At 40.5% G+C, this 144179-nt stretch overlaps 4 protein-coding genes and 2 long non-coding RNA genes across 13 annotated transcripts; 3 read left to right on the top strand and 3 right to left on the bottom strand.

Moving 5' to 3' along the window:
• Positions 1 to 27320: 27320 nt before the first annotated feature.
• LOC309719382 (protein crumbs homolog 1-like) lies at positions 27321 to 57586 on the bottom strand. The gene is made up of 13 exons (XM_082555460.1): positions 57346 to 57586; positions 47466 to 48161; positions 46415 to 46610; positions 44260 to 44399; positions 43215 to 43400; positions 43005 to 43118; positions 39285 to 40220; positions 37524 to 38065; positions 36951 to 37116; positions 33964 to 34825; positions 28954 to 29070; positions 28675 to 28801; positions 27321 to 28462 (listed from the first exon to the last, which is right to left on the bottom strand). Exons 1-13 carry the CDS (start codon positions 57443 to 57445, stop codon positions 28241 to 28243), a joined length of 4404 nt encoding a protein of 1467 aa, XP_082411586.1. The 5' UTR covers positions 57446 to 57586; the 3' UTR covers positions 27321 to 28240.
• An 8140-nt stretch (positions 57587 to 65726) lies between these two features.
• On the bottom strand, positions 65727 to 68801 carry LOC309718699. Of its 2 annotated transcripts, XR_014280053.1 has the most exons (5): positions 68757 to 68801; positions 68026 to 68635; positions 67520 to 67667; positions 67063 to 67153; positions 65727 to 66476 (listed from the first exon to the last, which is right to left on the bottom strand). It is a non-coding gene; the product is annotated as an uncharacterized lncRNA (long non-coding RNA). The 2 variants fall into 2 exon arrangements; XR_014280054.1 differs by having other exon boundaries at positions 68026 to 68789.
• Positions 68802 to 95354: 26553 nt separating this feature from the next.
• Positions 95355 to 113866, bottom strand: LOC309719278 (uncharacterized protein). 6 transcript variants are annotated; one of them, XM_082555284.1, is made up of 6 exons: positions 109483 to 110050; positions 106667 to 109393; positions 105920 to 106577; positions 103208 to 103404; positions 102461 to 103118; positions 95355 to 95424 (listed from the first exon to the last, which is right to left on the bottom strand). In XM_082555284.1, exon 2 carries the CDS (start codon positions 109126 to 109128, stop codon positions 106963 to 106965), a length of 2166 nt encoding a protein of 721 aa, XP_082411410.1. In that variant the 5' UTR covers positions 109129 to 109393; positions 109483 to 110050; the 3' UTR covers positions 95355 to 95424; positions 102461 to 103118; positions 103208 to 103404; positions 105920 to 106577; positions 106667 to 106962. The 6 variants fall into 6 exon arrangements, with proteins under 6 accessions (XP_082411410.1, XP_082411409.1, XP_082411412.1 ...); XM_082555283.1 differs by lacking the exon at positions 95355 to 95424 and adding an exon at positions 100501 to 100581; XM_082555286.1 differs by lacking the exon at positions 95355 to 95424 and adding an exon at positions 113768 to 113866 and having other exon boundaries at positions 101652 to 103118; positions 109483 to 109679.
• glipr2 (GLI pathogenesis-related 2) lies at positions 99480 to 114183 on the top strand. The gene is made up of 21 exons (XM_082555289.1): positions 99480 to 99691; positions 99878 to 99904; positions 100329 to 100538; positions 100791 to 100868; positions 101005 to 101160; positions 101380 to 101415; positions 101602 to 101628; positions 103788 to 103997; positions 104250 to 104327; positions 104464 to 104619; positions 104839 to 104874; positions 105061 to 105087; positions 110057 to 110266; positions 110519 to 110596; positions 110733 to 110888; positions 111108 to 111143; positions 111330 to 111356; positions 112815 to 113024; positions 113277 to 113354; positions 113491 to 113646; positions 113906 to 114183. Exons 2-21 carry the CDS (start codon positions 99898 to 99900, stop codon positions 113908 to 113910), a joined length of 1977 nt encoding a protein of 658 aa, XP_082411415.1. The 5' UTR covers positions 99480 to 99691; positions 99878 to 99897; the 3' UTR covers positions 113911 to 114183.
• A 320-nt stretch (positions 114184 to 114503) lies between these two features.
• On the top strand, positions 114504 to 119768 carry LOC309718637. Of its 2 annotated transcripts, XR_014280042.1 has the most exons (5): positions 114504 to 116920; positions 117834 to 118002; positions 118339 to 118583; positions 118712 to 118820; positions 118940 to 119768. It is a non-coding gene; the product is annotated as an uncharacterized lncRNA (long non-coding RNA). The 2 variants fall into 2 exon arrangements; XR_014280043.1 differs by having other exon boundaries at positions 114504 to 118002.
• Positions 119769 to 139357: 19589 nt separating this feature from the next.
• Positions 139358 to 142017, top strand: tubb2b (tubulin, beta 2b). The gene is made up of 4 exons (XM_082553525.1): positions 139358 to 139493; positions 140450 to 140558; positions 140650 to 140760; positions 140843 to 142017. The coding sequence occupies exons 1-4, from the start codon at positions 139437 to 139439 to the stop codon at positions 141901 to 141903; spliced, it is 1338 nt and encodes a 445-aa protein (XP_082409651.1). The 5' UTR covers positions 139358 to 139436; the 3' UTR covers positions 141904 to 142017.
• Positions 142018 to 144179: the final 2162 nt, after the last annotated feature.

Raw genomic sequence — 144179 nt, 5'->3', positions numbered from 1 at the left:
GAAGGTTTTTTCAACAGTGATCATAAGGTGTGAAAAGCTATTTTTGAAATTTCTTTCTGTCAGTATGAGGTATATGATATTCATTCATGCATATTAGCTGATAATAAGTAATTACACCAAATATCACAAGACTGCTAACTGTAGTCTATTAAGCCTGATAGCATGTGGCAGAGGGGTAAACTGAAGTTAGTCAGTCTTTATACAATACAACACATAGTTGTGGTGATAACTAAATTTTCTACATTCAGAGATAATGTTTTACATGATATGGCTACGGTTGCATACTGGCACCAGGTTGCTGTGACACTGTGAGCTGCTGGCTCAGCTACAATACTGATTCCAAGAGCCTTGAATGTGCTTCTACTGACTGTCTAACCGCCAGCAGACGCTCTGTATTTCCAGTGGGAACAGTTGTTTCCAGATAACACACTAACCACTGTACTCATCTGTAATGTTAAAGCACAATGGCTCGGCGAAGCCTATATAATGCGTCCCTTAATTCAAAATGATGTGATATAATCATTATTGAATGAAACCGTTTTCCATAACTCTGCAGTGCAAGTGAAGCAACGTAATGTTACTGGAAACATTCATGTTAATGCTAACTACAGCCTGACAAAGAAGGGCAGTGACATCAGAAGTGAGGAACGGGTGATCAGCATTGCAGAGCCCAAAGCCCGAGTGGTGCTGAAGAGAGTGAACACCAGGACACCAGACTTCAACTAGTCCCAGGCAAAGTCCATGGTACCCACATGCTTCAAGAGATCCACCATGGTTCCCACTGCTCAAGAACAACAAGCCCTCATGCCTGAACGTCTACTAGCCAGTTGCACTGACTTTGGTGGTAATAAGGTGTTTGAGAGGCTGCTGAAGAACATCATCTCCTCCTCCATTCGAAGCACCACAGACCTGCTCCGGTTCGCCTACCGACCCGGCAGATCCACAGAGGACACCATCTTCCACATCCTGTACACCAATCTCCACCACGTGGACAAGAAACAGGGTAACTATGTGAGGTTGCTGTTTGTAGATTACAGTTCAGCGTTCAACACAATAGTGCCCAGTAGGTCCGAGCCCCACGAAAAAACCGTACATGCTGGACCTGAAAGCAAAGCTACACACTTTGAGGAGGTTATCACACAGAAATTTACTCTAGGCCCAGCAGCGGCAGCAGAGCCTGTACAACAGAAGGGCTAGACTCACCAGGAGATAATGTGCTTGTATTGCTCTCTTCTTCCAGCTCAAAATTACTCGCCAAGTGGCAAGGACCGTTCATGGTCACACGGCGGGTGGGCGGCGTTGACTATGAGATGGTATGGTCAGACAGGGGAGGAGCCACACAAATATATCACCTCAACCTCCTTAAAGCATGGAGAGAGGCTGGAATCGCATCTCTGGTGAGCCTGGTCAAGAAGAGAGATGAGTTGGGGCCAAAGGTGCCAAATTCCACGATTCCCACCTCCCTCCATTGTGGTAATCATCTCACAAAGGCCCAGAGAGCCAATGTTGCTGTATTGCAACAGCATTTTGCAGATGTGTTCTCCACCTTCCTGGCCGTACTTCGCTCATTGAGCACCATTTTAAAGAATGCAGCCGGGCGTGACGGTGCGTTCATGGCTCTACAGCAGGGGTGGGCAATTCCAGGCCTCGAAGGTCGGTGTCCTGCAGGTTTTAGATGTGTCCTTGATCCAACACAGCTGATTTAAATTGCTAAATTACCTCCTCAACATGTCTTGAAGTTCTCCAGAGGCCTGGTAACAAACTAATCATGTGATTCAGGTGTGTTGAACCAGAGTAATATCTAAAACCTGCAGGACACCGGCCCTCGAGGCCTGGAGTTGCCCACCCCTGCTCTAGAGGCTACCTGAACAGAACAAATAGTTCAGAGGGAATTGGCTGATATTGTGTTCATCAGCTGGGAGCTAACTGACCGGGAGACCCGGTACAGTATGTTAGAGAAGAAGTGCCTGGCCATTCGGTGGGCGGTTGACTCTCTTTGTTATTTCACCCTCTGCTGAGGCCACGCCCCGCTGCAGTGGCACCACTGCAGGAAGGATGCCAACGTCTGGATCACCTGGAGGTATCTGGCTCTACAGCCCCTTAAGTTCAAGGTCCATAGGCCGGGGGCGCAGGTGGTTGTGGCCAATTTCCTCTCCCACTCGTGGGCGGAGGAGTAGGTTCGGGCCGATGGGGCCCCGGCCTCAGTCGGGCAGTGGGGGTCTGTGGCAGGGGTGTGGTCTCTGGAGTGGAGGGGCGGTACAGTGAGCTCTTAGGGCGGCTTTGAGGTGGCAGAAGAGACAGGTGTGTGTGCTGGGACTAATGACTCTTTCTCCGAAGGAGCCGCTTTCAGAGTTACCTATGCTGAAACCAAAGTGAAACTGCTGAACAAGCAAAAATAAATATTCCCAAGCACGTCATTCCTGTGTGTGTCGGGTCCTTTTTTCACATTCAAGTATTTAAACTAGGGAACGTTTAAAAAACATTAACTAAAAATTTACCAAAAAAAGGAAGAAATCAGGAAGGAGGCAAAGAGTTTTTCACAGCACTGTAGGCCTGCTTATTTTCTTTTCAGACAGTGGAATCAAAAAATAATTACTTAGCTTAGATATTCATTGCTTAAAATAACATTGTAATAACAGGAAATATGAATCGCATACAGTTTTACTCCATTTCAGAACAACATTCTTTGTTTTTGGTTTTTCTTGGTTTTATGTTTTTAGGAAAGTGCATAAATCTGTATGAAAATTTTGAGTACAACAAAATCCTGCTCATATTAAATAGGAGAGCAGGTTTCCCCTTTATAAACATTAGCCATACTTTGCAAGTTGTTACCGGACAACCTAACTGTAATGCCTTTATTCACAATCTGCCGTCTCTCCTCCTTTGTCCACTGACCTTAACTGTGTGTCCAATAAAAAGCCTCCAAGGCACCAAATGTATTATGCCTTGCATGTATAATCACATTATATCTGAGCTAGCTTTATTCCTTGAACACCTACATTCACTGAGGTCCAAACTAAGCAACAGTGGGAGAATAAATTGTAATGAATGCCAAAGCTGAGCACTAACAGGTATTTTGTTCTTGAGGCTCTTAAGGAATATGGATTATGAATGAGGGCGGGATCAGACCTGCTGGGGTTTCAATATGTATGAATCTTTTCATATGCACAGAGCCCAATCCTTTATCTGCCACAGCAGGTGAGGATCAGGCAGCATTTCTGACACCAGTGAAAAGCAGTCATGTGGGTTAGGATTTTTAGCTGTGTGCTCTGCTGAAAAATATGTATTCCACAGACCTGTTTTTATCCAAGAAATCATGTTTTTAGTTATTAAATGATGCAGCATTTTTTTAAAAGAGAAAGTATAAGTTCTTTTGTGCTATCCCCCAAAAAGGTAATAATTTCATCACAAACTGAAAAATACTATGGACAGTATTCAGTAACATTAATATGAAGAAAGGCAGTTCACAACCATCATAAACATTTAATTCTTGGTTTTTGCAGTCATATCACACAAAATACTTTGCATACCCTAGAGTAGTACTGAAGAAGGTATAAAGAATATACAAGTATAAAGAGTTACTGTAGCTGCTGTGCACCAAAGGATACACCTGGGGGCATAATTAAATAATGAGAAGAGCAATGTTTTTACTTTGTGCAAAAAAGAAGTACATATACAAAATTACCATTGGATGTATGAAACCTGTGCACCAGCAAGCTGCATACTGCCATGCCCTTTTATAGGAAAGTACATTTACCTTCCTCCCAAAACAGCCTGCACAGTTCTTTAGTCGGATTGAACCAAAATGAGCATGCAGCAATCTGCATGTTATGTTATGGCTGCTAATACCAGGTCACTAGTGTTTATTGATAATATGACTGCTGATAGCAGTAGCAGGATGAATTTGATAGGTGCAGGGCTATGCTTTATGCTCAGATTCAGCCAAATGCTGCAAAACTGGAGGACGGTGCCTCAGGGTGCAAATGGACAATGACCGTACTGCAGCAGCACCCCAGTACTTTAGCATTGTTTGTTCTGTTATTTCAGTTTGTTGGCAAGTGATTGCTACACAACATGGCAATATATCAGTTGTTCAAAGCTTAGCTGGTTTAGGACCTGGAGAACTTGCCATAAAATTGATGTAACCATGAATTTGATGTAAAATGAAATCCTCATTTAAAACCTGTCTAATATTCAGATTTGTTCGATTAACTGAAACATGTATGTGTGACAAATATGCAAAAAATAAAAAAAATAAATCAGGAAGGGGACAAATACTTTATACACTCTATTATAGTTGAAGAATAACATAAGAAAAAAGAATAGAAAGCCAAGCTGATTTGACAAGCTGGCATATAGTGGCCCTTTGAGCCCCAGCTTAATTAAACAAGCTTCTATGCTGGCTTGCCATCCCAGTCAGCCTATCTGTCTGTCCCTTTTTCATATGCTATTTCTAAAGTCTCCTACTCATCTAAAATTAAGCGATGTTTGGAAAATTTGGCACATTTGGACTCTTTCTTTTCCCACAGTTGAATCTGGAAGAATTGTTTTTGCAAATCTTTGCATTTTGCCATCAGCATGTACTTCTTTCTTTCTCTTAGAGATTCAAATGTTTTTTTTCCTTAAGCAAGTAAAACCAGGCATTGCAGTTCCATTCAAGAAGTATTCATGAATTTGTTTAGGTCTGCTTTTTATCATCATGACTATCTTTTCCTAACTTTGCCAGATAGATTTTGGTGCCTTCCCTTAATCAGCCTATAAGCACAGTTACACATCAGGCCTCAAGAACACAGTGTAGACCAACCATAACTGAATCATATGTTTCGCACTACATCTTGGATGTTTGTATATGTTGCTACATTTGCTGAGCAAGCTTGGATACTTTTTGCTGGAGTGCAGTGCATGATCCGGTAAGCATGAGCCCATCCTCTCAAAAACAAGACTTTGTGTCAACATCAGAGGGGGACATAGCGTTAAGAATGGAAACATAGTTAAATAGGAAACAAGGGTTCCAATAGACCTTTTATCACTGAATGAACTTGCAGACCATTTTAGTGTGCAGCTTCTTATGTTTTTTAACTGCCCCTGCAAGACCTCTTTCAAACCTGTTAACTTTTATCGACTGGAAAAAGTGTTCATCCTCCAGCTTCACTGTTTATGTTATGCTAACATAGCTGTGTTGCTAGCGATCACGTAGCACATCATTATATACCAGCTAGCCAAACTTCAGTAACCCTACAAACGTCACTGCTGTTTAGTTTTCTGTCTTCATTTATGTTGGAAGTGATAGCAGAGCTGTACGTTTGAATTTGTTTCAGAAATCTCTCAGTCAGAACATGCTATATCATGTTTAGATAGAAGCTAGCGAGCTAACTTCCTGCTAACTTCTAACTCCGTTAAATTTCATAAATCCTGTTTTCATGGATGCCTGGATGGTAAACTTAATTGTTACACTTTGTAAAGCAGCAATGCTGATCATTTTATTAAAGATGAAAGAATTTAATCACCTCTGCAACTCATCTGCAGAACAGCTGTTTATTTTTTATTTATATATTGAAGTCAAAGCCTAAATGAATATGACCCTTCTGCACCCACCCCCAGCTGCTGACTGCTTTGAGGGGTGCGTTCTACTGAGCAGACTTGCAACAAAAGTTGTGTTTGTCATTAGTATCTGGGTAGACTGTACCTGTACATGTAGCCTTTAGGCAACGCTCAGGGAAGCGAGTTTTAATCTAATTACTGAATTGGTATTGTTAGTGCTTCTTCCAGTTACTGATTGGTGATCTAAAACGTGCGTTTATAAAAGTGTATACAATTTGGAACTTTCCAACAAAACGGTAACCTTAACATGCCCAGTGGAATGCATTACATACTAAGTGAAAAAAAGATCAAAAAAACAAAAAAAAAGCAAAGAAAAAAATGTAATATCTTACGTTATGTGTTACAAATCTATAGATGCTTTGACCAGCACAACAAATGAAGACTTATACATTTCTCATTTTCTTTCCATCCATATACATCCTGATAAAACTGACATCCTGGTGATTAGTCACGAATACTTTACTCTGGGGTTTGGTGACATTGCCAGCATCGCTGATCGTCAAGACCAAATTTTAAAAACTTGCTTTCTGTCTTTAAAGATGAAGATTAAATGATTATGACTGCAATTGTGGCAACTGGGCAACAATGTAGCAATAAACAGCGGTTACTTATGTTGGCCTTAAATTCATTACCTGTAATTTCCAAGTTACTAAACAGTAGGACTGTCATCAGGTGATGTAAAAGGTCTCCAGCTAAAAAATGTGAAACTCTATTTGGCCTTCACAATGAACAAATCTGGCTCCTATAGCTCTATTTAAAATGATAAAAGCTTGACGCAAACAATATACAGCTGGTCATCTTCCTTGGTTTTCCCCGACCTGCTCTAAAAAAGATGAAAATGCGATAGTGTTGTAGTATATGTGTCTGGTTCCAGCCAAAACCATTTGTCATCCTATTTATTGCTGTTTTTTTCTGTCCACTAACTCTGTGTGATATGAGCTGCTGCTTTGTCACCAATGATGTCAATAACTGATTTTGAAATGATTTTTACAGTTTTATCATAATTTCTTTTAATTACTTAAATCTGGGAACAAGAGGACACAATCACAAAGCGAAGACAATAAATTAAAATATATAAGTTCTCTTTCAGCATTTACCTGGATGCTGTGCGTTGGGTGTTTATCCTTCTTGTCCAGTTATATGTTTAAAATGATAGCAGGATTATGTTGTGTGTGAGGAAACATGCCTTTTAGGTTGTGTATACATGCATATCTTCAGTGTGTGTGTGTGTGTGTGTGTGTGTGTGTGTGTGTGTGTGTGTGTGTGTGTGTGTGTGTGTGTGTATCTATTCTGGGCTGGGGGATCCTCTCCTGCAGGTCTAATTACTTTAATGAGGGATGTCTCCCTCTCTATCAGCCCTACCCAGGGGTACACATTAACATTCCCCCCACATAGTCATACTCACCAACACTCACAATTAACCACAAATTCATCAGCAGAGTAAATAATCTCTCTTGCGGTGAGAAACTTACTTCTATCTTAAACCCGTGTTTCTGTGAGAAAGCAGCCCCCACCAGTCAGATGATTCAGTCCAAACTTCACTTGATTCCTGGGGTGCTTTAAGTCCGTCTGCCTCACATCCAGTAGACACTTAAAGGTGAGAAGACACCAGGGTGTAACAATTTTTTTCTTTCTTTCTTAACAGATCAGACAATATGCAACAGAGTCATTATTTGGCTATGGTGTATCACTCTCATCCACTCATCCAATTTAGAAACCAAGAAAGTGGCTGACAGTTGGGTATCTAATGATGTTTCTGTTGTCATCCACAACTATTACCCGTGCCATGTGTATTTTTCTGGGTTTTTATGTGTGTCTGTGTATTTAGCTTCAGAGAGCAGCCTAGCGTTTCCAAGAGACGGTGCAGGCACCACTAAGGGCCACAGCTTTATTCATGAGAGAGCTGTAGAAGCTGGGATGGTTAGTTATTCAAACTGATCTGATGAGCAAAGCCCAAGGATGTGAAATAAACACGTTGAAACTTGGATGTTTTCCCACTGCATATCAGCAATCAGTCCAGGTTTTGTCTGCCCTCTTCTGTTCAAAGCTGGGAACAGCAACACTGAGTCCACTTGTGAGGATTCACAATTTAAAAAAATATATGCAGTAACAGTAATTTCCATGCATTTCATACTCACTCACATGTGTGTTTAGCCGAACAGCTTTTCCTGTCTATATGGAACACAACAGATAATTAATGATTAATGATCAATTGTGGCTCAGTTGTTCTTAAATATAAGAGCCAAAAACCTGTGTTGTTGTATAGATAGACAGATAGATAGATTACTTATTTATTGTTTAAACTACATTGAGAAGCAATATGAAAAACTAAGAAGAAAAACTTCTTACTTCTTCCAGGACTAACATCCCAAGCACTCCAGCAAATGAAAAAGAAAAGAATCGAGGTAATGGCCCGGCTAAAGTCCAGGCCTCAACCTGTCTGCAAACCCCAATGAACTGAAGCAACACTGCAAAGAAGAATGGGACAAAATCCCCCCACAAGATGCAAGAGACCACTAAAGACATACGGGAAGTGATGACTAAATGATCACACCATAGAAGTTAGCACTGTTGCCTCCATTGTCAGTGTCTGGAACTGTAGTGTGACAGTGCATTACTTTTAAGAAAAGTAATGAGTAATGTGCAGTACAGACTGATGATACATAAAAAATTTAAAGTTAAATTTAAAGCCTCGTTTAGATGTGTTGTCTCAAAGTCTAATCCGGCCGTCTTGTAGAGTGTAACCAGTGTTTGCATCTTACTGTAAACCCTCTGTATTTGTATATGAACTTCATTCAAGAAGGTGAGTTAATGATGACACATCTATTTCCTTAAAAGTCTTCCTCACATAGCTTGATGTTGTGAATTTGTATTTCTTAACCAAGAGAGGAAATTCACACTTTGATGATGTTAATGGGTTAAAGACTTCAGGCAGTTATTGACTGCAACAGATTTTCATGCAAGTATTGAAAATAATCCTTATGTCTGAATGTATGTTAATCTGCTCACTTACTTTTGTAGTAGTAGTTGACTATGTACAAAGAAGGCTGTAAGAGAGACTGTTCCACAGGACTGCTGATTCAGAACTTGGAGACAAGGATCACAGATTCAGTCACAGTTGGCTAGCTGTTGCTAAAAACAGAAAGTGAGGTATTTCTTCACATGAAAACATTGTTTGCATATTCTGATGTGGGGATAATCAAGCTAAGAAGAATACCCGAACATATTAAAACCAATGGAGAGGTTTAATTACTAGACACGTTGTTACAGAGTCGCCGATTGAGAAATGGATCAAGTTGAATGTTGTTTTTCTACTATCGTTTCAAAATGATTTGTTCTTTTAGTCTTTTATGAGCTATTTTCATCCAAACATTTTCTTCTACTTGTTCAATTCAGGTTTAGTGGGCGACCCATCCCTGCTGCCATAGGGTCAGGTTACACCCTGGACAAGTTGGCAGTCTGTCGTAGGGTTAACACAACTAGACAACTATGAATCCTTATATTCACACCTAATGGCCGGTTTAGAATAATCAGTTAACCCAACCCCACACATGTCTTTGGACTGTGGGAAGAAGACACAGTACTCAGAGAAAACCAGAGAAACACAGAAACAGTTGGAACATTGAGTGTAAGCGCCAAACGTCTGCTTTATATTTTCTATTTACGATTGAGTTCATGTTTGTTTTATAATTCATAGATTCATTACATAAGTCATCTTTTCAGGATTAATAAATGTGAAAATATATGTGTTTACATAAAGTAATTTTAAGTCACTGTTTTGGGATTGGAACCTAAAAGGGGGTACCTCTCACTTTAAGTATGTAAGTGCAATAGTAGCATAAAACCCTGTGTGAGAGGGAAGGGGAGGAGCATGGACAGAGAGGTTAGGAGTCTCACGGTTTTCTGACCGTGTGCACAGCTAGTTCTGGATAACTGCTATTTTTTGGAACTTTCATGCTTTTTTTTTAGGAAGGAGTTCATTGTTACATCCTCAGTTTGTAATAAATAAACAGACTTCAAATCATAATGCAACTGGAAGCATTTCTTTTGGAAACCAGGAACACGCGTCAGCCATAGACTCTCCTTTTTTGAACTTGGTTTATTGGAAATTACCCTACATTTAGTCAGAAAACCCTCTTGCTCCTTTTTTGGGAAAAGGAATACTGAAAAGGATCATGTTTAGCAACGCCGTGCACTGTGGATTGAAGGTATAGCCTACTTGGAGGAAGAATCACGGTAAGCAGAGAAAACAAGCTTTGCTACTGTGGAAATTTGTCATAATGCATGAGAGTGATGAAGAACTAGTGTGTGGAAAAAGAGAACCAAAAATGACAGAAAAGGCTGTCGAGGAAAAGCTGCACAGGTTGACCCAGTCTAGAAAGGCTAAGCTAGGCCACCTAACTAGCCAAGCTAATCAGCTCGAACGGCTAATGGAAGATGATGCTAACGTGAATGCTGTTAAGCAGAAATTGCGTTTAGACTACCAAGATTCATTTGGAGAACTGTGTAAGATAAATGATAGTTTGAGAGTATTAATGCATGAGGAAGAATTTGAAAAGGACCAAAGTTCTTGGTATGAACCTAATGCTAGTCGTATTCGTGGATTTATGCAACATGTGGAAACGTGGGTTAAAGCAGCTGAGGAGCGCACAGAACAAGCTAGACAGTGTGATGCAGACATCCAGCCTTCCGACAGTGTTTCTGTGATGTCCGCTGCATTAAGCAGTAAAAGCAGGAGGCGCAGGTCAGCCGTTGGGAGCCAAGTGTCCACTGCTTCCTCAGTACGCCTCAAAGCTGAAATGGAGAGAGCCACATTGCTTGCACAAGCAACTGCTCTCAAACAAAAACAAGAGCTTGAACGACAGGAAACTGAGTTGAAAGCAAAAAGAGAGCAGCTAGATCTGCAAACTGCTATTGCTGCCTCTGATGCTAAATTAAAGGTATTAGAGAATTTTGAAAATGAGCGCTCGTCACATGTGAGTCCTGCATACCCAACGACTATTGATTCTGGATTCATACCATTACCTGTAAGTCAAACTCCAGTCACCAACACAGAAAATGGATATGGGGAATTCATGCCTTTACAAAATCACCCTATTGGTACGCAGCAGTCTAGAGTGGATTTTGTAGCAGATGAGCAAGCAGTTGAAACACTCTGTACTGTTATGACACGTCAGAATAATATAACGGAGCTGATGGTGAAACAACAAAAAATGATGACATTGCCACCTTTAGACATCCCTACCTTCAGTGGTGATCCTCTAGATTACAATACATTTGTAAGCGCCTTTGAGCACGGAGTAGAGTCTCGCACTGAAAGTCCTAAGGATCGCCTCTACTTCTTAGAGCAGTTCACTAATGGACAGCCGAAAGAGCTAATAAAGAGCTGCCTTCATATGAAGCCAGATGTAGGCTATCACAAGGCTAAACAGCTCCTTAAAGAGCATTTTGGAAATGACTACAAAGTTGCTGTAGCCTACATGAACAAGGTCTCAAACTGGGCACCTATCAAGCCAGAAGATGCAGAAGCTTTAAATGCGTTTTCACTCTTTCTGACAGCTTGCTGTAACACCATGGCTGAAGTGAGTTACATGGAGGAACTTGATAACGTCGCAAGCTTGAAAGCCATTGTAGCAAAACTTCCATACAAGTTACGTGAAAGGTGGAGATCTGTTGTGTGTGGTATGCAAGAGCGAGGCGACAGAAGAGTCAAGTTCAAGGATTTGGTGGAGTTTATTAATAAACAAGCCAAAATTGCACTTCACCCTGTTTTTGGTGACATAAAGGATAGCACCACTGCTAAACCATTCACCATTAAACAAAACAGTAACAAGGATCAGAAAAGGGTTGTAATGAAGAAGTCATTCACCACCAGTGCCATACCACTGGACATTCAGGAGAAAGACACAAAGCCAATGGAAAACACAAATTATGTGAAACCCACTCCACAGGCATGTCTGTTCTGTAACGGTGGGCACATCATAGACCTGTGTGGTAAGTTTAAGGGCAAGCCACACAACGAAAAGTTGGAATTTTTGAAAGGCAAAGGACTGTGTTTTAGCTGTTTGAAGCAAGGTCACATGAGCAAACTTTGTAAGAGAAAGGTGAGCTGTGAGGTATGTTCTCTTGCTCATCATACATTGTTGCATATCAAGAAAAGGGACACAGACGCTGACATAGAGAAGAAAACTAAGAACAGTGAAAGTCAAACAATCTTAAGTGCCTTTGTCTGTGCAGAGTCTGAGGATTGTGGGCCAACTGGGGCCGGGGAAGATGACTGCACACTTGCAATAGTTCCTGTACAGGTCAAGGCCAAAAAGGGAAGTGTAGTAGTGCAGACTTACGCCTTCTTGGACCCAGGAAGCTCTGCCACATTCTGTACAGAGACATTAATGGACAAATTGAAGATCACTGGAAGGAAAACTGACATACTACTGAAAGCTATGAATGAAGAGAAACCTGTCTGTACTCATGTAGTGTCAGGCTTGGAGGTCAGTAGTTTATCTGGTGACGACTTTATTGATCTGCCAGATGTCTTCACACAAAGGACAATACCTGTAGGAAAAGAAAACATACCCCTACAGAAAGATCTCGAAAAGTGGCCTTACCTTAAAGAAGTAAAACTGCCTCGAATTGAGACTGACATTGGATTGCTTATCGGAGCAAATGTACCTAAAGCAATGGAGCCATGGGAGGTTGTAAGCAGTGTAGGTAATGGACCGTATGCTGTAAGAACCAAGCTAGGTTGGACTGTGAATGGACCTTTGAGAGAAACTGGCTGTCATGCAGACAAGAGAAACCCAGCCAAGGCTAATGCAAACCGCATATCAGTGAGCCGTTTAGAGAACCTGTGGCTTCAACAGTTCATGGTGGATTTTCCAGAGGGAAGAAAACATGATGAAGTGGAAATGTCAAGAGAGGACCATCAGTTTATGGACATGGCCATGGAATCTGCAAAACTGATGGATGGCCACTATACAATATGTCTACCTCTGAAGAACAGATTGGTCAACATGCCAAATAATCGCTCAGTCGCTGAACAACGAGCACGTAACTTGAGGCTTAAATTTCTCAGGAATGACTGCTTCCGACAAGAGTACACAGACTTCATGGAAGACCTTCTTAAAAAGGGCTATGCAGTACAACTGTCAAATGATGAACTGGCGCACAAAGAAGGAAAAGTGTGGTATATACCCCATTACGCCGTGTACCACCCTGTGAAGCAGAAATTAAGAGTCGTGTTCGACTGTGCAGCATCCTATCAGAGCACATCCCTGAATGATCAACTTCTTCAGGGTCCAGATTTGACCAGCAGTCTCATTGGTGTTGTAATACGATTTAGACAGGAACCTGTTGCAATTATGGCAGACGTTGAAGCAATGTTTCACCAGGTGAAGGTGCCCGACGGTGACTCTGACTTACTTAGGTTCCTCTGGTGGACAGGTGGCGACTGCAATCAATCAAGCTTTGACTGAGCACAAGATGACTGTGCATTTGTTTGGGGCCACATCCTCACCCAGTTGTGCCAATTTCGCTTTGAGGAAGTGTGCTGAAGACCAGAGTAGGCAGTTCAGAGCTGAAGTTGTTCAAACAGTATTGCAGAACTTTTACGTTGATGACTGTCTCAAGTCTGTCGCTACGGAGGAGGCAGCTATATCAATGTGTCAAGATCTAATGAAAATCTGTGCCAACGGAGGCTTCCGTCTCAACAAATGGGTGAGCAACCGAAGGAAGGTGCTTGACTCCATCCCAAAGTCTGAACTGGCAGCAGAAATGAAAAGCCTGGACCTGGATCATGGCAAACTTCCACTTGAGAGGGCCCTTGGTCTCAATTGGTGTGTTGAGTCAGACACATTCAGATTTAAGATCAACATCAAAGATCGCCCATTCACAAGAAGAGGACTTCTTTCTGTCATTGGATCAGTGTATGACCCATTAGGCATTTTGGCGCCAGCAGTCTTGCCAGCAAAGATTATCCTGCAGGAATTGTGCAGATTGAAGATCGGGTGGGATGACGACTTACCTGAGCACATAAAGAGGCGGTGGACTGACTGGTTAACCAGCCTTCCTGCTTTGGAACACTTCTCAGTTGCAAGATGTTTCAAGCCCAAAGATTTTGGAAATGATGTATTTGCACAACTACATCACTTTGCAGACGCAAGTGAGGATGCATATGGCTCAGTCAGCTACCTACTCATGCGTAACACGAGCAATGAGACACAATGTGCATTTATGATGGGCAAGTCCAGAGTGGCACCTCTCAGGCCTCCTACCATACCCCGCCTGGAATTGACTGCTGCTACAGTAGCCATTAGGATGGATAGTGTCCTGAGAAGAGAGCTACAACTGAACCTTGCAGAATCAGTTTTTTGGACAGACAGTACGGTGGTGCTCCAGTATCTCCGGAATGAGACCACGCGTTTTCGTACGTTTGTGGCAAACAGAGTTGCAGCTATTCTGAAAGGCTCTGATGTGGAACAGTGGAAACACATCAGCACAGACAAGAATCCTGCTGACTGCGCCTCAAGAGGGCAAAGAGTAGATGAATTTATGAAGAACAGAACATGGGTGTCTGGGCCAGATTTTCTTTGCAGTCCAGTAGAGTTTTGGCCTAACACTCCACTGAATTGTTCGGAGATCGCTTCTGGTGATCCTGAGATCAAGAGAGCCACAGTAAACAAAATAGAGGTGGAAGAAAATGTTGCTCCATTCAAGAGACTGATAAATTACTTCTCATCATGGACAAAGTTGAAAAGAGCGGTGGCGTGGTTCCTGAAACTTAAAGCCTTACTTTGGAGTCTCTGTCAAAAACGTAAAGAGCTATGCGTAACCAGTGTGGAGAATAGCCTTGACAATGATCGACAGCTGAGGCAAACTCAGATTGACAGTTTCAGGACAAGCTTTAAGCCTACACAAATTTCAGTGGAAGACCTGAATCAAGCAGAGCTCGATATAATCAGATTTTGCCAAAAGGAGAAATTCTCGGAAGAGGTTTCGGCTCTTCACAAGGGACAAAGTGTGAAGCGCAATAGCCACTTATACAAACTGAACCCTGTACTACAGGAAGATCTGTTGAGAGTTGGTGGAAGATTGAGCTGGGCAGCTATGCCGGAAATCGCTAAGCAGCCTATTATCCTGTCTAGAGACTTTCACATTTCTGACTTAGTCCTCCAACAGATACATGAAGAAACTGGGCATGGAGGGCGCAATCACATGCTCTCTGAATTGCGACAGAAGTTTTGGATCCCAAGTGCCAACACAGCCATTAGAAAGATCATCGCAAAGTGTGTGACATGTCGTCGCTTGCATGGGAGAATTGGGAAACAACTGATGGCTGATCTTCCACAAGAGCGAGTGTTGCCAGATGATCCACCCTTCACCAGGGTTGGTGTAGACTACTTCGGCCCATTCGAAGTAAGACGTGGAAGAACCATCTTAAAAAGATACGGTGTTATATTCACTTGTTTAGCGGTTCGTGCAGTACACATAGAGCTGGCCTCATCATTAGACACAGATTCATGCATAAATGCAATCCGGCGCTTCATAGCACGGAGAGGACAAGTGAAGGCGATTCGCTCAGATAATGGGACAAATTTTGTTGCTGCCAATCGTGAGCTGAAGGAAGCAATCGCTGACTGGAACACTTCACCGTTTCAGCATCTATTTCAACAGCATGGAATTAAGTGGACATTTAACCCTCCCACTGCTTCACATCATGGCGGAGCATGGGAGAGGTTGATAAGATCAATACGAAAAGTGCTGAATTCTACTGTGAGAGAACAAGTTCTGGAAGAAGAATGCCTTCATACAGTCTTATGCGAGGCAGAGTCGATCATCAACAGCCGACCAATCACCAGGGCATCAAGCGACCCAAATGATTTGGAGGCTCTGACACCTAATCATCTTTTGTTGTTGAAAACAAAACCTTCATTGCCTCCAGGATTGTTTGACCCGAATGACCTCTACTCACGACGTAGATGGAAACAGGTGCAATATATGTCCAATCTATTTTGGAAGAGATGGACTAAAGAATACCTACCTCAACTTCAGGAACGTCAGCGGTGGGCCACAGCATCAAGAAACTTTGCAGAAGGAGATGTCGTTCTTCTTGTGGACGACTGTGCACCACGAAACTCATGGATTATGGGAAAGATCATCAAAACTGTTCCAGATAAGAAGGGTCTCGTTCGCCGAGTACGGATAAAGACAAAGACTAATGTTTTGGACAGACCCATCACCAAGATTTGTCTGCTTGTGGAATCTGAATGGGCTAGTGGTAAAGACTAAGCCCCTACGATGAGCCATGTGCTAGCAACCTCTGGCTCTTTCCTTCTTTCTCTCTTTCCTTCTTTTCTTTCTTATTCTTTTTCATCTGTTCTTTTGGAAATGGACAGAAACCAGCCCTAATATACTTTGCAAAGCTGATTGGCAAAGTATTGGACAATTCATTTGTCTATAAATAATATTTTGTCATGTGTTTAAACATTGGATATGTCTAACATGGTTCATATTAAGTTTGTAAAGTTAAAAATGTGGTAATTGTTCTAAGGCAATACATTATTAGAACAATTAGGGGCCGGTAATGTAAGCGCCAAACGTCTGCTTTATATTTTCTATTTACGATTGAGTTCATGTTTGTTTTATAATTCATAGATTCATTACATAAGTCATCTTTTCAGGATTAATAAATGTGAAAATATATGTGTTTACATAAAGTAATTTTAAGTCACTGTTTTGGGATTGGAACCTAAAAGGGGGTACCTCTCACTTTAAGTATGTAAGTGCAATAGTAGCATAAAACCCTGTGTGAGAGGGAAGGGGAGGAGCATGGACAGAGAGGTTAGGAGTCTCACGGTTTTCTGACCGTGTGCACAGCTAGTTCTGGATAACTGCTATTTTTTGGAACTTTCATGCTTTTTTTTTTAGGAAGGAGTTCATTGTTACATCCTCAGTTTGTAATAAATAAACAGACTTCAAATCATAATGCAACTGGAAGCATTTCTTTTGGAAACCAGGAACACGCGTCAGCCATAGACTCTCCTTTTTTGAACTTGGTTTATTGGAAATTACCCTACATTGAGGTACAAACAGACTGGATTCAAACTGAACACCTTGCTGTGAGATGACAGTGTTAACTAGGGGTCGACTTCTCAATTCAAATCGATTTTAGTTTAAATAATGTGATATCCATTCATTAAATCCTAAATCGATTTTTAAATATAAATATTTTTTGCCCAAAATGCCAGAATCTCAGGTTAAAGCTCAAAAACCTTTATGAACAACCACCAAACAGCTAAAACAGCAAATGAGAGCAGGTGAACATATTCCTCACAAAGATATAAACACAAAGCACTGATCCGACAGCACGTACGTGGACATCTCACAGATGCTGAAGCTGCAGGTCTCACCTCTCTCTAACCAAAATTCAATGAACGAGCAGCAAAAGAACATGCAAACGACGCTTCATGTTTGATAAATATTATCATGAATTCCCTCTGAATTGGGCTGTTTGGCTTCTACAACTATAAAATCAAACTTCCTCCAGTCTTTCAGTGTGCTTCGAGACCAGTTTACCATCAAAAGTCTCTGTTTCCAGCATTGTTCGCTTGCTTATTGTGCGTTCATGCTTTTTACTCACCAGTCTACCATTGTGTACAGTGCTGTCACCTGCTGGGTTTTTTTTCAAAAATGTCCTCCGACAAGAAAGCCTCATTTTTGCTGTTCGAAGTTATTTAAGCTTTTACACATTACAAAACGCTCAGCTGTGTCTCTAATCAAACCTCTGTAACTTTGCTTCATTTCAGCAGCATCAGGTAATCTTCAGATGTTGATTCATGGTTTTCTTCAATTTTGGTTCTACTGCAGAATATTTTTAAAGTTATCTGCTATAAAAAGCCAGAACTTCATGTTGTTCTGTTTTATCCTCAGTTACTTTGACACAAAGGCATCTGTGATGTTTACACCTCTGATGAAATCGCATAAGTGTCAGCTTTCTTTTTATACACAGACATAAAAATATGGATCTGTACTGATAAATGATCAGAATTATAATATTTCTGTCTAAGTCAAAATGGAATCAGTCATAGGAATCAGCACCTCATATCACACCCAAAATATAAATGACAACAGTGATAATAAAGGTCCTGTTTTTTAACCTGAACATGATTTTTAAACATATGCAACCTAACCTGACCTAAACTTTTCTTCACCGGATGCTCCTGCAGATAACTGTGTCAACCATAAACAAGTAAAATATAAGAATAGTAATATAGTAATCGTTTTTAATGTCCAGCATAGGATGAATAAGCATAACAGATCTTCCTCAAAGAAGACCTTTTCTCATTAACTGACATGGTAAACTAACAAAATAAAGACCAGCAGGTGAGCATATATTTAATTAGCAAGTAAAATCAATTTTGTCTTTTCACACAACAATTTTTCCATAAAACAATAAATAAAAAAATCATTCCAATAACATTTTACTCCTTCACTTATACACAGACCTACTCGAAGGATTATTTGGGATTAGACAGTTGCTCTGTGTACACCTCAGAGCAGTGGAGGGTCACATGTCAAACCCCACCAGGGACCATATATGGGAATCAGAACACAAGCTATGATCAAAAACTTAGCAAGTAGGGAGAGAAAAACAACTCCCTTTAAACAAGAAGAAACCAAGTATGGGCGTAGAACAGCCTTAGGTTACTTTTTGGATTTTACATGCAATAAAGGAAAAATCACAAGTGAGAAATATCTCTTGCTAGTACCTGTCAGTACTCTTGTATCAGTGGGAGGCTTTTAACTCCTGGGACATCCAGAGAGTAACTGTAACTGTAACACATAGTATCTGCAGTTAAGTGTGTGCACGTCATACCAAGGACCTGGATAAAATGATTTCTTGGCTACTATTACTTGGACAGAGGAAATATTCACAGGGAACAGCTACAGAACCCAGGAGAGTGTGGGGGTTTTACACTGAGAAAACATGGTTTAATTGATCCGAATGTGCTGCTTCAGTAAATTCTTTGTAAATGAAGGTCATTGTTATTTAAGGACATTTCGCCTATTAACAAGACAAATATGACTTATAGGGTCTGATGTATAATGAAACTGAACAGAACTGCACTGGCATTTTAAGCACCGCAGAAGACTGTAGACTACAAGCTACATTTAGTTCTTCACACACATGCACTTAAGTACTTTATCTACCTTGCATTCACACTTATGGTAAATTTAGAACTGACAAGTAACCTAAGAGCCATGTCTCTGGACTGTGGGAGCAGGCTGAAGAAGAACCCCAAAGAAAATCTTTCCTAGATGGGTATCACATGTTCACAAAAACCACTTATACAGAGTTTTACATAATTTCCTTAGAGATTATTAAAGTGTTCTGATTCTGATGATTTATAAAGCACATGATGCCTTTAATGTTACTATGTCCCACACAGGCAGCACAGCACTAGGATGCCAAAGCACACCAGAGACACCCAGGCAGGGGTGTGTGAAACAGGGCTGTACGATGATGAGTGGGTGTGCCCCACTGTAAAATCTAATTAGTTCCCAGAACTTAAAAAAAAATTGTAAAAAGGTGTTAATGTACAAGATGACTATGACTGCTGTTAAAATTGGGGCAGTGGGGGGAGCGACACAAAATGAACCAGGTGAGTTGTAGAAAAAGGCAAATGTGAAGTCATTGAAGAAAAGATCGATGGCTACGTGAGGAAAACTATAACAAAAGAAACTGTTGCAAAGCTTGATTAGTTATGCAAGAAACAGATATAAAAAACCCACGTTGATTAACTGATCAGGGACTGGTTGGGAAAAATAATAAAGACAAGAAGAAAACTAAGGAATAAACAAGACACACACACACACACACACACAGTGTTGGGATCCCAGTCAACAGCTGTCCACCCTCTCTTCTGGCTCCTTCCGGCAGGCATGTTTTTGACTCATTAGTCTGACTCCCTTCTGATTCCAGGCAAACACAAAAGAGGACAGAAGAGTAAATCATCACTGTGTGTGCAATGACTCAGCAGGGATAATTAACATTGCACAAAAAATATTAATAATTATTTGACAGCAATACAGCCTCACTGCATTGTTGTCTTTTCTTTACATAAATAAAGATATTTCCACCATAAACTGATGCAGAAAAGGTGCCAAATGTTGATATTTACAATCTCCTAAAACATCTCTACAGCCAGGGCGACTCTGGAGGTCATCTACTCATCATAGAGGTTGGTGGGTTTTTGTTTTGTTTCTTGTTTATTTCTGTAATATATTTTAATCTGCATATTTCCTGCGGTAAGTGGCAGTCTTTATTTTCTTTGCAGTGTTGTTTGAATACACAGCATTTGGTGTCACGCTGCCTGGCCATATAGGCTTATGTCACATTAATAAAACTCACAATCCTGAATGTAATATTTGTAGCAACTTGATATGTAGTGTTTGGATTATGTACTTATTAAAGTGATAATAGCCTCCAAAAAATTAATTAACAAGCAAACAATAGGAGCAAAAGGCACAGCAGAATACCAGATCGAATCCAGCGTTTGTCAAAGAGAGCTGAGATAGAGAGCTTGCAAAGAAAGCCCACCTGGCTAAATGAATAGGCAATGTTGTCAGGGTTTAGAGGAGTCAGTCGGCTGTGAGGCTGCCATATAATACAGCAGCTGTCAGCGCTGACAAGTCTCAGAAACACACACCTCTAATCTCAACACCCCACCCTTCCCCCCGATTTCTTCTCCCCCTCAACCATAAAAAATGACACACTCCGCAAATATTAAACATCTTCCAAGGCCTATTCCAACATCTTCTTTTCTTTAACACAGTCCCCCTCCTGCTCCATCCTTCCTGCTCCCTCTCCCTCTCCCCCTCCACATCTCTCTCTCTCCCATCTTGTCTTGTCCTTGTCTCCTCAGAAGCCCTGGCAGCCGGATCATCTCCGTCTCTTAGTGTCAATTAAAAGTGAAATATCTGCATTTGTCAACATATCATTTGTGCTGGGCCCGTGATGCACTGCTGATTTGTCGGCCGATTCCTGACACTGGGGAGGGAATGCCGAGGCGGCAGTCTCCCTCATTAGACCTGGAGCTGGCACCATGATGGCTGACACTGCCGGGAGGCTTCGCTCCCCACCGACATGATACTAACCCAAGAACAGGCCTCGTCTGTCAGTCTTGTCACTTGCCAGCCAGCCATCCAGTCAGGGAGAGCGAGGGGCAGATGGGTAGAGGAGGAGGTGAGCGAGGGTGGGAAGAAGCTCCATGCACACTTCTGTGGGGGCCAGGCAAGGAGAGAGCTTATAATGAAGTTTATTTGTTTAGCACAATGTCAATAAATGTCATATTGTTTGAAAGATGTGTTCACAAGGGTTGACAAATTGTAAACAGTTCTAATAACCTCGTAACGTCCACCAGGTCACCAGTGACCTGTTTAGCATTAGGGTTGGGTTTTCTTTTAGCTCCTCACTAAGATTAAGGTAATGTAAGGTATGATATTTGCATTTTATAGCTGAAGGTTTGTTTGTTTTTTATCAGAATTAAGTTTAACACATGAAACATATTTTAGATACGCACAGAAAACAGTAATCAGTTGATTTTTGAGCACGTAAACAGGGTAAAAGGGAATCCAGATTATTATTTCCTCTTAAATGTTCTTTTTAAGTACCGCCAGTGCTGTTTAAATTAAATGAAGTCATTTAATCTTTGTCCTTAGATAGAAGGAGGTGTTGGATTGATTGTCACACATCCAACAACATATCCATAAAGTCAGACCTGCTCGGGAGCAGGTTTATAACCTTTAATCCACATACAAAGAACAGGTCCTGGAAGTCTAAAGCTCCACAGCAAATGCTCTTGCATTTCAAATTTAAAATGAATTTTTTCCTCCTGGATGCAAGAATCTCTTCAGTAAATTTTAGCATCATATGCCCATTTTTGCTTAGCAACATGCTGCAGCTCACAATCTTTATACAACCTGATCCAGCTCATTACCAACATTTAATGCAATAACCTCAAGAAGTTCACCTGCCTCCACCTCCCTAGATCCAAACTACCATCTGTTTGATGGAAACAGGCCCAATACACCTGGTTCTGACTCTGTATCCTACTGGACCAAAGAAAATTGGTCCACAGGTCCTGTGTTCATACCTGCGATGGACAGAGCTGTTTTCAGTAAAGCTAGGTGGACCTGCACAATTATAAGCAGCTGTCTTTAATCAGTCCTACTTCTGCTGTTTTTGGACTGTGTGAACTGTTGTGTGGCTCATCCTGTGAAAGTCACAAAGGACACTAAAGGGGAAAAAACACAATAAAAATAAAACCGAATCAATTGGGTGGCAATGACCTACTTAAACAGGGTCTAAGCAAGTCGTTAGACCAAATATATTATAACTATACTTTTTCTTCTGTCAGGAAATACCATGACAGGACTGGACCAAACCCCCAGACCTCAAACAACAAGCCAAAAATAGATGTATTTTTATTCTTATTTCTTGTTTAATCAAGAAGCACAGTCAAAAACATCTCAGACAGCAAATGTGCATGCGACACTAGGTCTAATGATGCCTCCTGCTCATCCCAGGTTAAACCATCTATTTAGCCAAATTGCACATTTTGTAAAAGTTGCAAGAAAAGGCAGAAAGTGAAGACAGAATTAAGAAAACACATCCTGGTTAGTCAGTTAGTACATTTAAATAGAAAAGAGAAGCTTGGAAGCAGGTTAGCAGAACAATTAGGAATTGGGCAAAAAGAATAAAAGAGCAGTCAGGAGGTAAGACGATACACATGCGTGAGGCAAACTGACAAGGAACAAAGGCAAGACAGCAGGTGAAATATACAGCAGCTAATTGGAGAATAGAACGGGTGAGGTTTGTCTGTGCATATATGAATCAGGTAATTGGGAGCAAGTCAGAGGACATCTGCTGGGTGGAGCAAGTGTGACAAGCTGCAGAGCAAGAAAAAACGATATCAAGAGAAACTGCTAAAGCAAACAAATATTTTATGACTTTTTTACCACCTTTCTCTAGTGTTCTGACAGTTTGTTGGTTTTTAAATATTATTTTTGTCCTAATTTCATATATCTGCCTCTGATATTTGCACCAACTCAACATAATGGATACCTAATAAGTTTGTGGTGCTTAATTCATTTTTTAAAAAGTCTCCATGTTGTGGTGACAGAAAAAATTGATACATCAACTTTCTAATGGCTTATATTTCAGTGAAAGAATAGCTTTGCAAGCTGCCTGCTGAAGTGACTGAGACATACGTGATACCTTAGTTTTTACTTTGGATTGTCACAGCCGAGCTAGACTTTAATTCTGGAATTCCTGGCTCCTCGGCCCCCACACTGCAGGAGCAGGGAGGAGGAGGATGCTTGCCCTGCTTAACTTGCCATCATTATGAGGAAAAGTACTGACCAAGCTAACAGCTACCCTGGGTAGGAGTCACTCAGAGACACAAAGGAATGCACTATTATAGCTTCAAAGAGTAGGGGGGAGAGGAATGGGGGAGGAAAATGTGAGAAGGCTGAGCAGCGCATAGTGGGAAAAGAAGATGTTTTTTTTTTAAAAAGGAGTAGGACTGTGGACGTGGTTCAGTAGTCATATTTAATATATATTTTTAAATATACCATATTTAATAGTAATGTATTTTTACCACGATATAATTCATTTCAATTCAATTTATTTATACAGCATCAAATTGCAAAAACAGCCGCCTGAAGGTGCTTTATACTGTAAGGTAGAGCCTACAATAATACCTCCAGAGAACAATCATATGACCCCCTATGAGCAGCACTTTGACGACAGTGGGAACAAAACCTCTCTTTAAACAGGAAGAAACCTCCAGCAGAACCAGGCTCAGGGAGGGGCGGGGCCATGGGTCCATATTCCTGCAGACCGCCGTGTTACTGGGAGATTCAGTGTTGCAGCATTTTTTTTATGTCCCCTTCCCTGGATCTGTGCCTCCATGCAAACCTATCTCCAAGGTCCACACACAGTTCTTTGGGTTTCATGGCTTGGTTCGTGCTCTGACATGAACTGTCAACTATGGGACCTTATAATAAGTGTGTGCCTTTCATATAAGTTCAATCAACTGAAGTTACCACGGGTGGAGTCCAATCAGTTTGTAGAAACATCTGACAGATCATCTGAGCTCAATTCTGAGTGTCATGGCAAAAGCTGTGAATAAATATGTACATGTTCTGTTTTTGCCCTGCGACAGACTGGCGACCTGTCCAGGGTGTACCCCGCCTCTCGCCCTATGATAGCTGGGATAGGCTCCAGCACCCCCCGCAACCCTGAAAAGGATGTTCTGTTTTTGTTTTTTACCTTCAAAGTGTATTCACTTGGTCATTATTTCGAGGTGAGAAATGTATGTAATTCAATATTGAATAATGCTGTAACACGACAAAATGTTGACTCAGTGAAGTGCTGTAAGCACTCTCCAGATGCTCTGTACTGAGAATGTGTTTAGCATTTAGATGAAATGCACCTGAAGCCTGACATGGTGGATCTTCAAATGTAAAATACACATCACTGACGTCACAGAGAAAAAAAGATCATCCATGTTATACATTTTGTGTTTTATTTTTACTTTAACACTGATTAAGACACATTTCAAAATAACCTGATCCCATATCCAGCCTCGTTTCTCTTATATACATAAACAAACACTGTAACCAGAAACATTGATGGGAAATATACATTTAGCTTCACACACACGAGCTTTGTAAGACCGTTACAGTCTCAGTGTGCTGACCCATTCATTTCACTCATAAACCAAATAACATTTCTAAACAACAAAACCAAACTGTCAGTGCTCTCTGAACAGACTGTAATCTTTTGGAGTCGGGTGCCTCGTGCACAGATCTAACATGGCACAGTTTCAGTAAAAACACCACCAGTGTAAAAATCATTATTATCATTCTGTACGTAGTTGAGATATTTACCTACCCTGTGCATATTCTGTTAAAAGACATTGTGTAATACTGTATGTATACTTTAATCAACATGTGATTAAAGTATTATATGTCATCTCTAAGATGCAAAACACCTAAACAGCTACAAATAACACAGGATCCTATGAAGGCACGTACCTCTACATTCACTTTAAAGGGGCCAATTAAGGATTTCAGGCTGTTATGAAACACTATGGGAGCCCTGCAGAAATATAAACAAGCCTGACTAATAATTACAACACAGTATGATTATTTCCACAGAAAACTTCATGAATAACCACATTTATCTCACCAGCATAGTCCAGCCAACACTTACATATTAAAGGGCATCCAGGTTGCAAGACTTGCAAATAAAGCCTCTGAATTTACAGTAAATAGTGCAGGAATATTTTTATTCTGTTAAATTTGCCTTGATGATTGGGATGTTTGCTTGGGGTGTCTATTTCTGCATTTACGATTAAACTCTGTGCATACAGAGGACACAAGGTAAACTGTAACTTAAACTCTAATGTTTTAAATCTTCAAAAAATATACAGATAATGAGCAGAATTATGTGGATATAACACTGCTTAAGATAATAAGAAAAACTCTGAGCATTAATGTGTAGGTGTAAAAGCTTCCCTCCCCGTAGTCCTCATTGCCCAGCTGATGTTTATCAACAGCATTTCATATTCAGGTCGAAGTTTTGGCTTCCACTTCCTTCCAAATGTGCTGTATGGGCGTGAGTTCTTCCACAAATCAATTAAGAACATTTATGTTTGGAATTAACATACAATGACATGTAAAACAGAGATTTATAAGCACATAACTGAACTGAAATGTTCCTTTAGCAAAAGAAAAGACCAAACCAAGAACAAGTGTAAGAGTTGTCGGAGCACCAAAACATCTGAACTATAACACAGTCTGCCAGCACGTTTCTCTTCTACACATCCTATGCAAAATAAAACTAAGCTATGATATATAACCATCACTTGGGTTGGTTCATCGTGTTTATTGTAACCTCACAATCGGAATAACCTTCCTTAAGAACTGTCTCGAGTAGAACAGCAGCTTTGCTCCTCAGTGGAAATCCGGCACCTCACTAACCCAATAAAACAGAAACGGATATGAATATACTTTTGGCCACCGATCTGTATTAGGGCAGATGTAATTGGCTGAATGAAACAAAATCAATGTAAACTTCAAACATGAAACATTCACAATATTCAGCTGTCACTTGTTTGTGTTTTTCCATGATTTTTAAAGTTTTACATGAGTGTATGACCTCTGCACCATCCATTAACTGTAAAGGTCAGCAGCACTGGTGAATACAGAGTAAAAGGCAAGCGAGCAGGTGAACAGGACTACAAATGCACAGACTTTCCAACTTTCAAATTTTCCTGTAAATGTTAACTTGAATGAGGAATTCTTTACATTACTCTCAAAGTCAAATTCAGTCTGATCAGTATTTATGAAACAATATAAAACAACAGGCTGAAATTAAGCGAAATGATTGGTCGTTGGCCACAGTGGATAAACACTGGAAGGTATAAACATGTAATAATGGTATGTGTGTGTTTCCTTTGTGTATTCACGTCCACAAATACAGGTGTGACCTCCTCGGACTACAGCAGTAACATTTCTACAACAAAACGCTCTGACACGAAAAATACATCAAAATAAACAAACATAAAAACAAATTCAGTGGTTTCAACTTTTGCAGCAAACAACAATGACATTATAATTACTCAATAATAAAGAATGGTGTGGTTGACTGTGTGGAGTCATACAGTGCACATTGACAATATAATACAGCAGTTAGTTTTTTTTCTCCTACTTAGGCCACAGCGACGTCTCGCCACAGCGACGTCTCGCCACAGCGACGTCTCGCCACACGCTCCATTTAGAGTTCTGATTGCATTTTCCACCACACAAACTTTCCAGAGATTCTCATTCCCAACGCGTAACAGACCGACGATCTGTCACGGACCGAGGTGTCTCAATGTAGCGTGAAATGAGACGCTCCGGATTCTTGAATCCAACAGAATGACGCTCGCGGCGCTCACACACGCTTAGAGCAGAGGATCTAACCCAGGGGTGGGCAATCTCAGTCCACGAGGGCCGGTGTCCCTGCAGGTTTTAGATGTGTCCTCGAACCAACACAGCTGGTTTAAATGGCTAAATTAGCTCCTCAACATGTCCTGAAGTTCTCCAGAGGCCTGGTAACGAACTAATCATGTGATTCAGGTGTGTTGACCCAGGGTGAGATCTAAAACCTGCAGGACACCGGCCCTCGTGGACTGAGATTGCCCACTCCTGCTCTAAGCCTAACCCTATCAGACAGTGTTTTCTAAAGTGATTCATGGTCAGAATGTAAAACACATTGACATGTAGAGATTCATTCCAAACGGCTCTCATGCCTCTGAACATGCCGAGGATTTGTCACGTAGCGTCGGTATGTTACGTGTTGGAACTTTCTGTACTGTTTTATTCACACAAACCCGAGCCAGATGTGCTCCGTGAGTAATACTGCATTGTACTTTAACCTCTTAACATCCACCAGGTCACCAGCAACACAACTAAGGTGAGGGTTAGAGTTATGTTTGGGTTTTGTTTTCTGAAAAACTACGACGAAGTCTGATCAAATCCTTTGGCATTGCAGTTTTTGTTTGTTTGTTTGTTAACTCATTCACTGCCATTGACGTCTATAGCCGTCAATGGCAGTGAATGAGTCAATGGGTTTAACTCATTCACTGCCAATGGCTGGCAGTGAATGAGTTAATAGCGTTTTCATTATTTTTAAATTGGAAAAGTTGCATAAAAAGGTGAGCATATATATCAACTTAGCCAATACCCAACGCCTGACTGTAGTTGAGTCGCTCGTAACCTGACTGATTTTAAAACGTTAACAATGCTCTTTTCCAGTGGGACATCGTTTATATTAGGCAAGTGGAATCCCTGGCAGCATTCTTGAATTAGAAATTTAACATCAAGGTAATTTAATTCAAAATGCATTCTTTCAGACAAAAAAGCTTCACTGTGGAAGGAAAGAAAGGAAAACCCAATATGGCAAAAGACATGACGGATATAAAAATGACGTCTGGCTCCAGAAAAATCTAAAACTTCAGTGTGTAACTACAACTACCACAAATAGTGGGGAACAAAGTAGTGCGCAACATGCATGGATCAGCCACAGCGTGAAAACCTAACGTTGGCTCTCTCAGTTAAAACCTGGGGTCTGTCACTGGGACGAGCAGCAGACATTTTAGCTTCTGATCACATCCCATAAAAGCTCAGACTCGATCTGGACCTGAGCACTTTGGAGTTCAGCTCCACGTGTTGGGCTCCGTGGTGCTCTCGCTCGACTCCCGAGCCCTTGTTGTGGTGCAGTTTTTTCGTCTTTCCTTTTTATTTATGCAAAAACAGATTTAGTGTGAAAAGCAACGCCCAACGAGAGCTAAACATCGAATGACCAAACTCTTTCTACCAGCACAGTCTGAGTTTGCCTCTGTCAGCATCCACGTTGAAGTCTTCACCTATAAGTTGTGAATGTCACAAGTTTTTCTAGAGAGAAAATGTGATACTGATTATTTTGTTACCTCTTTCCTTGTGTAAAGGATAACACTGAGGACTATTTGATCTCTCGCCCTTAATATGCATCCTTTGGATGTAAGTCTGTGAGGAAAGGCTTCAAGCCTTAGATAAGCCTCTCTTCTGGGGGCACTTTGAGGACGCTGCCCATTTCCAGTCTGGCCCCAGCTACCTCCTGTGAGCTGGGGCTGTATGTGCCCTCTGATTGACGCTTCTTTCGTGCTGTCATGATGAGAAAAAACACCACCAGGATGGCCAGTAAGACACATAGAGTGGTCAAAGGAATGGCCACTGCCAACCATGGAACTCGCTCTGTTTGTTCCTCTTTCTGCAAGAGAACAGCACAGACCAGCTTAGTTTGAAGTGTGGATAAAGACTGAAGCACAATTTCAAGCACTGCTCTGGAGGTTTAATCATTTTCTCTTGTAGCTAAAGGAAACCTGACTCAAATAAAGGCATTTCAAACTGCAAACCCATTGAGCAGAACTAAGCACATTAACTTACAACTAGTTTTGGTGAATGGAGTTGTGTGTCACTTACATTGCTATCGCAAAGCGTGCCAGTGTATCCTGACACACACACACACTGGAAGTGGTTGAGTCTGTCGAGACAGGTGGCACCATTGAGACAAGGGCTGGACTCACACTCATCTATTTCTGTCTCACACCTGAAACACATCAGCAAGGTTTTAGCACAATACTGACTGACAGAGCAGCAGCTCACATGTGCCCTTCTGACCTTTCTACTTAGATGTGGTTCAGATGTACTTTTAAAAGTACAGGGTGTGGAAGAGGAGAGTGTGCAGTGTCGTACTCCTACCTGTCTCCAGCATATCCTGGCTTGCAGGTACAGTTGCCCCCAGAGTCACCTCCAATACAAACTCCTCCATTAAGACACTCAGTGTTCGCATTGCATGCCACAGGAGGAAAACGCCATCTATTAGACACACAAACACATTTTCTCAAGGAGGCTTTCGACAGCAGAGCTTCAGCTAATGATTATTTTTAGTAGCTGAAGCTCATCAGCCCTTCCGGTTATTGGATATTTTGTTCCGTAAAACACAGGACTGGAAAAACAGACTGGAAAAACAGACTGGAAGAACAAGTCTTTCAAAAGCTGGAACCATCAAATGTTTGGCATTTCTGTTTGTTTCAGATGACACTGGCAGATTATTCATGTTGATCACCTAGTTTACTAATTGTTAATTTTTTATAGAGTGTTTAATTCTAGTAAAAAATAATAGTTTTCAGGGCACATGTATATTGAAAAAAGGATAAAACACAACGTTAAATGGTAAGTGTTACCTGAAGCGAGCTTCAGTTATAACATGAGGCCAAATTTATGCAGCAAAGAGAAAAAAAATCACACAGCTGTGGGTGAAAATGAAGAATAGCTGTGAAGAGAAGCAACTTCTTTACAGTTGACAGAGAAAGTCCAGGCGCAAAAAGGAATGTAAACGATGGCCAGCAGGGCAGAGCACTTACACTGATGGTAGCTAATTCTAGCTTGTGTGCTAATGCAATTGGTAGATAACAGATGTAGCAATGTACTGAATGGCTAATAAAAGCTGATTCATCAAAACATCTTGGGTTTATCTTGCTTGCCTTTACTTGATAGGTGCTTTAGACAGTAAGGTTCTAAAAAAAAAAGAAACAATGCCCGCTTTGTGCTACTTAAAGTACAGCGAGCTAGCTGCTTTACTATCTTAATATTTTCAGACATGAAATATTGGTTCATACATTAGACCAGCGGTTCCCAAAGTGGGGGGTGCAGAGCCATTGTAAGGGGGGGGGGGGGGGGGGGGGGGGGGCAAAGTATGACTAAAAAGAAAAGACTGCTTGGACAATGCTAGCATAATGGACACGTTATTGACGGGGCTCCCACACAAACATGAGATTTTCTTATAAAACAAAGGGGGGCCTAGCAAAAAAAGTTTGGGAACCACTGCATTATACAATAAATGCTATAACGAACAAAAGCAACTGACAAACCGATCTGAAATAAATCTCTGCATAACGTTCAGGCAGCCTGTAATCATCCTTTGAAAGAATAATTTTAAATTCTTTAAGAATATAAATAAAAAAGTAACAACTGCAGGAGAAATTTCAATATAGAACCAGGCAAAGTTTTACCTGGTGCAGTTTTGCACATTTAACCCTGAGATGCACACGCGGGGTCGTTTTTGACCCCACGTGTTTTGATTCTTCAAAATCTTTAAAATGAAAAGTTGTAATATATTCATATTCCAGGTATTCTTCATAAAACATGTTTCGGACATGAGGCCATTTGCATTTGTATTTACTTTTTCATTATTTTTTAAAAATTGCAGTTCTTGTATCACTACCCCACTCTTCCACAAGTGGCGTCAAAAATGAGCCCAAGCAGTTCCTATGAAATCTTCTATGAGCTTTTCATTTTTAGCAACTCCGACCGTCCCACTTACACTTCTGATGTCAGCAGTCTCACCACCGAGATCATTTTTACACAGCAACATATACAGTATGTAAGTATTATCTCCATTTATGAACTTGTTTTTCATTGTACCGTCCATGTGTTTTTGGGAGTCCTCTGCATAACCCATTGTAAAAGGAAACTATGTCAATTTGAAGATATTTGCCATTTCTTGCGCTTTGATGACAAGAGGACCAGAGCCAACCGACTGAAACAGACCACATGGCAGCTTCCTGCTACATATGGGACCTGTTCCTGATCAACTGCAGGTAGGAATTCATCCCCAGTGATTGTGTCACAGTGGATGAACAACTTGTGCCTTTCAGAGGTATGACCCAGCTTCTACAGTAAACCGAGTAAGCCCACCAAGTATGGCATAAAAACCTTCTGGGTTTGTGATGCACGCATCCCATATGCAATTGATGGGATTGTGTACCAAGGCAGACAACCAGGGGATGACACCCAGAAGAATCTGGGGGAAAACACTGACAGTCAGTTGTGCAGTGGATTCAGACACACAGGCCACAACATCACCACTGACAACTTCTTCACCATCTTGCAGAGCATCTCCTTGAGAAGGTTCTGACTATTGTGGAAACTTTGCGACAGAACAAGCCAGACATTCTTCCAGTCATGAAGGCTTCCAGGTCCAGAGATGTCCACAACCTACATCACTGATGCAACGGGAAGGTGTGGAGTGAAAAAAGAACGGCTGCAATCCAGCCACAGGAAAGAAGCACACAGGGCCAGCAGAAGAAGAAGAGGTGCCAGTTGTGTCCAAGAAACAAAGATCGCAAAGCCACTGATTGCTGTTTGAAATGCAATACCCCTGTGTGCAATGATCACAGCCAGAAGCAAGTAGTTTGTGACAGCTGCACGCAGTGAGAGGAGATAAGATGTTTTTGTTGTGTTATGGTCTCCGGACCTCTTTTCGTCCTCCAGACATAGGGACAAACATGTTTTGACACCTGATTGATTGACTGATTGTTCAGTGCTAAAATGCAGAGGTGGGACCAAGTCATTGTTTTGCAAGTCTCAAGTAAGTCTCAAGTCTTTATCCTCAAGTCTCAAGTCAAGTCTCAAGTAATGTCAGGCAAGTCAGAGTCGAGTCTCAAGTCACTGGTGTAAAAGTCCGAGTCAAGTCACAAGTCTGAAACTTTGAATTTCAAGTCCTTTCGAGTCTTTAAAAAAAAAAAAAGAAAAAATAATGTTGCAGTTATGCTAAATGTAAATATTAGACCATGTAATTTTAAAATCTGTGTTTTTCTCAACACATGACAAAATAGTGAACTTAGAAAATATACACAAATTGTGAAATTGCACCTCTTTAAAATGCAGCTCAATTAAACCTAGCTCCAAGAATAATTTTCACCGACAGTTCTGAGATAAGCTGCATGTTATTCTTGGATGCGGTTGTAGGACCGGCTTTAAAATCGCATGACAAAAATATCATACACATTAAAAAAAACTGTATCACCAACGTAGCCTGGACAACATTTGCTAGTTAGATGAAGTCAGCTATCTCATCGTAGCATATTTATATGCATATTTATAATCATACGCTTCTTGGAGTGAGTGCATACACTCATGAAGTTTAGTAACTTCAGGTCACTGCAACAAGCCCAGGTACAGTTTACCGACGGATGGGTGCAGGACCTTGAAATGCACCGTGTAGAACGAAAGACCATCGTACGTATCATAAGTTTACCAGTCTCACAAATCGTCTTCATAAATACACATTCCTTAACCGTTTATTAATAGGACCTTTGAGCTCAACGGTAATTAATTAGTAGTGGAAATAATTTCTGGTACCCATCACAGAAATGTAGCAGTGACAACAATATTGTATGCTGTAATCGTACTGGGCAATTAGTGATACAAAAAACCTGTTTTATCCTGTGAATAAAAGTATATGTTTTTGTCAATGTACCATAATAACAGAAGCGAAACGCAATATTGTGTCAGGACAATTCACTATTTATGCACAATAAATAAAGGAGCATAGCGCGACAATTTCTGTTCAGCGCCAGACTTGCTTGTAACCTATATCACTAATTATGTTATGAAAATGACGTATTAACTACTAAAAAACACTGACCTTCGTGTAAATGCTTGGAGCAGACTAACCTGTGAGCTGGAGTGTTCTGGGACGTTATATTTGATCTTTGAATGGCTGCTATCCAGTCCATCCGTCACCTCTTTGTTACTTCGGAAACATGGCTTGAACAATTTCTCTTCAACGTCGTAATCCGATAACAACCGATCTCTTTACCCGTTGGCTTCCCGTGGCTGTCATGCGACCGGCTATTGCAGTTAATAATACAACAGCTTCTTGACATTTTTGTGTTTCTTTTTATCGCTGTATAACTGATTTTAATTGAAAGCCTGCGTGCGCTAGTACCGCTTGCCACGAGTTCCCAGAATCCTTTGCGGTTCTACCCGTGAATGACGTCACATTTTCAATCTCTATATAATATGCATGTTAAATTTTATATTTGGGGTAAAATATCAAGTCTTTTCAAGTAAACCGGTTCAAGTCCAATTCAAGTCCCAAGTCATTGGTGTAAAAGTCCAAGTCAAGTCACAAGTCTTAGAACATTTTTTCAAGTCAAGTCTAAAGTCATAAAATTAATGACTCGAGTCTGACTCGAGTCCAAGTCATGTGACTCGAGTCCACACCTCTGCTAAAATGTAAATGAAAAGTAAACAATGTACATGTCAAAAATGAAATTTCTCTTTTGTTTGAACAAAATATATAATCTTAATCAAAATTAGAGAAATGTCTTTCTCGTGGCTCAAGAGTTGGGAGTTCGCCTTGTAATCGGAAGGTTGCCGGTTCGAGCCCTGGCTTGGACAGTCTCTGTCGTTGTGTCCTTGGGCAAGACACTTCACCCGTTGCCTACTAGTGGTGGTCAGAAGGCCCGGTGGCGCCAGTGTCCGGCAGCCTTGCCTCTGTCAGTGCGCCCCAGGGTGGCTGTGGCTACAATGTAGCTCCATCACCAGTGTGTGAATGTGTAAAGCGCTTCGGGGTCCTTAGGGACTAGTAAAGCGCTATATAAATACAGGCCATTTACCATTGCAAAAGCGCTTTGATTTTGTGGAGGGGGGGGGGGGGTAGTGATACAAAAACTGCAATTTCTTAAAATTAATGAAAAAATAATTAAAAATGCAGTTTTATGAGGAATACCTGGAATAAGAAAATGTTACAACTCTTCATTTTAAAGATTTTGAAGAAAAACAACCCAGTTTATTGCAAAAACGCTTTGTTTTTATTTGGGGTCATTTTTGACCCCACTCGTGGAAGAATGTGGGTATTGGTAGGTTGTGCATCCAAGGGTTAAAAGAATGCGCTGTAGAGAAGCTGAAGGCTATACTCACTGGCAACGCTTTCCAATGTAGCCAGGAGGACACGAACAGGTGTGAGTTTCCTGTGTTTCCACACAGTCTCCTCCATTCTCACACTTGAACTCCAGACAGTTATCCACCTCTGCCCCACAGTCTTTCCCTTTGTATCCAGGCTCACATTCACACTGGAAGTCTGCCAGGAGGTCTTTACATGTCCCGTAGACACAAGGCGTTGAAGAACACTCATTTATCTCTGTTTCACACAGCTCCCCCTCCCATCCAGGTGTGCAGCTGCAGTTAAACTCATTAAACTGGTCCTGACACACACCCTGGTTGAGACAGGGCTGCGAATCACAAATAGGTGCACCTCGGCACCCAATGCTTGGCTCGTGGCCACCCACTCTGGTGAATCGGCTCATCTGAGGTGGATCTGCTACCTTTATGAGCGGTAGGTAGACCCCACCCAGCCTCACCTCTCCTAAACATCCTGTGTACTTTTCTGCCAGCCAGATTTTGGTGTCATTGAGAAAGTTGAGGTTGCCAGTTGTTCCAAAGCTGACACCAGCTCTCTGTCCATCTACGGTGAGGCGCCAGCGCGACTCTGACTGTGTTGGGTCAACCATGGTGAGCTGAATGTGATGCCATGCCCCATCAGCGATTGTCCTGTCGCTCGTGAAGGCCTGCAGCTCTGCACCATCCCCACTGTCCAGTTTGACCAGCAGGCTGGAGTTGAGCAGGCCCAGGCAGAAGACCTCGGTTGTGTTGACAGAACGCAGCAAGATCCCGTTCTCATCCCGTGTTCGTACGTTCATGGTGATGTTGGTTATGGAGCTCAGCAGGGAGCTTTGGGCAACGTACTGGAGAGAATTGTCCTGGAAAATGGCTTCAGTTAAACCTGTGAGGGGAAAACGTCATGAGAGTTACTGGCACTAACAAACAGGAATATTAGGAAACAATTTTTGAAAAAATAAATGCTGCTGGTTCAGAGACATCACGTTAATTTTCACCTCCACCAAGGAGGTCATTGTTTGATTTGTCTGTTGGTCTTTCCTGAAGGATATGGCTGAAAGTTTGATCAGAGTTGAGACTTCGCCCACCTTAGACGTCTTTTAGAGTCGAATCTTGACTCAGGAAGTATTGAATAACACTGTAAGACTGAAATAAGAAAACTTGGAAGACAGTGGCATCATGCTAAGAAAATAACTAATCCAGGCCCAGATATCCTTCTGGATCAAGGGACCTGCTTTATTCAGCAAGTCTTCTGTGGCAAACACTTTGTAAAAATGGGAGGAAAGAATTACTTTTAGAATTAGATGAGCACTAAAAATGATTCCTGCTAATTGATTAAGTCTCAATCAGTCACACACACTCTTAAAGTGCTTAAAGTTCAAGTATTTTGTCCAAAGAGACTTGGACACATGGACTGGAGGATCCGGGGATCAATCCACTGACCTTCTGACTGATGTACCATCTGCTCTACCTAGTCTATCATATTTGATACATCAGATTTTTAGTCTTCTACATCAGCAGTGTGATTTCTTGCTTTCCCTCCAAAAAACCTAAATAAATTGCAAAATTCATTTTTAAGCACAAAAAGAACCAGAAATATCAAAGATTATATAAATTCATATCCAGATTATTTTGATTTTTTAAAGAGCTAAATGATTAGCTGTAGCACCAACAAAGTAAAGAGTAACACTTGATAACTAAACAATATAGTTCTGTAGAACCATTGTCATGTTGCTCTCTGTGCCACTTCAATGCTGCTACACAGTAAAAGCCATCTTTCAGGTCCAGATGACCTACAGTGTGACAGATTGGGTGTGATACAACCATTCCAACCTGCACCTCTGGCTAACCAGCATGCCTGTCGCCATGACCTAGCAAAGAAGCGCCTGAAAAGTGTTTCAGTAAGGCCTTCTAGCTATCCGCTGGGCTCTCCTTGTGTAATGACTCGAAAAACATCTGGCTGTCACTCGAGACACTATTTTGAGGGAATTGAGCCAACCCCATTCAGTGTTTTGGACCCATCGAAAAGGTCTTGGCAGATTTGGGAGGCTATGCCTAACCGTTATTATGGTGCATGGTAAGTGATATGTTTAAAAGTTGGGTAGGACGTTCTGTGACAAACCACTGGTTTGTATTTATGGGAGGGGGTGTTACGGCCCTAGCTGGGCCTCCTGAAACTGCCCTTGTGTGGGCGTGGTGTTTTTCTCCGCCTCCTCCTCTCTTGCCACGCCTACCCCCTCTGTTTCTCTCACTCTCCTCTCTCCCCAGGACACAGCTGCTCTTAGTTAGCCTCGTTTGCCACCTGAATCCAGTCAGCAATCACCTCTGAGGCTATTTAAGCTGGGGATGAGCTGTGAGCAGAGTGGTTTTTTCTCTGGTGTTCTCACATTGGGTGTTGAAGTTGTTGGGAGAGATCCTATAGTGTGGAAGCAGTGTGCAGTGTAACTGCTTCACGTGAGTAGTGTGGGCTTGTGGGCCTCGGCAGCAGTAAAGCTAGCTGCTGCTAGTGACAGGGTGAGCTTGTGGGCCCCTGGAAGTGCCTCCTCGTGGTGTGTTTTTGTTTGGTTGTTGTGTTCTTTGTTGTTGCAACCTTTTTTCCTTTTTCCAAGTGTTATTGGTAAAACGGCGTTGCCGGCTCTTTATGTTAAGATTATCTAAAATAAAGACTATTTTATTTACTAAAAGCCTCTGTCTGTTTTCCTTTCATTCTGTTCTGGACTCATTTCTTACTGGTCCCCTCACTCGCATGCCTAGACCCCTTCGGGGGGAACGTAACAAAGCCATAAAAAACTACTTCAATATGATGCAAAATAATGTTTATGCACCTGCTACAGAGCTGTTAAGGTCACCGAGTCTCTCTGTCAATCTCATGAGAGGTCCTCCTAAAAATCTAATGTTAAAAACTTTAATACAAGATTCCTGATTTAAAAGAAAAAGAGCAGAAACAAATAAACCTGAATCTCTCTGGTTTGAAAAAACACAGTGCCAATCACTGCTCAGGGATTACTCACACTCATAACCATCCTGCAGCTCCATGCAGCGCACTCCCTCGGGGCAGGGCTTTTCGACGCACCACAAGCGAGTCTCGCATAGCTGACCCCGGTAGTTGGTGGAGCAGTTGCATCTGAAGTCATTCCAGGTTACCTGACACTGTCCACCATTGAAACACGGTTCATCCTGTGCACAGACAAACACAGATGGATGGATTAGACCATCGCTTGTAAAATCTCTCACCTGATGCGACCGCATAGGTTAAGGCTACTAAGAGGATTGAGCGCTAACTTACAGATCAGCAGGATTCTCAACCAGATGAATGATAATAGGGTTATCACAACCAAGCTATTAGACAGTCCTGCAATTGCCATGAGATACAAGAGCCATATATTTTCCCATAAATCAACTTTGCAGCGTATATTAATCTCTCTCATTTCATTTTCATTTTGTCTGTAGTCAAATAGAAATGTTTCCAAACAGGAAACCTCACTGTGAGGGGACTGTACTTACCAATCCATCACCATAATAAATGATTATAAATAAAACTGTAAATCATGAGAAATTAAACAGGGATGCACCGCATCCTTTACCTTGCACGTATCATCACTTTGGCATCCTGGCAGCAGGTTATCCTCGGTGCTTGCCTGGTAAACCTCCATCCCCTCTGGATAACCTTCAGCAACCAGATGCTTGTGATCCAGTCGAATGTCCTGCAGACAGCCCTTGAAGTTTCCACCCCAGGCATTCGTGCTCTTGCCTGCAGGGAGCCCTCCAACATATGCCACATCCCCGGCTTCTACACTCACATTTCCTAAGGCACGATTATTGCCCGCTTTGGGAAAAACCACATGGCCACAATGTACCTTTACAATCACCAAATTATTTTTCCCATCAGTAACTGATCTCGCTTCTGAGAGAAGCGTGGTGTGAGGACTGTAGAGAGCAACAGTGCCTTCTTTCAGGTAGATAGTCAGGTAGGCGTCTCCTTCTCGATGGAACTGCAGGAGCATGCCACTGTGTTTGAGAGAGCGCATAAAAAACGAAACGCTAAAGTTGTCACCGTGAGTTTCTGATATGTTGAACATAGAATAGCTGGTGCTGTTTTCATGTCCAAAGGTCCAGGAAGGGTACTCTGAAGTAGGGGGAAGAAGGACAGAGCTTTAGTATTTTATCTCATGAACTATTAGATTTTATTATATTTATTATGCAAATGTGTTAGTTTTTATTTTCATATTAAGATTTTAAGTACTAAACAAATGACGAGCACTGTGACATGTATGAATCAGGCTGACTGCAGAGGTTGGTTAGTGAGCTCTTCAGTAGCATCAGTAGCATTTACTATTACATTCTTTCTTTATGATATTATAATTTCATTATGATTATTTGTGTGATATATCATATAAGATCCTAGAGCAAATAGTAATTTCTTTCATTCAAAAACTAAATGTAATTGGCTAAATTAGTTTAAATTAATGCCAAGTTGTGCAGAAACCACAACTGCACTCTAAGGTCAAATAAAAAGGTGTTACTCAGTTTTTAACTGATGCATTTTGGGTCATTTTCTGCTTTTTTATTACTTTACTTTTATTACTTTTTCTATTATTTTATTACTTTACATTCTGTAATCAGTATTTTTGAAACAATTTCATTCAATTTTCTTTTATTTCTATAGTGTAATTTCACAACAACAACAATCCCCTCAAACAGAACCTACTTTGAACAATGAGAAACCATTTTCAAGACTTGGCCTGGGCTTGAACATTATTAACAGATTTTGACCGATGTTATTGTTTAAAAGGAAGCCATAGTCTGATAAAACATTTTTGCTTAGTTTCACTGAGCTGTTGAAAGGTGCTTTGCCTTTATCAATCATTAGTTTGAATTTTCCCTCTTACAATTCTAGTTTTGGTGGAAATTACTCTTAGCTGGTAAGAGGTGATTTTGCTTAATATAACCCTGGAGTCACTTTTCAGTGCTTCTGGTTTGACTGGAATATCTGCTTCTTATAACATATGGCTGTTGACGCAGATGCAGCTAGCATTAAAGCTGTTACTTGTAACCTCTTAACATCCACTAGATCAAACCATGTTTACAGATGGTGTTGTGTTAAGGTTGCATTTTAAGAAGATGTAACATTTGAATCAAGTCTCTTTTTGTGACCTCGCAGTTCATAGTTATACCCAACAGGTAAAATTTCCAAATAAAGGGAGAGCTGTGAATCTAACCATAACTAGGACACCTGGGATTTTGTGTGTTGGGTTACTAAACCTAAGAAGTTTTTCCCTGTTCTGTTAATTTGTCCAGAAAACCCTTTTTTTCAGTCGAAGCAGAGGTGAGATGTTTACTCCTACCTTTTCCACAGTTTTCTCCATAGTACGGTCGATGGCACTGACAGCTGGCACCGACCCACATATCCACACACTGTCCACGCTGCATGCATGGGTCCTCACCACACCAGTCTGGTTTGGTACATCCCTGTTCCAAGCCCGAATTCTCCTCCCTGATGAGATCTTGAGGCAGCAGCAGCTTATAGTCAACTTGAAAGTCTTCCATGCAGCCGATGAATGCCTTTCCACTGGACAAGTTGCCCACATATTTCTGTGGTGCCCCTCCTATATACAGCTGTTGGAAGGAGCTGGATTGGAGGAAGATCAGATGGTTTCGACCCTCATTCTTTACTTGGCATCCTTCCTCACAGCCGGGTCCTTTTACAGCCAGAACCAATCTCTCATCCATGGTCACGGTTACCGTGTGCCATTCTCCATCATTGACTGGGCCTGGGTAATTGGCCCACAGTAGCTTCCCTGATTTTACCTTTGCTTGGAGGGAGCCTTTGACAAGCTCGAGAGAGACAAAGTTCTCCACGGTGCCCCGGTAGTAGAGCACCATGTCAGGAAGAGTACTCCTGAATCGAAGCTGCATGTGTAGAACATTTGGCTTTGTCTTGTTCTTGAAAACAGGCAACTGCATATGGACGTAACCCTCTGAGTTGAAGGAGAAGGTGGTGGAGGTATTGCAGTGATCTCCTGTCCAGCCAGCAGGACACACACAGGTGTAGCCGTGTTCACCGTTCTTGATCAAAACAGGGACGCAGCCTGCTCCATGCTGGCACTGGTGCTGCCGGCAGCCGACGAGCCTGACGTCGCAGTCTGGCCCCCCCCAGGGCTCATGGACGGGCTCCAGCACAGGGCAGTGACACCTGTAGGAATTGGCAGCATCTTCGCAGGTGGCGCCGTTTTTGCAAGGATTACTGTCACACTCGTTGATGTCTACCTCACAGTGTACACCTGCACGAGGAAACACTGACATTTAGTGTCACTGCAACTTACTCCAGCAACACTCGTCCAACTTTGCCATGCTAAAATACATTCACATGGATCATATTTTCACTACAACATCTCTTAGATATCAAGTCAGTGAAGCACACATGTAGATGAAGACAAGGGATGAGCTTTCTGCGATTAACAGATGAGGAAATGACCTGAGGAAATAGCTGTTAATTTCACAATTAGACAACAATAGGATCTTCAGTCTCCCTAACACAATTAACTTAGTGACTGTCTTGTTGACTGCACCAACTGAACCTTTAAATATTGCATTTGTTAGCTGTGTATGACACACCCTCTGTGTGATCGGTGGTCAGCGCCTTGTCAAACTCTGTTCAACGTTAACTCTCAACAGCAGCAGTCAACTTGCATTAACCTAGTCCTCTGAAACACTCTAAACCCGAGGTGTCCTAAAGCTGCTCCTTCAGGCTGCCAATGCGCCACTCTCATAAAAACCTTGCAACTCTATGCAAATCTCTTCTATGCAATCAAAGAGTGCTGCATCATACCTGTTACCCACCAGGGCCCACAGCAGCAGCACAGCAGCAGCACCAGCCTCTTTTCTTCCATGACCCACTGAGGCACTGGACGACACACAGCTCACACTGGATGAGTGAAGTGACATAACCAAGTCTTCTCTCTCTCTAACATACGCACACACATAAACCAGAGGTGCCTCCTCTTCTCTACTCTGTACCAGGCAGACAGGCAGAAGTGATTACACCAGCCCTGCCCACCTTTCCTTCTGCCTTTTTTCTCCCTCCTCCATCAGTCTGTGAATTCCTCCCTCCCTTCTTCCTCCTCCTCCTTCCTCACTCACACCCTATACTCCTACTCCTATCTGCAGCTCAGTCCTATCAAAGCGATTAGCTCCCAGCCTCCAGCTGGCTCCTGTCAGTGTATGACAACAGGAATGCTGAGCTGCAGTCCCCTCCTTGCTCCATGAGCTGGTTTGTAGTTACTCACCAGTGCCAAGTACTTCCTGGAAAGAGCCAGCAGGAGGTGCTGCATGTTCAGTGTTTAAGGTGTGTGGGCCAGGTTTGAAAAGCACCGGACTATATAATAATATATACAATATATATCTATATTTCAATTTGTTTAGACCCTCTGCTCTTGTATGAATTAAATCCACAGCGAAATCATTAGTAGCAATGAACTGCACGTGCTTCTGACTGAAAGCTGGATTGATGACACTCACAGCATAATGAAGAGCTGATCGAATAATCACCCGCTGCAGACACTATAGTTTTGAACACTGCACCAGTAAAAACAGGAGCGGTGGTCAAATTACTGTGATATGTAAAAATTATTTTATTTGTAAATTTTTGTCATGTAACAGATATTTGATTTTTACATTTCTAAGCTTTATTAAATATATAAAAATGTCTCTATGTCAACATTTTCTCCTATAATTTGAAAAAAATGATTCATCAGTTAGTCTTGCACCTCTTAACTTGCAACAAAGAACATATGCATGTAGCACGTTTCTACCTAAGCACTCAAAGAGCTTTATACATGTCCTATTCATCCATGTAAGTGCTTTCTAGCCAACATTCACACTCCAATGAACACATCAGGAGCAACTTGGAGTTCAGTATCTTGCCCAAGGAGATCCAATTAGTAGACGCCCTGCTCTACCTTCTGAACCACAGCCAGCCAGGATACTGTCTGAGATACCAGGGGCTTTGACAAAATAGCAGTACTTGACATGCTGGGAACAAGTATAGGATGGACCATTATTTCAGCCACAGTCATTTTCAACCACTACAAAAATAAGAAGTCCTTCAACAGATGATCTAGCATCCCAGTTCAAAAGAAGGAAGAGTCTAAATTCAGGGAAGAACATTAAGTGTTGCAAGAAGCATGAAAAACCCGGCACACCAAGGAAAAGTATACGCATAACATGTTTGATATAATCTTCAGATTCTACAAAATAAGAGTTTCCTTGTGCATCATTGTGCTGTTCTAAGTACACCTGCTCCTGGATATAGTGCAGGATGGAAGACACATGACATATGTATCATTTGGATAAGGTCCTTGTTTATTGTCCTTTATTCATTGGACTTTAATTAGGCTACTAAGCAGCTTTGCTGTAATCCCCCCCCCTCCTGACAAGTTTCTTAGGAGACCCACATTTAATGCCTGACATATGGCACCTTCTATTGGCTCTGTTGTTTTCAGCTATGCTTCTCTATATCATGTGCGCTCTCATCCACTCCTTTCCTCTACTGTCATCATTTTGTTAGCAAATACGCTCTGATTTTCTTGATGAGAGCCTTCGGCTGAACTCATCACTTCCAGAACAGATTTCTGGGCTTCCAGATTAGTGATGTGGGTCAGTTTGTTTTCAGTAGTTTGGAAGCACTTTTGTTTGGCATAGCAGATTCTTAGGTAATCCATCTACACTGACTCCTAATGAAAATGTTCAATTTGAACTGTTTAGTTCAAATTGTCACACAAACGAGGACCTTGAGGTAAAAAAAACAGAAATATTTAAAAGGAAATAAAGAGTTTTTTAAAGAGATACTGTCGTTTCTGCTCCAGCTGACGGTGATTTTTTAGTGCAGGCAAGGCTCAGCACACACTTCACCACTGTGACACCAGATCAGGCTACATCACTGATTCTATATCATCTGTCCTGGTAGATTATATAACAGCCTCTACTTTGTGACACTGAAGGAAGAGAATAGAAAACACAACTTGTTAGGGGGTAAAATTAAATAGCTGATAAGAGGTGTCTCCTACCTGTAAAGCCATCTGGACAGACACACTGATAAGAGTTGACGAGGTCCTGGCAGCTTCCTCCATGCTGACATGGAGCAGACTCACACTCGTCCACATTAACAGAGCAGTCGTCTCCTGCAAGAGGATTATATCAGTGATATTTATATCCACGTCACCTTCACATCAACGAGGCACATGCAGAGAAACTCAAGTGGTTTTTGTCTGGTTTACCAATGAATCCTGGCAGACAATGACAGATGAAGCCGGCGGCCACATCATAACTGAAGTCAGCAGTGCTGAGTTCAGGAAGCTTTCTGTAGTTCACGACATCTGAGCGTTGAAAACACTTTCCACCATTGTGACAGGGATGCTGCTCACACTCATCTATATCCACCTGGCAGTCGTCTCCCTCGTAACCTGCTTGCACATAAACACAAACACATTATATACTTATTCTTATAATAATATTCAGTCTGTCAACATACTTACATGGTGGTAAGAAGATCATGCTATATTGCCTCAGTCCTACAATAACTACAAAATAAGAAATATTCAAATATTAAATATATTAAAAAATACTTTCTGAGGAGGATCAAATGTAACCAAAATAAACATTTTACTGAAATATTCAAGCCCCCCAAGACTTTTCTAAAGCTGTTTCTTTAGTTACTCCCCAGAACTACTGTTTCTTTCTTTAGCAGGACATCGTTTCCACTTTAACCTCCTTCCATTAGATATGAGATTGATTGTTTCTGAGCAATCAAAGCAGAAAACGGCGCCAGCATGTCAGTGTTTTAAGTGTGCTGAGCAATGCAAAGTTAGAAATAATCTCTGAATTTGTTGTTCAGAAGCTGATGTGATGCGTCCAACACAACAGCATGTTTACAGTTCGTTGGATAGTTTGACCTTCAAACGATGGGGGCACAGTTTTTTTTTAATAATTCATGTGATTTTTAAAAGGCTTTAAATTAGTGTAAATAATCAGACTCAGGGACACCTGCTAAACACAGCTTAGCTTTTCTCATCTTCAGCCTGCGTCTGCATCTTTGTACGTCCTCCTACGTTAAAGAATGTCCCTGCTTTTGAATGGTGGCTCTGCTCTTTATGCCCTCAGACTCAAGAGTCCTTAACTGCTTTGTTCAGTGTGATTCATGCATGGGAAACCCCGCAGCTTTTCTTTTTTTCACTTTTTAGCATTTTTGGTGAGTAGTTATATAACACAAGCCCTAAACCATGGTGAGAGGTGGTTTAGACTTTAAGTTGAACCACAGCGTACCTGGCCAACACAGGCACTTGTACTGATTGGTCCCCTCCAAACACGTGGCTCCGTTCTGGCAGGGGTCAGAAGCACATTCAGGAATATCCTCTTCACAGTAGTCGCCTACAAAGCCTGTCCCCTCACAGTCACAGACATAACTAGAAGAGACAAGATAGGCAGTCTTAGACTGATTGAGCATGTCTATCATACTACACATTAGATTACTGTTGCACTGTTGTAGCTGGTTGACATAGAGTGCATTTTAACCTCCTAGCACCTGCTGTCTGTGTGTGGCATCACATTTTGGGGTGTTTAGACCAAAATACATTTTGCTCTACAAGGGCCTGATATCCACTTACAAGGACTTTACACTGCCACTGTTCGATCCAAGTTTAAAGCCAATGTCCTCAAATGTGGATCTGATTTTTCTCAGAAACAAAAACCAGGTTAAGAAAAATGTTGTAATTCTTTGTTTTTACATTCATCAGGTTCCAATCAACCCAAAAAACAAAGAGAAATTAAAGATGCTGCCATGGAAGAGTTTGGGTCTTAGGAGGTTAAGATGAAAACTTCCCACTGGGCTCCAAGTATCTTGTTATCGCCGCTTGACCTCAACATTGTACACAAAACACAAATATCAGTGAAATTGTAAAAGATTAAATTTTTAAAAGTGCATCCTCACATGTGACAAGCTGAAACAATGAAATGTTATGTTTTGATTTATTTTTATTTTATTTTTTTACAAAAAATATACAAATGGAAACAATGTTTTGCTGTGTAATTCATAATAATTCTACTTGAATAATACTACAAATGCAGACAGATCAAAGAGTTTTAGTATCAAAGCCACTGACTTGATTTCTTATAAATCGACTTTTTTCAGCTGTAAGAAAATTCCTTTTTTTATTACACTGACAAAATAATGGTTGCAGCTGTAAACAAATAATAAACATGTACTTGTGATGCTAAATGCAACTTAAGTACAGGCCAGTAAAGCATCAAAAAATCAATTAATTTAAATAATGATTTTTCTACGATTTTGTTTCTAAATGATGTTCACTCATTTGATTCTGACTCAGTGTAAGATTTACATACTGATGCTTATAATGTGAAACTACTACATCCTTTATCTTCTTCACTCGATGCTGTTAAAATACATTTTACTGTCCCAGGCATTCACAGCACCTACAGCTGTGTGAGGACTATGACCGTGACAGACAGTAAGAGGATTAATTCCTGTCCTTGATCAACTTTAATGTCTGCCGTGCAGTCCTGGGCAGACACAACACAGACTGACACAGTGCACCTGTATGTTAGTGTACACTAGTCTCTTCCTAACACCGATTATCTTCTGTTTTTCAGTCCACCTGACTGTTAAATATTCTGCTCATTACCTTTATCCTGCTAAATTATAAGGTTTGATTACAGTGATTATGAGGATTATGAGTCGTGTTGTTGCACTGATGAATTCCTTCTATTTGATGTACTACTACTTATATGTACTACATGATTGTACTACACATGTTTTTATCTTCAGACACAGCTGTGCCATTTCAACAGTACAAAATGCTGTCAGTTTGAAAAACAACGAATAATTATTTCACTACAGTAAATATCACTACATATCAAAACAGTTTGATTTGCTAAAGTTTTACTTCGGTTTTTGATGCTTTGAATCTGTTGTATTTCCTTCTTCAAACAGCTCATTTGCACAGTAAACTATGAGGGTTACATTTTTTACATGTAGAAAAATTAGGCATGTCAGGGACACCCCCACCCCCGACTCTAATCATTCAATTCTAGTATGAAGATATGGTTCAAGTTTAAGTTTAGGGAAACAGCCCCGTATGGAAAATATATTTATAGGTCTTATAAAGTTTGTATCTGTCTTGTGTGAAACTTGTATGAAAAGCATATAAGAGTGAAAACAGATAAAAGATCCCTTGAAAAATTATATAAATAAAACTTGTATATGGATACTTCCTAAAACAATATATGGAAGTAATGAGAAAGTGGCCACTTTCATGAGTGAAGCATATCAGCCTTACATGAGTCACTATATGAAGAAGGCCACATCTGATGCAAGTCTTTTAAAAGTTTCTTCTATTTCTTTTCCATATGGGGCACATTAATGACATCCAGGGTATATTCAGTATATTGAAAGAAATACTACCTGTTCACACCATCTATGCATTTTCCTGTATTTAGACAGGGCCAGCTGGCACATTCATCAATGTCGACTTCGCAGTCTTGCCCCTGGAATCCAGCCACGCACTCACACGAGTACATGGCAACATGATCTCGGCAGGTGGCGCCATTTTGACAGGGACGAACCTCACACTCATCGATCTCCACCTCGCAGTTAATCCCTGCAGAGGACACAGGCGGGATGGCAGAAGGCCAGCGCATGAGATTTGGCGATGCATTGTCATATATGTCCACAATGATCACATTTCACATTTGAAATAATCAGATGTAGGATTAGCAGTTTGAGGATAGACAGCTATCTCGGGGTTACTCACTGGAATTATTTTGCAGAGTTTCAAGAGATCATCTTTAGCTGCCACTGTCATGTGGTACAAACTACATTAAACTAAACAATGCCAGCTACCTGATTCACACTGTGTCACACTGTGATATACACAATGAGATGTTTTGTTCTCTTTACATCATATTCCAAAATATACCCTCCCGATTAAGCTCTTTTTAGCTCTGCAGTCTCAAAACTGCAGCTTCCTGTACCACTGCCTCGTATTTCTACCAGCCCAGCATCCTTTTGTAGGTTATTGAGGAATGTTTACGCATGACTTACCAATTTTAAATATAGCTTATTTTTGTTGAGCGATAAGCTTGGAGCAAATCAATAATCTGAAACCTGAGAATTTCCTGTTGTCCACAGCAACTTGTTCTCCCATCTGACACAATGATTAAACAGTACCTGGTCTATGTTACACCTACATGTTTGCTGGGAGTGACAAAGGTTATTTAAAGATGTATGATTATAATAAGACAAGAATTACAGACTATACACTGCTACTGTTAAATGAGCCAATATAAGTGTAATTAAATCTTATTGGACTTATTTGGGAAAGTATTCTAAACCTAGAACAGCCAGTTAAAGCTGTGAATTTAAAATATGTTCATATGAAGCTCGGTACCTTACAGTTCCTGGACTATGCTGCTCTGCCTGTTGTAAACACGACCTGCTTCAAATACCTGCTCACCTTTATAGCCTGGAGCACAGTCACACCTGTAGTGATCTACCTCATCCCAACACGTGCCATTATTCTGACAGGGTCGGGAGGCACACTCGTCGATGTCCAAATGACAGCGGGAGCCTTGAAATCCTGGCACACAGAAACACTGGTATGCATTCACTCCATCTTTACAGATGGCTCCATTCTGGCAGGGCTCCGACTGGCACTCGTCTACGTTCTCCTCACAGTTTGTCCCCTGGTATCCTGCAGCACACTGGCACAGGTGCCCAGTGTCAGGGATGTCCGTACAGGTGCCACCGTTCTGGCATGTTTCCTCTGAACATTTGGTCACATTATCCTGGCAGTGCTCACCACCAAAACCAATTGGACAGTGGCAAGAATAGCCATTGACTCCATCGACACAGTAGGACTTATTACCCTGGCAGGGGTTACTCTGACATTCATCAACACCCTGGGTGCAATTGAGCCCTGCGAAACCACCCGGGCAGAGGCAGCTGTACTTGCCAGTTCCAGGTTTGCTTGTGCAATTGCTGCAAGTTGCATCGATGCAGGCATCATACAGGTCCTCACAGTTTTTACCTGTGTACCACACTGGTTCTTTGGGGCAAAGGCACACGTAGTCGCCAAAGTGGTCAAAACAAGAGCCGCCGTTGTTGCAAGGAGACGATAAGCACACATCTTCTGCTGCTGTGCACAGCAGGCCTGGAAATGAAAGACAAACTTCCTGTTAAGAACACATAAAATCATGTTTCTTTACTGTCACTTTGTGATAGAGGTTTCTTCACTAACTCAGCCCTTAGAAGGGCTGTTTAGTCCAATTTGCTTACAACTCAAACATATAAAGTCTCTGTTAGCGTTGCACGTCGTGGCGTTAGTGTTTGTCCCAGCTCATCACTTTAACCCAAACTGCAACATTTACCATCCTCAGTAGTTTTAGTAACTAAACCAAAGTGAGACAAACGAAGCCAAGCGATGAGTGAAGCAGCTCGTTTCACAGTGTTGTGATTTATTGAGGCCCCTGTTATATTAACACAGTCTTTAAAGCACGTATTATAAACACTAGTCAACATAATGGATGTCCACACTACACAGTATTTAGTAAACATTTTGAAACTTTACAAAAACTATAAAGATATTGTTCATATATATTTCTAACAATTAGTAAAAATTAATAGTAGTTTATTTATGTATTTTTTTGTGTGTAATTTCATTTATTTGAATTTATCTGATAAAACTATAGATAATTATGATAAATACCACATGGATCATTTACTGGAGCATGGAAATGTTTGTCAGGTTAACTGATCTTTCTACATTTGCCGCAGGTGTAGCTGCAGGAAGGATTCACCTTTGAGGTGCAAACGAGACTCACCCCGTCTCCAAATGTACGAAGCATCCTGCAGAGATGTTCATTTAACCTCAGCCTGTATACGCAATGACAAGAACAAATGTGGGCACTGCAACAAAATACCCGAGAAGTCATTTTATATGTTGAACCTTGCATTATAATAGGCTCTTCCAAAGTTTCGGTCTAGCTGTAAAATGACTCTTTATCACCCCTAAAGCAGAAGAAACACCTGTATGTCAAGAAAGCCCATTGTGACACCTCCCTGTCCTTCCTCCACTAACAAAGTGTTGGATTTTCACTACTGACATCTACACTCACAAATTTATGGAATTACTGTAAGATGTTTTGAATAAAATCACCCCAATAAAATGGCAGCCACTGTGTCCCACTGCTAACAACCACCCAGTAACAATCTGTTTATATCTTCCCTGCAACACCTACAGTCCTCATTTCCCACTGTATCCACTTTAACACCCCCAGTTCCTCTCACATGCATTTGCTATCACCTTCTTTATCTGCTCTTACTTCCTCCTCACATGAGTGTCTCACATCTCCATGCACCACCTTTCTGCTTTCCAAACCTGAGAAGTGCTGCATTGTTTGTTTCCTCTGTTTTAATTTCATAGTTGATAATAAGCCTCAGCATGCTCACTTATGACCAATAATCACACTTATGATGACAGGAAACAGGAGGAAAGAGAATGAGACTGAAGATTAATGGCTGTAGTGAAGGAGTAGACCGAATACAACGCTGAGGCCGATAATCCAACGTGGAGACTCTTAAAAAACAAAGAATAATAGTCTTCATATTATATTATAGACATATTATAGTCTTCATGTTATATTATAGACATATTATAGTCTTCATGTTATATTATAGACATATTATAGTCTTCATGTTATATTATAGACATATTATAGTCTTCATGTTATATTATAGACATATTATAGTCTTCATGTTATATTATAGACATATTATAGTCTTCATGTTATATTATAGACATATTATAGTCTTCATGTTATATTATAGACATATTATAGTCTTCATGTTATATTATAGACATATTATAGTCTTCATATTATATTATAGACATATTATAATCTTCATATTATATTATAGACATATTATAATCTTCATATTATATTATAGACATATTATAGTCTTCATGTTATATTATAGACATATTATAGTCTTCATGTTATATTATAGACATATTATAGTCTTCATGTTATATTATAGACATATTATAGTCTTCATGTTATATTATAGACATATTATAGTCTTCATGTTATATTATAGACATATTATAGTCTTCATATTTGAGTGTCTAAAGTGAGCCCTGATATAATTACATCTTTTGAGTTTGAAATTAAAACAAAATGTCAATCTAAGAAAAGAATAAAACTTAAATATCTGAAAGTTACTAAATATTTATATATTTCTTATACTGTTTACAGCAAAGTGGTGAGCACTATAGTCTCTCTGCCATCTGGCTGAAGCCTGTCTGTGTGGCGTTTGTTCTCCCCGTGCCTGCATGAGTCCTCTCTGGGTACTCTGGCTTCACCCCACAGTCCAAAGACATATTAGTCAGGAAACACTTGAGCTGAGGACAGTTTACTGTTCAGTGTTCATTATAAGCAGCAATGTGCACTACTAGCCAACTAGATCAGTTAAATGTTTGTGCGCTCTTTAGCAACACAAATGCCTGGTTAAAGGACATTATTCAGAGTTCATAGATAAAACGAGTTAATTGTTGGTCCTAAGCACAGTATGTAGGCTGTATGAATAATACAAAGCACAACACATTTCAGCAGCACCTAAGACATAATTTATTTATTGACAAATGCAATTAAGGAAATCAGATAAAGGAAATCCACCACATCCAATAATTTGTCTAGCAGAGAATCATCTACTATAGATTATTATTATTAGTAGTAGTATTGTCATTCTTATTATTACAGGTGTTACAGAACACAGAGGTCCTGAGGAGCCACCACAGCAGCTATTAAACTACAGATGCTTTAATATTTTATCTCTAATTCGGATTAGTTAGACAGCCTCCTGTAGATCTAATCAAGTGATTACAACTGATAATGGCCTGCAACTGTGATACAAAATGCATTATGAAAATTACACTACTAAATTTGAATATGAAAGTGTGATATGTATTTGATAAAACATGGACTATATTGGTTTTGTTGTGTCATGATGAGCTGTGTGGCAGGCTAGGTTAGGACGCACAACTCTGAGACTCTCTTGACTTAAAGCAGCAGCTTTGCTAAAAGTAAAATACATGAACTAAACAAAAGGTGAGCTAGAACTACAACCATACATTGGTATACATGACCCGACCAGAACCGACAGCTAATTCGGAGATCGGGACAACAAACAGAGGGAGACTGAAATACACAGGCAGGATAAGGATGACGGACCAACCACAGGAGGAGAACTATGATTATGAAGCGCAAGAAACTAAACGATGTAACAAGAACACCAACCGTACAATAAAAACATAAACCTCCTTTTAAACCCAATTAAACAGTCCAAAACCTGAAGATTAAACGCTAACATAAGCACAAAAACTAACTGAACAAAACCAAGAAATATTAACAAAAACACATGAACACTGGGTCACCAGATCCAGGACCATGACAGAAATGCAGCGAGTCAGATATTACGTTGTGTAGTCTCTCTTACATCAACATTTTTCTAGTTTTCTTTTTTTAGCCTCCCTCCTTCTCACCCCCTCCAACCTGCCTCCCCAGACTAGTATGGAAAGCTGAACTCCATCAGAACTCTGGGCTTTAACCCGCACTGGCTCTAATTCTCATCAGCACTGTAGAAGTGGGCAAACAGGGACAACTGCTGTCCTCACTCCTTCATCCAAACTCAGTCAACCCCTCACACATTCCAGGGAGATGATAACAGCTCCTCCTACACACACAGCCCATCAGCCCCCGTGCCATTACAGAACACATCATAGATCACGGCCGCACAGGGTCGATCCCTGACACTGACTGGTACCAGCCTCTCGATCCAACAATAACACTAAGCAGAGACGTGGACTGTTAGCAGGTAGAGTGATGTCAAACTGCCGACGCTCTCCAGAGACCTCAGCGTGTCTCTTTAGGGAGTCTTCACTTTAACATAGACCATGACCATTCCCTCTGATGAGAAGAAGGATATTGACTCAGTGTAATGCTCTTTTTTAAATCCCTCTTTTGGATAATAGTCAGATTTTCATTTGATTTGTATTCGCAGATTTCCTAACACTGAACCTAATCCATACTTTAACTCTGAGCTCTAAAACATTGGGCAATGAGCTCAAAAAATACTTTTTTACTAGTAAAATACAAAATAATAATAGTGTGTCCCAGTCAGAATGTCTCTACTTTGTTGTTAAGACTTTGTAGAACCATTATTATATTTTTATATCAGAGAATCAGGGAATAGGGGTACATAGACCTTAACAGCCGAATACTCATGCATGGTTGTTACACACTTTGTTCCACAGGTAAACTCACTTTGTTTTGTTTCTAATTCTAGCAATTCATAGAAGACCTCCTCCTGTTCACCTGGATGTTCTGTAAGGCAGAGATATGTATAAATCTTATAAAGTTTGTATCTGTCTTGTGTGAAACTTGTATGAAAAGCATATAAGAGTGAAAACAGATATAAGATCCCTTGAAAAATTATATAATGAAACTTGGATGTTTTGGATACTTACTAAAACAATGTATGAAAGTAATGAGAAAGTGGCCACTTTCATGAGTAAATCATGTAAGTTTTTACTATTTCTTTTCCATATGGGCTCCAACCTTTTTTGCGCCACGGACCGGTTTATGCCCGACAATATTTTCAAGGACCGGCCTTTAAGGTGTCGCGGATAAATACAACAAAATAAAACTAGTACTGGTACCGAAAAAAAGAAGATTTATTCATAACACACGTGAAAAGACCCAGGAAAACCGAGTAAACGATAAAAGCGATAACAAAATAACGCTGAAAACCGATAAAAACCCTGAAAACCAGACATTTCACACCTGAGCCTCAACTCTCGCGGCCCGGTACCAAACGACTCACGGACCGGTACCGGCCCGAGGCCCGGGGGTTGGGGACCGCTGTTGTAAGGCACAAGTAGAATTTGAGCAAAGCAGGTACATGTTCAACACAAGAGGTCCAACGAGGGACTCTTGAGGAATTCCACATGTTGGCTTTTCTCAAATTCATCGTTATCAAGTGACATGAAGTAGTGTCTATCATGTAAACATGACCTGAACCACCTTTTCCGCTCTATCCAGCAGTATCACCTGTGATCATTTAATACCAAAACAGAAGATTTTGTCTCATCACTATGCTGTGGTATGGACAAATCCAGCCTGAAGGACATGAAAAAGGATGTTTTGCATTATAAAGCATGTAGTTGTTGCCTGAAATAGAGAGTTATTAATTATCTGAAGCAAATCTGGGGCTATTCTAAATGTGCATAATTCAAGATAACCTTAAAGACAGAAACTTCAGTTCGAGTGTGATGTACTGTAAGCAGTCAGTAAAGTTCATGTACAGGCATACTTTAGCCATTAGATGTAATATGTTGTAGCAAAATGCATCATTTGAAATAAAGTCTGCTCTGCCTGTGTGTTGTTTCAGACATATACAGCAGAGTAATACTTACGTCATCATCTGTTCAAATATTATAAAGAAAACAAAAAGCATCCTGATGTCTCAAATGCTAATTAGAATAGATTTTTCCAACTTTGTCCCACATAACAAAAAGTTGTCAAAAGAAGCTGAAAATGTGCAGAAAAAATCCTTTAACAACAGTCCTGGAAAGAGGATCTGATTTAAGAACCTTATTTCTATGAGGCACTAGTGCCATCCAGTGCACCAACATGCCCACTATCACAGTGGGGAAAAAATTAACAGTCAAGACGTTTGACCACAACCGAAAGACACCAATACATTTTGTTTAAAACAAAAACAAAGGTAGGTGTTTTTTATTTTATCATTTTATCTACTTTTTGGATGTCTTTTAGACAAATGCTCCATTTGTCAACAGGAAGTGGTGAATTATTTCAATTAGCTTGAACCATCTGCAAAAGAATGGTTTATTTAAAATAAACTGCCAGATGTTTTCTTCCCCTCAATTCAGTTTAATTACATTGAATCGAATAGAAATCCAGCTTCAAAAATCAACTTCGTTTTTCACCCAAAGTTGAATGAATATAACCAATAATGATATTATTACTAATAATAATGATATAATCCCACCACTATTAATGATAAGATGAAGAAAAAGATGAAGAGGGGGAGAAAAAAATAATAATACCAATAGTACTAGTAAAGAAATAAGGGTAAACAAATATATAAAAAAGGGAACAGATAAATAAAGTTATGCATTATTATAAAATAGAGAGAATAATAAGGGGAAACTGGGAAATCCTGGAGCTAAGAAACTGTATCCGTAACCTTGGACTCAAGGGTTGGTTCTGGATGATCCTCATTAAGAGTAGCCATGGTGATTTTGAGTGCATCACCCAAATAAATGTTATTATTGTTTTCTGTTCATTACTGTATATGATTCACATACATATCTTCCCACTTAACAAGACCAGCTGGCTAACACAGTGGATACTTCCCCGGGTGGAAACAGCCCCCACACCCTAACGAGGAAGTTTATTGGAGGAGTGGACATAATGGTCTAGTGGGTAGCTGGAGAATAAATATTAGTGACTTGGCTTTCCTCCCCACAACACCTGCTCCTGGGGATGTCCAGAGTGATGATGGTCAACCAGTAATCAAGGAGAGAGCTGGTAATGTTATACATTTGCCAGTTCTAACCCAATGAAATGTTGGCATTAAAAATAGATTTCTGGAGTTATTTCACTAACTTACTAAAAACAGCAAAACTAGAGCTAAGTGAATCAAATAGGTGACTACACATTTGTGCACAGATGGGTGCATTACAAAGGATGTAGATAGAGGTGTGTTGCTAGAAAATCAAATTCACTCTTGGCAGATGTAAAAGGCAGTCGATATGTGTTTACCCTGAGTCACGGCAACAGCACCACAGAGTCAACAGAGAGTACTGCTGCAGGGCTGAGGAAACAGCAGCGCTGTGAATCATAGATAAAGGGAAGCCCCTGGCTAACGCACGAGTTGAGCTCAGAGGAATTTTATTGAATCACCACAAGAGACTGGGCTCCGCTTTGGGCTCCTAATGCCCCACAGCAGGTGGCTGCTTTACTTTATACAAAAAAAGCACAAATCTTCTCTGACTCAACTAGCCACAGACATGCATTCTTTTGTCTCCTCCGTGAGTTACTGTAGAGGCCATGTCACTTTAAACTCACTATTTGTGTCTAGTCTGGAGGGAAATTTGTTTCTTCGTATAAGCTACACCAACTCCAATTATTTTCCGGGGAGTCAATTTGTCAGCTAGCTGCTCACAGACGTTTTAAAGTATAATACAAGGCTTCTATATACATCTTAGCCCCCATGTTTTTCATATTGTTAGTCACCAGTCTTCTATCCGCATTTCACAAATTCTTTTGGAATTAGACACAGCTCGTGTCCTATAGACGGGAATGGCTCTGACAAATGCACTTGTCTCCATTGTGTTCATCATCTGCAGAAGACAGCACTCAAGAGACCAATGGGTGAGTTTCAGGACATGTTGGTTTTGTATTTTTCCCATTTCCTAAAAATACCAAATTTGTTTTAAAGGTAACAGTAAATATATTTGTGAACAAACTCTATGTTGTTCAGCTTTTTGAGAGGTTTTCAAATGTGCTCATTGTTAAAAACTTTTTCTAAATACTTTTACTTTCATGTGAACTCTTCCAGTTTTCCAGTCTCTGTCATCCTCGTGTTCGTCTCTTCACCATCGCCCTGTCTCCTCTGTCTCTTCTCGCCTGCCTTCTTCTTTAAAACTTGCTGCGTGCCAGACCTCTTGCCATGCTCCTTAATACCCATCACCCCCTCCATTCATAGCCGAGACAAAAAAGCTGTGCAGCAGTGCAGCCGGACGCTCAGCTCGTTACCATAGTGATCTTTAACAATGCCACCCACAGCCAATCCATGCCGCCGTTCTACCACCGTTTAAATGAGCTTCAGACATTTCACACAAATGAAGGTTGCGGGAAAAATAGGTCAGTAGGGTTTCATAAGGTTTTGAACCCCCCCAACAGTACACACCCAGACACACCCTGCACACATTTAGGAGCCATAAGGAGCACACCTACTTAAACCCTGTTATATCTCTTGGTTCTCTGATAGAGTATGGATTCAGGAGGTTGAAGCATACGCTCATTCGAGTTAATCTTGTGATCTCATGAGCACAGTATGATGTAAGTAAAGAAATGATTGTGCTAAACCTCCAGTTAAAAGATATATTTCTCACTTGTAGTTTTTAGCACACACAAAAAACACAAAAGAAAAAACTAAAGACACTTTGTAACTTGGTGCCATTTCCATGTTCATTAAGTACATTTGATCTTTTTCATAGTAACACTTCCCTCTAATAAAAAGGTGGATTCAAATCATAATAGCAGAATATGTCACAGAGCACAACAGAGCGTCCAGATCCCCTCACTGCAGGCGTCCTTTAATTTGGCACCAATATGTATACATTTGTTATACAATATGTAGTATATCTGTAACATCCTTTACCTTTAAATGAAAAACTTACCAAACTACTCTCACAGTGTGTCCTGTTAGTTTCCGTTTTTATACATACACACTGCAGCATAAGTCTAGTGTTATTGTTCTGTTTTGTCCACATATTAAATGCGGGCTTTTTTGTAAAATGCGGGATATTACCTTTCAAATTAAGTCTCATACACCAATTTTTGCACAGCAATGTTTGCTGTTAAAAGGACTTTCCATTTAAATGTTGTAAATGTTCAAATGTTTTATAATAAAATGGCCCCAACCCTAATCTTGGTGGGGTTGGGGTAGAGTTTGGGTGATGTATGTGAGCACATAAACAAACACTTTAGACACGCAAAAAACTGCACCCGTGGATGAATTTAATATGTTTAAAGGTTCTTACTCGGACAACATGTGTATGATACACTTGTTAAAGAGTGCAAAGTTATTTTAATAACAGGAAACAATATGTAGAGCTCCACAATTATAGATCACAACATTTGGATAGAACAGGATTCAATACCCTAAATGTAAATCATATTTGTGATTCATCAGACAACTTTAAATATGTACTTTCTGTTGATGATAGCACTATTTTCCGGTCTGGTGATAAATTAAATCCATCTTTATGTCCTGTTGGGTCAGCAGTGGTCTGCATGTTTATTTACTTAAGCACTGACGCGAATATGTACATGTGTATGTCTGCACAGAGCCATCGTGCTGTTGTAAAATACCTTATTAACTATTTGCGTTGTCGGAAAAGGGCAGCTTTATAAGATTTTCTTCTTCGTGCTACACTTTGGTTCGCTTTGATGTAACTGTGGAGGTTATTGCGATTTTATACATTCAAGACGAAAAAAATCAAAAACTCAAAGTTGGGAGCTCACCCAGTTTGAACATCATCATGGTGATGAGCAGCGTCCTCTGATATCTGGACCAAACCTTTCCAAACTCCATGGTAGAGCAGGCTGCTAATGTCAGTCTCATGCGATGCTGTCAGTCCACAGGTACTCCATTCAGCAAGATATGCGCTCCAGCTGCTCCAAAGTTAGCTGCTCGGAGCAGGCGCCTCCATGCTGGACCGCTAAGTGTGTATGTGCGTGTGTGTGTTTGAGAGTTTGTGTGTGAGTGTCGCAGGGTCGAAGTTGGAGTAAGCAGAGCGTAATCACCCCAGCAGAGAGTGAAGAGTGGAAAACGTGGAGTGGAGTCATGGATCAGACTGAACGGGTCACTTAACTCCCTGCTCGCTGTCTGCACGAGACAGCTATCAATGATAAAACCTGCACACAAGACAGTCTAAACACAGTGGTGTGGATTCAGCGGCTTGTTTTATGCTGCAAATAATTATTATTATGCTTTTTAAAATAGCATAAAAATTATTTTTCCATCAGTTGATTGGCTGATATGTCTTTTCTCTTCCATTAAAATTTCAACTTGAAGAACTTGGTGAGAATAATTGCAGAAAGGGTATTTTGGGTTTGAATAGGACAAACCAAAAATGAACAAAGACTTTTATGAGGTAAATGCAAAGTCTAAATGCAAAGTCTGGAGCACGAGAAGTCCAGAAATTAATATAGTTCAGAAAAGTATAAGAATCAAGAAGAATATTCAATTCAATTCAATTTTATTTGTACAGCGCCAAATCACAACAACAGTTGCCTCAAGGCGTTTTATATTGTCAGGTAGACCACCACAATCATATGACCCCCTATGAGCAGCACTTTGGTGACAGTGGGAAGGAAAAACTCCCTTTTAACAGGAAGAAACCTCCGGCAGAACCAGGCTCAGGGAGGGGCGGGGCCATCTGCTGTGATTGGTTGGGGTGAGAGAAGGAAGACAGGATAAAGACATGCTGTGGAAGAGAGACAGAGGTTAATAACAAGTATGATTCAATACAGAGAGGTCTGTTAACACAAAATGAGTGAAGAAGAAATACTCAGTGCATCATGGGAATCCCCCAGCAGCTGGCACCTACTGCAGCATAAATAAGGGAGGATCCAGGGTCATCTGACGCAGCTCTAACTATATGCTTTAGCAAAAAGGAAAGTTTGAAAGTAGAGATAATGTCATCATAATATCAAAAGATGTCTGGAGAAAAGACAAAAGAAAAACTGGGTTATAACTACACTGAGGACAGGTGATCAGCAAGTGAAAACAATTAGCAGAGCTCGCAGATTAAAATCTAATAAATTAACACTAATTTTGGCCTCATTATTCTGAGGATTCCAAATGCAGATTCCCAAACCAACAAATCACTGGCCATGTCACTTTTCTATAGTCAGAGGTTTGTGTAAACAATGAAAATCACAGCTGTAGCAATATTTTAATCAAACAATGATGCACCACATCGTGCCCTAGACTGACATGAGCACTGACATAGGCACTGTGGGGATGTATACCAGCTTTCTATTCTTCTTCTATTGGCTGCTCACTTTTCTGCTTATAGCACCAAATCACAACAACAGTTATCTCAATTATCTGTCACAGATCATCTGCCTCAGTCTCACCCCATTCCTCACACCACCCTCTTCATATCCTCCTTCATGAACTTCCCTCATGATGTCTGTGTTTTCCTCCTTCCTGGCAGCCCCACATTGAATGTCCTTTGTCCAATATTTCCACCATCCCTCCTTCTGAAACATCTCAGCCTTACCTCTCTCCCTGAGCTGTCTCTCTGTGGGATTTTCTGATAATTAAGAATAAATGAAGAATACCTGGGTGCACTCAGATGATTCTCTTTGAGCAGATCGTCACAGGTCAACTGTGATCAGTGAAAATATAGCAGAAATATTAGCTGAATCCACACATCGGGTGTGAGTCAGACTCTTGACGCAGTGTTACAAGTTCTTTCTTATTTCTCAGGTGTCAAACAGTAGTGTTTCATCACATGTAAGGTGTACTTTTCTATAAAACTAAGACTGACCTCAGACATTTAATGTTCTTGGTACATTTGAGCTTAAATTTTCATTGTGCACATGGTTGTTAACATAAACTAAAAAGATGGATCAAGCCATCCAATGGATATCACCCACTATTAGTTACAGCCCATAGTGCCTCGAGCTGAACATTTTTACTGTTATCATATTTATGTTTTAAACCACGGAAGAGGGAATTCCTCTCTCTGAGAAACTTAGTAATAGTGCAAGCTCACTGGCTGCGATTTATCGTCCACGACAAAGCCCTCCCCTGCTTTGTCATCATTTATGATCCAATGACTTTGTGACTAATGATACAATAACTAACAAAATAAAAAAATGTTATTTTGTATTCACTGTGACTTTAAGTTAGTTATTGAAACCTGCATCTCATCAGTAACTGCTGACTGAGGTCATAAATAATGGGAGCTGTGTGCACTTCTGTACTAACAGTTAGCAAAAGTAAAAGCAGCAGTGAAACAAAGTAGCTAAGAAGAACAGGCTGATTACGGACACAGACCTTGAAAACTCAGTCAAAATGTTTGTAATGCTTCTCACTTCCTTCTCGGATGAACACGGTGCCAACATGTACAACTTGTCTGGCACATCAACAAATAGGGAACAAGGTGAAAATGATCACTTTATGTATTATTTTTTGGACAGAATATCCAGAACACTATTTGTCAGATTTGTTCTTTCGCATTATTTTATAATTTTTTATTGTTTGTTATTTTATACAAGAAATGACAGATTCCATCTGAATAATGTTTGTGGCACGTTGAACACACCAGTGGAAATTCTGTTAATGGATAAAGTCAAACTCAGATTATCAGTTGTGGACATTTAAGTCTTGTGATTTATGTGTTCTTCTGCTTGAAGAACAAAGAACTACAGTGTGTTGTTATTATTAACAGGTAAACAGAAGATGCACCAAGCACAGTGCTGTGAAAAACTAAATTGCCTCATTCTGACTTGTTATTTTGTCTATACTTGTCATTAACATGTCCGTGATATTTCGTATCTTTGAAATAAAAAAAGTAAATATAAAATTCTGGTTTTTTTAATGATGATTTCATTTATTAAGGAAAAAAATATCCAAACTTAACTGGTTCTATAGAATTCGTAGTTTCAACAAATACTGCAAGTTGTTCAGGTCCTAAAGGGACAATCGTACTATCAACATCATGTCTGACTGTTGGTATGTTTTTATGGAATCAGGTGTTAGTTTTACTATAACAGGATGCAAATCCTCCAGAAAGTTCAACTTTTGTTTCATATCTTTGTGTTCTTTTTGGTCAGCAGTGTTGTTTTCCTTTGAACTCTTCCCCAGAAGCTATTTTTGCCTAATCTCTTTCTTAATATCAACTCATGAACATTAAGCTTCAGTGAGGCAGGTGAGGCCTTCGGTTCTGGGTTCTTTTGTGACCTCCTGGTCGGGTCGATGCTCGATTACAGTACTTTTGGTACGCTGCTGGGAAAATTCCCCACTGTTACAAGTTTTTTTCATTTGTGGATAATGACTATCACTGTGGTTCACCACAGCCCCAAAGCCTTATATTGTCTTTGTAACGCTTTCCAGGCTGATAGACGTCAGTGACTTTGTTTCTCATCTGTTCTTTTGGGGATTGAATCTGATTGAGATGCTTTGGCGTGACCTTAAACAGACCATTCATGCTTAAAAACCCTCCAACGCAGCATAATGAAAACAATTCTACAAAGAAGAGTGGTCCAGATTCCTCCACAGTGATATGAAAGACTTGATAGATTGCCAGCTTTCACAAATGCTTGAGCGCACTTCCTGCTGTTAAGGGTGACACAACTAATATTAGGCTCTATTTTTTTACATAGGGCCAGTTTTCCCCTATTAAATCAAATATTCTTAAAATAGATTTGTTGCAGTCCCATCAGTGTAAAACAGACTTGGGCACAGACCAGTGTCAATAATGGAATTAGTGATTTTCTGCATAAACAACTGAATTCTTTTCAGTATTTGTCTCAACGTGTACACAAAACATTCCTGATGTGTATGACACTGCAAAAACAGAAAAAGCTGCTGTGTTGACTTGCCAATGTTGAAAGAGAGCTACATTCATGACACTGAGAACGTTGCCTTTATCTCAACATGCCCTGAAACCCATTAATTTTGCTCTGTAGGATGCTTTATATTAGAATTTGATGATTTAGTCTTTCATGCTGACCAAAAATATCAAAAATGGACAAGCATACATGGTAGAGTTTGTAACTCCTGCATTGAAAGTGTAAATAAATGTCTTTAAATATGTCTTTCCTGCACAGATTAATATGTTTCTTGCATATTTGCATAGAAAAATACGTGTGAATGACCATTTCATCGACTGACACTTTACTAGGAGCAGAGCCTGAGTCCAGTCCAGATTATTATTAGGGTATTTCTGGGATCAAGAGGATTGTTGCTCCCATTCCTCTCAACATCCACCCCCACCATGACACTGGAGGTGGAGGGAGCTTATCCAGCACCTATCTGGTTGGTGGAGGGCTATGTGACAGCTAGACGAATGCCTTACCCCTTCCAAATCCACCACCCCCGCACACATGACCCACTCCCACGTATACTACCAACCCCCAACTGGAACCCCGTGCGGCCCCTGAGCCTAATGTCAGGCTTAACTCCAGCCTTTTCAACAACAAGTAAAAATTTTAATTAAACACTTGGCAAAGGAGGGAGGGTGGGCGTGTGGAGGAGAGAGAAAGGAGGAGTTAAGAAGACAGGCTCGCTCTAGCATCTCCAACAAGCAACACCCACAGTTTTACATTCCTCTGTGACTGGATGCTGCTTTCTTTTAAGGTGCCACACAATAGACACAGACAGCACACTCACATAGAGTCTCAGTTAGGCCACACAGAGAGCAAGCACAGAAGGCTGACAGCATAAAGTTTTCTTTTGCTTGATTTTTCTTCGTCTTGCAGTCATAAAAAGAATCAGAATGCTTTTTAGGAAATTATGTGGGTTACAGTTGCTCCAAGACAGAAACAGTAACACACTAAATGCTTTAATCTAATTTTTAAATAGTTTAACTTAGATAATTAGTTGTTGTTGTTTTTTTATTTGTTGTTTTATTTTATTTTCAATTGTTACACACGGGACAGACATGACTAGGGGAAAGGAAAGGGAGAGGAACGGTGATATCGACAGAACACAGTGTGCTTTGAGGTAGGAGCCAAAAAGGGTGTAGTTTGTGTGTGTGAGCACCCGTGTGTACACCTGTGAGCATGGATGCGCTTGTATTTAAAAGGTTCCTTCAGGTAATGATCTGCTAGAGGGTGTGGGGGGGGCACAGCCCCGTCCTCCAGGGCATGAAGCAGGTATGGAGGAGATCAAGACTCCAGACATCCAGAGGCCCCCAGAACACAAGAGACCAAGGAAGACCAACAGAGGGGCAGCCGCGCCACTGTCCCAGAAAGAGCTGAGGAGAGTCCCAGATGAGGGCTCACTCAGCAGCCGCCGAGCAGAAGCCAGGGGGAGTTGCAGTGACGCGCCCGGGAGGTCCGCCGGCGGCCAGCTGTGCCAGAGTGACCGAGCCCCAGGCCCAGAGGCCGATGGCACCCCACCCCCCGAAGTGGCCCGACTGAGTAAGTATGTAAGGAAGTAAAATTTATTTATATAGCACATTTCACAGATAAAAATCACAAAGTGCTTCACAATAAAACCAGAAATACAAATAAAATAATATAAAATAGTGAAAAAATCAATTAAAAGCTCGTTTGTGTAAAAATGTGTTCAGCTGCTTTTTAAAGGAGTCAGTGGAGTCCAGACAGCGTAAACACAATGGCAGGAGTTCCACAGCCTTGGTGCCTGAAAAGCCCGATCACCACGTGTTTTGAACCTCGTACGTAGGACCACCAGTAACCTCTGACCTGACGACCTAAGTGCTCGGGATGAAGCATGAGGTTTCAGCAGGTCAGACTGTGGCGCTTCACCGTGGAGAGCTCTAAACATTACAACTAAAATTTTAAAATGAACCCTAAAATTTACTGGCAACCAATGAAGAGAAGCCAAAACTGGAGTAATGTGTGACCTTGTTAGTGCCTGCCACAGGTGCCAGGCCCTGACAAGCAGTCACTGGGAGTGAGCTGGTGCATACATGAGCACCCAGCCCCGGACACCAAGAACCACCAACGCACCGATGTCTGAGAGCGTCAGAGTGGGAGGGGGGAGATAGGCCTCCATACCTTGGAGGGCCTGAGATGTCCTTAGAGAGGTGCGATCCTCTATGCTGTTGCATGCTGGGGGAGCAGGCTGAGGGTCGCAGATGCCAACAGACTTAATAAACTGATCCGTAAGGCCAGCAATGTTGTGGGGATGGAGCTGGACTCCCTCAAGGTGGTGTCGGAGAGGCGGATGCTGTCCAAGATAAAGACAATGTTGGATAACACCTCCCACCCACTCCATGACATGCTGGTCAGTCACAGGAGCTCGTTCAGTGAGAGACTGAGATTACCGAAAAGCACCACTGAACGACACAGGAAATCATTCCTGCCTGTGGCCATCTCCCTGTACAACGCATCCACTTAACACACTGTTTGCTGCTACAGCTACACATGTTTCTTTTCCAAATATTTATTTATAAGTGACTTATGTATGTATGTATGTATGTATATATATGTATATATTGTACTATTCTTAGTTAGTGTATTGTCTGTCTTGTCTTAATGTTGGTTTAAAATGGAGCACTGTAACAAAAAATAATTTCCCCCAGGGATCAATAAAGTATTCTGATTCAGATTCTGATGTCCTTAGAGAGGTGGCGTCTGATACCCGACCTGACATATAGACACAGACAAACAGGCACACACAGATACAAACATCCATTCCCACCCAACCCGCCCGGGGGTTGGGGATTGCTGCTCTATACCCCAGGTCTAGGTACCCTTGCCCCTAGAGGGGGAAACTGCACCCAGACCCAGGAGGTGTTACCCTTTTCCCTGGGGTGGAGGCAAGCAGACCGCTCCTGACTCCAGAGTAGCAGGGAGGCCCCACATTCCAGACCCCAATCGGACGGCCAACTCCTCCTCCCAGCCCCCCCCACCCTAATTAGTTTAAAAAAATAAATAAATAAAATATGTGAAATTTATTCTTCAGAAAAGAAAGAGAAACTCTTTAGATGGTCTGTACCGCCACATATCTGTCAGATAATTCCAACAAATAATTACTAATAATGAGATTCTATAGAAAAGATTATATTCAGTTTGCCTCGACCTCAGCCTGTGCTCTTCAGTGCTACAGAAGGTGCAGTTTGTTTTAAGCAAAGCAAAACTGTAGCTTTGACCGCCTGCTCTCACAGCAGTTCATGAAAGAGTCTTGTAAAGTTTTTTGCACATTTTTTTTTCATGGACATTGATATGGAAGCCCGTTTCCGCCACTAAAAAAAAAAGGATCCATAACTCAAAATTTCGAGTTATTTTCTCGAAATTTCGACATATTAACTCAAAATTTTGAGAAAAGCAACTCGAAATTTCGAGTTCGCGCTGCCAATCAGTAATCTACGTGAATGACGTCATTTCCATGTTACCCGGAAGCTGAAGCCCTCAGCTACAAATGCTACAGCTAAGCTACCGGTACACTGAAAAAAATATGTTGTTGGATTTACTTAATTCAATGGTGGACATTTGTTGCACACAGATGTTTTGCTTTGGCAGCAACTTAAACAATTGAGTTAAATTAACACAATTTATTCATGTTCAATAAACTTGTGCAATTTGTGTTGATAAAATGTGACTTAAACATGTTTTGATGAAGTAATTTGAGCTCTTGGAATATTTTAATCCTTCACAATTTTCTCACGTTATCCCAACACGATTCAATAACTTTTACCCAATACTACTTGGTCACTTAAATACTACATGTTATCTTCAAATTACATTTTGCTATTATATTCTAGTATCAAATACACAATTTTCAAATGGAGGCCTTATAACAGATTGTATTGTTCTCTTCCAAGATGGTTGCTGGCATCCACCAGTAACCTTTCAAAACAAAATGTCTAATTTCACTGCAGTAGGTAAAGAATTAAACTGACATTACTCCTCTACTGAATCTATATAAATCAACAGTTAAATAATGTCAGTTCTTCCGTGTTCTCTGGAATCAATCACAGCAAAGAAATTGGACTGTTTCTTTTGAAAAATGTTGGGAAAGAACAAATCAAAACATTCTATTTAAGGCCTCTAACGTCAAGATTCAGTTAAACAACAATTATAACTAAACAATTTGAGGTAATGTTAGTTTCCATTAACATTAAATTAGGTTACTGAATTGGCAAACACCTTCCTATTAACACTACCCATTTTACCCCAATAACTAAAGAAATTAGCACTTGCAGGTCAAAACCTTTATTCAAGAGACGCAAAAATAACATTGATACAGTGACTGTCAAAAATTACAGCACTGATCATACTGTGACATCTTGGTTCAAAACAGCACACTTAGAAATATTCAACGTTCTTTACTTCAACTGAATGAAACTGAAAATACCATTTCACACGACCCATATGGGATATTTAGACTGTATAACTGTTCACGCTACATCTCTTCACTAGTAAAAGAAAGAAAAAATACAAAGAGAAATTTAAAAATGCTGCCAAACAGACAGAGAACTTGTACAGAGCAAAAGGAAAAACAAACAACAACAAAAAACGGCTCGTCCTCATGGCAGTTGCAGAGTATATAAAAATGAACCCTGCGATCCGTTCCTGGAATTGAGCTTCAAAAATGCAGCAGAACAAGTGTGAGATTTAAATGTCCTCTCACCTAGAGCTGGTCACCTCACATGCATAACAGTGAGCTTCGTTGCAGGAGCAGTTTTGTCTTAGTTGTGAGCTTTTCTTGAGAGCTGAGTTGCATCCAACTCCATTACCACCCATTGAATCACCTCAAAAGTGTAGCAGAGTTGTGATGGGTAACTCATATTGAAGGAATAAAAAAGGTCCAAACAGCATGGCTACTGCAAAGGTCACGTTATCCAGATCTTGAAGAACAACATCAGAAAAGTCATTGCCTGCCGCATCCTCTGGAGACAGATGTTCATTGTGGTTTTCTCAATCTGTGCAGTGGCCTCAGTCAAGTCCTGGTTAAACACAAAACATTTCTTTAAGATTCCTTTTTAAACTCATCTCTTTTGAATCTACCAGTTCTAATGTTAGAGTAATTTAAACCAATGCAAGCAACATAGTAAATAGCTATAGCCAAAGAGTGGCCTGCCATGCTGCCATTCATGGTCTAACAGAGTTTCTAAGAGAGGGTGAAAAACATAATAATTTCAAATGCTTTACATTAGTTTTTGTTAGAAAGACACCGGCCCATCAGAAATCCAGGTTATGTCACTCAGAAGATGTTAGAATTTAGACTTTCAGCCCCACAATTTGGTTAGCTGTTGGTCATTTTTTCAAACAAAAGCTAATATAAATATTGGTGGGATTTTCCTTTGTTCATTAGAATGACAAATTTAAAGTTTTTTCACACTGATGTGACCCCTAATACAGGGGTGGGGATGGGGACTCAAGGGCCGGCGGCCGAGTTCACTACCAGGCCTCATGTGAACTTCAAATTATTAAAGAGGACTACTGGTCCTAACCAGTCCAATGAGGATCAAGTGGATAACTAAATGCATTTTTAAATGTTGCAAAGCCACAATCTACTCATAAAACACTCACCATGAACTCCTGCACCAAGATGTTGCAATTGTCTTTCACACAGATGCGGAGCACTTTGATGAGGGACTCCGAGCATTAATGTCATCCTTGACTATTATAACAAAGAAAACAGAGATTTGTGAACTTTTCAGTAGCACAGAAGAAAATGATCCCAGACAAAAACTCTTGACTTTTTAAACCAGTCAACATGCAACACCAGCATCTACAAAGCAATATCAAAAGTTCCTGTTTGACATCAACTTTATGGATATATAGTTTCCAGAACATTTATTTTTAAAAAAAGATAATTTTTTCTCAGTGGGCCAGTAAATGCATGACGAAAATTATGGCATCCTTTTAGTGGAATCATTACTCACAGGTAATAGTTGACTGTTTCAATGGATGTAGCATAAAAATCTTTTACTGACCTAATGCAATACATATACACTTTGTAGTTAAAGAATTTTAAAGTTCTTACTGTCATTATGGCAGCTACATCCTTTAGCTTTGTGCCCTGTTCCCCCGATCACTTTGCAAACACTTTCAGCAGACTGTCAGAGAAAAACTCAGCTCCGTCAGAAACCTGTAAAGGCATGGTTGGGATGCACTGGAATGCTGCATTTTATCTGAAATGACATAAAATTATTTTGAAATAACAGCAGGCACTGTGCTTGGTTAATCAGTAATGTTTTGTTGAATAAAAACTGTGTTTCCAGATCTTATGGGATTAAAAAAAATCCAAAGATGTTTGTTTCTGATTTGCAACCCAACAACCCACAAGTTACAACCTCATTTCAGTTCAAGTGTGCATTAATGCGAGTCCAGTAATCACCTTTCTGGCAATACATACAGGTATAAGTTAAACCTATGGCAGATTTTGGATCTCTCAGTTGTATTAATAGGGTGAGTATGCATGCACCTAATAATTATAAAAAACCTATTATAATTAAGTTACAGAAACGAAAATAGAATATACTTTCTTACCATAACACCTTGAACCCACAATCCATCAGCTGACTCCTGGTGAAATGCAGAATAGAGGTCATCTCTCAATGTGCAGCAAAAAAAACAAAAACAAAAGGACAGCAGGTGAGGGCAGGAGGGGTAGGGATGTAAGCTAGCATAATGCCGCTGATGATATTAGCTAAAGCTGTTCAATGTCCAAAATCTCACTAACACCATGGTGCAGTAAATACACAATGTAACTGAAGAGTCAGTTGACAAATCTATTCACACAGAAAACCAAATTATGTTATGAGTGCCTCGTAATTAGGTTTAATGTGATATTACGGCTCTTGTGCCAAAGACAAATTCAAATGAAAAAGCGCCAATTCTTTGACAACAGATAAAACAGCAAATAAGCTAACGGCTCTTTTTTAGCATGTTACATGGCGACACTCTAGACGTTTAACTACATTTGGCTGAAATATGGTAAAAATGAATTCAAAAAATCAAGACATACCAAAAACGTAGAGTTGGCTGCTCGACTTGACTGAGATGGATGCCTTTTTTAAACCACGATCCAAAGCCCGCGAGATGAAATCACGCGTGGTTTCACGAGATTTAACGTTGCTATCTTATTGACTTACTTCACCTGAACATGATATGAACAATTTAATACACCCTTTCTGCATATCATGTAGTTTTTACACTATATAGTTACATTTAACTTTAAAACATGAGGCAATTGTGTTAAATGCATGCAAGATGCTTACATAAATCCAAGAGATGGCCAGTCCCTTTTTTTCAGTGTATTACATCCAGTCGTGAATGCACAGATTGCTGAGTGTTTTCAGCCTGGCTTCACAAATGATGAAATCCCTGTGTTATTAGCTGAATCACATGGTGTTACTATCAGCAAACATACTTTAATTTGTTGGGATCCGTTTTTGAGTGCGCGGTCCTGCGCCATATGCTTCCGTGTAACAAGAAAGCGACCTCATTCACGTATATTTTTGATTGGCAGAGCTAACTCGAAATTTTGAGAAAAGTAACTCGAAATTTCCAGTTATATTTCTCGAAATTTCGAGATAATAACTTGAAATTTCGAGAAAATAACTCGAAATTTCGAGTTATGGATACTAGCTTTTTTTTTTTTTTAGTGGCGGAAACGGGCTTCCATACATTGAACTGTTACTTTTTTCATGTCAGTGAATAGAAATTTTAGTCAGTAGCAGGTATTTTTGCTAGAGAACACAGGGCGATGAAACTGTGGCAAACTAAGACGTTTCAATGGAAACACCAAATAGGTGAAAGTTCTGTAAATAAAGCTAGGATTTTGGTGGCCCTGAATGAGATTTCATGTAGCCCAAAAACACGTTCACTAATGTGTTCAGGGCTGTTTTTATGGCTTTGCAGCAAAGTCCCAATGTTAATCCATCCAAGACTTTCTGTCTTTAATCAACTTTTATGTCTTGTAGTTTATTCCTTCAGTTTGCAATAAATCATAATGGGTTGTGTGGACCCATAATTCCAAGACCAGCCCTGGGTTGATGGCTTCTTGTACTGGGATTTCTTCCACTACACTTCCATATGCGTCACGGTCTGTGGAGACAGGCCGTGTGGTGGTGTGTGTGATGGACCCAGGTGCGTACACAAGTGAGTAGACGGGAGTGAACTTAACAGAAAGCGAGCCTTTATTATGGCTGAAGACAAAGTGTACAAACAAAGCAGGGATAGCGCGACTAAACTAGACTATAACTAAACTGGGAAAACTAGTACTGTAACAAACTAAGAAGACTCAGAGACTATGGTGATAACTGCAAAGACTGACCATGAAAACATTGAGGCGAGAACACAGACGACGCGACACAGACTGCATGAAACACAGAGACTAAATACACATGAGGGATGATCAGGGGAAGTGGCCACACATGGGAGCACAGCTGACACACATGAACCTAAAAACAGGACAGGAGAAGTGAAACTGAATACACTGACATTGAATACAGACTTTCAAAGTAAAACAGGAAACATGGAGATTAGACATAACCACGCAGACATGACTCATGACAGGTAGACGCACGAACCAGGGAGACTGAGTACAGGGGAAGATGACAGAAATGACAACATGAACTTGGCAACATAAGACACACAGACATAAACACATGAAGGGCAAGGGAGACCTAACACAAGGGTGATACAATTACAAATGAGCTAGAATAACTTAATGAACCTAAACAAACAATAAACATCAAAATAGACTAACTCAAAACACTGGGTCGCACGACCCAGGACCATGACATATGTCTTCCTTGTCTTGGGATTGACCCTTCAGACCTACATTATCATAGAGTTTATGAAAGGGAAAACTGGCCAGTCTATATGAGAAAAGGTGATTTTCTGAGGAAAACTAACACCACAAGAGATACCGCATGGCTACAGTCTGGACAGTAGAGCTGGAGATCGCACATCAGCAGTCCATTAACTCCCTAAAAGTCATGAGCTCAAACTATTGGTAGGCTTGGATAGCTTTTCTCCTTGACCAAATGATGTCACTTACAAAGCATGTAATATATAATATATAAAAACAAAGAAGCAATCAGGAAGGGAAAATACTTTTTGCAGCATCATATTTCTGCTCTGTAAGTGATATTGCATTACAATAATATTTTTAAATGTTTGAGATTGTGTTTGTAAGACAGTTTGTTTGTTGGACAGATAAATCGGGTTTCATCCATGCCAGACACAAACCATGACAGGGGGGCTGTCATGTCTACAAGCAAATACTTTACAGATTACAACAAGACAATGTGTCCACACAGCTTACCTCCAGCACCATATGGAGCAATGATCTGCTGGAAGCTGCAGTAAATGCTCTGTGGGTAAACAACCATGCTTGCAACCACAACACAATCAAAGACAATAATACATTTGGGAAATTACAGCTGCAGCACTCACACCTCCTTTACACCTGCATTGTATGGTAATGCAGAGGAACTGTCAGTGAATGCAACAGGTAGACGGAGTTCACAGACTAACACCACAAACATCTAAGGCTGTCAAGATAAACTGAATGTCATCTAACAAAGGAGGTTGTTAGTCTGTAAACCTGCACAGGAATGAACTGCCAAGTTGTAAACCAGGAAAAACTCCACACCTTAAAACTTTCCTTTTTGCTAAAGCATATAGTTAGGGCTGGACCAGGTGACCCTGAATCCTCTCTTAGTTATGCTGCAATAGACGTAGGCTGCCGGGGATTCCCATTCAAGCTACCTTTATCTCCACCACCAGCATGTAGGCTCTGGGGGGACCTGCTGTAATCCCATCACAGTGCCATCAGAGTCTAACCTCTGTATAGTCTGTTCATCAAGAAGTCATATTCTTCTTTCTTCTGACCTCTTCTTATTGAAATACATACAGTAAGGGGTATGGGGTATGATCCAATAGTTTTTATGTTTATATTAAATTTGTTTTTGTTATTATTTTATTTTGACATCTCTACATTGTTGTTGATTTGTTTTAAGGGGAAACATTAAGTGGGAATCTGTGAAATCCCTCTCTCCAAGGAACTGTTGATCCCTTCGTTTCCTGCATTCTGTTTAATTTGTTTGTACACAAATGAATTTGTGAATAATTTTGAATCAGATTAAAAAAAGAAAAGAAAAAGAAAACTAGTGAGATATCAGAACATTTTCATTTATTAAGTTGCCTACAGATGTTTGAATGAGTAATCGGTGGACTGGTTTCACGTTGGCACTGTCAAATCAGGCAGTGAGCAAAGGCTCCCTGTGCAAATTCACCTGTTAAGAGAGACTGTGATAACTACAACACTACAGCCTGCCTTTTACTACCATGACTACTACTACTACTCGGAGGAATTAGTGGGACTCTCAGTAAGAAGATTCTGGTCTGTTCAAGCATCTTAAACAGCAGTGGCACTAGATACATGACCAAATCTCCAAGCTTTCTCATTCAGGGAGAGAATGTTGTTCCCTCGCTCACCAAAACAAATCTCTGTTGTGATTTCACTAATTGCTCTGACCTCTAATACCTGATTAACAGAATAAAGTGATTTGCACACCAACTGGAGCTTTTCTCTACCTGTCTTTGCAAGGTCTTTGTTCTCTTCTGGCTCTGATTAACATGTCATTAGGTTGAAAGCCTCAACATTCTGCAATGTAATATGTTTACAGTAAGATATGCAGGTGTGTGTAGCTGTCCTGGGTTCACTGAATGTCTGCGCTAAACAAAACCAGCTATCCTCTCCTGTAATGATCTCTTTCCTGTATGGCTGACGGAGCATGTTAGTCTGTTGCCCTGTACTCGGGCCTCCTGTCTTTTAGAATCTTGATGAGTAGCTAATAAGATCCCAGCAACCCCGTGGGACCCCCAGCCTATGAAACCTTTCAGCACCATGGCCTGAGGTATGCCCAGTCAAATGCTCAAGTAATGAAAGGGATCTGAATAAAGCTGGGAGAGATCAAAGCAAACGTCCTCCTGTAATATTTGGAAGGTAAATAGAAAAGTCAAACATTACATTCCTTTAGCTTTTAAGATTGTGTCTGTCTGTCAGCTTAACTCTGACATTACTACCAGGAATACAGGGGGGGAGTAACTAACCCAGTAACCCAACCTAACCAGCTGTTTAACATTACAAAAGCATTACAATATACCATGAATGCCATTATGTTCTATGAGTGATGTTGGCATTGATAGTAAGGAGGCTTTGTTACTACTATGCAGAATTTATTTTGGAGTATTATCCATGTGAATCAAGTGCCCAGTGCTGAAGTTCTTCTCATGGCCACATGGGTTTGACAGCAAATGCAAATCAGTCCCAGTAGATCCCCGTGCCCGAGAAAAGTAACTGGAAACAATGTTGACCAGCTGGTGCCTACGGTGGCTACATCTTTTATATAATCTGACCACTTAGTGAGCAAATCATATGGAAAGTTGAAATCTACCTACCAAGGAATCCTTGCTATTGTAATCTAAACATTAAATTATCTTCAAACAATATGTGTTTTGCAATTAAATTTAATTTATATAGTGCAACTTCAAAACAGCCCTAACGACAGCCTTCTTTAACCCTCTGGGAGACCTAGCACCATTTCTCATCCACAGCGTTTTTTAATATTAGGCCATTTTCACTGTGTTGAATAGAATATAGCCAAACCTTCCAACCCTTTTTTTTTCTTTAGAATTGCCGTCTCCGTTTATTCGATTAGCTTAAGGTGGCTAAGCTAAAAACCGACATCCACATGAGGCGCTAGAGCCATAAATCGCCCCATTGAAACCCATTATAAACGCTATTTTTCACTGCAGGATTTATACCATAAGCATCTCGGCGATGGCTTAAGTTTCATTTCCGTTTTGGAGAAGGGGCCTTAGAGTTGTAATTTTTTTATTTGTCCACCGGGTGGCGCCCTTGCTCCACATTTGACCCCGGGCTGGAAAACAGCGGGCTGCTTAGACAGACCTGCGGGAAATGAAGCCTCATTTGCGGCGTGCAGCAGCGGCTTCGCCCGCTGATCGGACCATTTTTGGTCCCCTAGGACCATTTGAGGGTGCATTTTTTTTTAGTCAACAGGAAATGACGTATTTGTTGTCACATGGTATCGGACGTGTGTGCTGGAAAAAGGAGTCCCTGGTGATCGTGCCCCGGTCATCGTCGCGACGTACCCCGGGAAGATGTACTTATTTCGGCCTAGAGGAGCAGCATTTGCCGCCTGGAGACCATTTTCTGGTCCTGAAAAAAAAAAGGCGATCGAAATGACTGTTGGTGCCAATCTTTAGTCCATCTAAAGGCCTAATTATAATAACAATTGAATATTACCTCAAATGTTTTTTTTGGAAAATATTCAAGTTTTATGTTTTTTGGGGCAAAAAAAGCAGTGCGCTCATGTGACCAAACCGGGATATAAAGGGTTAAAATCCGCGAAATGTAATTAAAACTTGACATGAATATTTCAAGGAGAAGTAGGTCTAAAAGATTGGCTAATTTAAAGTGGAATAAAATATTAATATATAAATTTTTTATAGCACTTTTTTGGGCGTGGTCGATTGGGACCGATAGTGTGTGCATTTTATGAAATGCGCTCCTGCAAAAAAAAAAAAAAGGCGATCAAAATGAATGTTGGTGCCAATCTTTGGTCCATCTAAAGGCCTAATTATAATAACAATTGAATATTACCTCAAATGTTATTTTTGGAAAATATTCAAGTTTTTTGTTTTTTGGGGCAAAAAAAGCAGTGCGCTCATGTGACGAAACCGGGATATAAAGGGTTAAAATCCGCGAAATGTAATTAAAACTTTACAGCACTTTTTATGGCGTGGTCGATTTTTGACTCTAGGACCTCATAAGGGGTATTTATTTTACACGAGCTCCTGCAGAAAAACTAACGGCCGATCAAAGTGAAGGTCAGTGGTAATTTTTATACCATCCAAAGGCCTAATTAAAAGTACAATAAAATATAACTTTCAAATGTATTTTATGGAAAATATTTAATTTTTTCATTTTTTTCGCCAAAAACGGCCGTGCGCTCATGTGACAAAACCGGGATATAGAGGGTTAAAATCCGCGAAATGTAATTAAAACTTGACATGAATATTTCAAGGAGAAGTAGGTCTAAAAGATTGGCTAATTTAAAGTGGAATAAAATATTAATGTATCATCTTTTTATAGCACTTTTTATGGCGTGGTCGATTTTTGGCTCTAGGACCTCATAAGGGGTATTTATTGTAGGTCTCTCCAAGACCCTACAATATTAGACAGAGCACCCCAGTGAGTCAAGGATGATGGAGATGAAGACATCCAGCAGAATCAGGCAAAGGGAGGGCAGCCACATACTGCAACTGGTTGGAGGTAGAGAGGAAAAGGAACAAAATAGCAGAGATCAAACTTGCAATACTGCAATGCTGTGGGGGCATATGCTACAGTTGTAGTCTTTTTCTGACTGTTGTGTTTGTAAGAGAATAGTAGAATTGTCACAATGCATGTCACATACTGATCCTGGTTCCAGACAGCTTTGATATCTGTATTACAGATTTAACCAGCAGAATGGGAATTCATTATATTCTGACTTACTGGCTGGCATTATTCCCACTATAGGGTCCTGTGTGATGGCTTGCCCAGGCTTTTCCAACTCTTGGCAGGCAGCAGCCTCATTTTGTTTCCCCCATATTCCCAGAGGCTAGTCATTTTCTTACATAGACTCCCAGGTTTGATTTTATGAAATATAAACAATCTGCGAGTACAACATTTAAAAAGAAAATATATATATATACCGCCACATCTGCAGGTAGAATTAAATAAAGAGCCTAACAGCAGGAGATTCCAACTCTAAATTGGGAACTGTGATCTTCAAAAGGCATGGTTTCCAAAATCCTTGGTCTACTACAACAAACCTGTGCTGAAGATGTTGTCCAGAGGATATCCCTGAACCAAAGAACCCCCAGCTCTTTCCTGTCATTGATGCATCTCCTGCTGACACTTCAGACTGGCATCAAAATTAAGAGTTCTTCCATCCCATCCTCTACCTCTCCAACACATTTCAAAAATTCACCCTAGGCTTTGTGTAATCCTTCTAACAGCCAGGTAGGCATGTGCAAAAATAACTGTGGAGAAGAAAGGATGACGTATTATTTATTATATCAATACTGATTTCACTACACAAAAACAAAGACAGTAAGTAATAACGAAAGTGAAGTTAGAAATTTTACCGTAAATGTAGCATGAATGTGGCAGAAAAACATAACATTAATTAATCATTTAAGATCTTCTTTGTGTTCAGAGACTGTTACAGAGGTTTCATTACCCCTCTCACAGAACGAAGACATTAAACAGCACAAAGACATCACCCTGTCCCGCGGTGGACTCGGGAAAAATCTTACATGAACTCCCAGATACAGCAGACGCTGACATAAGGGCCTTTCTATGACTGATCCACTAGATGGCGCTCTGAATGCAGGGGAACACCTGGCTGTGACTGCTAAAGCTAACCACTGGGTGTTGCTGATGCACTGCTTCTACTTCGGTTTCATTTCATTTCTGTCATGCACTGTGGTTTTCTCTACAGCATCGAACATCTGCTTCACACAAACTGATGTTTTGCTGGACACAGAGAACAAAGAGTCACACGTGAAGAATTTGAAGCTGCACACATTTCACAGTAAAGATTTTTTTTTAATAAATTACTGACTTTTGAAAAATACATGGTCCTCCAGGTCTTTAGTAAGAGCCTTATAGTCATCCAGTCTCACCTGTAGTTGATTCAATGACATGATTCAGTAAAACTGGGGCAGCAGAGCTGCAATTCAGTCTAATTTGATGGCAAAAACATCGGCAACAGCAGTGAGTGTTTATTCTAGTCACCACCAATAGAGTGAGTAAAGACGCTGAATTCCTCTGTTCTGTTAAAAGATAAGATTTGTAGTCCAGGGTCTCTGTGAGCAATGTATAAGATTTTACTGGTCAGTTCCCAGTTGTGTTTCGTTGTTCAGCCGTGTGGCCGAACTGAAGCTCTGCAAAAGAGCTTTTGAAGCTGATCTAGAGATGAGATGATAGTACTTACAAAAAAAACAGGAGGCCGAGCTGGAGGTGTCAAGATTTTTATTGGGAGTGACCAAAATTCCAAAAGCAACCCTAAGATACACACACTTTGACACTTTTGCAGGCGACGATTCATCTAAGGAAAGAGTGTTAAAAATTCCATCTATCAAAAATCATCCAAATCAAAGAGATACTGTAAGACAGTCACAGTAATATCCCATGTTTAATAAATACACACTTGAGAAGTTCTGGCCCATTTATTGACAGTAATTTGAGTCAGTACCATGGCAGTAAAAACATTATAATTGAATCAGCCGCTTATCATGGATTCATGAAAGCTAAAGAAAGGAAGTATTTACATGCAGGTGGAGCATGAAAAAGTCACCTTGTTTATGATTCTGTAACACTCTGAAGTATTGTGACATGCAGAGGATAGAGATATTAAGCTGGAGCAATGAGGTTCCTGTCATGCACGCACACAGACACAGACAGCCTCATAAAAGTATCGGTAGTACATATTATACTTATACATATTTTTACCTTAAAAAGGCTAATATATGGTTCTGAATGTAAGCGTAGTGATTTTATTGACTGGTGGGAGGTAAATGTGTGCTTTGGCAGTTAGTTGAAAAGAAATTAGGAGTAATTTTTCAATAGCTCAAAAGTTCTTAAAGGTTAAATAGCTTTAAATGGTAAAAACAAATTACTGGCATTTTATTTATAGGTTAAACTCAAATTTTATGAAAACAGAAAGCAAAACTGTTTCATCTTATCACCATGTTTGTTGGACATAGAAAAAATTATTGTAGGAAAAGATGTCATTGAAATTATAGACGCAGTGGTACAAAGCTGGGGCGATTCTAGGACCAGAGCTTTGGGGGTGCTGAGCACCCAGAGAGCTGCTCAGCCAGGCAAGATAAACTTTACTCATCACGATGAGACGTCTTCCCCGTCTCTGTCAGTCCCTGCATCCTTAAATATCTCCAGTTGTCCCGAGTTTCCTCTGACTGTCTACTTGGTAACCTGTTCCTCCCTGTCCTCGTCATCTGTTGTCTTCGTCTCTGTTATCAGTCATCATAACTTTACCCTCTCTGTGCAAATCTGGACGTTTCTTTATTAAATCATAAGATTCTTAAATTCATCAAGTCTCTCTGTGCCTGGGTCCTCATCACAAAACATGACATCACTGTTTTGTATATTTTAACACAATTTAATCCCACATTTGTGAAAGAAAAACACCTTTTTTTTGAAAAGTCTGTAACAAAACCATCAAATCTGATAAAGGTTATTTAAATGCTGCAAAAGAAGAATGGATTGGAATAAAAAAAAAATACATATCCTAACCTTAATTACTGGGGAGAATAATGAGTGATGCTCATAGTGAGTAAAAAGTAAACTGAGTGCATTTTTTGGACAGAAATTCACTTTTAATGTGTATGTGTAATATAATAGATACATTAAAAATACACTCTGAAAATAGGAGAGTCCAAAAAAATTATAAACATGGAGGCAACTTTGCCTATGGTACAATGTATACAATGTATGAAAAGATCTTTACTCAGATGCTACTATGGCTCTGGAGGGTTTTTTCCTTTATTTTAACCTGTGTCGCCTCACCTTGAAGTTGACAAATCTGTCCATCACTTTTTGGTGGTCAACTCTCTCAAACATCTCTTTCTCAACTGACATCACCAGTGTTGGGCAAGTTACTGTGAAAAAGTAATTAATTATAGTTACTTGTTACTTCTTCAAAACAGTAACTGAGTTAGTAACTGAGTCACAAGATTCTAAAAGTAATAATTACTTGAAAAGTAACTATTGCATTACTTTAAAAAAAATGTTTAACCCTCTGGGGACCATGGTATAATTGACGATTTTAACCACTATGTTTCCTCCTTCACCTTTAAAAACTGTTTACTTGCCTTGTTTGGTATCATTCTTTTCAGCACAATATACTGTATTAACAGAATTGATCTAAAATCAGACAAAAACATAAAACCCGAGTAGAAAAAGTTATATTTTTTACTGTAACAACCACAAACATGTTTATTGAATCATATTTCATAACTTTAAATGCAAGTATAAATTGTCAGTTTTAAAATCATATGCACAAGTTTTGCAAACAACAAAGTTATTTGCAGCCTTTTACCTTTTACCCTTTTTTATAACCATTTCAAACTATTTATATAACCATCAGCTGTTCTGCATCCAATAAGATGCCACACAAATTATTTGTGCCACTCCCCAAAAAAATGTCTGTCCACTATAAAGGAGAACATCACAGCCTGATACCTGCAGGCCTGACAGCAGCAGGTGTATCCCTGCTCCTGCTCTCTACCTGGAGACTGCAGTCACCTAATTGTTCTGACACACAACACAAAACTATCCACAACACTACACACTAACTACACAAGACAACACATTAACTACACACTCGAAACACGCTAAACGTCACAAATCTCTCACATCTCAAAACTCGCTCTCTCTTTTTCTGCTGTCTCTCTCTCTCTCTCTCTCTCACCGTTGCTCCTAAAACTTCCCCCTCTTCCTAAACATCCACATGTCATGTTGCCATGTCATTTTTTGATTGGTCGACATGGTGCATTTTTCCACCAACACGAACGAGCTGTTTTGTTTTGGTTGTTTATTTTTTGCTCATAAGCAGAGAGTGCTCGCTGCGCTGTCCTTAGACAGTAAACGTGACGAAACTATTCAGGAAAAAACGCTGCGTATATATTGTTTATCATGACTCTGATTTTACGTGGCCTATCAACACAATTTAAAAACTGGTATATATCACCTTGTTGCTTTGTCATCTTGAAGTGGTCATGTGATTGGCTTACCACGACTACTTTATTCTTCCTCAGTCAAACAGCAGCCCTCATGCGATTGTTTTGCCCCCTTAGCTCCAGGTGTTTTACCAGATAGTGATTGTCGGGCAGAAAGTGACTGCCATCCGTGGGAGCACGCGCAGCTACTTAAAGCTGTAGCGCCCAGATTACTTACGCAGACAGCTACTTCCGTGCAACTGATATAAGATGCGGTAAGCTGAAGACAGCTTGAGCCGTCTGTCTGTTGGAAAATAGTACCGCGACCGCACCGCATTTTCTTGTTAGTAACTGTAGCACTCTCATGTGATGCGACGAACCAATGATCACTGTGGATGTTAGTCCGCTGTAACACTTTAATGCGTACTCCAGCACATGACAAAACATAATGGCAGTACCAGAAGAACAAAACTCCCCCCACCATACTATTCCGGTTGGACTAGCCCCCACAGTTATGGCAGGTCTGCATAAACAAATATTGCTTGGTGATCATTTAACCAATGATCTACAGCAGGGGTGTCAAACTCAAATACAAAGTGGGCCAAAATTCAAAACTGGAACAAAGTTGCGGGCTAACGTTAATATTTATTGAAATATATTTATTCCTCCAGATATAAGAATGAATCTTTTCTTATAGACTCAAACACGTTTTACTGAAAAATATGGAACAAGCAAAGCTTAATACTAAACTATATATATATTAGCTGAATAATACCAGTAGGCCAGCTCTGATAGTAATTTGGTATGGCTTCGCGGGCCAAATGCAAGTAGGCTGCGGGCCAAATTTGGCCCGCGGGCCAGAGTTTGACACCTATGATCTACAGGGAGGGCCATTTATATGGATACACCATAATAAAATGGGAATGATTGGTGATATTAAAGTGCTGTTTGTGGCACATTAGTATATGTGAGGGGGCAAACTCCTCCAGATGGGTGGTGACCATTTAGAAGTCAGCCATCTTGGATACAACTTCTGTTTTTTCAATAGGAAGAAGGCCATGTGACACATCAAACTTATTGGTAATGTCACAAGAAAAACAATGGTGTGCTTGGTTTCAACGTAACTTTATTCTTTCATGAGTTATTTACAAGTTTCTCTTTGTTCACAGCCATTGACATGTCGAAGAGGTTAACACGTGAGGAGCGGATCGAAATTGTGTTGATATCTGGTGAACGCAGTAACCGGGTCATTGCAGCAGATTTCAGTGCAAGACACCCTACGAGACCACCCGTCTCCCATGCTACAGTCAGCAAACTGCTTGCTAAGTTTCGTGAAACTGGTTCAGTGTTGGATTTGCCAAAATGTGGACGCAAGAAAACTGTCACTAATGAAGAAACATCAGTGGCTGTCCTAGCTTCATTCAGCAAGAGCCCACAGCGTAGCACTCGCCGCATGTCACTGGAGAGTGGCATTAGTCGAACATCCCTTCGGCGGATATTAGCTACTCACAAATGGCACCCTTACAAACTCCAGCTACTGCAGCATCTCAGCGAGGATGACCCAGATCGGCGCACAGAATTTGCAGAATGGGCAAAAAAAAATTGGAACAGGACCCTCAGTTCACGCAGAAGATTTTGTTCAGTGAGGCAAACTTTTATGTGAATGGTGAAGTTAACAAACAAAACCACCGCTATTGGTCTGACACTAACCCACATTGGATGGATCCCTCCAAGGCTGTTGGAACAACAAAAGTGATGGTTTGGTGTGGTATATGGGGCACAACGATAGTGGGTCCATTCTTCATCAATGGAAACCTCAAGGCCACTGGATATTTGAAATTACTACATGATGATGTGTTTCCCTCTTTGTGCACTGAAGCTGGCACGTTCCCTGAGTTTTTCCAGCAAGATGGTGCACCACCACATTATGGGTGCAGGTCCGAGCATTCCTAGATCAACAGTTTCCTGGAAAGTGGATTGGTCGTCGTGGGCCAGTTGAATGGCCCCCAAGGTCTCCCGATCTGACCCCCTTAGACTTTTATCTTTGGGGTCATCGGAAGGCCATTGTCTATGGTGTGAAGATACGAGATGTGCAGCACCTGAAACTACGGATACTGGATGGCTGTGCTGGCATTTTTCCTGCGATGTTGTTATCAGTGTGTGAAGAGTGGGAGAAGAGGGTTGCATTGACAATCCAACCCAATGGGCAGCACATTGAATACATTTTATAAGTGGTCAGAAACTTGTAAATAACTCATGAAAGAATAAAGTTACGTTGAAACCAAGCACACCGTTGTTTTTCTTGTGACATTACCAATAAGTTTGATGTGTCACATGACCCTCTTCCTATTGAAAAAACAAAAGTTGTATCCAAGATGGCCGACTTCTAAATGGCCACCATGGTCACCACCCATCTTGAGGAGTTTGCCCCCTCACATATACTAATGTGCCACAAACAGGACTTTAATATCACCAACCATTCCCATGTTATTACGGTGTAGCCATATAAATGGCCCACCCTGTACATCCTCCCCATTTAGCTAGTAGCACCTAACAAATCTAATTCACTCACAAGTTTCTAAACAGTGCTTCTTCACACAACTTTAACTTAACAATGTTTATGCTCGGAGTAACCCCACACCTTAACATAACAGCAATTATCAGAAATGCAAATAGCCAGCAAGCATCATATTTCAACATACTGACAAAACTGATTACACCTGAGGCATCCTAATGTTTTCCGTTTACATGTATCTTGGATTGGGTCTGCACATGCGACCTGCATGCGTAGAGTATGGTGTCGGGTTCACAATGTTCTGGCCGGGCACCCGCACAGCAGGTTGGGGCTGAGGAGAGGATGTGTTTTGTGAATCTTCGTTTGAGCGTGTGTGTGATTGCGGTGTGAGTGTGGAACTGTCCATTGTAGAATGGTTAGTGTCCTGGCACTCAGGGTCATAGTCATGGAGTGGTGGCGGCGGCTGTTCTGCCACTGGGAGGATCGTGGCTCCTTGCTCTTCCTTTCCACAATTCCCAGCTTGTCGTAACCTTTCTCTGGCTGCACCCGGACCACTTGTCCTTCTTGCAACGACTGTAGCATGCGGCTGGACTTATCATAGTGACGCTTCAGTCTGAGTCTTTTGTCGCAAAGTTGGTCACAGATTTGTCCTGTGTCTTTTGCAATGGGTGCCAACAGCTTGCTGCACACAGGAATGCCTGCGTGCGTCTGACGAGACATGAGGCGTTCAGCAGGGGAGCCTAGTTGTGTGACGGGGAATGTTTCTAAGGTTTAGGAGATCAAGAAACACATCGGTTCCATCTCTGTGTGATTTTCCCATGAACTGTTTTGCACTGTGCACCGCTCTCTCGGTAAGACCGTTTGACTGTGGAAACTCTGGGCAGCTGGTTAAATGGGTGACGTCCCACTGCTTTGTGAAATCAATAAACTGTTGACTAGTGTATTGTCTGCCATTGTCAGTGAGGAGCGTGTGCGGTGTGCCATGAACTGAAAAGTGTCTCTTTAGCTTGGAGATGACCGCTGCTGTGGTCGAGTCACGGAGAAGGTCAATCTCAATCCATCCTGAATAGGAATCTACAAGAACCTGGTATTGTTTTCCATGCCAGGTAAAAATGTCAGCAGCCACCATCGACCGTGGGAGGTCTGGAACAGGGTGCAGTTTTAGCGGTTCTTTCTGCTTGTGTCTTAGTGCTGTTACACACAGTGCCAGAGAGCAGCTCTTCCGTGATGTCTTTTGACATCGCTGGCCAAAAGATGACACTCCTAGCTCTGCGCTTGGTTACCTGGATGGCCTTTGTGTACGATGTTGTTGTACTCTTTGTGCAGGGACTGGGGAATGACTGTTTTGTGGCTTTTCATGATGATCCCATCCTGCACGCTGAGCTCATCTCTATATGGAAAAAATGGAGCTAGAGCGGGCTGTACTTGGCTCTCTCTGATGGGCCATCCTCGCTGGATGACTGTGCTGACGGCTTGTAGCACATCATCTCGTGCTGTGTGCTGCCTTAGCTCCTCCAGGTGAGCAGTGGAGATGTAGCTCACTGTCATCACCTCATAATCAGTGTGTTCAACCGGGCAGTGTGACAGCGGGGCGAGCGGAGCTCTTGAAAGGGTGTCTGCTAGATACATGTATTTCCCCTTTTTGTAGACCAGGCTGATGTCGTAACTCTGTAGTCGCAGTAACATCCTCTGGAGCCGGGCAGGGGCGGCATGGATGGGCTTTTTCATTATGGTCACCAGGGACTGGTGGTCGGTTTCAATGATTGTTGCTTTGCCATAGACATAATCTTTATCAGAAAGGGCAATAGTAGTGATGTGCGGATTGATACTAAAATATCAATTCCTCCGATACCAATCATTTATGCTCTACAGGGAGTGCAGAATTATTAGGCAAATGAGTATTTTGTCCACATCATCCTCTTCATCAACAATATTCTACATTTGGACACCACGGCGCCAGCTGCCCAGGCCCAAGGCTGGAGCCCACCAAAACAACTCCCTGATAACGACTGTGTGAAGACTATTCTTCCCATCCCATGAAGGACACCTGGATCGGCTGGAGGACTGTTTACTTAGCCTGATAGGCCGAAGGACACTGTCTCAGCTGAACTATGGCCACGCACACACACACACTTACACTGATAAGCACGCACTCGTCCCCCTCCCTTCCAAACGCCTTCGATGCTTGTTCCTGCGGGGGAATGCAGCGGGTCTGTGTGCCGCGCTGAAATGATAGCATGGTGCAGGACGACTGATGTGTTCCTTCGAATCACCCCCCATCCCCCTATCCATCCCCTGTGGTTTGTCATGTGCTCTGATGTTGTGATGGGGACATTAATGTGCTCTCTGTGCAGAGGAGTTTTTTTTTGTTTCCTGTTCTCATGCTGTCCTCCCATAGGTTGCCCAGCGTGTGAAGAGGTCTCTTTTTTTCCTCTTGTACTTTTCCCATTGTTGTGTAATTTTTTCGGTGTTACTCTCCTAACGCTGCCGATCTCCGACTGTATTCCCTTGTGTTGTCTTGTTGTTGTGTGTGTAAGTCGGGGGGGGGGGGGGGGGGGGGGGTCCTATTCCTCTGTGGGGCAACCTGCATATGGCCAATAAAGCATTCATTCATTCATTCATTCATGCATGTTGTCTTACTCCAAGCTGTATAGGCTGGAAAGCCTACTACCAATTAAGCATATTAGGTGATGTGCATCTCTGTAATGAGAAGGGGTGTGGTCTAATGACATCAACACCCTATATCAGGTGTGCATAATTATTAGGCAACGTCCTTTCCTTTGGCAAAATGGGTCAAAAGAAGGACTTGACAGGCTCAGAAAAGTCAAAAATAGTGAGATATCTTGCAGAGGGATGCAGCAGTCTCAAAATTGCAAAGCTTCTGAAGCGTGATCATCGAACAATCAAGCGTTTCATTCAAAATAGTCAACAGGGTCGCAAGAAGCGTGTGGAAAAACCAAGGCGCAAAATAACTGCCCATGAACTGAGAAAAGTCAAGCGTGCAGCTGCCAAGATGCCACTTGCCACCAGTTTGGCCATATTTCAGAGCTGCAACATCACTGGAGTGCCCAAAAGCACAAGGTGTGCAATACTCAGAGACATGGCCAAGGTAAGAAAGGCTGAAAGACGACCACCACTGAACAAGACACACAAGCTGAAACGTCAAGACTGGGCCAAGAAATATCTCAAGACTGGTTTTTCTAAGGTTTTATGGACTGATGAAATGAGAGTGAGTCTTGATGGGCCAGATGGATGGGCCCGTGGCTGGATTGGTAAAGGGCAGAGAGCTCCAGTCCGACTCAGATGCCAGCAAGGTGGAGGTGGAGTACTGGTTTGGGCTGGTATCATCAAAGATGAGCTTGTGGGGCCTTTTCGGGTTGAGGATGGAGTCAAGCTCAACTCCCAGTCCTACTGCCAGTTTCTGGAAGACACCTTCTTCAAGCAGTGGTACAGGAAGAAGTCTGCATCCTTCAAGAAAAACATGATTTTCATGCAGGACAATGCTCCATCACACGCGTCCAAGTACTCCACAGCGTGGCTGCAAGAAAGGGTATAAAAGAAGAAAAACTAATGACATGGCCTCCTTGTTCACCTGATCTGAACCCCATTGAGAACCTGTGGTCCATCATCAAATGTGAGATTTACAAGGAGGGAAAACAGTACACCTCTCTGAACAGTGTCTGGGAGGCTGTGGTTGCTGCTGCACGCAATGTTGATGGTGAACAGATCAAAACACTGACAGAATCCATGGATGGCAGGCTTTTGAGTGTCCTTGCAAAGAAAGGTGGCTATATTGGTCGCTGATTTGTTTTTGTTTTGTTTTTGAATGTCAGAAATGTATATTTGTGAATGTGGAGATGTTATATTGGTTTCACTGGTAAAAATAAATAATTGAAATGGGTATATATTTGTTTTGTGTTAAGTTGCCTAATAATTATGCACAGTAATAGTCACCTGCACACACAGATATCCCCCTAAAATAGCTAAAACTAAAAACAAACTAAAAACTACTTCCACAAACATTCAGCTTTGATATTAATGAGTTTTTTGGGTTCACTGAGAACATGGTTGTTGTTCAATAATGAAATTATTCCTCAAAAATACAACTTGCCTAATAATTCTGCACTCCCTGTAGAATCGATTCTCATTTTAAAATATCGATATTTTAGTAATTTTGGGTACATTTGTAGTTTATCATTAACAGGAACACAGTGGAAAGAAACTATATATTTTGGATTGTCTACATTACTATTTCCTCTTCCGCCTTTCCTAGTCATATAATAATGGATTGGATTTATATAGCGCTTTTCAAGGCACCCAAAGCGCTTTACAATGCCACTATTCATTCACTCTCACATTCACACACTGGTGGAGGCAGCTACGGTTGTAGCCACAGCTGCCCTGGGGCAGACTGACAGAAGCGAGGCTGCCATATTGTGCCAGAGGGTAAAGTGTCTTTACCCTCTGGCACAACGACCAGGACAGAGAGCCCGGGGATCGAACCGGCGACTTTCCAGTTACAGATGCGCTTCGCCACGATTGGTTATGCGAAACACGGCTGTATAAATGTGTCGCAGCCCCTTGGCGTGTACACTCACAGCATAAATGGAGTCATGTGTGGACGTATTTTACCTCCACAAACAGCCAAGATGCAGTTTGCGATACATGTGGCAAGAAAGTGAGGTGTTGTGGCAACATTACTAACCTTGTCAAACACCTCAGAGTAAATCATATCGCAGAATATGACGAGCGTATGTTGAGGCGAACTGAAGAGGAGGACAGGGACAGGTGCTGCTAGGGCGAGACAGACGTCTCTCACGGAGTCTTTTAGTGCTGCAGGCAGGCAAGATGCTCAAATAGTGCACAACTTCAGTGTTTTTATTTCTATATGATAATTCTGCATTATTAAGTGATAAGAACAAGTAGTCTGATGTCCTGTAATCATTATGAAGCTATAATTTGAGATACAGTAAAAGATACAATAAATAAAATACGTTTTTGCACAAAGTATCGGATCAGTATCCTCGATACCATCCTGAATTTTACTTGGTATCAGATCGGAAAAGAAATCAGTGGTATCGCACATCACTAGGCGCTAGAGCCAGAGTAGGGGAGAGGCGAGCTGGAACAAACCATTTGGGGAGGGGGGTATTTAAACATTTGTCGTTAAACTATTGCATCTCAACCAAGTACTGTATGGTTTATATATTATTAGTAGTGTGTCACAAAAACAGCAAATATTGTCAAAAAATTAGGAAATCTTTGGGGGTTCTTTGATTAATTTTGGGGGGTGCTTCTAAAAACACCCCTGGTACAAAGCATTGTTATGATGCTCAGTATTAAAATTGAACTCCAGAAAGTGTTGCAATATTATCAAAATGACACTGGGAGGGACAGGGCAGAAGCTTCCTGTAGTTAATTATGCATCCACATTGTCAACAATTTTTTAACCTTAAGGCCGTGGCAGTGGAATGGAGTGGTTATCATTTGTGCTTACATTTTTGTATGCAAGTCACTGCATGTCATTGCTGTAGGGCAAATGTGGTAAGTGGGCTCTCTTTAGAAAATGAAATGCAACATAGGTTCGGCCCAGTAACAGGGCATCAGTCAGACAAGCTGAAGTAGTGACTAAGTAGCTAAAGCGAAGCACAAGTGGTACACAGCAGGCTACTGTGTCAACATTTATCTTGAGACACCCCATTGTAAAAATTTAGACAAAACTTAGACAATAATTAGTTGAGTAGATTGTTAGTTTTAGCACAAACCTTCCTAGGGAAGCAAGGGTTAGCATAAGCAAAAACCAGGAGCTGTCAATGAGCCTATTGTCTGCTCCATTTTTCTGGCACACTTAATACTCTAGTAAAGAAGAATGCAAAACTCCCACACCAGTTCTTTAACCAGCTCAATTTCAATTCAGTTTCAGCTTTATTTGCCATATGCAAGTTAGCACAGGGTCAGCATTGCAATGAAATGTGTTTGACGAGCAGAACACAAGTCTCTCACCAGTATAAAAACAGTATAACAGACTATGTATAGCTTTTAAAAAATTAACTAATGAATCGCACAATTTTCTGTCATTAATCGCGATTAATCGCAATTACTTGATCAATAGCCTGGCTGCAATTACACTTTTTCAACTTTAAATTTAAGCTTGTAACAGACATTTATGCAATATAATGAAGTAAATGGAGAATGTGTGCATAAATTCAAAGAGAATTTAAATAGTTTTCTATCTTTCTATCTTTTAGCACAGGTTCTCTCCTGTGAAATACAACTTTAAAAAAAAAAAACCTATATACTAATGGGTAATAGGTATATACGGAAGAGGATTAGGGCCACTAGGAAAAAACAAAAGTGGGCACGTCTTTTTTTTTTCTTCTTTTCCTGAATTCTGAGATTAAAGTCCGAATTCTGACTTTTTTCTCAGAATTCTGAGAAAATAATTTTGATGAAAAAGTCAGAATCCTTGACACCTTATGACTACAGAGAAAGACATCCTCATGTCCCTTGACAATGACTTGGTCATAGACAGAGTTGCAGAAAAAAGCGACCTGTGGAAGAAAATACTTATCCCCCAACATTGAGTAAGGTGAGTATTCAAGTTAACCTGCATACTAAAACCTCTTTACTTTGTGATTTATAATAACTCATACAGTACCATGTGTTGTGTGTTTCAGATAACTGTTTTGTATTGGTTCAGCCAGAAGGACAGAAGGGCACTTGGTGTAGCCCTCTGGCGGAGGGGAAGCAGGCCCAGCAGGTGTGGAAACCTCTGGTAGAGACAAGGCAAAAAGTGTTTGCGCCCTTCCTGATTTCCTATTTTTTTTGTATGTTTTTGTATGTTTCATATCATCAAACAAGTTTAAATATTGCACAAGTAAACACAACATGCAGTTTCTAAATGAAGGTGTTTATTAGTAAAAGGGGGGGGGGGGGGGTCATCTACCTTGTAGTGGGGTTGTTTACACACAAAAGTACATGTATGAGGGAACCAGTTGGACCAGTTTATGGTCTGAGCGACCCAGTGGGGGGAGGGATGATGATGTGTATGCATCCTTAGTATTTGCATACAGTAGGTCCACTGTTTGTTTTGATTGGTAGAGAGCCTGCTCTGCAAATCTGTGTCACATCCACCCCAATGCCCTGAAAAAAAACTGTACATTTCTTTATATTAATTTCAGTTTTTGCTTTCTTTTTTTAACAATTTATCTCTTAAATCAATGAAATTTTAGAGTTTAGTCCCCTTTGTGTCACTTTTTTGTGTTTTTCCAATCTCCAGGGAGCCATCTCTTTTATTTTCTGTTCTATTCTATCTTGGAATGATCTCAATGCAGCTCAAGCTGCCACTTGACACGCAAACGTTATCATTATCGTTTTGGACTTCTTCAACAAATAACAGTCAGCTTCTTTCCAACAAAAGGGACACATTCAAATTGCAAGAAGTTTCGGTTCTTGTTGTTTGTCTTTGTGTGTCTGTTTTTCTCTCTTGTTTTCTATTGGTTAGGCAAGTGCAGGTATGTCTCCTGTCTGCTTTCATTTCTGGGGGTAGCACTTCTGTGGAAGGCACACAAAGGACTCAATGACTTTTCTAAAGAATCAGATGATTCTGAATGTTTAGTGAACATAGTTTTGTGTGACTGTAACCTGACACAAAACATTCCACGAGTCTAAAGTGCCAAACACACCAACTGACGACAGATATCGCTTACACTGAATTAAAGCATCATTTACAGATTTTCAAGCAGATAAGAAATTCTTTAAGTCACTTTTATTCAAAGTGGATTGAACAACAGAAAAACAGAAAAATGTAAAGTTTAATTCTACATTGAATAACATGTTATGGTGTAACATGTAACAGTGAGATTCTTGTGAAGTTTGCACACAAGAATCTCACTCACATGTGCTGCACCAGTGTAGCGTGAGAATAAAAGTGATGTGATTTGTGTGATGTGTGAGTGATCACACTTAAAGAGTATATAAATAAATAAATAAATATAGGTGGAAACAGTAGGCAAAGTTTTGCATTTTAATATCTGCTGGACTCTGAAATGAAAGCATCGTACAAATAAACAGTTGGAGTTTAAAAAAAAAAAGAAAGAAAGAAAAAGAAATAATGGAGTCAATTTATAGACCAAAAGAAAAAGTAGCACCTGTGGCAGACACAACAGCTGAGCACACCTGTGGCATTCTTTCTACAACAGAAATCAAATATTCTCCCATATCTGTAGCAGAAGTTCCCATAAATGTGGACCTTGTAGCTGCTTTGCTTTCACTCTTCTGTCCAGTTCATCCCAAACCAGCTCGATGGGGTTTAGGTCTGTAGACTGTGCTGCACACTCCAGGTTTCCAAGCTCACCATCTTGTTCTTCTTTCCTGAGGTAGTTCTGACAGAGCTTGGACTTACGTTTGAGTCATTATCTTGCTGTAGGACAGCGGTCCCCAACCCCCGGGCCTCGGACCGGTACCGGTCCGTGAGTCGTTTGGTACCGGGCCGCGAGAGTTGAGGCTCAGGTGTGAAATGTATAGTTTTCAGGGTTTTTATCGGTTTTCAGTGTTATTTTGTTATCGTTTTTATCGTTAACTCCGTTTTCCTGGGTCTTTTCACGTGTGTTATGAATAAATCTTCTTTTTTTCGGTACCGGTACTAGTTTTATTTTGTTGTATTTATCGGCAACACCTTAAAGGCCGGTCCGTGAAAATATTGTCGGGCATAAACCGTCCGTGGCGCAAAAAAGGTTGGAGACCGCTGCTGTAGGATGAACCCCTGACCAACTGCATGCTGGAGGGTCCTGCATGGAGTGCTGTGGTAGCTGTTTTGGTTCAGGGAGCCTCTCACTCTGTACAAGTCACCGACCCTGGATCCAGCAAACAGCCCCAGACCATCACACTTCCTGCTCCATGTTTGGCAGTTGACGCTGACTTCCTGTCAGAGTTTGCACCAGTTTCTGAGCCTTTTGATGGTGAAGAAAACTGTACTCACAGATACCTTGACTTTCTTTGCAGGTTCTCTTTGCCAGGGATTTGATGAAGAGACGAAGCTGTAATGCCAAAAGACAGGCTGTGTGGTATGTAAACTACTTGATCAAAGATTTTTTTTTAAATAAAGCTTCTGGGACAGTTACTGAATTATTACTAAGTTGTTGTTCTTGTTTGACTAATAAAGGCTAATATAATTTTTTTTATTTTGATAGTTACATTTTATGCATATGTGTGGCCCTTGATCTTATTTTCATTTACCACTGTGGCCCTCATTAACTGACTTTGACACCTCTGGTCCATACTATTCAACTTCTTGTGACCGCATATCACACATTTGAACAGACCAATGCTTTAAAGGATAGCTGTAGCTTGGAGTGGAAAACTAGATGAGTTCAAATTCTCCAAATCCTAAAGAAAGTTTCTCTAAGAACTTGAACTCTGTAAGAGACGCTTTCAGTGGTCCATTTTCAGAACATTCTAGTTTTACTACAAAATATTTTCATAATTTCAAATTAGCCTACTCTTAGCCCAATCAGTCTCCAGGCAGTCCCACACATCCCATCATGAAAAACAATAAGAATAAGACATGTTCTATTGGGAATAAATAATAATTATTTTAATAAATAGACATAATCTGACACTACAATAATCCTACCAGGATTATGTCTCCAAGATGAGAATGTATTCTTTCATGGTATCATACAGACGATGAAGGTGAGCTGATCAATGTGCAAACATTCATAGTTCCTAGATTCTCTTACTTTTCTTCTTATTTCTTATCACCAGTATACAGAGAATACCACAAGTGTTGCCTTCATATATGAGAACTGACTTTTATTTAGTCAGTTTAATTTTAGAATTGACTTGACTGATAAAAATCAAATAAAGAAAAATAAAAAAACAGACCAATGAAGCTGTGTAAACACGCACACCATATTAATCTAAAACATGGTAATGTGTCGCCGTAGTATTGGGTGTTGCAGTGCTGCTGAGAGGAATACAAGTTTGAGAATTATTACTGTGAATACCTCCAGTTCTGTCACTGTGAACTTCATCAGGTGTTAATGTGTAAAAGGATTTTGTGTGTGAAACCAGGTTTCTTTATAGCAATATCTGTAATCCTCTTTCATTTTATTTGATTTTTTTTTTTTTATTATCCACCCGCAAATGCAGAACTTAAATTGTTTGGTGCATTCAAATCCCCACACTCACAATTTATTTGTTGTCTTTACTCACAGTTTTCATACCTGGCCCAGCTACAAAGACTGTCTTACAGATGCATGATTGCAGTACTGAAACAGATATGATCATGCAGGCTGTTGGCTTTGTGATGTTATGTGTTTGCCAACCCAGTCATCTGCAGTTCCACTGAATTTTCAGTTTGTTTCTTACTAAACCTGATTGTTTAGAAACAGAATGTGGCTTCAACCAAAAGGATATTGCTTCACATACATCTACCAGTGTCCATTTGTGCAGATAGTTATATTTTAAACTAGGCACATTTAAACATGACTACAGAGGTGCATTTTGTGTATTTTGAGATTGTATATATAACTATCAGATGCTGCCAGCCTAATGTTCACCATCTAAGTTTTATCTGACACGTGTGCAAAATCAGCACGAAACAGAAGAAGGGCTGATGCAAATATTCTGATTATTAGATTACAAAAAGGAATTGTGCATTACAACTTCTTTATCACATGTCAACGACAGTATGCACTTTTTAATGTGACCTTTGCATCACTTTAATTTAGGCCGATCCAGTTTTTCTGAAGTCTCCTTAGCAGCTTAGCAGCTAACACATTATATTTAATACAGAACACATCAAAAAGGAAAGTTAATGTTGACTGCAAACAATTTCATGTGAGGTGGGACTGAGCAGCGTGTACAAAGAACACAAAGAGTGGCGTGTATATCTATCTGCCAGTAGACAAGTTCTGTTGTCAAAGAGCAATAGTAGTAAAGCATGTGGTGTTTGAATGTATACAGACTTACAGACTGTAGCCACAACACAGTTTGTTTCTTCCTGGCAAATCCCAAAGTGATGAAGCTGCACTGCAAAAACTTAAAATCTTACTTACCAAGTATATTTGTCTTATTTCTAGTCAAAAATATCTATTACACTTAAAATAAGACACATTCAGCTAAAGAGTATCATTTCAGTAAGATTTCTGAACTTGTTTTAGGACAGTGAATCTTGAAACTAGACTATTTTCACTTGTTCCAAGCAAAAATATCTTATATTACATGAAACAAATCTGCCAATAGAGCAAGCAAAAATCTTCTAGTTTGAACTTTAGTTCAGTTTTAGGTAAGGAGCTATCTTAAGCTTGTGGAAAAAGTGGTTACAGTTAAGGCTTGATGACATGAATAAATTATACATTGTAAGTAAAGGAGAAAGAGAAAGCTGTGACAAACCAAAAGTGTTTGTTTTTTCAAATTATAGGCTGCAAGAGCTGGATTGTGCAGTGCTAGTCACTGCTATTATCACTGTGTGGAATGTGAAAATGATCTACAGCTAAAGCCTGCGTCATAGACATGACATTTAAAGTAACCATTTTACTAGATGAAGTAATATGTATATAATATATGCAAAACAGATCTTCAAACATTCAAATAAGTAAATCGGATGCCGCAGACCATTCAGATTCATGAGTACATATTCTGATCCTTATTGCATTTTGCATATTCCAAAAGCTGACAGTCACAGCAGTGATCATTTACCTCAGCAGTGGAATAAAGCGTAAAAGAGCATAACATAAATCCCAGTTCATTCCAAATACATTCTTGTCCCAGTGCATCAAATAATTCTATCAGACCGTGACAGGGACAGAGCTATATACAAGATGTCATTTTGTGTGTGTGACTTACACACTTGCACACACCAACGTTACTGGAAATAATGGCCCTCGAAGCTAAACAGGTTTTGTGCTTGGGGAGTGTGATCGTGTGTACAGCGTCTCTTTATGTCTGTCTCCACGTTGGTTGAGTGTGGAGTGAGTGCATATGAGAGCATGAGGGTGGGAATGGATGTTTGTGTCTGTGTGTGCCTGTATTTCTGTGTCTATATGTCAGGTTGGGTATCAGACGCCACCTCTCTGGGGACACCTCAGGCCCTCCAAGGTTTGGAGGCCTATCTCCGCCCACCACCACTTCCCCTGCCAGTGGCGGACTCCCTCAGGTGTCGGTGCGTTGGTGGTTCTTTGTGTCTGGGGGTGGGCGTCCAGGTACACACCGGCTCACTCCTTGGCGGCCGCTTATCGGGGCCTGGAGCCTAGGGCTCGCTTGGGCCCCTTCGGAGGTGGGGTGCCCCCGGCCTCTCGGCCTGGGGCTCGGTCACTCAGGCACAGCTGGCTGCCGGCGGATCGTTACATGGAGAAACCTTTGGAATACAAGCGCGCTGATCCACACAGGTATGCACACGGGTGTTCACTGCTCGTAGACCCAAATTACACCTTTCTTGGCTGCTACTTCGAAGCACATCTGTCCTGCGTGCTGCACAACAACATTGAATATTTAGTATTTACTGCTGTTTACACTTAGCTAGATTAATGCGATGGTGTTGTGGTTAGTATGTTGCTTTGTTGTTGTTTGTTTGTCTTTTTTGCTTGTTTTCTATTCTTCTCTCAACAGGTGATCCAGGAGATTTTTATTTTTTTCCTCCCCCCCTTTCTCACTGTCCCTCTCCCCTTCTGTTTTTCCTTTCCTTCCTCTTTCTTTCTCCCTTTCCTATCCCTCACTCATGTCTGTCCCGTCTGTAACATCTGGAAATAAAATATAATAAATAATAAAAACAAAGATTGACCAAATGGACCAATACAGCAATGCCACGATAATCCATTTGGCAAAGTAAATCCATTGGGTATCCTTGTTGGTCTTCAGACAACAATTCTGACGGCTAAAGAACCAAATGGGACAGGCGAAAAAGAAGAAAATAAATAAATAAATAAATAAATAAACAGGTTTTGTGCACGTCCCTGTGCAGAACATCAGGGTTTGACTCTCTAGAAACGAGAACAGGCATTTCATAAGTCAAATAGCACTGTTAGGTAGTGTCAGCATATTTTGTATTTATGATTCCTTTTCCTGTTTTGTTTGTTTTTTTTGCTGTTTAAGTTCAAGTTTTACAGTTAGTGTGGAATTTAGTCGTGTTTATGCTTCTAAGTTTAGTTATGGTTCGGTTCCATGTTTTCTTGCCGCTGTTCACTTCCTTGTTTCCTGTGTGAGTCTGTCATGTCCTCTGTGGATGTTCCTTAGCCATGTCCGTGTCTCCCTCAGGGTCTCCTCTCCTGTTCCCATGTCCCTCTCATGTTTCATCCCATGTCTCCCCCGTCTTTCCCGTGCTTCCACGTGCGTTCTTCCCAACCCATCATGTCTCTCGCCCTCTGTGTCTCCCTCTCGCTCCCTGTGTCCCTCACTCCGCGTCCCAGTCGTGTTGTTATTTCATCTCCTGTTTCTGTTTCTTCCCCAGTCCCAGTGTCGAGCCATGAGTCTGGTCATAGTTTGTTCCTGTTGTTTTTGACAGCCCCGCGTCCTGTGTTCAGCATGTTCAGTTTTGCTTCGTTCTGTGTAATTATGTCGATCCATCCCAGCTGTGTTCATCGTGTGTTTCCACTTCCCTCATCACCCTATAAAAGAAGGAAAAACTCCTTTTTAACAGGAAGAAACCTTTGTTGGGGTGAGAGAAGGATGACAGGATGAAGACATGCTGTGGAAGACAGACAGAGATTAATAGCAAGTATGATTCAGTGCAGAGAGGTCTATTAATACATAGAGAGTGAGAAAGGTGACTGGAAAGGAAAAACTCAATGCATCATGGGAATCCCCCGGCAGCCTACGTCTATTGCAGCATAACTAAGGGAGGATTCAGGGTCACCTGGTCCAGCCCTAACTATATGCTTTACCAAAAAGGAAAGTTTGAAGCCTAATCTTGAAAGTAGAGATAGTGTCTGTCTCCTGAATCCAAACTGGAAGCTGGTTCCACAGAAGAGGGGCCTGAAAACTGAAGGCTCTGCCTCCCATTCTACTTTTAAATACTCTAGGAACAACAAGTAGGCCTGCAGAGCGAGAGCGAAGTGCTCTAATAGGGTGATATGGTACTACAAGGTCATTAAGATAAGATGGGGCCTGATTATTTAAGACCTTGTATGTGAGGAACAGGATTTTGAATTCTGGATTTAACAGGAAGCCAAAACAGGAGAAATCTGCTCTCTCTTTCTAGTCCCTGTCAGGACTCTTGCTGCAGCATTTTGGATTAGCTGAAGGCTTTTCAGGGAGTTTTTAGGACATCCTGATAATAATGAATTACAGTCATCCAGCCTGGAAGTAATAAATGCTTGAACTAGTTTTTCAGCGTCACTCTGAGACAGGATATTTCTAACTTTAGAGATGTTGCACAAATGGAAGAAAGCAGTCTTACATATTTGTTTAATATGTGCATTGAAGGACATGTCCTGGTCAAAAATGACTCCAAGGTTCCTCACAGTGTTACTGGAGGCTAAGATTTTCATGGCTGAGTATAAGTATTATCTGAATTTAGGAATTTAAGGGAAGCATGCATACAGAATTGGTCCTAGCACTGAACCCTGTGGAACTCCATAATTAACCTCAGTGTGTGAAGAGGACTCTCCATTTACATGAACAAGTTGGAGTCCATTGGACGATACGATACAAACAACTGCAGCAGTACCTGTAACACCTACAGCGTGCTCTAATTGCTCTAATAGGATATTATGGTCGACAGTATCGAACACTGCACAGAGATGCGTTTGAGTCTGCAGTCACAAACTCTCACAGATAGTGTATGCAATGCTCATTTTTTTCCTTCAAGAAATCGCGTGGCTTCATTTTGTGCCGTTTGCACAAATACATACTGAATGCCACATGAACATGTTAATAAGGGTGCACAATGGTATGGATGATGTAAGCAACAGTGACTCTTAAATGCTCTGAGGCTTTTTAAAAACCTTGATTATAATTATGAAGTCCTGATTATGTTTCCAAGTGAATAACTGTGACACAAAGTCGTTCAAGAGGCAAGCTTTAAAAGCTCAGACTTGGCACATACTGGTTTCTGGTACAGTTCACCCCTTGTGTGATTCGTGTGACTGATATCTCTGTTTGAGGTGGTGCAAAGTAACTAGAACATTTTTTGTTTACACTTTGTCTACATTTACATTGACAGCTTTTTGTAAGTTTGCAGGCCGTGACTGCCCTACCTCTCAAGCCCAAGGTCCTCACTAAAGAATGGTTTCCCTCTTTCTGATGTGTTGCCAGATTGTTATTGCAGCTGTCTTCAGACAGGTTTAAGGAACCTTCGGTCCTTGGGCGAGACACTTCACCCGTTGCCTACTGGTGGTGGTCAAAGGGCCCAGTGGCCCCAATGTCCAGCAGCCTCGCCTCTGTCAGTGCGCCCCAGGGCAGCTGTGGCTACAGTGTAGCTGCCATCACCAGTGTGTGAATGGGTGTGTGAATGACTGAATGTAGTGTAAAGCGCTTTGGGGTCCTTAGGGACTGAGTACAGCGCTATACAAATACAGGCCATTTACCATTTCCTGTTCTTTTTTAAATCTAACAGCTGACAAATACCACATATACTGTAATAATGAAAAAAAGCAGAACAAAACCTAAACATACCTAACAATAAAAACTAAACTGAAACAAACAAATCTAATCTATATTTTGTCTGACAGACATTCATGACTTTTTCTGTTGCCTTTTTTCCATTCATTATCTCTAACTCCTGTTAAAGAAAAACCATGAAAGAAAAATTAAGCTTTAGTGCCTAAAAAGCTTTTATTAAGCTCTTTATTTATTGAAGGACAAAGTATACCTGTGAACCAAAGCCATAAGAACATAGTGGGCCTTTCTCAATATGCGTACTTGTGCGTACTTGCGTTCTTGTGTACTTGTGATACGTCACCAGTCGGAGACCAAGTACTGTTCCAATTCGAAGTACGCATCAAGCCGAGAACGCGAAAAAGTCCCGGATGTGTTCTCGCTCTGCCCGTTTTATCGAGCATGCATCGGTGGTGACTTGTGTGGACTTGGTACAGCTAAATATCCCAGAATGCATTTCGTCCAAAACTCAAACGCGGCAATGGCGGACGAGCGGGGCTAAAACTTTTACATATTCCTCTTTCTGGGTCACAAAATAAACTTTTAAGTTATTTTCAAGCGAGAATGTAGCTGTGTGAACTTCAAATATCTGCTCGATTTATCAAGATATCATATATTTCCAAACGCGCTCCGATGTTTTCGGAGACGTCTGTGACCCGCCAGCTCCATAGCAGACCGCGAGGTCGAGGATCATTAGAGCCGGCGAGAACAGCGGACTCCCGGCACATCGTTTCCAACCCCCCCCCCCCCCTCCCCGCGGTCTTTTCGCTACTCAGGTTAAACAAACCCCAGTAGCTGTCTATTTTATTGAGTGTCCACTAAAATAAAAATAAAAGCGTTCTAACATCTCACCTGCTTGTTTTTATTAAGGTATGTACACGTATGTACATGTACACTATTTTTATTAATAGAGATTTCACTACTGAGGTTAAACATGATGTATAAGTCACTTAGATCACTTCTAAATATTAATGTTTGGTTTATTTCAGTGTTTTATTTGTTCCTGAGTAAACCGGTTTGGCTGTGATTAAAGTTAAGCTTCATAACATATTACTCACAGTTAAATTAAGAGGGGACGGCAGTAAAAACTCCCATCCGTACTCCCGTGCGTTCTCGCCGAGAATGCGAGTACGTACTCGCCGAGAACGTGAGTCCGTACTCCCGTGCATTCTCGGCGAGTACTTGCCGAGAACGCACGGGAGTACGGACTCGCGTACTTGAGAAAGGGCCAATATCTTTATTTTGTAATCTGAAAAAACAAAGTCAGGCCATGGAGCAACCACCGTGTCCCTATAATTTGCTGGATTTGCAGTAAACATGGGCATCCAGTAAGTGCAGGAGTAAAATGTTTTACAGTGAACTAATGAGACCTTTGTGCTTTTGAAGTGTTCTCTTAGTCTGTGAGTAAACCGCCAATAACACCTGTGGCTACCAAACACGAGGAAAGACAAAAAAGACCTGTTTGACAACATCTGGGCATGCCCTCGCTCATCTGCACTCTGTTTCTGAGTGCTGTCTTTCATCTGGCAGCAATGTCATCTACCAATCAGAAGGTTGGTGGTTCAATTCCTGGGTCCTCCAACTCCTCAGGCAACATACTGAACCTGAGGTTCCCCTGATACATCAATGCATGTATGAATGTTAGATGAACATGGCTTTGGCATATAAAAAGTGCTGTATGCTTGAGTCCATGACATTTGTAGCAGGAAAACACTTGAAAGTTGGAATTGAGTACACAAGCATTATATCTGTTCCAGTCTGTTGGCACTTGTTAAAGCATAAACAAAGAAATAATAAAGAGAAGGGAAAACATCGACAGATTCTCAACTTGGTGATTAACCTCCACAACTTTGCTACACTTGTTCTTGTATAATGTATCTAAGCAGTTAGGGACTTGTTATAATGTTATAAATGTTATATGTTATATAAATGTTATATAACAAGGTGGCACCTCAGGCAGAAGAGGTGGTGGGACACGCCCACACAGGCACCTTGAGGAGGAGGCCCTGCTAGGGCCGTAACAATTATACACAAAATGTAAACACAGAGTGTGGGATATCTTTAACGCCACTCTGCCACACCACTATGAGTCATGTAGAAAAAAAACAACCATCATAACCGGCAGACAAAAATACAGAAGCGAGTCTGGTGTTTGTCTCCTCCTCCAAACAGAAAAGAGGAAGGACGACATTGCACATAAAAACCAGCTACACATTAGTAAATTGAGCTGTGTGTTCACAGAACTTTCCTCCACACATCAGGAAGACTCTGAAGCAGGTGAGTGCTGAAGATGACTGTAGTTACAGGACAAGATTTGAGTTTACTCTCGTTATTTAGCCTTTTATTAAATTATTCTTTCATCATCACATAATATCTGAGCACGTGGATGATTCTTTTTCATGTTGTTTGCAATCATTTCATGGATTTTTGCTTATTATTTTCACTCTCCCTATTTTATTTCAGTTTGCAAAGCACCAAATACAATGGCAGGTAAGTGCATTTAAATATTTGTCAGAACAACTGATCACTTTTATAGTTTTTTGCAGAAAAAACAATCACTTTTAAAGACGTTTGCATAATTAGAGGGCATTCTTCTTCCTGTCTACACCTACAACCAATAAACATGCCCACCTCATGTTCTCTATCATATCCAGACTATCTCTCCACTCTGTTATATAATGCATATGTACAGGGTATGAACCCCCTTGGACGTGGCGTGTGGATACTTCTTTAAGACACTCTGGCTCCACAGCTTACGTATAAAACACCTGCGCAGACATGAAACCGGTGATTGTTTGATTGGAACGTGTCTCCAAGCGGCATGAAGGTGGAGAGATAGTCTCTCACTCAGAGGACCAGGGTTACAGTGTAACCGTACGTTTCCTCTAAGACTTAAAGCTTGTTTGGTTTGCAGATGAGAGCTTCAAAAAGGAGTTTCTTGATACCCACAATGCCTATAGGGCACAGCATGGTGCACCACCACTGACCTTTAATACTGAGCTGGATGACGCAGCTCAAAAATGGGCCAATCAAATGCTGGCAAAAAAGAAACTTGGCCACAGTGACACCGATGATGGAGAGAACGTCTTCTATGCATGGAGCTCTGAAACCAAGACGCTAACAGGTAAATGATTCTTTGCAGATAACTCCTTTGTCCACCTCTTCACCTGTCAGAAACAGGCCGCTTTGTTATCACAATGAATTAAAGTCTCACTAATCTTTAAAAGAAACAGATTCCACTGTATCTCTTCTCATTTCAAGTAAACGATTAGAAATGTTCATCCTTATTTCATTTTAAAGTTTCTGAGCTATAAAACCCGTACTCCAACCACCAAATTAACTCTTTATGTTATTTTTCTCTGTCTCCATGTTTCAGGAAAAGAAGCTGTGGATTCATGGTACAGTGAGATCAAGGATTATGACTTCAAAAAGTCTGGACATCAACCCAAGACGGGTAAAACACAGCCCTCCTGAAAAGTTCTGCATATACCTGTACTGTATATACCTGCGTTGCTAAAGTATTTGTCATTACAAGATCAGGTCATCATCAGTAAGTAGTATGTTTTTACACATTTTCCTTTTTCCACTAGGTCATTTTACTCAGGTGGTGTGGAAAAGCAGCACTGAGCTGGGTGTGGGCATAGCCACTGATGGCAATACGGTCTTTGTGGTTGGGCAGTACCGCCCAGCTGGTAACATTACCAATGCAGGATACTATCAGAAAAATGTCCTCCCAAAAGGAACAGGTAACACTCACACACATTTTGATGTTCTACTTAAAGTGTTGTGTTTGTATCAGATTATTATTACAGATTAAGAAAGACGAATATATAAAGTACTAAATTTATACTTTGTCAAAAAAAAATCAAAAGTATGTGTTGATTTGTTAGTTGTTGAAGCCTACCTTGAAACATTAAAGTGAGTGATCACTTTTCACATTAGTAAATTGAACTGTGTGTTCACAGAACTTTCCTCCACAAATGAGGAAGACTCTGAAGCAGGTGAGTGCTGAAGATGACTGTAGTTACAGGACAAGATTTGAGTTTACTCTTGTTATTTAGCCCTTTATTACATTACTCTTTCATCATCACATAATATCTGAGCACGTGGATGATTCTTTTTCATGTTGTTTGCAATCATTTCGTGGATTTTTGCTTATTATTTTCACTCTCCCTATTTTATTTCAGGTTGCAAAGCAGCAAACCAGGTGACAGGTAAGTGCACTGACAGTGTTGGGAATGTTACTTTTAAAATGTATTCCACTGCAAAGAGAATACATGCACTAAATGTAGTTTGTAAAGTATTCTGTTAAGTTACTCAATGTGAGTAATGTATTCTGAATACTTTTGATTACTTGTGATGCTTTTTACAACTACATGGAGCTGTTTTGCAAAGAAGAATGGGCAAGGATTTCAGTCTGTAGATGTGCAAAGCTGGTAGAGACAGACCCTAAAAGTCTGGCAGCTGGAACTGCAGCAAAAGGTGGTTCTACAAAGTATTGACTCAGGGGGCTGAATAATTACGCACACCCCACTTTGCAGTCATTTATTTGTAAATAATGTTTGGAATCATGAATGATTTTCGTTCCACTTCTCACGTGTGCACCACTTTGTGTTGGTCTTTCACGTGGAATTCCAATAACATTGATTCGTGTTTGTGGCTGTAATGTGGCAAAATGTGGGAAAGTTCAAGGGGGCCGAATACGTTTGCAAGCCACTGTATTACTATTACTGAAGGCTACTTGCCACCGAGCTAACATTGCTAGCTGGCATTAGCTGAGGTTAGATTATAGACTGATTTCAGAACTGCACAGCTGGCAGGTTGTTAATACTAGCCATCAAGTCTAACAGTCTGCAGTCTATGAACTAACCTCAGGTAGCACCAGCTAAAAATGTTAGCTCAGTGGAGAGTAGCCTTCAGTAATAGTAATACATCACACAGCAGAAGTACATCGAAGATACTGAAGTGGCACATAACCGAGCTAACTACTCAACTAAAACAAGGTACTTGCAGTAGACTAACGATAGTTTTTAAAAAAGAACTTACTTCCAGATGTTTCTTTAGGTTGGAGTCTTTTGACGCTGACAGCAGCTTGGCTGCTAGCAAACAGAGTTTGCATTGCACGGTCAGATTTCATCCCTTTCTTCTTTAAATGTAAAACGGTGTCGGAATTTCCAAGTAAGAAATGCATTCCTGCTCGTGCACTGCTGGCTCTGTTGTGCAGGCTCCGGGTCCATTGTGTAACTGATGCCACCAACATTAACAGGACGCTTACATTAGAGCCTCTTATATCATATTTCGTCTGGGTTCCCAGCAATGCAAATTACCAAATTTTCACAGGGAATAGAGAGGGGATAGCCTAACATATGAAACAGGAACTGACCCCCATGTAATCCATTTATTCAACAAAGTAACTGCATTCTAATTATTGCCTATTTAGATGGTAACTGTAACGGAATACAGTTGATCATATTGTCACGGTCTCGCTGGCAGACCGTGGGGATGTGGGGAAAGGAGGACCCAAAATGCAGGACTCTACAGTGCAACAGTGTTTATTTACAGTGGTGACAATCCGAACAACAATAAATCCCCCCGTGCAATCCCAACTCCCGTTCCGTGTCTTCTCCTTTATCCCGTGCTCCGTGCTCTGTCTCCGTTCCCTGTGTACTCTCCGTGTGCTGCCTCCTGGTCGCCACAATTCCTCCTGAGGAAACACGCATACCAAAGGCAGCCGTGAGTACAAAACCTAACAGTAGACTTGCACTAACCTTGCACAATACACTTAAGACTGACGGGAAGTCACTCAACGATCCAGCGTCGAGGAGCTCTCAGCCACACTGTTTTGAAGCTCCTCTGACGAGGCTTGATCGGCGCCAGGTGTGTGTGGATTCCTGGGTGGGACCGGTCAGCTGGCAGGGCCACACCCACCAGGCCTAAAAGTGCCTGCCACGACCGCACCCTCACATACACAAGCACACACCCCTAAACACCTGACAGTACACCAACACGGAAAAACAGGACAGCAGACACAACCATAATAACAACAACCACAATAATGATAATAATAATAATAATAATAATAATAATAATAATAATAATAATAATAATAACTACAATAGTAGTCCACACTGCTCACGGACCCCGAATCCCTGGAACTGGGTCCGTGACACATATTGTGTATTTTAAATACGTAATGTCGGTAAATGTATTCCGTGACTCATCAACACTGTGCATTGAATTATTTGTCAGAATAACCGATCACTTTTAAAGATGTTGCTTAACTAGAGAGCATTCTTCATCCTGTCTACACCTACAACCAATAAACATGCCACCTCATGTTTCCTCTAAGACTTAAAGCTTGTTTGGTTTGCAGATGAGAGCTTCAAAAAGGAGTTTCTTGATACCCACAATGCCTATAGGGCACAGCATGGTGCACCACCACTGACCTTTAATACTGAGTTGGATGACGCAGCTCAAAAATGGGCCAATCAAATGCTGGCAAAAAAGAAACTTGGTCACAGTGACACCGATGATGGAGAGAACGTCTTCTATGCATGGAGCTCTGAAACCAAGACGCTAACAGGTAAATGATTCTTTGCAGATAACTCCTTTGTCCACCTCTTCACCTGTCAGAAACAGGCCGCTTTGTTATCACAATGAATTAAAGTCTCACTAATCTTTAAAAGAAACAGATTCCACTGTATCTCTTCTCATTTCAAGTAAACAATTAGAAATGTTCATCCTTATTTCATTTTAAAGTTTCTGAGCTATAAAACCCGTACTCCAACCACCAAATTAACTCTTTATGTTATTTTTCTCTGTCTTCATGTTTCAGGAAAAGAAGCTGTGGATTCATGGTACAGTGAGATCAAGGATTATGACTTCAAAAAGTCTGGACATCAACCCAAGACGGGTAAAACACAGCCCTCCTGAAAAGTTCTGCATATACCTGTACTGTATATACCTGCGTTGCTAAAGTATTTGTCATTACAAGATCAGGTCATCATCAGTAAGTAGTATGTTTTTACACATTTTCCTTTTTCCACTAGGTCATTTTACTCAGGTGGTGTGGAAAAGCAGCACTGAGCTGGGTGTGGGCATAGCCACTGATGGCAATACGGTCTTTGTGGTTGGGCAGTACCGCCCAGCTGGTAACATTACCAATGCAGGATACTATCAGAAAAATGTCCTCCCAAAAGGAACAGGTAACACTCACACACATTTTGATGTTCTACTTAAAGTGTTGTGTTTGTATCAGATTATTATTACAGATTAAGAAAGACGAATATATAAAGTACTAAATTTATACTTTGTCAAAAAAAAATCAAAAGTATGTGTTGATTTGTTAGTTGTTGAAGCCTACCTTGAAACATTAAAGTGAGTGATCACTTTTCACATTAGTAAATTGAACTGTGTGTTCACAGAACTTTCCTCCACAAATGAGGAAGACTCTGAAGCAGGTGAGTGCTGAAGATGACTGTAGTTACAGGACAAGATTTGAGTTTACTCTTGTTATTTAGCCCTTTATTACATTACTCTTTCATCATCACATAATATCTGAGCACGTGGATGATTCTTTTTCATGTTGTTTGCAATCATTTCGTGGATTTTTGCTTATTATTTTCACTCTCCCTATTTTATTTCAGGTTGCAAAGCAGCAAACCAGGTGACAGGTAAGTGCACTGACAGTGTTGGGAATGTTACTTTTAAAATGTATTCCACTGCAAAGAGAATACATGCACTAAATGTAGTTTGTAAAGTATTCTGTTAAGTTACTCAATGTGAGTAATGTATTCTGAATACTTTTGATTACTTGTGATGCTTTTTACAACTACATGGAGCTGTTTTGCAAAGAAGAATGGGCAAGGATTTCAGTCTGTAGATGTGCAAAGCTGGTAGAGACAGACCCTAAAAGTCTGGCAGCTGGAACTGCAGCAAAAGGTGGTTCTACAAAGTATTGACTCAGGGGGCTGAATAATTATGCACACCCCACTTTGCAGTCATTTATTTGTAAATAATGTTTGGAATCATGAATGATTTTCGTTCCACTTCTCACGTGTGCACCACTTTGTGTTGGTCTTTCACGTGCAATTCCAATAACATTGATTCATGTTTGTGGCTGTAATGTGGCAAAATGTGGGAAAGTTCAAGGGGGCCGAATACGTTTGCAAGCCACTGTATTACTATTACTGAAGGCTACTTGCCACCGAGCTAACATTGCTAGCTGGCATTAGCTGAGGTTAGATTATAGACTGATTTCAGAACTGCACAGCTGGCAGGTTGTTAATACTAGCCATCAAGTCTAACAGTCTGCAGTCTATGAACTAACCTCAGGTAGCACCAGCTAAAAATGTTAGCTCAGTGGAGAGTAGCCTTCAGTAATAGTAATACATCACACAGCAGAAGTACATCGAAGATACTGAAGTGGCACATAACCGAGCTAACTACTCAACTAAAACAAGGTACTTGCAGTAGACTAACGATAGTTTTTAAAAAAGAACTTACTTCCAGATGTTTCTTTAGGTTGGAGTCTTTTGACGCTGACAGCAGCTTGGCTGCTAGCAAACAGAGTTTGCATTGCACGGTCAGATTTCATCCCTTTCTTCTTTAAATGTAAAACGGTGTCGGAATTTCCAAGTAAGAAATGCATTCCTGCTCGTGCACTGCTGGCTCTGTTGTGCAGGCTCCGGGTCCATTGTGTAACTGATGCCACCAACATTAACAGGACGCTTACATTAGAGCCTCTTATATCATATTTCGTCTGGGTTCCCAGCAATGCAAATTACCAAATTTTCACAGGGAATAGAGAGGGGATAGCCTAACATATGAAACAGGAACTGACCCCCATGTAATCCATTTATTCAACAAAGTAACTGCATTCTAATTATTGCCTATTTAGATGGTAACTGTAACGGAATACAGTTGATCATATTGTCACGGTCTCGCTGGCAGACCGTGGGGATGTGGGGAAAGGAGGACCCAAAATGCAGGACTCTACAGTGCAACAGTGTTTATTTACAGTGGTGACAATCCGAACAACAATAAATCCCCCCGTGCAATCCCAACTCCCGTTCCGTGTCTTCTCCTTTATCCCGTGCTCCGTGCTCTGTCTCCGTTCCCTGTGTACTCTCCGTGTGCTGCCTCCTGGTCGCCACAATTCCTCCTGAGGAAACACGCATACCAAAGGCAGCCGTGAGTACAAAACCTAACAGTAGACTTGCACTAACCTTGCACAATACACTTAAGACTGACGGGAAGTCACTCAACGATCCAGCGTCGAGGAGCTCTCAGCCACACTGTTTTGAAGCTCCTCTGACGAGGCTTGATCGGCGCCAGGTGTGTGTGGATTCCTGGGTGGGACCGGTCAGCTGGCAGGGCCACACCCACCAGGCCTAAAAGTGCCTGCCACGACCGCACCCTCACATACACAAGCACACACCCCTAAACACCTGACAGTACACCAACACGGAAAAACAGGACAGCAGACACAACCATAATAACAACAACCACAATAATGATAATAATAATAATAATAATAATAATAATAACTACAATAGTAGTCCACACTGCTCACGGACACCGAATCCCTGGAACTGGGTCCGTGACAGTACCCCCCCTCTAAGGGTCGGCACCCGACGACCCAAAAACAAAAACAAAACAAAAACCACAGTACAACCAACCCCGGGCGGGCGGCGGGGGGTCCCGGACGGAGGGCCCCAAAACCCCAGTTCAAATGTCCAACCACTGCCATGGTGGGAACAACAGTTCTTGCGGCCGACCCAGTGGACCGCAAGCAGGCAAAACTCGCTACGGGTCAGGCAGTGGTGGGAAAACAGTTCGGGCGGCCTACCTCCAACCCCATGATGGAAGCGGAACGCTTCAGGCGGCCTGCCACGGATCCAGTGGCGGCGGCGCTGCTCCTCCGGCGGCCTGCCACGGGTCCGGTGGCGGCGGAACGGTTCTGGTGGCCTGCCACGGGTCCGGTGGCGGCGGCGCTGCTCCTCCGGCGGCCTGCCACGGGTCCGGTGGCGGCGGAACGGTTCTGGTGGCCTGCCACGGGTCCGATGGCAACGTCGCTGCTCCGGTGAGCAACAGCGAGGCGTGGCACATGGTCTATGACGCGCCGGTCGCTGACGTGGACGCACTGGACGTGGAGGGCCCTCCGGTTCGCTGACCTCCGGCTGAGCGGGTCCCTCCTCGGCTGGCAGCGAGAGCCCCTCCGCGGCTGGCAGCGAGAGCCCCTCCGCGGCTGGCAGCGCCGGTTGTTCCTTCCGCTCGCCGAGCTTCTCTGCTGGTGGCTCGCCGAGCTCCTCTGCTGGTGGCTCGCCGAGCTCCTCTGCTGGTGGCTCGCTGAGCTCCTCCTGCTCGGGCATGCTGAGCTCCTCCGGCTCGCTGAGCTCCACAGCTGGCGACGCGGGCTCCTCCCGCTCGCTGAGCTCCTGCTCGGGCATGCTGAGCTCCTCCGGCTCGCTGAGCTGCTCCTGCTCGCTGAGCTGCTCCGGCTCGCTGAGCTCCACAGCTGGCGACGCGGGCTCCTCCCGCTCGCTGAGCTCCCGCTCGGGCATGCTGAGCTCCTCCGGCTCGCTGAGCTCCACAGCTGGCGACGCGGGCTCCTCCCGCTCGCTGAGCCGCTCCTCCGGCTGCGACGCGGGTATAGATGGTCGTTGATCCGGAGGTGAAGATGGCGATGCAGAAGCTGCAGGTGGCGAAGATGACGGTCGAGCGGGTGATGTGGATGGTGAAGTCGAGAGTTCTGCGGTCGCTGCAGTCTGATGGGACGCTGGTGGAGAAGTAGCTGCAAAGGGCGGAGGTGATAATGGTGCGGCAGCTACTCGTGGTAGACTGGACAGCGATGTAGAAACAACAGGCGGGTGACATAATGGCAGGGTAGTTCCAGCAGGCATATCAGCCTCCAACTGAGGATGAAGACGAGAGGCTGACTGGACTGGCTGTGCTACGGCTACAGGCTGGGCAGCTGGCTGTGCTACGGCTACAGGCTGGGCAGCTGGCTGTGCTACGGCTACAGGCTGGGCAGCTGGCTGTGCTACGAGGTTAGCTTTCACACAGTCCCGTGAATAAACAGATGAGGTGAATGAAGATGAATTGTCCATATGACTCACCACAGCCGGCTGTTGGAAAGTTTTAGAGTCTGACTGCGGAGAGGCACGCCGGCGGCGCAAGCGTCGCTTCTTTAACGATGCCGGGGCCAGCGTATCAGGCTGAGGTTCCACCAGCCGGCCGGACAGGAGAGCAGCTGTGTGATTTTGAGCTGCCGGTCCTTGGTCTGCTGACTCAGCAGGTGCCGCAGAGGTGAGTGGAGATGTGGTGAGGTGCAGAGGGCGTGTGAAACGTTTCCCCCGCAATGGAGGGTCCAACAAGCGAGCTGCAAGCGACGGCGGGGAGGCTATCAGCCTATGAAAAAAGAAATAGGCAGCAAGGGCTCCCAGGGAGGTTGCCATATCCTCCACGCCCGGACAGCCCAAACCAAACAGCTCAAAACAGGAACTTTCCCTCAGCGTGGTTATAATCGAAATTAGTCTCTTAATGTCCAAAAAGCTCACAGATGAGGTGATTGATGATAAGAAGGAATCAAAAAATACGACCTGCATGTGTCTCTGATGTGGATCCGCCGCCTGGATAATGCTCCGACAGTATTTCCAGAGCTGGGCGAGCAATTCCTCCTGTGAGACGGTCCTTGAGTCCGCTGGGCCCATAATGGCTGGATCGTTCTGTCACGGTCTCGCTGGCAGACCGTGGGGATGTGGGGAAAGGAGGACCCAAAATGCAGGACTCTACAGTGCAACAGTGTTTATTTACAGTGGTGACAATCCGAACAACAATAAATCCCCCCGTGCGATCCCATCCCCCCGTGCGATCACAACTCCCGTTCCGTGTCTTCTCCTTTATCCCGTGCTCCGTGCTCTGTCTCCGTTCCCTGTGTACTCTCCGTGTGCTGCCTCCTGGTCGCCACAATTCCTCCTGAGGAAACACGCATACCAAAGGCAGCCGTGAGTACAAAACCTAACAGTAGACTTGCACTAACCTTGCACAATACACTTAAGACTGACGGGAAGTCACTCAACGATCCAGCGTCGAGGAGCTCTCAGCCACACTGTTTTGAAGCTCCTCTGACGAGGCTTGATCGGCGCCAGGTGTGTGTGGATTCCTGGGTGGGACCGGTCAGCTGGCAGGGCCACACCCACCAGGCCTAAAAGTGCCTGCCACGACCGCACCCTCACATACACAAGCACACACCCCTAAACACCTGACAGTACACCAACACGGAAAAACAGGACAGCAGACACAACCATAATAACAACAACCACAATAATGATAATAATAATAATAATAATAATAATAATAATAATAATAATAATAACTACAATAGTAGTCCACACTGCTCACGGACCCCGAATCCCTGGAACTGGGTCCGTGACACATATTGTGTATTTTAAATACGTAATGTCGGTAAATGTATTCCGTGACTCATCAACACTGTGCATTGAATTATTTGTCAGAATAACCGATCACTTTTAAAGATGTTGCTTAACTAGAGAGCATTCTTCATCCTGTCTACACCTACAACCAATAAACATGCCACCTCATGTTTCCTCTAAGACTTAAAGCTTGTTTGGTTTGCAGATGAGAGCTTCAAAAAGGAGTTTCTTGATACCCACAATGCCTATAGGGCACAGCATGGTGCACCACCACTGACCTTTAATACTGAGTTGGATGACGCAGCTCAAAAATGGGCCAATCAAATGCTGGCAAAAAAGAAACTTGGTCACAGTGACACCGATGATGGAGAGAACGTCTTCTATGCATGGAGCTCTGAAACCAAGACGCTAACAGGTAAATGATTCTTTGCAGATAACTCCTTTGTCCACCTCTTCACCTGTCAGAAACAGGCCGCTTTGTTATCACAATGAATTAAAGTCTCACTAATCTTTAAAAGAAACAGATTCCACTGTATCTCTTCTCATTTCAAGTAAACAATTAGAAATGTTCATCCTTATTTCATTTTAAAGTTTCTGAGCTATAAAACCCGTACTCCAACCACCAAATTAACTCTTTATGTTATTTTTCTCTGTCTTCATGTTTCAGGAAAAGAAGCTGTGGATTCATGGTACAGTGAGATCAAGGATTATGACTTCAAAAAGTCTGGACATCAACCCAAGACGGGTAAAACACAGCCCTCCTGAAAAGTTCTGCATATACCTGTACTGTATATACCTGCGTTGCTAAAGTATTTGTCATTACAAGATCAGGTCATCATCAGTAAGTAGTATGTTTTTACACATTTTCCTTTTTCCACTAGGTCATTTTACTCAGGTGGTGTGGAAAAGCAGCACTGAGCTGGGTGTGGGCATAGCCACTGATGGCAATACGGTCTTTGTGGTTGGGCAGTACCGCCCAGCTGGTAACATTACCAATGCAGGATACTATCAGAAAAATGTCCTCCCAAAAGGAACAGGTAACACTCACACACATTTTGATGTTCTACTTAAAGTGTTGTGTTTGTATCAGATTATTATTACAGATTAAGAAAGACGAATATATAAAGTACTAAATTTATACTTTGTCAAAAAAAAATCAAAAGTATGTGTTGATTTGTTAGTTGTTGAAGCCTACCTTGAAACATTAAAGTGAGTGATCACTTTTCACATTAGTAAATTGAACTGTGTGTTCACAGAACTTTCCTCCACAAATGAGGAAGACTCTGAAGCAGGTGAGTGCTGAAGATGACTGTAGTTACAGGACAAGATTTGAGTTTACTCTTGTTATTTAGCCCTTTATTACATTACTCTTTCATCATCACATAATATCTGAGCACGTGGATGATTCTTTTTCATGTTGTTTGCAATCATTTCGTGGATTTTTGCTTATTATTTTCACTCTCCCTATTTTATTTCAGGTTGCAAAGCAGCAAACCAGGTGACAGGTAAGTGCACTGACAGTGTTGGGAATGTTACTTTTAAAATGTATTCCACTGCAAAGAGAATACATGCACTAAATGTAGTTTGTAAAGTATTCTGTTAAGTTACTCAATGTGAGTAATGTATTCTGAATACTTTTGATTACTTGTGATGCTTTTTACAACTACATGGAGCTGTTTTGCAAAGAAGAATGGGCAAGGATTTCAGTCTGTAGATGTGCAAAGCTGGTAGAGACAGACCCTAAAAGTCTGGCAGCTGGAACTGCAGCAAAAGGTGGTTCTACAAAGTATTGACTCAGGGGGCTGAATAATTACGCACACCCCACTTTGCAGTCATTTATTTGTAAATAATGTTTGGAATCATGAATGATTTTCGTTCCACTTCTCACGTGTGCACCACTTTGTGTTGGTCTTTCACGTGCAATTCCAATAACATTGATTCATGTTTGTGGCTGTAATGTGGCAAAATGTGGGAAAGTTCAAGGGGGCCGAATACGTTTGCAAGCCACTGTATTACTATTACTGAAGGCTACTTGCCACCGAGCTAACATTGCTAGCTGGCATTAGCTGAGGTTAGATTATAGACTGATTTCAGAACTGCACAGCTGGCAGGTTGTTAATACTAGCCATCAAGTCTAACAGTCTGCAGTCTATGAACTAACCTCAGGTAGCACCAGCTAAAAATGTTAGCTCAGTGGAGAGTAGCCTTCAGTAATAGTAATACATCACACAGCAGAAGTACATCGAAGATACTGAAGTGGCACATAACCGAGCTAACTACTCAACTAAAACAAGGTACTTGCAGTAGACTAACGATAGTTTTTAAAAAAGAACTTACTTCCAGATGTTTCTTTAGGTTGGAGTCTTTTGACGCTGACAGCAGCTTGGCTGCTAGCAAACAGAGTTTGCATTGCACGGTCAGATTTCATCCCTTTCTTCTTTAAATGTAAAACGGTGTCGGAATTTCCAAGTAAGAAATGCATTCCTGCTCGTGCACTGCTGGCTCTGTTGTGCAGGCTCCGGGTCCATTGTGTAACTGATGCCACCAACATTAACAGGACGCTTACATTAGAGCCTCTTATATCATATTTCGTCTGGGTTCCCAGCAATGCAAATTACCAAATTTTCACAGGGAATAGAGAGGGGATAGCCTAACATATGAAACAGGAACTGACCCCCATGTAATCCATTTATTCAACAAAGTAACTGCATTCTAATTATTGCCTATTTAGATGGTAACTGTAACGGAATACAGTTGATCATATTGTGTATTTTAAATACGTAATGTCGGTAAATGTATTCCGTGACTCATCAACACTGTGCATTGAATTATTTGTCAGAATAACCGATCACTTTTAAAGATGTTGCTTAACTAGAGAGCATTCTTCATCCTGTCTACACCTACAACCAATAAACATGCCACCTCATGTTTCCTCTAAGACTTAAAGCTTGTTTGGTTTGCAGATGAGAGCTTCAAAAAGGAGTTTCTTGATACCCACAATGCCTATAGGGCACAGCATGGTGCACCACCACTGACCTTTAATACTGAGCTGGATGACGCAGCTCAAAAATGGGCCAATCAAATGCTGGCAAAAAAGAAACTTGGTCACAGTGACACCGATGATGGAGAGAACGTCTTCTATGCATGGAGCTCTGAAACCAAGACGCTAACAGGTAAATGATTCTTTGCAGATAACTCCTTTGTCCACCTCTTCACCTGTCAGAAACAGGCCGCTTTGTTATCACAATGAATTAAAGTCTCACTAATCTTTAAAAGAAACAGATTCCACTGTATCTCTTCTCATTTCAAGTAAACAATTAGAAATGTTCATCCTTATTTCATTTTAAAGTTTCTGAGCTATAAAACCCGTACTCCAACCACCAAATTAACTCTTTATGTTATTTTTCTCTGTCTCCATGTTTCAGGAAAAGAAGCTGTGGATTCATGGTACAGTGAGATCAAGGATTATGACTTCAAAAAGTCTGGACATCAACCCAAGACGGGTAAAACACAGCCCTCCTGAAAAGTTCTGCATATACCTGTACTGTATATACCTGCGTTGCTAAAGTATTTGTCATTACAAGATCAGGTCATCATCAGTAAGTAGTATGTTTTTACACATTTTCCTTTTTCCACTAGGTCATTTTACTCAGGTGGTGTGGAAAAGCAGCACTGAGCTGGGTGTGGGCATAGCCACTGATGGCAATACGGTCTTTGTGGTTGGGCAGTACCGCCCAGCTGGTAACATTACCAATGCAGGATACTATCAGAAAAATGTCCTCCCAAAAGGAACAGGTAACACTCACACACATTTTGATGTTCTACTGCTTCTACTTATAGTACAAAGGTGAAAATTAGTAAAGTCAGTTCACATGGAAATGTCTATATGTTAGACCTAAAGTTTCTCTACACCTACCTTTTTATGTCCCAGGCTGCTTTCAATCAAAACAAAGCATACTCATTTTTTTCCACCTTTTTTTTTTTTTTTTACAGCTGACTCTGGACATCAGAATAACATTTGCACAGCTCACTAATATTTCCTGTTATTTCCTAGAGTAAAACCTTCCCAGTTTCAAAGAGGGAGCTGCAGCAGACAACAGACCTCAGTGCCCAGAGAAAATGACCTGGACCGCATTTCCTTCAATGTTCCGAGATTGAACACCAAAAAATACGCCTGTCGCATCAAACACGATTTTACACAACTGTCTAGTCAAATACTTTCTAAGTAGAATTGGTGTTTTGATCATCATCAGTGAATAATTTTTGAGTAATGTTTCAATGATTTGAGTGCAGTACAAATAAAAACAAAAGTCTTTGTGCTTGTTGTCCCCACACGATAATAACTAAAGAATTTTTTTGAACTGAAGTTCATTTCACAAAGTAGCTCCTCCTTTTCACTCAGGGAACAACTGTACATTACACAAATGAACAGAAACTTAGCAGTTAGCTGCTTTTAATATGGGTTAAGTCAGAAAGAAAGATTGTTGCACTACAATAACAAAATTAATTTGAACTGAGCCAATTAAAAAAAATGACTGATGATCAACAAGACATATTTAACTCTACTCAAGTTCAGTCATTTATTTACAGATTACATATTTGGTTTTTCAACTCACCTTAAGTTTAAAATTAAGTTTAATTGATTAAAACATTACATTTTCACACCACTTATATTTTACTAATTAGTTTTACATAATTCTATTTTGTCAACAGGTTCCACACAATTGAATATAGGACACCCGACATATTTTTTTAAATTTCATTTATTGCCAACACGTTTAAAACAATACAGCAGTGCCATAACTGAAACACACACTGCTGGCCCATCATGTTTACAACAGTCTGTCAACAGATTCAGCATAAAAATAATTGATGCACAATATTAACATACATCCATATCTGCCAAAGTCTTAAAAATTAAATATCTGTATATAACAAAAACAACCCCCCCCCCCGAAATTAAACAAAGTACACTTCACAACATTACATATGCACATGTGCTGCAAGTGTTTACATACATTCACTCCATTCCAAATCACACTTTCTATGGAAGCCCGTTTCCGCCATTAAAAAACAAAACAAAACAAAAAAAAACAAGTATCCATATCCATACCTATAATTTCGAGTTACTTCTCTCAAAATCTCGAGTTAATAACTCGAGATTTTGAGTTAGCTCTTCCAATCAGTAATCGATGTGAATGAGGTCACTTTCTTGTTACCCAGAAGCATATGGCACAAAGTAACACACACTCAAAACAGGATTGCAACAAAATGGCGCTTTTGCGAGTACGTTTGCTGATAGTAACGCCGTGTGATTCAGCTAATAACACAAGGATTCCATCATTGTTGAAGCCACGCTGAAAATACTCAGTAATCTGTTTATTCATGACTGGATGTAATACGGGTAGCTTAGCTGTAGCATTTGTACCTGAGGGCTTCAGCTTCAGGGCAACAAGGAAATTACGTCATTCAGATTACTGACTGGCAGTGCTAACTCGAAATTTTGAGTTACTTTTCTCAAAATTTTGAGTTAATAAGTTGAAATTTCGAGAAAATAAGTTGAAATTTCGAGAAAATATCTCAAAATTTCAAGATATGGATCCTTTTTTTTTGTGGCAGAAACGGGCTTCCATACTTTTTCTTTACTCTTAGTCTGTATTGTATTTGGCCATACAATTTACATAATGTTGCATGGAATATGAATACAATAGGAAGATACTACTACCTCATTTCAATATCATTTTCACCAAATTATGACATGCACACCACCCTTCAACAAACGTTACAAATATTTTCTCAAGTGTTGTTTTTCCCTCCCCTGCTATTTTCAGACAATCAATCATTTTATTCACTTTCAGCCTAAAATGAAATTCTGCCCATTTGACAGAACATTCAGCCTCCAAATCAATTGTTGGCCCGTTCACGCAGTTTATTCCTGAGCAGCTGTACCTTGGCATCCAGATGAAGGAAGAAATTCTGAAATTGACTATGTGCACGAGACAATGCTAACTTCCTGGTTTGAGACCGGATGTGGGGTTGTGCATTTCCGGTAGCTTTACTTTGTGGTCAATCGCTACTGCGAAGATATCCTCCAAAATCATGTCCAAAACTTGAAAACGGAAAGATGGCGTTAAGTTACAAAGAGCAGAAGCTGGGAACACTCACCGCTGCTGTGTCATAAAAAATCTAATGATCAATTTTGACGTTTAAAGAGTTTAGATCGATCAGTTGTTTACATCACTCAACACAAGCTGAACTGCATCACTGCAGCAGAAGACACATCGTCCACATTCAGAAGCACATCTCTGTATAGTGACTGGTCTCATGATTTAAACAGGCAAATGTTCAGCATTCAAACTACAGGTGAAGAATAGTCAAACCAGATGTTTCCCCGTTATGTCGAGATCAGCTAGTCAAGTACACACCTACACAGCATGTTAACAAACCGTGAAAAAAGCCACACAAAAAATGAATGATTACTGGTAACGGTTTCTATACATTAGTATTTACGAAGGGTACGTTGTGACTTACCTTAAAAATTACAGCGGTCCCTCGCTATAACGCGGTTCACCTTTCACCTCGCTGTTTCGTGGATTTTTTTAGTGCAAGTTTGCATGCTTTATTTTACGTCACATTGTGTCCTGCGTCCTGATCGCTGCAGACGATCTCCTCCGTGACGTCTCTCCTGTACAGTACAGAATCGCTGCATCGATGCTAGCAGTGTGACTGAAGTGCAGTGCTGGATGTCCACGATGTCCACGAAACGTTTTGCACCGTCAAAAAATAAAATTGGCTACTTGAGTTCACCTATCGCTGGTTATTTGAGAAGGGTCTGGCTGCAGCCATTGTGGAGCTCCAAAGTAACCGGATACACGTGACCTCCACACTAACCGGAAACACGTGACCTCCACACTAACCGGAAACACGTGACCTCCACACTAGCCGGATACACGTGACCTCCACACTAACCGGAAACACGTGACCTCCACACTAGCCGGATACACGTGACCTCCACACTAGCCGTAAACACGCATGGATACCGTGGAAGTCTTGCAAGTTGATCACAAAGGTTGGTTAAGTCTTTCTTAAATAAATTTGCCGTTAGTGATTTCATAATTCTAGGAATCGTCTAGTTTTATTACAATGATCACGTTGCCACTTATTTAGCGTTACAACAACATTCCTCCTTATTTTAATGTTTTTTCATCGTGCTCCATGGCAGAGAAACACACAGATATGCTTTTTCCTGGGCCTGGTTTCAGTAAGAGAGCTGGATTAACGGCTTCTGTGGGCGAGAAGAAGCAAAAACCACATTTTGCATTAGAGTATGATTTATTGTTGGCGTCAGAGATGCAAAATAACGAATACTTCAATACTGTACTTAAGTAGAATTTTCTGGTATCTTTACTGCTGTACTTTTTTGTGCCTACTGTATACTTCTTTATACTTCTACTTCTCACATTTTAGCACGCGTATCTGTACTTTGTAATCCGTACATTTGTAAATCAGCCCCCCGCACGCGTGCTTTGGACGCAAGATTACTTCAAAATTTTGTACAGAAATTATATTTTAGACCCTGTACTTCTTACTTCGACTTGACTAAAAAGTCGAGTCAGTGCTTTCTAAACAGAGGTATCTAAACTGTAGTAAGGAACGTGTGCACTTGTGACACCTTTGGTTAGCGTCAACACTGTAAATTTCGTCACAAACAGATTTATATATTTATCAATACTTCTATTCATTATTCTTTTCTGTACAGCTTTTTTATTGCCCAGATTTTAGTTAGCCCCTGTTCAATTGACTGTTATATGTCAATAGAAACATGTCTCACAAATTAAAGTGTCTTGTAAAATATTTGTGGGGGTTTTTTTTCAAGAATTTTCTTCCCAAATCTATTACATGCCAACTGTAAATTGTTATTTCTGCTAAATCCTTAACTTAAATGTATATATGGTGTTTATCTGTTTCTCTCTCTGTTTTAGATGCACACATCAATCTGGAATTCGGGCTTAAAGCCAGAATTGCAGGAATGCAACACGTGTTGCAGAGGACTCTTTCACTGCCCTCTGTGCCCCACTTTCAGCCCTACTGTCAGGGCAAAGATTGAGGAGCATCTAAGTGTGCATATAAAAAATGCTTTGCCTTTCAAAGGTATGTTTGTATTAAATATACTTTATAGTTATAAATATGCACTTTTTTAAGCACTTCTGCAGTATCTTTGTTGACTTAAAAGTTGCTGTTGATATTGTACAGTTCAGTGCATTCATCTGCAACAAAAATAGTGTTTTTATAAAATATATTTTTATTTACTTTTCACCACTTTTCTTGACATAAGTTTTGTGATCCATACCATTTTGCTTTCATTATTGAGGTTGGCTTGGATGTTTTTGTTAACATGTACAATCTGATTGTTAGACAAATTGATTGCATTCTATACAACTACATTTAAATTACATCTGTTTGTTTGTTTGTTTTTTTCTCTTACAGATAAAATGATATGCCGGTGCAGGCTGCCTTGTAGGACAACGGGACACTTTCACTGCCCTGTCTGTAAGATTACAATCATACGGCGTGGGGATATGGCAAGGCATTTATTGTCTTGTCAGCATTCTTCAATGCCAAGTCAGCCACCATTATCAGGACTGCTCTCTGCTGAACTCTCCGAGGAGACCCGTATTCCTCCGGCAGTACTCTTCGAGGAGCCCCGTTTCTCCCCCAAGGTTTTGTCTTCGGTATCTGAACCATTTTCTGAGTCTTTGTTAGAACATTCATTGGCTCTACCCTCTGTGTTCAATAAAACTGCAGCTGATGGAAAGTCCATGAAAATGACATGCCCTCACTGTGGCCTTACTCTTCATAGCTCTGGCAAGCTATTTGCACACTGGAGAGAGGAAGCCAAAGCTGTGCTTGAAGGACAACACGTGCCCATTTTCAGACTGAAAAAGCGCAAGTTCCAGGAAGTCAGTCAGGTCAGTATTCACTTTAAACAGTAGTGTAATTACATGGTTAGTGAAATTTGAATAACTGTTAAAAAACTGTTCTGCAACAGAGAAATAACTATGTTTTCATCCCCATTTGCCTGACACAGGAGCCAGCAGTTGTTGAAGATCTGCGTCCTGCTGTGCAGTGGGTTGTCCAAAATAAGGCACTTTTCTGTGGACATGTAACAATGCCCAAATATCTGTCCTTAAATCAAGGGGACCAGCAGAGGGTCTTAATAGACATGTCAGAGGAAGAAGACACTGGAGCAAGGGACTTGTTCCTCTTTGTTTTTCAGTTTGCAGAGGACATGGAGCTCTTTTTGAAAGCATGTGCTGATGAGCAGGGGCTAAGGGTCAGTGCTATGTTTGACATGTAATGGACAAATGAAGGCACTGGCTGTGTTTGTTTGTTTGTTTAATATGTTGTTGTTGTTGTTTTTTTGTTTTGTTTTTTTGCGTAGTACAAAATTCCAATTAAACTTATTTCAAAATGTTGTTCACTTGATTCTGTGTCCATACTTATAATAAAGGATTACAGTGTAACAGCATTAAATGTAAATGTAACAGCATTTTTTTTAAACTTGTAATTTCAAAATAAAAAGCTTATTGTTGATATTAACAGTAAAGAATTGCAATCAATAATATTTTTATACATTTTAAACATTAACACTCTGGGCTCTATCCTGGCCATTTGTGGACACTTCACTTATTCTTTTTTTTGACTACTGCACTGCAGTGGACCAAAAGAATGACACGGGTTTGATCTTAAGGATCTAATAGTTGTGATGTAAATTATGATGCATGAAATATTACATAGGCTGCAGTGAATTTCTGTTGATACAGACTATTGAGCTTTGAGTTTCCCAGTCAAACTTAGCTTTGAAGCACATGCTAACAACACTTTTACTCTTGTACATTTCATAACAAGACACCATAGCCAAAATATTAACAAAATATAAATTATTAAAAAATTCAAAGCTGCAGCACATACAGCAACAAACACCGTTAGTAAATGTGTCCTGGAGTTTATGCAGGTGCAGAAAGTGCTGCTGCTGTAAGTCAGCCTAACAGCTTCCAGATCAATTATTTTTCTGGAAAGATGGTAGGAAGGGCATCACTGCTCATTTCTACAGTCTCCCAGATCTTGGAATACAATCCCTTTGTACCATGAAACCACTTCGCAGTACTAGGAGTCCACTAAAACCTATAAAGAGAGTGATCCCGGAAGAAATGGGGCACACACTAGTGACCTCAACAATTGCAAGACAGCCTTTTCCCCGATGCTCAGATACAATTTTGATTTTGATGAAAAGGACTGGTGCTATTTTAAAGAGTCACGTCGGTAAAAGTAGATAAATGTTTTAAGAAATATACATTTTATAGCATTTTGTGAACATACACAAAAAGTGGCCATTTTTGGCAACAAACAAGCTGAGAGAGAGTTTTATATTTTTTGCTCTCCTTGAACAAAAATAATAGTGCATAATAATCAATGTTGATGTTAATCAATTAGATGTCCCAGACACTACTATTAATAATACAGCAGCCCCTCGTTTATCGCTGGTGTTACGTTCAAAAAATAACCCGCGGTAGGTGAAATCCATGAAGTAGCCAACTTTATTTTTTACAATTATTATAGATGTTAAGACTGTAAAACCCCTCACTACATGCTTTATACACTTTTCTCAGACAGGCATGAACATTTTCACACTTTTGTCTTTTGTTTAAACACTCTTAGAGTTCAAACCTTCGTAGAAACATAAGTCCGGATTATGGAATGAAACCTAAAGGTTCATTTGAGGGTGCAAAACGTTTCGTCGGCATTGTTGTGTTTGTTTGGGAGAAAACTTCCAAACATACAGTGCAGCACTTCAGAGTTACACTGCTAGCGATCGAAGATTTATGTAAATTCAACAAGCTAAACGCATTCTGTACTGTACAGCAGGAGTCCCCAACCTTTTTGCACCACAGACCACTTTAATGTCAGACAATATTTTCAGGGAACGACCTTTAAGGTGTCGCGGATAAATACAACAAAAGAATAAAAAAAAGACACTGTGGTATTTTGTAAATATAATAATAAACGTGACTTGAGCTGTGCGCCAGCAACAATGACAGTGACATCCTCCTCTCTGCTTCTTAACTGCTCTGGTCGCTATGGTAACGCGTAAATAGTTCTTTCAAAATAAGACACACAACTACAACCATACATTTCACACCGGAGGATCAACTCTCGCGGAACGGTACCAAAAGACTCCTATTAGGGACCGCTCCTGTACAGGAGACACTGGACTAGATTGATTGATAATGGTCTACAGCAATCAGAACGCACAACACGATGTACTGTAAAAAAAAAAAAAAAAATCAGCGAAACAGCAAGTGTCACTTTTGGCCACGAACAATTTAGGGCATGGTGAATTTTTTTGAACAAACCCAGAGTGTTAAAAAAAAAAAAAAACCCCACTTAAAACCATTTTTATTTCTCAGCAGCATCAATAGTAACAAAAACGCAATTTAGTTTTCGCTGTCATAGTCGATTTAACTGAAGTTACGTGTTTCCGGTTACTGTGGAGCTCCACAGTGGCTGCAGCCAGGTGCTCTTGGGGGGTTATTTTTAGAACATAACACCCGCGATAAACGAGGGACAGCTGAGAAATATAGCATTTGAATCCCTTTTCTCTTTTGCTCTGAGGCGCGGGGAAAAAATATCGACAAGTCGATGAACATCATTTACAGATATATTGGGTAAATACCCAAGACATCTATAGAAATGTAAATCGCCACTTGATTCATTCATTTGCTTTTGGACCGTAAACCAGGCGCGAATAGGACACCGGAAACAAAGCTCCCCACAGGAGTTTCCGCACCGGAAGTAGCATATGCTAACGTGCACATAGTCAATTCTTCAAAGCAAGCATTCTAACAAGAGTGGTTCCTGTATCAGTGGAAAAACTGCAGCTCATGGTTGATACAGTACACCGACTGGGGAAGAAAGACAATGCAGTGAGCAACAAGGTGCCAAGACCAATCATCATACAGTTCAGCATGAGGACGGCAAGGGATGAAGTATGGAGGAAATCCAAAGAGGCCAGGGTCTGCAAAGAACTGAACATAAAATTTAAAGAAGACTTCTCCAAAGAAGACCGTGAAGCTCGGATCAAGCTGTGGCCCAAGGTGCAGGAAGCTCGAAACAACGGCAAAAGACCATTCCTAAAGGAGGGTTATGCAATAATAGACGGTAAAAGGATCGATCTGTGAGATGCACTTGAAGAAGTCACTACAAGTTAACCATAAAATGTGGGTATGTATGTGTATATATATGTTTATATATACATATCTGTTAAAAATACACAAATAAAAAATAGGAGAGGGTCAAAAAGCAAAGCCGTAGTTAAACGTGGGCTATCCAGAGCTAAAATTGCCGCATATATAAAGGGGTAGTACTGTGATAGGGTCGGAGTACTGTTATGATTACATAGGTAGGACACTAGGCTTATTCCTGCTTCAAGCACTTTTTTTTTCTTCTAGTAAGTGCCAAGGAAGCCGTTACTGTTCTTGTTTTGTATTTTGTTCTTGCGTATTTTGTTTTTTCTTTATCTTATAGATGGCTGTTCTATTAAGTTCCTTAAATGTTCGAGGCTTAAAAAACAATGTCAAACGTAAGGCCATGTTCTTATTCTGCAAGGAAATTAAGGCAAACATTTTGTTTTTACAAGAAACACATTCTGGTAAGGAAGAGGAAACATTTTGGAAACATCAATGGGGAGATAGTATTCTTTATTCACATGGTACTACTCACTCAGCAGGAGTAATGATCTTATTCAACAAATTTGCAGGGAGAGTTATTGATCATAAAAGCGACGGAATGGGGCATTGGATCATGGTGTTGGTAGAAGTCTGTGAACAGAAAATTATTCTTATTAACGTGTATGGATACAATAACAGGTCGCTAAATAGAAATATGATGTCTAACTTAAGTAAATTAATTGCAAAGTGGAGTACTACATATGGTTCTACCCAGGTGATAACTGGAGGCGATTTTAACCTGGCTCCTAACTCATGGCTTGACAGACAACCACAAAGAGGAAATCAACCAGAACACGATAGCATTACTTGTGACTTTTGTACGACAACTAATATGATCGATTATTGGAGGATGACAAACCCAAATACGAAGAAATATACTTGGTTTAGTCCATCAAATAAAAACGTATGTTCAAGATTAGATTATTGGCTTGTCTCCCAAACAGTATCATCATATGTTACGAAATGTGAGACCCAGTCAACCCCACTTACTGATCATTGTCTGATAAGTCTCTTATTATCTCTACGTAAACAACAAAGATCTGACAACATATGGAAATTTAACAATAGTTTATTACAAAACGAAGACTTCTGTAAACAAGTTAAAGAACTTAAATCAGAAATTAACAATATGAGCATGACTAATGTCAGTAAATGGGAATGGTTTAAATATAGTGTGAAACAATTAGCTATAGAAACGGGAAAGAAAGTGTCTGCCCTACGCGTATGTGAACAGAAAAATCTAATTGAACAAATTCATTTATTATGTGGTAAACCCTGTATGACTGCGGAAGAGTCAGAACGCTTACAATCTTTACAAAATAAGCTAGATGAGGTGTACTTGATTAAAGCTAAAGGAGCATATGTAAGGTCTAGAGCCAAGTGGATTGAACATGGAGAAAAAAATTCATCTTATTTCTATAGTCTAGAGAAGCGTAGACAAACAAAGAAAAAAATAACTAAATTGAGTAAGGATGGTACTATAATTGAGGAACCAAACAAAATAAGTGAGGAAATTAACATGTTTTATAGTAATCTGTATAAATCAAGAACTGAAAAAGAAAATGCAGATATCTTTTTTGATATGATTAAAGATCAGGTTAAAAAATTGGAAGAGGATGATAAAACATGGTTAGAAGAAGATTTGAAAATATCCGAATTAGATACAGCTCTAAAACAAATGAAAAATGGAAAATCGCCTGGAATTGATGGTTTAACGATTGAATTTTATAAAACCTTTTGGCAAGACATTAAAGATTTGTTATTTAATGGCTTTTTGGATTGTTTAAAAAATGAAGAACTATCCCCAACAATGAAAACAGGATTAATAACCTTATTACCCAAACCAAACAAAGATTTACAAATGCTAGACAATTGGAGACCCATAACACTTTTATGTAACGACTACAAATTATTAGCCTTAGTATATGCAAATAGGCTTAAAAGCGTCTTAACCAAATTGATTGATGAGTGCCAATCAGCGTTTATTAAAGGAAGGCAGATTCATAATAACATAAGATTAATATTAGATATGATTGACTATCGATCCTTTATTAATTCAGAAAGTTTAATACTATTTATTGACTTTTTTAAAGCATTTGATTCAATAGACCATAATTTTTTATTTAGATCTTTAGAACTTTTTGCAAAGTGATCAAACTGTTCTACAAGCAAATTTATAGTTATGTTTCGCTCAATCCAGGCATAACATCTAGGATAGACATATTCTGTGGAATTCGACAGGGTTGCCCAATTTCTCCAAAATTATTTATTCTTTGCACTCAATTAATGACTTACCTCATTGTGAACCATTCAGACATCGAAGGAATAAACATTTTTGATATTGAACTGAAAATAAGTCAGTTTGCAGATGACACAGTAATATTTTTAAAGGATAAATCAATACTCGAGAAAGCATTGAATGTCATTTCAATTTTTTCTAAAGCTTCAGGCTTGTGTCTGAACCTAAAGAAGTGTGAACTTTTGCCACTTTATGATTGTTTGGAAAATAGCATGAGGACGATTCCAGTGAAAAATGAAGTTAAGTATCTAGGCATCTATTTAGACAAAGACATCAACACTAGAGAATCAAAAAACCTAAAAGACAAAATTGATGGCATGTCCAAAACACTAAATCATTGGTTGACGAGAGATATTACAATTTTTGGACGCAATCTATTATCCAAATCAGAGGGCGTCTCAAAGATGGTTTATCCAGCATACTCACTATACATTACCCCGAAAAGCATTAAAAAGATTAACTCTATAATCTATCAATTCATTTGGCACAATAAAACACATTACATTAAAAAATCACAACTTGTCAAAGATTACGCTAAAGGTGGTATAAAGTCAATTGATTTTCAATCAATGGTTGGAGTTTTTAAAATAAACTGGATAAAAGCCTTCCTCTTGAAACCTGACTCCATATGGTTCCATATCCCAAAAAATATTTTCAAAAAGGTGGGAGGGTTGGATTTTCTCCTGAAATGTGATTTTGATATATTGAAGTTGCCTGTGAAACTGTCAGAATATCATAAGCAGGTCTTGTCTTATTGGAAGATGGTGTTTGCCCATAACTTTTCACCACATTGCTCCACCTTGTGGAATAACAGAACAATTACAATTAATAAGAAGTCATTGTTTGTTGAAGAGTGGTTTGAAAAAAACATAATCTTTATAACAGACTTACTTGATGAAAGGGGTCAGTTTCTCTCAGTGGGTGTTTTTAATGCGAAGTTTAACATTCAGTGTTCCCTTAGAGAATATGACAAGGTTTGTAAGGCAATCCCCTTACCTCTGTTGAGTTTGATTCAAGGTTATTTGTATTACTCTAAGGCACAAATTAGTCTACCTTCTTTACATCTAAACCAGATTCCTTTGACGGATAAAAACTGTAATAATAAAACCATGAACAAGATATTTAAAAACAAATTATTTCACGACTTTAACAGTAACACAAAACTAAAAGGGAGTAATATTAAAATAACGAACAAATATACGCACTTTTTAAAATGGCCTATCCCCCCCAAAGTCAAAGAAATGCAATTTAAAATAATTAATGGATATTACCCAGCAGCTGAAATGCTTAAAAAAAGGTTTGGGTTTGAGGTAGAGCCATGTGGATTTTGTTCACAAAATGCGGAAAGTATTGATCATTTGTTTTTTTCCTGCTCAGTAACAACTGACTTTTGGCAAGATCTAGTAGACTGGTTGAGTATAAGAATAGATGGGATGACCCCACTGACTCTAACACAAGTTTTATATAATAATGGTGATCCATCTAAGGAACTGTCCATGCTACACAAGGTGGTGATAATTATGGGCAAATACCACATACACAAATGCAAATGGCAAAGTAAAAGACCTTCCCTAACTGCATTGAAAATTGAATTAAAATCTTTTTTGTCATCTTTAGAATTACTGAGGGATTCATGTAAAGAGGCTGCTTTGATATGCGACAATGGGACTGAACCTCTATCCTTTGAATGATTGTGATTTTGGTGTACTAAGTAAGCCACATATATGTTAAAGTGTTCACAGAAAGGAAACTGTTATATGTCATAAAAATGGCCTTCATATATTTATGTATATGTATATATGTGTTTTTGTTTTGTTTTTTTTGTTTTTTTTGTTTGTTTTGTTTTGTTTCGTTTGATTTCTTATTCAACCTTTTCAAGATGTTGTTGCACAAATGTTGTCTCCCAACGAGAGATTGTAATATGTGCATAAATTTAATTAAAGTATTAAAAAAAAAAAAAAAAAAAAATTCTTCAAAGCAAGCTTTCGGTTCGTGAGGGTAAACGAGATTCAGCGTTCAGCGATTACTGCCACCTTCTGGATGTAAGAAGTATAGCCTTCTTATTCACTTAAATGCTATGTGATCAAGTAACAAATTAGTATTTGGTACAGATATTAACAGACACAATTATGTAGACTGTTAGAAAAATATATTTTTTTAGTTTAAGCATTCATTTTTTGAGTATACACTTTACACTGCAGAAAAAACAAGAAGCAGGAAGAAAAGCAGGCACAGATGAGAGGTTTGTATATGAAGTAAAGCCCATTTGAGCTTTTTTACTTGACTCCTCGTGTTCAAATTTTGTTTATAATATTTTGTTTTCTTCCACTAAGAAAAAAAAAACATTTAAAGCACCACAGTGGCAACCTGACATCACACAGAAATGTCACATATTAAACTGAAGCTCTGCAGAGAGGGCAATCATAAGGAAGCAGTTCATTTAATTTGTAGATTCGAGCTGCTCTTCACCTTTTTGCCCAGCAGGTGTCACCAGAGAGGACTGTGTTGAAAAGCTTCACGTAATGAACCTTTTTACAAGCTGCACAAAGCTTCATTTGGCCATCATAGCAGCTGTGGCCTCTCTCGTTCCCGTGTCTTGTTCTTTGTCTCTACAGTTATGAGTTTTGAGCGCCATGCCTTTTTCTTTTACAATCCGGTGCGGACCTCCTTCTTCTTCTCCTCCCCCTCCTTCGTTTTCTTCTTCTTCTGTTTTAATGGCGGATGTTAAACACTTTTTGGATGCATTACTGCCACCTTCTAGATCAGCGAATGGATTACAATCTACCGCACCACCACTATATTCTTTTTAAAATTCCCCTTTCTTTCCACAACATATCAACAAAAACTGTATCCCCTTAGGCTCTTTGAGGTAATACTCTCATCCTTATCTTATTCTTGTTCTTGTGAAGGTTTCTGACTAACACCTCTCTCATGGCAGTATTTCTTACCATCTAAGAAAATATATGCTCTGTTGAAATTCATCTGCAATAATCCCAATAACCTGAAGCATGTTTGCTAACTATTTTACATGTGCCATTTAATCCTGTATGGCCAACTTTCATCCGTGATATAACATCCTCTTGTTTTTATTTATTCTGTGACATATTATAAAATCACCTTCTTTCTTTTGAATATTGTAATAATATGTAGCCCTTACTTCCCTATCCCATTCTTCTTGGCATTTGTTTTTAATATGCAACTTAACTTCAGTTTTGCTCATTTTTACATTAAAATCTAACACGTTTTTATTTGCTGAACATTTGCAAATTTATCAGCCAACCTGTTTCTCTCTGTGCCAATATGTGCAGGAACCCACATTAACTTGACCACTGTACCATTTCTTTTTATCCTGAAACTTGAATGAGTTTTTTCTAATGCAATGTCTGGTCTTGGCTCTGACTGCATATATGAATACGTGTTAAAGCGCTACTTGAGTCTGAACATACTAAAACCTTCCTCACTCTCCTCTACCAAATCTAATGCCATCAGAATTAGCATTAGTTCTCCTGTATAAACTGCTAAATTGTCTGTTATTCCTTTATTTTCCACAATATTTTGATCTGGAATAACAAAGGATATACCTACCCTACTTTCGAGCATTTCAGAAGCATCTGTAATGATCTTGATATATTCCAAATATTCCCTTTCCATGTATTTACCCACCTCTTTACTGTCTGTGTCCCTTTTGAAGCAAATGTTAGTCAGTAACTTGTCCAAGGATCCGTGGTGGAATCTCTGCCCCTCCAGGATCTTAATATATTTAAAATCCTTTTACCCTTTTGTTATTTATCTGCATACATTTTCCATGTAAGTTTATATTTTTCTATAATGTCCTCATATAATTTAACATTAATATGAAGATTTGATTTCTTATTTGAAAGACCACAACTTTTTTTGGATGATGAAAATCTAAATCCCCATGCTAATGCCCAAGACTCTAAATTGTTTAAAGCCTCTTGCAATGTTGCTTTAATGAATTCTTTATTTCTTCCCTTCTTCCAAATAATCCCATCATCTGCAAATAGCGAGATACCCATGGACTGTATTGCTAAAAAAATATAATTGATCATGATAGTAAATAAAACTGGACTAATTATACTGACTTATGAATTATTTAAAAAAATTAAGACGGACTTTTGCGAGATCTCGCAAAACAAACTCGGGATCTCGCAAAACTTTTAGCCACATTCTTCGGACGCCGGCTCGAAGTCGACCGGGAGGTCGAGGCACGATGTGCCGGGAAAGCGGTGTTCCTCCCGGCTGTAGTGGGTCTCGACCTCCCGTTAGCTCGAAGCTAACGGAAGAATGCGGCTAAAACTTTTGCGAGATCTCGCAAAAGCTTTGCGAGATCCCGAGTTTGTTTTGCGAGATCTCGCAAAAGTTTTGCGAGATCTCGCAAAAGTCCGTCTTAATTTTTTTTTCTCCCATGTCCCCTGCGGGGCTCAGTAAAATATGCAATAACTGATTTGATCTTTGCCAAGAGTTGTTTCCCCAGATTTCTTTGATGACGTGTTTAATTCTGACAAAGAAAACTTCATATTTATTATGTCCTCTCTACCCTCTTCACCTTAAAGTATTTCAATATTTCCCTGTGAGGTTGTTCCTATTATTATTATTATTATTATTATTATTATTATTATTATTATTATTATTAATAATAATAAATAATCCTTTGAATTACCAGGCTTTAAAAAAGGTACACCAAACCCTGTCTAATGATTCACAGTATTTTCTCCAATCATCCCTTTTAGCTTTCTTTATGATCCCTCTAACCTTTGCTAGTTTCCCTTGTTTTATTGCTCATGTACATTCTTGTGCCCATCATGGTACAAACCTTTTCTTTTTGTTCCCACGACTTTTAGAATAGCTCGGCTACATAAGTTGTACGAGTTCAATTCATTTATTGGTTTATTTAAATCCAGATTTTTCAAATAACCCTCACTCAGCACCTTAAGCTTGTTCCAATTTCCTTTTCAAATTTCCACTTTCCCTGTGCGTCTGTTCCTCTGATAACAAAAATCGGATGGTGATCACTACCTGCTGTGCTAGCTTTGAATACTCTCCAGCTTCAGATTGTGGAACCAACTTAAGACCAATTGTTGATTCCTCACAAAATCCATCCGTGTACCTGATCCAATATTTTAAATGACCAACTCCTTATTCTCAATTACTCCTTCTAATAATCCCCTATCACTCTCATCCCGAGTCTCCCATAAAGTGTAATGTGAATTAACTCTTTTTCAAATGGGATTGATTGTAGCTTCTCTTTTTCTAACTGCCTACACAAATAATTCCCTCATTTGCCCATCCTACAGCACTGACGTCTAACTCCTGTGTTGTATTGACTTGTATTGACTAATGTTGTGAGAAGCCCCTCAGACGAGCCTTCCCCATGTCTAAGATCAGCCTGCAGTCCTGTATTCCTGTAGTATCTCCTGTTATTAATTTCTTCAATTTATCGAGATCTTCTCCCACAGGAATGCCTGAAATCAGTCCTCTCGCTGCTGTTTTTATTCCCTACTGTAGCCCACACTACATTCATATCTTCACCGTTTGAAAGCCCACCACCACCACTTGCCATTCTGAACCACTCTCAGTCCAGATTATCCCAAAACCCACCATAAAAAAAACATTAGTGGTCAGCCCGGTCCGAATCTTCAAGGCTTCCTTCTTGGAGGTTGGCAAACAACAAAAATACAGTTGGTCCAGTCTTGGACCAAAAATACAAAAAAAAAAAAATCTCTAATCTTCCATAAAAAGCAGTATATGTCCTGATAACATGCTTTCTTAACTGACGCCTCCCAATGTGCCTTTCACAACCTGTACCCCAACAATGGATTGGCTTTTCCAGCCTTTCATTGGGTTACTCAGATTTACCAATTAGCCAGTTGTAATTCAGAGAAACATGTAGTCCAGCAGAATATTCAATTTAATCTAAAACAGTTTAAATGTTTACACAATAAACAAAGCTCTAAAACAAAAAAATCACACCAAACTAATATTCTGCCTTGTGACAACAATGCGGCAGCTTTAAGTTTGCTTTAAGCAGGAAGAAAAGATTTCAAGTTCACTGATTCTGATCCTACTGCATAATTTTCATCTCAGCGACTGACAGGTGCGCATGCAGATGTTTGACGATTGGGCCTTTCCCTATCACATCTTCATTCATTGTTCTTCAGTGACATCCACACTTCCATACCAGAGACACCTGCACTTAGAAAAGCTAGTACCTGAAATGCTCAAGTGTTCTGCTGTATCAGCCAGCTTTATGTAAACGATGTGGCAGCCTGTGGAGGCCAGTACATCACTAAGTTGTATGTTTTTCTATCCGGGTATGGTTTTACTTCACTTGCATGTGTGTTTGAAAAACCAGATGCTTTCGAGATGGTAATGACAGTTTGATGAACATCCCCAAACAAGTAACTGAAGTGCACTGAAATTCTCTGTTTTAAAGAGGCTATAGAGACTGTGTTATCTCTCTGCAGATCGTCTAATGTGGCATATTTCAGCCTTTTCCTCACCCAGTTTCCTTTTTGCCTCTTGACAGCCATGCTTCCGCTAAGACCATTTGTGATAAGGCCTGCCACTTTTTCTTTTGTCCACTGCCTTTCCAGTTTCTTCACATTGTTAAAGTACACACTGCAGAGCATGCAAAGAATGTGCGATTTTTTGGAACAGCCCTTTAGACAGCAAAAATCTTTGGGATTTTTCATAGATTCAGCTAAAAAAATGGGAACAAATTATGTGTTTTTGTGCTGCTAGAAACAAAGTACCTAAAGATACTATTTAAAATGGATCCTTTGTTAATTTGACTGTTATTACAAATTCACCCCTTGAGTTGTTGGCCATTTCATGCTTGAGTCGTTCATAGTTCAGTATTAAATCACTTAAAAAAAGATTCCTCTAAAAATGGTCAGCTAAAAGGAAGCTGAGGAGCTCCCTCGAAGTAAAATATAAAACAATTGGGTTTTATGTAAAAACGTTTCTAATAAAATGCTTAATCAGTTACACATTAGTTTTCCTTTAAAAATAATTCCAAAAAGCACCACAAGATGGCAACATAACACAAGTGACACGATTCACCTGCTCTGTAAGTTTCAGGGAAAGAAGACCACAACCCTATCAGTTTGAAGATTAACAATAAAAATTAAAAAAAAAAAAAAAAATCAAGTATCACACTCTAATTTTACTGGAAAAGGGTTAAACACAATAGCATTAAAAAAAAAAATTCTTAAGATTTTTTTTTTGTTCAGCTTATCTTTGCTTCCCTGCACATCCAAGCATTTAGACTTAGAGAGACTTAGAGCTTTTTATTGTCATTGTGCAGTTTCTTGCACAGCGAAATTGGGTAGCTGGACCACAATGGTGTAAAAGTAAGAAGAAGAGAAACCAATATACAACGAGGGGGAAAATAAAATAAAATAAAAAGCAATGTATATGTATCCATATATGTGAGTGAAACTATGGTGTATGTGTAAGAAACAGTAAAACAGAAACATGTGGGTCTGTATACAAGGGCAGTTATATAATATAATAAATAAATAAGGGTGGAGGGGCTATGGTCATTTATGGTGGAGATGGTAGCTCTGCTGGGACCAAAATATTGCACATGAGCCACAAATATTGCACATACCAAGGATATTGCACAGAACACGGAAAGACTGCGATATTGCACATAGATGAACAACAGCAGTGTCGATGTGTTGGGGAAGTCTTTACACACTCTTAGTTTGCATTAAGAGTTCTGACAGCCCACAGGAAGAAGCTGTTCTTTAGTCTGTTGGTTTTGCACTTGCAGTTATTTCTGCCTTTAATCTCAAACAAAACCCTTTTTACAGAAGATCAGATGATAAATACACCTTATACCAGACTGTTACCTTAAAGAAGAAGATTTAGGTCAAATTTGATGTGAATGGAATTTGTAACATTTTAACACAGGTGTGGCATACTGATGGCAAACATCAAGCAACAAGCTGTCAGTTATGGGATGTTTGGCAGTACAAGTGTAAACTGTTGGTTTTGTTTTTAAAAAAGGATAATGAAAATGATAAATATATGTGTAAAGATTAGCCCAGAACATGCTTAAAAACACAGTGACCGAATCCATAATACATATAAACGCTGTATTCATGTTAAAAATCAGAGATTTTGCTCAGAGCCACAGTGTATATAAACGGTGAACTACTTCCATGTCTGAAATATTAGTCTGAATACGCACCAGTACTGGTGAGGAAAATTAGCAGATAAGAATGAATATGCTCTTTGTCTGCCTGATTTGCTTCCTGCCACTGTGAAGGTACAAGGTACAAGTGATATGCTGAAAAAACTTGTTGTCATCACAGAACTGCAGGTTTGATCTCAGTGATGTATCCTCATGGAAGAGACTCATGATGTAATACAAGATCAAAACTAGAGTTGACCATTTTATTCCAAGTTATGAAGCAGTGACAATAAAATATTTGGTGATCAAACGGACAAAGGGAGCCCTCTTGTGGCCACAGATTCTCAGAAACGAGGCTTTGAAATAGAAGCGAGCTCCACCTCCAGACACAAAGAAAACCTGATTGTTTAAAGCTTCCTTTGTAACTTACTCTTTGATGACCCAGATATTTACTGCTGAATAAAACAACAAAGGAGGAAAGTTGTTTTGTTTTGTTTTTTTAATGTAGGCATCATCTGTTTGTGCTGTGGTTTTACCTTTTCTATCAACACCTGCTGTGGATTTCGGGCATGCATGTAACAGCATTATGATACTTCTTCAGTTATTTCACTGTGGTGAACCCTTTGATTTTATTTGCACAATAATCACTGTATGCTTTTTCTTTGTCATCTTTGAACCTCTAATCTTTTCCCTGAGTCATCTGGTTTATGCATTTTATGTAAACCGAGCTGCTAGCAGAACTAAAAAGTGGTAAATTTACTGAACATAATGCAATTAGGAGAGAGTCTGGGGAAGTCACACACTTTGTGCATACTGGTGATTTTTCTGTAAATCAATTTGTATTTTGTTTCCTAAATAATTTTATTAAAATACCATATGGAAATATTTTTGGGTCAAGAAAAACCTCAATACATCTAATCTAAACTTTGTCTAATTATCTAATCTATCCAAGTACAGCCGTGTAAGTGCTGCTAATGTAGATGACAGTGTTGCAGAGCTGAAGACCTGTGACTAAAGTGTAGATTTATTTCATGGTGCAGCAAAGGCAAGTTTTTCACTCATAGCAGTAGATACAGTATGCTATCACAGTATAGCATACCCCAGTACAACACAGTGCAGCCAGCTAGGCCCACAGCACCATTATCCCGCTGGTATATTTTTGTAACGTGATATCCTCCATGAGCAGGGTGGGTGGATGCGCTGCGGACTTTCCCTGGACCATACTGACCATCATTAGCTCTTAATGTGGTGAATGCCGGGATGTATTAGCATCAAATGGACTTCCTGACTCAACTCTCTGGAGACAGGCGAACAGATACAATGCTCATGAAGGCACATTACACATGAAGGGAAAAATCAAAGGTTGGATGCATTTGTCCCTGTCTTATTTAGATACAGGGAAAACATTTCCTCCTGTTTTAAATGTTTGAATTAGCCCACATTAGAAGCGTTTCGAGCATGAAGGGTCTTCTTAAAGTCAGGCCATCTCAATAAGATTCAAAACCTTCATTTAGTTTCTCTTTATTGTTCGTTTATTTATTTGTTTTGCTTTTTCATCAATGGTTGTAATGGGACATAAACCGTTAAAAAAGTTCAACTTTCATGTCATCGATCCACATAACATTTTCATCAAAGTCTTGGGGATCATCAAGATGTTTTTTCTGGAAAATGTCAGATGAGCCTTTTTGTTCTTTTTTGGTCAGCAGTGGTTTTTCCTTTAGGACTCTCCCATGGATCCCAGTGTTGCTGCCCAGTCTCGTTATTATTGTTCAACACTGAGACAAGGAAGCCTGCAGTTGTAGTTGTTCTGGGTTCTGGTTAATGGCTTTCATTATGGGTTGCTTTAGTACCAAAGACTTCTGTCCGTCCTTCTACACCAACGCCTCAGTCCTTTCCAGACTGACAGAAGTGTCAGTGACTTTGAGTCTCATCTGTTCTTTAAATCAGGGCGTGATGTCACAGGCTGGGTCTCTGACCCGGCGCTCTGAGTTCATTTTGTATTTGTCTCATTTTAGATTTGTGATTAGTTTGTGTCATTCCTATTTAGCTTTAGTTAAGGAAAGGCAGTTATTATTTATTGTTTCCTTGGTTTCTATGTTTGAGTTCTTGTATCGTTCATCACGTGTTAGGTCTGTTAAGCTTGTCATGTCTAGTTTCAGTGTTTCCTGTTTTATTTTGAAGGAGTCGTGCGTTCTTCGTTCATTGTATTTAGTTTCACTTCCCCTGTCCTGTCATTAGGCTCATGTCAGTCAGCTGTTCCTCCATGTGTTCCCACTTCCCCTAATCACCTCCTGTGTATTTAAGTCCTGTGTTTTCAGTGGCATTGTCAGATCGTCTGCTTTGTTTGCAAGCCAAGAAGTTGTGGCAAGTTTCCTCATGTCAAGTCCATGGTCCTGTTGTAGGTTTTTAGATAATTTAGCTCACCCAGTTTAGTTTATTGTTAGCTTTGCCTCTTGTTTACAGTTATTTTGCCTGCCTCAATCAACGGCTCGTTTTCTGTTATTCAAGTCATGTTTCACATTTTGTTTTCATCTGCATTTGGGTCCACCCTTCACTCTACACACAGTCAGCCCTGCTGTTTGTGACACATGATTTGTTCTCTTTGGAGATTTTTTGGTCTTCACTTTAGCAGACAGGCTGTATTTAAGTAATTTCTTGATTCAACAGGTCTGTCACATATAGAAAGATAACATTCACAGTGACTTTAATGGATAATTTTAGAACCTCCAATTAACCTAATCCCATGCATGTCTTGACTGCATGGGATTAGTTCTTTTCAGAGAACTTGAAAAGAACCCAAGCAGACACAAGGATAACATGCAAGCTCCACAATGCATCGCCTCAGACTGGATTTGAACCCAGTGTCGCTCTCTTATTAATGTTATGATATGATTCATATATTGTATTATTGCATGTTTATATCTTTTCACATTTCACTTCTAAATATGTTTGTATGTAGTGGATGTTTCCAGAAGTTTATTCATTTTATCTAAAAAAATTTTAATTTATAACTGGCCCTAATATTCCCAAAACCATCATTAGGAATGGTATTGGAAGAGTGGCTGTGAAGAAGTCATTCTTACGAAGCAGAAACAGTGAAAAAGGACTGAGATATACCAAAATACGCAAGATCTAAACTTAGAATCAGTAGTACCAGGCCTTATGGAGTGATACATCCAAATTAGATATTTGATCTCCAAAAAATTGCCAGTATATACAAAAGACATATTGGACAGTAGAGATGTAAAACAATGCGTTTGTGTAACCAACTGCCTCTGAGAAGGTTTGGAGTTTCATATCAGGCAGTGATATTGTGGATTTTGTCAGAACTGATGGAATCATTAACACTGTTGAAGAACAAAGGTGGTGTGTGTGTGTGTGTGTGTGTGTGTGTGTGTGTGTGTGCATGACTCAAGACTTATGCACAGTACTGCGCATCTCTGTAAAAGTCTATGCTGTCTTTTTTCCCCAGCTTAGTCAGAGTTGATTTCCCAGGGTTTTTTTACAAAGCCACTACAGGGCGTAACCCATAGTGTGTGTGTGCGTGCGTGCGTGTGTGTGTGAATGTGAGGCCTGAATGGGCTGTGGTGAGACTGACTGGCTGAATGCTGCTGCAGTGGGAGGCAGTAACCTGATAGGAGAGTGAATCAGTGTATTTCTCAGCAGAGGCAGAACATTAGTCCAGCTGTTCCTGTCTAACACCGTCTTCTCCGATAGCCTACTTCCTACTGTGTTTGTGAATTTCTGTATCTGTGTTAAAGCTGCACAAAACTGGTGGAAACAATGCTGTCAGTATCTTATATTGACAGCAATACAAGATATAATTCAATATAAGTCATGCATGGTTCATATACACTACATTTGTAAATCATTTCTGACCTGTTTTTATTGTACAACTTGTTTTACATTGAATACCAGCTTATTCTTTAGAATATTAGTTCCTAGTGAACCAAACATGGACAAAAATGTAGACTAGAGATGAAACGAATTCACGTGGCAATAGAAACCAAGTGATTTTATTCAGACAGCAGAAACTGTGAAGACTAACACAGACAGAGTTGTTAAATCATCGTTTAACAGAGTTATGGTTTATAATATTTTTAGCCGCTCATTGCTGGTGCTGGATCTCTGGAAAAAGAAAGCTCAGTTTCATTTCAGTCATGTAAACCAGGAGGCCCTAAACTCGCATCCCCATCTTCAGACACTGGAAAAACGTTATGTCCCACAGCTTCTGTTAACAACAAAAAAATAACTTCAACACTGAGCTTTATTTAAATAAAGATGCAAATGATTAGCACAATACATTTGTAAGCTTTAGTTCATTTTCTCTTAAAAAAGCTAAAAGTTCTTCATCTGGTTTTCCAAGAACCAGATTTAGAAACATCGTGTCACAGAATCCATGTATCCTGGGTTGGGCTGTGGAAATGACTTTTTCTAAGACCATATTACTGAAACGAGCTGATTCAAAATTCTGTTGCACTGGACTCTATACTGTGGAGACTGCAAATTAACATACACAGTTGCATACACAATATGTTCTGTTAGACAGTGACAGTTGTGTTTTATTTCTGTGTGCGTGCGTGTGTCTCCCAACTGCATCTGTCTCTTTAATTTAATATTGATCTGGCTACTGGAGGCTGAATGCTGCAGTGTGCTGAGACATGCTGAGTCATAGAAATAGAAAGCCACAAATCACTGAGTGCACACACATTTCATGCCCCACCAAAGAAAGAGATCAGTGAATAATTGATAAGTAATTGCACACAGGCAATAAGAACAATAATGACCCAGATCAAAAAGGATACAGAATTTGCTTTATTGTAATGATCTGGTATCTGGTTGATCTTATCAGAGCCTGGAATTACTGAGATACTGAGGCCATTAGTCCAAGTTGTTTTTTCTCCCAGCAGGGCCCTACCCAGCCAAACATAATCTCCCTCTAAAAACCTTCGATTATAATTATTATTATTTTCTTCTATGCATTTATTGTTTTTACTCCAAACAGAATCTACAGTCACACACATTATTCTTCAATGGTGCAATTCCAGATGTGGATTGGAGCTAACTGTTAAATTAATAATGTTAAACCTACTCTTCTTTCCCAGTGTGATTCATTTTAAGATTATTTAACAACAAGTAAAAAACTATAATTAAACAATAAGTAAAAGCAAAACCAATAAAATGATCCTAGGTGAAATCTGATCTTTGGCCTCCAAGTCAATAGTCAAGCGTGAAGGTTTTTCCAGCACGTCTACTCTGATCAAACATCAGCTAATGCAGGATTCAACCTTGTCAATTTGATTTCACAGAATTGAAGCCATAAATTTACTGATAAAAGTTCATGGTACAAGGCAGGGCCGAACTGGGTACATCTCCATGTTGGTAACTTCCTGCAAATACACCAGAAAACAACAGCCCTCTGCTCAGCTATGAGAAGCTAACTGCTCATTTGTTTGTATCCTGCCATACTTTCTCTGATGTAGCTCTGCCATTGCGCAAACAGAGAAGGCCTTTGTGTGTCAGATTACAACACATACAATGCATGAGAATAACCTATATTGTATGATTTAAGCACAGCAGAGTCTGCTTGTACTCTTGTCCATCCAGGCCCAGGGTGAATGAAAACAAAATTAGATTTAAATAATAAGTGATATAAAAACTACTCGACTATCATAAAGGCAGCACATCTGTAAAACATTTTGTGAAGAACTGAGGCCATCCCTGTGTCTGCGCCACAGTCACATTGGCCCCTTGACATCCAGATTATCTATTAATAAGCATGTGTGCTCTCATTTGCTTTTACTCATTTAAAGCACCCAGTTCTAGATTCAACATTTTGTGGTTTCACCACACCTTTTACACCCATTATTGTGAGAATCAACAAGAGGAAAGAGCTTCATAAGATGAACACCAGAAACTTGCCGTAAAGTGCATGTTGCTTGTTGTAAAGGTATAAGAGGCTGGCTCTTTGCCCTGAATCAGTACTCTACATCATTGTTTTATTAATAATGTGCTAAAAATGTAAAGGGACTGCAGGTTTCCCATTTCAGTTGTCATTATGTTGATAATCCTGTAGACTTATTGTTCTAATTGTTCCTAAATGTAACGATTATTTTCTTTACTTGCTGCTACTTCACACATTAATGCATTCTTTATAATAGTAGTACGGGTTTACAGCACGAAATCCACTCATAAACCAGTAGAAAAGGGAAAGAAAATGGTAAATGAGATCGCAGAATCCAGCTGGATCTGTCTACACCCAGGCCTCAGACAGGCATAACTGAAAATCACTGCCCAGCCCTCGAGTAAAAAGCAAGACGTCTGAAAGCCATGGTTAGCTCTACTGCGACAGCTTCCGCTAAATTTCTGATAAAATGGTCAGCCACGTGGACTGTTGCTGCTACTAGCAGCCCACTCGGATGACTGTTTTATATCCTAATGAATCGAAATGCTCTAATTTACTCGATGAGATGAAACCTCTAGCTGTCTGCACTAGCAGCTAACACTAGGATGTCAAAAAATAATCCCTACAGTGTCGCATTTTCTTTCCACCATCACGAGGAAGTAGGTCAACGTCTACAGATTAGACATTAGTTCATAGGTTTGAGATGAAAATGATAGGCAGACCGGTTAGACCAATCAGAGATTAGCACATGAACCTTTGATTGGTTTACATTTGTGTCTATAAAGGAAGTGTTCGCTTATAAGCCAATAGGCACTTGCGTTGACGCCTTGAGGGCGTTTCCTGGACGTATAAAGTAAAGCGTTGAGGCATTCGGTACGCACTTCAAGTGAACCAAAGTCTGTCGTTGTAAGTCGTACGCTAACTCCAGTAAATATGAGGGAAATTGTCCATCTTCAGGCCGGCCAGTGTGGAAACCAGATTGGTGCCAAGGTTAGTGACAATATGTGTCATTTCAGGACGTTATTAAGTTGCATTATTTACGATCAACGTGTTCTTTGCACCAGAAGCCTGTGCATTGTGCTCGTTACGTCCCAGAAGCCACACCCTGGGAATATCAACGTGTCCTACTTAAATGTTGGCTAAGAAATTAGTAAACTATAGACATAACTATATTTTGAGAACTTTGTAGGACCGTAATATATCGACGTCTAATTAAATAAAATGGAAAAATAAATGTAATGTTCAACAGTTTAAAGATTTCCCCGCAACCCTTTGTTTTTGTTACTTAGATCAAAGAAAATTGCTGATTAAACTGAATGGTAACTCTAATTAACGTTTTTACGTCGAATTGACGGAAACTGAACTTGGCCATTGTTCTCTTGGTGTATGCTGCACTGCGGAAAAAAGGGAAGTAAAGCTAAGGATTGTCGACTGAATACGCAAAGCCTTAAGTAAAACAGCCCTATAGACTAAAAGATTGCTGGGTTTGTGGGTTAAACTATAATTTTAAACATTTTGTCACATAAGTCGGATTATTTTTATTTATTTTATTTAATTGCAGTTACCGGCTTCGTGCGGCCTACTTCGTGCTTTTGCTGCAGCCCGGCTTTTTGCCTGTAGTGGGCGGTTAGTGACGTAGCAAGGAATGTTCGAATTCATAACCATAGCAGCCAATGGCGTATGAGACCGCGCGCGCCTATGGCAGAACGGCGGGAACTTGTCGACCATTTTAAACTGAACGTCAAGAATCAGGCGCGTGGCTTCATCCATGTTTATGATTTGTAAATGTAACCCTAAATCACATTACTGCAACATCAAAACCACAGAATGTTAAATATAGTGTAGTGTGCCTCTTAAAAGAACAATAGACCAGGATGAGATTGCTCTATTAAGTCACTTTTTTTTATTGCTCCCTCATTTTTGCCTTTTATTTGTATTTATTTTAGTTTTGGGAGGTGATCAGTGATGAGCATGGCATTGACCCAACTGGCACTTACCATGGTGACAGTGACCTGCAGCTGGACAGGATCAATGTCTACTACAATGAAGCATCAGGTAAGTACATCATCCATACACCTGGGCCTAGGGCTGTATGTGGGTTTACTGATATTTAACTGGACTTTTATTTATTTATTTTAATAATTAGGTGGCAAATATGTGCCCCGTGCTGTCCTTGTGGATCTGGAGCCAGGCACCATGGACTCTGTGAGGTCTGGTCCTTTCGGCCAAGTCTTTAGACCAGACAACTTTGTTTTTGGTAAGTTGCATTATATTATGTCAAAATTTCTAAATTACGTTGCACTATGGTTACTAAGTTTAGTCTGGATTTGTTTATGCAGGCCAGAGCGGTGCTGGTAACAACTGGGCCAAGGGTCACTACACAGAAGGTGCAGAGCTGGTGGACTCTGTCCTGGATGTAGTGAGGAAGGAGGCAGAGAGCTGCGACTGCCTGCAGGGCTTTCAGCTCACACATTCCCTGGGTGGCGGTACGGGATCTGGTATGGGCACACTGCTCATCAGCAAGATCCGTGAAGAGTATCCTGACCGCATTATGAACACCTTCAGCGTGGTGCCTTCCCCAAAAGTATCAGACACAGTTGTTGAGCCCTACAATGCCACATTATCAGTTCATCAGCTTGTAGAAAACACAGATGAGACCTACTGCATCGACAACGAGGCCCTCTATGACATCTGCTTCCGCACCCTTAAACTCACAACCCCTTCGTATGGTGACCTCAACCATTTGGTCTCTGCAACTATGAGTGGCGTCACCACGTGCCTCAGGTTCCCTGGACAGCTCAATGCTGACCTTCGCAAGCTGGCTGTAAACATGGTGCCATTCCCTCGTCTGCACTTCTTCATGCCAGGCTTTGCTCCTCTCACAAGCAGGGGTAGCCAGCAGTACAGATCACTCACTGTACCAGAGCTCACCCAGCAGATGTTCGATGCCAAGAACATGATGGCTGCCTGTGACCCACGTCATGGTCGTTATCTGACGGTGGCTGCCATCTTCCGTGGGCGCATGTCCATGAAGGAGGTCGACGAGCAGATGCTGAACGTGCAGAACAAGAACAGCAGCTACTTCGTCGAATGGATCCCCAACAACGTCAAGACTGCAGTCTGCGACATTCCTCCCAGAGGTCTCAAGATGGCGGCCACCTTCATTGGTAATAGCACGGCAATCCAAGAGCTGTTCAAGCGCATCTCCGAGCAGTTCACTGCCATGTTCAGGCGTAAAGCTTTCCTTCACTGGTACACTGGTGAGGGTATGGATGAGATGGAGTTCACTGAGGCAGAAAGCAACATGAACGACCTGGTGTCAGAGTACCAGCAGTACCAGGATGCTACTGCCGAGGAGGAGGGCGAGTTTGAGGAGGAAGGTGAAGAGGACCTGGCTTAAGTTTACTGTTGCACAGCTGTTAAGTCTGTTTCCCAGTTGTCTGTTCAGTTCACTGAGGTGTTCTCCTGTCTTGTTGTGTCTTGTCATTGTTCTGAATAAAACTTAAAAGACATATTTCACGTTTCTTTTTCTTTTCCTAACTAACTTAATATTTGCAGATGCTCTACACTGTATATAAAGTGTAGTTTCTTGACAACACTGTAGTCAGTGCAACAGTACACAAATAATTTTAACTAGCTTAGTTTATACAGTATTTTTGATGAAAGCTGGCTCTTAAACTGAATATAATCTTCAAATGGGCTTAAAAAATGCAACTAACAGATCATGATGAGCAGTTTCACTATTAATTTGCATTTTCCAAGTCTCACCAGTTGCAGAAAGTGCTATCTCTGCCGAAATAGCTGTGCTGTCTACATTAATGTGAAAAATATCACTTGTGAGAAATTCACAAGAAGCACTAAATACTTTATTGATGTACTTGTGTAGGTTTTTTTTTTTTTTAAGTCAGTAGGGGGCAGTGTTGGCTAAGACATTCTCTTCCATAAAATGTAGGTGGAACCTTGTCCAGCTGGCAAACCAGGTCCTGCTTTTCCAAAAAGTGATACACAAACCCACACTATCAGGGAGGAAAAAGGAAGTGTTTAAGTTAAATACTGTAATATAATATGGGCTGCCAATATAAACTATTTTTAAAGGCACCTGTTTCAAATGCACAGCCTTCATCTGTGCACAAACCCCCAGCCTCAGAGGCAAATGAATCTGTTTCTGGCAACTTCACATGGAAATCAACCAAATGTAAGGCAATCTCAACAGAATCCAAAAACGACGAAGGCAGTTAAGAATACAAGTCACCTGAAAACCTGAAATTAGCTTCATCTGAATCAGGCCTGAAAAACGTTATTTTACTTTACTTTGAAGTGTTTTTTTTGTTTTGTTTTTTTTTGATAAACTATGTTTGTAACCTTTTTCTTTTCATTTTTAGTGGGTGGATCTCCGTGTTCATATAGAGTCTAACGATTAGCCTTTACACAGAGGATAGCGTTAAACAGCTGTCCCAAGGACATAACATAGACTGAGTCCTCTAAATGTTTTACTGCTGTTTTGACTTTGCTTTCACCAAGGCTGTAGCAGAAACAACCTGAATTCACTGGGACAATCTGGACATAAGCACATGTGTGGTATGTGGGAACATGAGATAAGACTCTTCTAATGGGTTGTTCCCCATGGCCTCAAGATTAGTCATCACAGAGCAGAATAAAACCCAAATTCTAATAAAAAAGGAAAAACTCCCTTTGAACAGGAAGAAACCTCCAGCACAGGGGCAGTGAGGGAAGTGAGACACGACCAAAGCACACTGTATGAGAGAGCCAGAGATCAATAACAAGTAATGATTAAATGCAAATTGGTGCATACATCTTTAAATCTTTGATTAAAGGGCCAAACATATGTTTTAGGCATCATTTTACACAACATTTTTGGTACAGCTGGTCGCTGTATCCAGTTACTGCCATATCTAGAGTTACTATAAAGAATGTGAAATCACAGTCAGAGATGGATAAAGATGTAAGAAAGAGAAAATAGGAGAGGAAGAAGAGATGTTATCATTTAAAGGTAAGGACAGCTCAGGAACATTTTACAAACTAGAAATTTAAAAACTTACATAAATTGTCTAATTTTTTAAATGAGATGCTAGATCTGTAGAAGATAGAAATTTGTGATTTTTTCATGTTGTGAAAACATACTGAGGTATAATAACAAATGTTCAATGAAATAACAGGAAGCTTATTCAAAGGATAAACAGGTTAGCTTTCAGTACTGTTTTGCATTTACAGTAATGCACTATTGGAGCGGTGCACAGTGGCTGCAGTGTTAGGTTACATAAAGGGCAGTTTAAGTTATTAAACACTTTATATTATAACCCAATAGTCAGACAACCCCTATGACGAAGCACTTGTTCACAGTAGGAAGGAAAAACTCCCTTTGAACAGAAAGAAAGCTAACCATCTGCCACGACCAATTGGGGGTGAGGGGGAAGGAGCCAGAACAAATGACACACTGTGGAAGAGAGCCAGAGATTATTAAAAAGTAATGAATAAATGCAAAGTGGTGTATAAACACAGAGATTCTGTAAACAGGCAAGTGAAGGAGAAATGCTCTAGACATGAGGCTCAAGTTTTGCACTATTGTACGACAGCTAAACTACAGTGGCTTGCAAAAGTATTCGGCCCCCTTGAACTTTCCCACATTTTGTCACATTACAGCCACAAACATGAATC

This window comes from Aulonocara stuartgranti, assembly GCF_965226115.1.
Source record: "Aulonocara stuartgranti genome assembly, chromosome: 12".
Taxonomy (NCBI): Eukaryota; Metazoa; Chordata; class Actinopteri; order Cichliformes; family Cichlidae; genus Aulonocara; species Aulonocara stuartgranti.
This window is presented reverse-complemented; position numbering and strand designations above follow the sequence as displayed.

Excerpts from the sequence above, each read along its gene's own strand:
- LOC309719278 (XM_082555286.1), bottom strand. The coding sequence starts at position 109,128 with ATGGGCCCAGCGGACTCAAGGACCGTCTCACAGGAGGAATTGCTCGCC.
- LOC309719382 (XM_082555460.1), bottom strand. The coding sequence starts at position 57,445 with ATGAGACTGACATTAGCAGCCTGCTCTACCATGGAGTTTGGAAAGGTT. Across the intron at positions 43,119-43,214 it reads TTGTCTGCCAGGATTCATTG|GAGACGACTGCTCTGTTAAT; the intron begins GTAAACCAGACA and ends ATCCTCTTGCAG. Across the intron at positions 40,221-43,004 it reads CTGTCCAGATGGCTTTACAG|GTGTACACTGTGAGGTAGAC; the intron begins GTAGGAGACACC and ends TTCCTCGTGCAG.
- glipr2 (XM_082555289.1), top strand. Across the intron at positions 101,629-103,787 it reads AGCAGCAAACCAGGTGACAG|ATGAGAGCTTCAAAAAGGAG; the intron begins GTAAGTGCACTG and ends TTTGGTTTGCAG. Across the intron at positions 104,620-104,838 it reads TGTCCTCCCAAAAGGAACAG|AACTTTCCTCCACAAATGAG; the intron begins GTAACACTCACA and ends GTGTGTTCACAG.
- tubb2b (XM_082553525.1), top strand. The coding sequence starts at position 139,437 with ATGAGGGAAATTGTCCATCTTCAGGCCGGCCAGTGTGGAAACCAGATT. Across the intron at positions 139,494-140,449 it reads GAAACCAGATTGGTGCCAAG|TTTTGGGAGGTGATCAGTGA; the intron begins GTTAGTGACAAT and ends TATTTATTTTAG. Across the intron at positions 140,761-140,842 it reads ACCAGACAACTTTGTTTTTG|GCCAGAGCGGTGCTGGTAAC; the intron begins GTAAGTTGCATT and ends TTGTTTATGCAG.